Source organism: Notolepis coatsorum (genome assembly GCF_963971535.1).
Source record: "Notolepis coatsorum genome assembly, chromosome: 6".
NCBI lineage: Eukaryota > Metazoa > Chordata > Actinopteri > Aulopiformes > Paralepididae > Notolepis > Notolepis coatsorum.
The window spans coordinates 82,173,220-82,317,398 of record NC_140170.1 but is presented as its reverse complement, the minus strand read 5'-3'; the positions used below and the strand labels follow the sequence as shown (position 1 = coordinate 82,317,398).

Genomic DNA, 144,179 nt, shown 5'->3' with positions numbered 1-144,179 from the left:
TAATTAAAGTAATTATACATTTGTCCAAAATAGCTGGTTCAGATATGGTTAATCCAGCTGCCCTGTGATCAGATGAATCCATATTATCTATTTTTCCGACATCCGCATAATTTCCGCATAAATATTGTCATATTTATTTTAATTATGATTAAGTAATTAATTCCAAGGAGGCATGTAGGGTTGACATGAAGGAATCACTATGATTCCTCCCAAATAAAGCCATTAAGAACATGGAGAACACAGTCTGTCAAGTTAATAAAATGTTCAAACAATCAATCAATCATAAGTGTGCTCCTCAGCACTCTTAAATTCTGCTCTCAGCCACGGCCGAATCCAATCTCAGGGAAATTTGGGGAATCTCGCTACCAGCCCTAATATGTCTTAAATCGGCAGAACATTTCTTGTCGTAAATCCGTTCGGGAATGAGACCCATTGTTGCTGTGAGGCAACAGTGCTAAGCACAGCGCCATCATGCCGCCCTTCTGTTCTTGTCCCCCAGCAAAACCACAGCATGAAACAGGACACCAGCCAGAACCATCTGATGAAAGACGCGTACAGGTCAAAGTTTCCTAAGGAGAAATGACCTGGACTGGAACTTTTTTAATTTGGCGTCAGTTATTCTCTATCCAGTTCAGGTTATGATCCACATCAACACCCAGATATCTGCAAGAGTCAAGACTGTCAACGCCAGGGCTCGGTTTGGTCTTAGTCGACCAAGACTTTATTAGTCGATTGTCGATTTGTTTATTTGTATGCTTTTTTTCATGCTGAATTGAGTTACTTCCTAAAATAATGATGATGAGTACATCTCTGGTAAGCACTGGATTTAAAGAGGTCCTTCTGCATGACTGCATGTGGGGAAACTCGCCGAAATCAACTAATCGAGTAGCCTATGGCTATTAACTATGGATTTCTGTAGTCCAAAACGGCCCTAATGTAAGGGATTCTGGGGTTTATAGTACTGTATGTACATTTGTATATTTCACGAAATACGTTGATGATGACAATGGATGGAAACAGCGACACCTCATAGGTTTTCCCTTTAGATTAAGTCCACTTCAGTCATGTAGACAGTGAGAAGTTAAAGAGAGATTCTGCAGCTTTGAGGCGTGGGTTGTGGAGAACAGGGTGTAACCCTACACTACCAATGTGTCCCTAATGGTTTGTACACTGAGTGTATTTCCAAGACCTCACTGTGCCACACGGATATTCATTAGGGGTGGGGGAAATCAATACAGCAATATATCACCAGATTGTGCGTGCCGATATCATATGGATACAGTGACGCCAAGTATCGATATTAAAAAATATATTATTATATATAGCTTTTAAATTAATTTATTAATTTATCTTTGGCTTGACAATCCCATTTTACTGCAATAGAAATTATTGGAGTGAGGTGAACAGACTGAAAATTTTATCTTATTAGATAAAACAGATGATGTATATAATATTTCTTATTGCAGATGGTAACAAAGTTTTCCGTTGGGGACATAATTAATAGTTAATAATAATCAAGTTGCGGTCAGTGTGTGTTAAAGAGGCACTATGCAATTTGTTGTACGTTGTTTCATGTACAATTGGCCAGTTTGTGATGCACACTAAATAATCTGATAAACTTTCATGTCAAGTCTGTGAATAAATACATAATCCCTGCATTTTGCCTTTTTATCTTTCTCTTTTTGTCCTTTGTCTATGTTCATTTACTGTCCTGTATGGTTGTTCTTGACTTTAAGTTTGTTGTTGTTTTATGTCAGGTGTTGCTCGAAAAAGAGCTTTTCTCGCAATATATTTATGTATCGTATCGTGAGTTTACTCGTATCGTCCCACCCCTGATATTCATGATGTTAAATCTCCACCTGGGGTATCAGAGGACTGTGTGTGTGTGTGTGTGTGTGTGTGTGTGTGTGTGTGTGTGTGTGTGTGTGTGTGTGTGTGTGTGTGTGTGTGTGTGTGTGTGTGTGTGTGTGTGTGTGTGTGTGTGTGTGTGTGTGTGTGTGTGTGTGTGTGTGTGTGTGTGTGTGTGTGTGTGTGTGTGTGTGTGTGTGTGTGTGTGTGTGTGTGCGTGCGTGCGTGCGTGCGTGCGTGCGTGCGTGCGTTCCGAGCGGAGCCTCACCCAGTGACTTGCGGCAGGGCCGGTGCTGGGACTGGTACTCGGCACAGCCGGCGTTCTCCTCCAGGTGGGGACAGGCTTTGCCTCCGTTGAGGGGCTCCTGGAGGATCCTCCTGCTCCGCCTGCGTATCGTGGCCTTGCACGGCTCGGCACAACCCGACCAATCTGTCCACTCGCTCACCGCGCAGGACACCGCTAGCACCGGGTCACAGAGAGAGAGAGAGAATACAGATTCCGTTCATTTGTCACATCTTTCATTACATTACAGCATAACCGAGTGAGACTCTTTCGTCTTGGCTCCTCTGCCTAGTAAATGGTCAATTTAAATAGCAGCTTTTATCCAATTCTGTTCCCTTTGTTCCTATCTTTTTGTTCCTCAAATTTACAATTTTGTTCCTCACATTCACCCATTCACACACCGACGGCGGAGGCAACTGCAAGGTGCCAACCTTCTCATCGGGTTAAGTGTCTTGCTCAAGGACATTTCGACCACGCTGCCCGGGGGGAGCGGGAATCGAACCGGGAACGTTCCAATTAACAGACGACTGCTCTACCTCCTGAGCCACTGTCACCCTTGGCAAAATGGATTCATACCTTTATTTCAAACCAACTTAATTACTGTAATGCACTCTTTACTGGCCTCCCGGAAAAAAACACACAGAGAGACTTCAAAACTCTGCAGCTAGGCTATTATTAACTAGAACCAAGAGGAGAGTGAATGAATGAAAACTTTATTTAAAAGATTGCAGAATGGGTACAATACAGTACGGCTCAATACATACAATTAAGGGGATGCAGACCAGAGAAAGACGTTTGTCTTGTTTACATCAGGGTCCCCCATTTTCAATTCATAGTGACATTTATGACATACACAACATATATGACATCATGACATTTATGGCATAGGGACATACATGACATACAGGTATATAGTACTGTTACATCTGTGACATATACGATATGCAAATATACAGTACTGTTACCCATAGATCCTGACAAGAGTATATACATATGATGGGGAGGGGACTGTACAGAGAGCAGATTTAGTCCAGTGGTAGCTACTCTGCACTAGCTTCCGGTAACATTTCGAATTTATTAGGGCTGTCAGTTTATCGCGTTAATTAGATTAATTAATTACACAGCAAATTATCGCGTTATGAAAATTAACTCAAAATTAATTACAATTTTTTCTTTTTTTTTTTTTTTTTTATAATTTTTTTTTTGTATCATTCATTCCATAAGAATGTAGAATACACATTTACAGATTTTTTAATATGGTCCATTTGCATGTTCTTGGTATCTGATTCTAGGGACATCTATGAATCTCAGGGAATGTATTCCCAGTGTCAGAAATACTGTGGGCTAGATCCACAAAGAATGGATTGCACAGTGCAAGTTGCACCCTTACTTACAATTCATTATGAATTGAAAATGGGGGACCCTGATGTAAACAAGACGAAAGTCTTTCTCTGATCTGCATCCCCTTAACAATTGTGTGTATTGAGCCGTACTGTATTGTACCCATTCTGCAATCTGTTAATAACATTTTCATTCAATCACTCAATCTGCGCTGTGATTGATTGAATGCACATTTTATTTTGAGTAAATTGTAATGAACCAAATGAGAATATCAATATTTTTTTTGTTATCTTTGACTGTGAATAACACCATGCTCAAATTGACCAGACCTGAAAAATCTAAGCAAATTAATAGATGGAAGATGATTAAACAGAAGGTTTTGTAGATACAGTACTGAATTCTGCCACCCGGACACATGCAATTTGAAATATGATTATAGAATATAGAATATCAGGCATAAAATGGTTATGCGATTAAAATGCGATTAATTAGATTAATTAATTACAAATCCTGTAATTAATTAGATTAATTTTTTTAATCGCCTGACAGCACTAGAATTTATTTATTTTAAGGTTCTCCTCCTTATATACAAAGCCCTAAATGGAACCGAACCAAGCTACAATACCAAGTATCTTGTCAACTGTGGCCCCTAGGATCATCTACTGCTGGTTTATTGAAGGTTCCCAGCAACAGCCAAACGCCAAAATTGAGGTTGCAGCTAATTATGCAGAAAAGCTATGGAACACCCTACCTATGGACATTAGGGAGGCTAGCTCACTAAATATTTTCTAAAGTAAGCTGTAAACATATCTCTTCACCTTAGCCTTTTAATGCCTTCTTCCACTTTGCACTCACTACATCCACACTGTGATCATTGTGTTGTAAATGAGAGTTATTTTATTGTTGTTTATGCTGCTATTTTAATGCATTCTACCACGTTGCACTCACTACATCCACACTGTGATTATTGCATACCTCTCATGGTCCAATGTTAAATTAATAAACAATGAGTGGTAACTTGACACACTTAGATTCAGCTACAGAAAGCTGAGTAAGTACTGACATGTCTTCCAATGAGTGCTTGTTGCCAATTTGCATATTCATATATCCTTGTATTCTCAACGAGGGTGAAGATGTAGAGATATATGCCTGTTAATTAACACATGTTAATATACAGCATACCGCACTTCACTGCACTCTGGTTAGATGCTGGATTAGATTAGATTTGACTCTGTAGGCCTATACTTGTACTTGTAAATTGACTCTGATCTCTAAATCTAAGCCATTTTCAGTAGTTTACTGAACAATTTGTTGGAAAAAACATATCCAGAGAACATTTCATGGGACTAAGTATATTACACACACCAATAGGATTTCAGTTTGTTTCAGTGGAGTCAGAGCATGAAGACAGCCGGGTTCAGATCAGCTGAAACTCATTTTCGCAGGGGCAGCACTGTGTCATGGGAGATTGAACTGGTTCCAGGAAAAGTATCTAACCTTCAGGCTGCCCAGCCTCCGTATAAGCATCTGAGTGATGCTTACACCCAAACACCAAAGTCAAAAGTAAGTCAACGACAGAGGGAATTTTACCTACAGCGGTGGAAGAAGTACAAGGTTCCTTTACTTGAGTAAAAGTAGAAGTAGCCAGATGAAATAGTATACAGTAGATGCAATCCTACCTGGAGGGGAGAGAGCAGATGGTGGAGGTAAACGGTACCCTATCCCCCCCCTCACAGTAAGCTGTGGTGTTCCACAAGGAAGCATACTAGGTCCGCTACTGTTCCTAATTTATGTAAATGACATGTCGTCAGCTTGTGACTGCAACTTGTTCCTGTTTGCGGACGACTCAGCCCTGCTGGTCTCTGACAAGAACAAGTTACAGGTTGAAAAAACCCTCAGCTCAGAACTAGGCAAAATCTGCATATGGCTCGCTGATAACAAACTATCATTACACATGGGCAAAACAGAGTCCATTCTCTTCGGTTCAAATAACAAACTCAGCAAGACCGACGGCTTCTCAGTTACAGTGGGTGACAATATTGTCACAAGGAAAGAAGATATTACCTACCTGGGTTCCATCCTAGAGGCAAATCTTTCCTGTGACAAAATGGCATCCAATGTAATAAAAAAAGCCAACCAACGAACTCGATTCTTGTACCGGATCTCCTCACTGGTAAACAAGAATACGCTGAAGACTCTGGCAGGAGCACTCATTCAAGGGTACTATACGACTATGCTTGCACCTCATGGTACCAAAGCACCTCAAAGGCGCTAAAAACAAAATTACAAACATCTCAAAACAAACATGTCAGACTACTGCTTGACCTTACTCCTAGAACCCACCTCACCCCTGCCCACTTTGACAACCTAGGATGGCTTAGAGTAGACAACAGAGTACAGCAACTTGCAATGGGCCTGGTCTACAAGATAATAATAATAATAATTAATTTAATTTATATAGCGCTTCTCAATAACCCGAAGTCGCTGATAGACTACACGACCAAGGTACCCATGTACATGTCAAAATACTTCCCAAAGGTCAGTGAATACCACGATCACAACACCAGAGGGAGCTCCACAAATCATGTTAAACCCAGATTCGGCTCAAACAAGGGACTAAACACGTTTCGCAATTATGCCACATCAATGTGGAACGCCCTACCCAAAGCTGTAAAGGAATGTGAATCACTACCCACTTTCAAAAACACTCAAAAAACACCTACGGGAGACTGCAATTCGAAACTGGCCCCTGTAAATGTCCTAACACAACCCCCTCCAATGTACAGTAAAAATTACCAAGTATGGTCTTGTCAATATTCCAATGTACAGTTTTGCTTGTACAGTTGTACAGTGTCCCCCACAAACCCCTCCTACCCAACCCCCTCCCCCCCCCCCCCCACCCACCCAACCACCTCCAATGTTCAGTACCCCCCACCCCCCCACCTACCCAACCTCCTCCAATGTACAGTTTCTACGTCAAATGTATATACTCTTTTTTTCTGGACTCTTTTCGTATCACAAACAGTACTGTATTTGCAAATCTGGTATATGTCATAGCAGTACTGTCTATCTGTATGTCATGTATGTCATATATGTTACGATGAATTGAAAATGGGGGACCCTGATGTAAACAAGACGAAAGTCTTTCTCTGGTCTGCATCCCCTTAACAATTGTATGTATTGAGCTGTACTGTACTGTACCCATTCTGCAATCTGTTAAAAAAGTGTTCAATCAATCAATCAAGATGAAAAGGTGCTCTGTTCAAAATACTATACTTGTGTAAATGCAGGGACGTTATGTGGTATGTGGTCCAGTTATGCTGCTCTCCTCTTGATGAAGTTGGCAGGCTTCAAATGTCAGAGTACTTAATCTTCATACATTTCTGCCATGTTTTCTAAGCTAAATGTTTTTGTTCAAAGTAACTGATGGGGTTCAAATAAATGTAGCAGAATAAAAATTGCAAAGCTCATTTGAAATGTAATGGAGTAAACGTACAAAGTTCCCTCAAATGAAAATACTCAAGTAGTAGTACCTCAATATTTTGCAATACTTGAGTAAAAACAATACTTAATTACGGTCCACCACTCATTATACCTACTCTTCTTTCAGATTGCTACAAGTATCTACTTATTCTACTACTACTATACTACTACTTTACCCAGTTATGAAAAACGTAATTTGGGTGATCATTCTGGGCTGTTGCCTACAGTTTACATAACCATGCGAAGATGTCCTTCTCAAACTGAAGTGAAGGTAGCCTATATATAGACCTACCTGGGCAGGCCAGCTCATAATCGTGACAACAGTCCAGAGTAGAGACACACGCCTGGTCGCAGTAGCAGGTGCCGTAGGACCGGTCCGCTCTCCATCCTTTACTGACGCACGACGCGTCTCGGCCGGTGCAACACAGGCCCGCTTCCCGACACCCTGCCTCGCATGGACCGACGAAGAAAAGTGACAAACCGACCCAAAGGCCAACCAAGGTGGTAGGACTACGCTTCAAAGTTGCCATCATCATCACGATGGTTCCGCGCATGAGTTCTTCTGCGCCTTTTGGCAACGACGCACTAACTGCGTGTGGTGCGCTTTCAACGAGTTGACTGAGCAGTGAAAACTGCCTCCCAAGTGTTCAACAGGGGGTCAGTTATTTAGCAAAAAGGTGAAAAACAATCCCGTCAAACGTCCCCATTTGTGCCTATCTTCTGTTCTACGGTCAGCGGGGCAAGTGTCATCATGGGTTATTCGTGCCTCTTCATCTGTGTCAACTCCGTATCCTTCAAATAGTTGTCTCTTAAAGGGACAGTTTCACACGATGCCTCATAACAAAAAGGCAGGTTGGGATTTTATGTCTGTTCACTCGTTAAATATTCAACCCGAATAGTTCAATATAGTCTACAAGTCTTGATTGAGGAAAGTCATGCAGGCGACACCATATTTTATCTATTTATTACTAAAAGATTTGCACTATACATCCCTACCTCATTTTTGCATTTAAAAAAGTGTTTCTGATTCTGTACTTCATGGATCATCATTTGTACTTTATTTTGTACTTTAGTTGTATATTGTATAAATTGTACAGTGTTTGGTCTTTATTCTTTTGTACTGTATGAAGCACAATCTTATGGGGGCTCATACAGAACCAAGCATTTCACTGTAATGTGACCTTATGTGACAACAAAGCAAAACTTGAACTTGAACTTCCAGCGCCTTGCTGATCACAATCATCCAGTGTATAGACTTTAGACATTCATTATTTAGTGTGCTCTATTCATGCAAGGTGGCATGTTCACATTATTAAGGACAGCTATGGATAACCCATTCAATATCCCAACGCATATTCTGCTGAGAGCAGCAACAGAGACTGTATGCGTCGTGGTATTGGAGACCAAAGGTCCATTTTCGCTCACAAAAATTAATAGGAAGAATGAAGCCTGTTTGCTTTTCCACTGTCCCTCCCCTGCTCTGCTGTTGGTGTAAGCGGCTTCCTGGCCATACATGTGAAAAGAGCGGATTAATCAAATTCGTATGGCAGGGGTCATTCATGCGGAAAGAACAACACTGTGCGGACAGTGCAGTGCACAGACCGCCAAATACATTCCCACTACTACTGCGTGTGTGTGTGCAAGGAGAGAGATTGCCAAACACTAACACAACTGCAGTGCTCTCTCTCTCTCCCTCTCTCTCTCTCCCTCTCTCTCCCTCTCGCTCCCTCTCTCTCTCTCTCTCCCTCTCCCTCTCTCCCTCTCCCTCTCCCTCTCTCTCTCCCCCTACATAGCCCCATATCGTGGCCCCCATGTGTACTCTGGGAATTCTATGGCACGTCGAGTCCAACCCCTCTCTATTTACCGCTTCAGTAAACAAGCACTCAGCTCCAAATGCATGTGGCACATAGAGAGGGCAGCAGCCCAAATTGATGGCAGAGGTGTTTGTCCTCCTGTCTATTAGGTGAAGACGCCATTTAAACCCGTCGCCGGGGTTTTGTGGAAGACCCGCGGGGCGTATGAAGAGACTGTATGAGATCACTTTATGAGCCCTGTCCTGGAGGCATCTTGCTCTTCTGGAAATGAAAAACACAGCTGGCTACTGTATTATAAGCTACTATACATTCCCCACACACACCCTAATGACTTTATCAGGAACACCTTATCATATAATGTCTGTTAAGCATTAGCCCCATGGTACCAACACCAACATCTAGTCAACATCACTCTGTGCAAAGAACCGATTTTGTTTTATGTGTGAAATTATGAAATGTTCTGGTGACATGCCCATTTAATCTGTGCTGTAGTGTGGATCTGCATGCAATGTGGATAGATGCAATAGACATGGTGGCCTCACAATTTACAGTAGGTACACAAACATGTTTGCATCATTACAGTAGGTACACACAGGCTCACATCATTACAGTAGGTACACACACAGGTTCTGATCATTACAGTAGGTATACACACAGGTTCCCATCATTACAGTAGGTATACACACAGACTCACATCATTACAGTATGTATATGTAACAGGTACAACCTAGTACCTGCCACGAAACTTCGACCGCGCCTTGAGTGGGAGTCGAGCCCCGGGCGTCCGCACGGGGGGAAGCAACACAAACCGCTGCGCCAAGAGAGGAACTCCTCTCTAAGCGCTCAGTTTGAATGCCTCTGGGGAGTGAGTTTTACTTCCATGTACCGTAGTCACACTATCGCGGTACATATCCGTTACACTCACCCCCCCTAAACTCACACCACCCAAGGCATCCGGGTCACGGCACCACTGTAACAGGTACAACCTAGTACCTGCCACGAAACACAGACTCACATCATTACAGTAGGTATACACACATGTTCCCATCATTACAGTAGGTATACACACATGTTCACATCATTACAGTAGGTATACACACAGACTCACATCATTACAGTAGGTATACACACAAGCTCACATCATTACAGTAGGTATACACACAGACTCACATCATTACAGTAGGTATACACACAGGCTCACATCATTACAGTAGGTACACACACATGTTCACATCATTACAGTAGGTATACACACAGACTCACATCATTACAGTAGGTATACACACAGGCTCACATCATTACAGTAGGTACACACACATGTTCACATCATTACAGTAGGTATACACACAGACTCACATCATTACAGTAGGTATACACACAAGCTCACATCATTACAGTAGGTATACACACAGACTCACATCATTACAGTAGGTATACACACAGGCTCACATCATTACAGTAGGTACACACACATGTTCACATCATTACAGTAGGTATACACACAGACTCACATCATTACAGTAGGTATACACACAGGCTCACATCATTACAGTAGGTACACACACATGTTCACATCATTACAGTAGGTATACACACAGGCTCACATCATTACAGTAGGTATACACACATGTTCACATCATTACAGTAGGTACACACACAGGCTCACAGCATTACAGTAGGTACACACACAGACTCACATCATTACAGTAGGTATACACACAGACTCACATCATTACAGTAGGTATACACACATGTTCCCAGCATTACAGTAGGTATACACACATGTTCCCATCATTACAATAGGTATACACACATGTTCCCATCATTACAGTAGGTACACACAGGCTCACATCATTACAGTAGGTACACACAGGCTCACATCATTACAGTAGGTACACACACAGGCTCACATCATTACAGTAGGTATACACACAGGCTCACATCATTACAGTAGGTATACACACAGGCTCACGTCATTACAGTAGGTATACACACAGACTCACAGCATTACAGTAGGTATACACACAGGCTCACATCATTACAGTAGGTATACACACAGGCTCACATCATTACAGTAGGTATACACACAGACTCACATCATTACAGTAGGTATACACACAGGTTCCGATCATTACAGTAGGTATACCCACATGCTCACATCATTACAGTAGGTATACACACATGCTCACATCATTACAGTAGGTATACACACATGCTCACATCATTACAGTAGGTATACACACAGACTCACATCATTACAGTAGGTATACACACAGGTTCCCATCATTACAGTAGGTATACACACAGGTTCCCATCATTACAGTAGGTATACACACAGACTCACATCATTACAGTAGGTATACACACATGTTCCCATCATTACAGTAGGTATACACACATGTTCCCATCATTACAGTAGGTATACACACAGGCTCACATCATTACAGTAGGTACACACAGGCTCACATCATTACAGTAGGTACACACACAGACTCACATCATTACAGTAGGTATACACACAGGCTCACGTCATTACAGTAGGTATACACACAGACTCACAGCATTACAGTAGGTATACACACAGACTCACATCATTACAGTAGGTATACACACATGCTCACATCATTACAGTAGGTATACACACAGGCTCACATCATTACAGTAGGTATACACACAGACTCACATCATTACAGTAGGTATACACACAGGCTCACATCATTACAGTAGGTATACACACAGACTCACATCATTACAGTAGGTATACACACAGGTTCCGATCATTACAGTAGGTATACCCACATGCTCACATCATTACAGTAGGTATACACACATGCTCACATCATTACAGTAGGTATACACACATGCTCACATCATTACAGTAGGTATACACACAGACTCACATCATTACAGTAGGTATACACACAGGTTCCCATCATTACAGTAGGTATACACACAGACTCACATCATTACAGTAGGTATACACACAGGTTCCCATCATTACAGTAGGTATACACACAGACTCACATCATTACAGTAGGTATACACACATGTTCACATCATTACAGTAGGTATACACACAGGTTCCGATCATTACAGTAGGTATACACACATGCTCACATCAACATCATTACAGTAGGTATACACACAGGCTCACATCATTACAGTAGGTATACACACAGGCTCATGTCATTACAGTAGGTATACGCACAGACTCACATCATTACAGTAGGTATACACACAGACTCACATCATTACAGTAGGTATACACACAGGCTCGCATCATTACAGTAGGTATCTCTTGAGGCTTGCTGATTTTAATGTCCACCAAAATGCTTCAATGATGTATCTAGTTGTGTATAACATGAATCACAGACTGTCTGAGCTTGTCCCAGTCTGCCGTCCCCTGCACATTCATAACACTAGGAATAAGCATCTTATCTTTGGTAAGAGAAGAAAGCTTAAATGTAACAGCCTAAGTATAACATGCAGGGGCATGCAGATCTGGTCTTAGGGACCTGCACTGGCTCCCCATTGCTGCACGTATCCGCTTCAAGGCCCTCGACCTGGCATACCGTGCGGCAAAGGGAACCGCTCCCGCCTACCTCCGGTCAATGGTCTCTAACTACACACCCTCAAGACCCCTACGCTCTGCATCTTCTGGCCGCCTCAGACCTACTCCTATCCGAGCTCCGGGAGGGTCATCAAAGAGAAGCCGCCTATTCTCAGTCCTTGCCCCACAATGGTGGAATGAACTACCCACCCCAGTTAGGACAGCCGAAAACCGTCCAATCTTCCGCCGTCGTCTAAAGACGCATTTCTTCAACCATTATCTGAAATAATAATAAAAGAAATTAAATAAAAAAAACCTAACTAACCTTACTGTCATGCACTTGTCCTAATAAACTAACCTACACTGTAACACGCAACACTTTGATGAACATTGTTACTCAGCTGATAGAGTTGTACCCTTCCTGATGACTTGTCGTACAGAACTTGTAAGTCGCTTTGGATAAAAGCGTCAGCTAAATGACTAAATGTCAAATGTAAATGGAACGAGCTTGATGAGAGTCTGAAACAGTCAAAATCCATCTCCACCTTCAAAAAGTCACTGAAAGAGAAATTGCTCAAATCCTTAAATAGTAACTAAACTTGGGAATATTATTGTCTGTATTTATGTATGTATGTAGTATGTAAGTAAGTATGTAAGCTTATGCATGTTATATGTTGTCCATATTTGGAAGCCATTATTTGTGATCAGGCTCCCTCCAAAAGCTTTAAATAGCTTCTTGGGAGACCTGGCACACGCACACAATTTTGATGATGATGTTCCTACGATGATGACATGTATCGTATCGTATCGTGTGTGTGTGTGTGTGTGAAAAATTCAATTTGATTCAATTCAATACACACAGGTTCCCATCATTACAGTATACACACAGGTTCACATCATTACAGTAGGTATAGACACAGTGCTCTATGCAGTCTGTTGGAGACCATTTTCTAATCAGAGAAGTGAGAAAAAATCATTATTTTCATTATTGAATAACATTTTTAAAACTGTCAACAAATTGGGTCCGCACAACACTATTTTAAACTACATAGTAAGTCAACTGAAAGTTTTCTGTCTCATTGTCATTCAATGACAGGGACACACAGTTCTGTTAGCAAACATATTAACTATTCAAAGAATGTTCTAGGCTTACCTTTGTTCCATAGTGCCTCAAAATTATTTCGGTTTGATTTAGGATGACATAAAATAGAAATAAATCTAAGAATTACATACATAGTAGCCGAGGTATGTTTTGTAAACTAATTGCAGGAAACTAATTGCAGGTTCTGCAAATGTAAACCAATTCCTCTCTCCAAGCTGCATATAGTGCACCCTTAATGATCTCACTATTTTCCTCCTTATCAACTCTCAAAGGAATACACGATGCTCTAAAATATAATAAATAAATAAATACATACAAATATTCACAGCATAAAATATAAATCTTCCATCCGTCATCTGAATAAGCACACATGTTCAAACACAACTCATGCATCTTAAGATTTTCCTTTCCTCAACCACCTGCCTGTTAGAAGCCTTAGACTTATGAGAGATTATTATGAAGCTGTGAGAAATCAAGGCAGGCAGTGTTCACACACAGGGTCTTGACGCAGACAAACACGCCTTCTTGGGAAGTAAACATGCACGCAGAACTTTACTGTTTACGTTTAGATCATCCTCCTTATGGTTTCTGTTTAACCCTGGCGACCGTCGGTTGTGTGATAGTAAAGGGTTAACCTTCGGTTGTGTGATAGTAAAGGGTTAACCTTCTGTCGTGTGGCAGTAAGAATCGCTGCTACAAAAGTCAACGCTGTGCGGAAATAAATGGTCGAATAGATCTTTAAATGCATTATATGGCAGTGGTTCTCACCCTTTTTCATGTCAAGGACCCCAAATTTATACAAATTTGTCACGGTTGTGTAATTGAACCCATAATGCAGACAAGGAGTGATGGTAGGCAGAACTGGATAAAACCCAATATGGGTGTATTTAATGGGATAGTCAAAGTCCAGGTATAGGTTGGTACACAGGGTTGTTTCTCGCAATGTCCAGGGTATACACAGGGGCAGGAGAGTCAGACAGACGGGTTAGAGCAGGGGCATCAACCGGGCATAGGTCAGAGCAGTTCTTCGTGAGCCAGGCCAGTGTCTCCAGGTCTTAGCCGGCAGGTCAGTGTCTCCAGGTCTTAGCCGGCAGGTCAGTGTCTCCAGGTCTTTGCCGTGCAGGATGGTACGAGAGTTTACAATCTGACAGCTTCTCCACGTCTGGGGCGGGTTTAAATACTATGACCTCACAGACCTCAGATCAGCTGCCCCGTTGACACACCCTCTGCATCTACTTGACCATAATGAGAGCGGGAGAAGGGGAAAGAGCGACAGAGAGAGGGAGGAGCACTGACAGGCATAAACCAGTGGTGCTGCCACCACTGGTCACCAATAAGATCAGATAAGATCAGCACCTTGACCTGACTGGTTAACAGTGATAGTAACGTGTTTTACTGGTGAGCAGTGGTGGCAGCACCGAGTGTTCGCCAAGCTTTCCCAGAAAACCACACAAGAACAGTTTTTCAGGAGTGGCTTGTTTTCACTCCACCAGCCTTTGTTGAGACTCTTTGATCTATCTGTTGATCCCTTTGAAAACACAAAGCAAACTTGTTAGGACGAGTTTTGACTTGAATCTGCAGTGGTTCATTATAGAGCTTTGTATGTAATGCATACAAAGCTCATCAGTAGAGCTAGTGTACACTCAATATAACAAATCTTTATAACCTATAACTAGTCTATATCTACAACCTCGCTTCCACATGTGATGCTATGGTATGATCACATCTTGGTATGATCACATCATGGTATGATCTTAATTTAAATCAGTGGTTCTCAATCTGGGGTCGGGAGCCAGATTAATTTGGGGGTTGTGAAAAGATTAACAAATAAACACATGTTTATAATATTTGGTACAGATGCTTTTTCTTCTCGTGAAATAGCCTGAAAAGGTCAACAAATGGTCATTTTTTGGTGTCAAATGTCACCATTCTGTTTATGCTTGACCATGTTAGGGGTAAAAAAAAGTAGGGATGCTCGATATTGGCTTTTTTACCGATACCGATATTGTCCAACTCTTAATTTCCGATACCGATATCAACCGATACCGATATATGCAGTTTTTTTTTTATAATTTCAGGTCATTAACATTACATATCTCTTGTTGTGGAATTAACACAACATTATGCATACTTTTGACAATAAATATAATGCCGATATCGGCCGATAATATCGGACATCCCTAAAAAAAAGGTATTCCTCAATTTTAGGGGTCAGAGATCAAAAGAGACCAAACTGAGATTATTTTCTCCTCGACATGGGACCCAGGCTAATTGAAACATATCACACACATATTACTAGTCATCTCAATGAATGACAATGTACATACTGTACTATTATTTACATGCATTTCAATACAATATATATAGCAGCCTGCAACTGTAGCCTTATACACTTGTCTACCAGAGAGCAATATGTATGCTAATCTATAGTGACAAAAACAAACCACTATCCACATTGTCATTAGGGATGGGACTTTCTAGCAAAAGTGCTATTCGAAAATTCGTGTTTCATAATATGGAATATTCAAATATTCGCCCCCCCCCCCCAAAAGTTATATATATAAAAAAGAAAAAAGTATATTAATAGATATATATTTTTTTTATCAGCTGACCAGCAATAAATCAAAATGACACCATTCACCATTGTAGCCTATAATAACAGCATTGCATTGGCCTATCAACCGGCTTTAATAAACAAACAGAAACAGTAGCATGTGCATCTTTTTGATCAATTAGGCTGCCTGTAAATATATAAAGGAATTATATAAGAAAGTTTGCTTCAATAAAAAAAAAAAACATTTTATAAAAGATTTTTTTTTACAAAACGAATATTCGATTGTAAAAAAATGAAATCTATCTTAATAACAGAAACGACTATTCGAATTTTCGAATATTCTGTCCCATCCCTAATTGTCATGCTGCCCAAGTAACGATGAAAATGCATGTACACTCACAGCTTACAACACACGTTTTATTATGAGCTCAAGGTATTTCCTCTAATCCGGGACGATGGTGTTTATAAACCAAGGATGCAGGCTGGAGTCCCAGAGGGAGGCAAGACACCAGCGTGGCCGTCTGTAGGCGACCTCTTTGCTCTGGAGTTCACCAAACATGGGGCGGAAGTGGTACCATGGGATATCAATAGCGGTGCAAATGAGCAGGCGGTCAAGCTGGTGCCAGCTGGAGATGGGGGGCAAGGCGTATCCTTACACAGTGACCAACCACGAGGACGTGTACCGGGAGGCGGACGGGTGTGAGCAGCAGGATGTGAGCAGAGACGTTAGCATTACTGGTGAACAACGCAGGGGTGGTGACCTGATGGAGAGAACCATGCCCTCTTCTGGGTGAGACTTGTAGGGTTTAAAGGTGCTGTAAGTGGTATTTATTTTGTTCAAATAAGTGTTAAATGGCTCTACATTCCGACAGCAGTCACTGATTTAGAGTGTTTTGGTCAGTACCATGGGTCTCGCAGTCCCTCTGCTCTGTAGTAAACAGAAAATAAATGTTCTGCTATCCCGTTCTCACTTTATCCAATCACACTATATCAGTGATGACTGTCAGAATGTAGAGCTATTATTTTAATTAACATGTAGACCACTTATTAAAAGAAAACAAAAAAACACTTACAGCACAGTTCAGTTATTTTTTATTTCGGGTTTTGGACACATAACAATGGTCATTCCATAAATCGCCAACGTTTTACCAGCTGCTACCAGCATTGTCCAATTGTCCGAAAAGGGCTAGGGAGAAGCACTAGGCTTGTCGGGCCCTACCCCTTAAGACTTACGTTTTTTTTATTTCTTTTTTTACACACACACACACACACACACACACACACACACACACACACACACACACACACACACACACACACACACACACACACACACACACACACACACACACACACACACACACACACACACACACACACACACACACACACACACACACACACACACACACACACACACACACACACACACACACACACACACACACACACACACACACACACACACACACACACACACACACACACACACTTACATTTACATTTAGTCATTTAGCTGACGCTTTTATCCAAAGCGAATTACAAGTTCTGTGCGACAAGACAGCAAGAAGGGTATAACTCTATCAGCTGAGTAACAATGTTCATCAAAGTGTTGCGTGTTACAGTGTAGGTTAGTTTATTAGGACAAGTGCATGACATTAAGGTTAGTCGGGGTTAGATTTTTTTTTTTTTTTTTTTTTTTTTATCATTTCAGATAATGGTTGAAGAAGTGAGTCTTTAGTCGACGGCGAAAGATTGGACGGGATTCGGCTGTCCTAACTGGGATGGGTAGTTCATTCCACCATTGTGGGGCAAGGACTGAGAATAGGCGGCTTCTCTTTGATGACCCTCCGGGAGCTTGGATAGGAGTAGATCTGAGGCGGCCAGAAGACGCAGAGCGTAGGGGTCTTGAGGGTGTGTAGTTAGAGACCATTGACCGGAGGTAGGCGGGAGCGGTTCCCTTTGCCGCACGGTATGCTAGGTCGAGGGCCTTGAAGCGGATACGTGCAGCAATGGGGAGCCAGTGCAGGTCCCTAAGAAGTGGGGTGACATGGGCTGACTTCGGTAGGTTTGAGATCAGGCGGGCCGCTGCATTTTGAATGAGTTGAAGAGGCTTGGTGGCAGTGGCCGGGAGGCCAGCTAGCAGTGCGTTGCAGTAGTCGAGGCGGGAGATGACTGTTGATTGGACGAGGAGTTGGGTGGCTTCTTTTGTCAGGAAGGGGCGTATCCTTCTGACGTTGCTCAGGAGGAATCTGCAGGTTCTGGTTGTCGCTGCGATGTGAGCAGAGAAGTTCAACTGGTCGTCGAGGACAACACCAAGGTTCTTGGCGGTCGGCGACGCGGTCACAGCTGCATTCTCGACTGTGATGGAGAGGTCGGTCAGGGGGGAGGATTTGGCCGGCAGGTGGAGCAATTCTGTTTTGCTTAGGTTCAGTTTGAGGTGGTTGGTCGTCATCCAGGCGGAGATGTCGGACAGACAGGCCGAGATCCGCTCAGAGACGTGGATATCTGAGGGAGGGAAGGAGAGGAAGAGTTGAGTATCATCGGCATAACAATGATATGAGAAGCCATGAGATGTGATAATGTTACCCAGTGATTTAGTGTAGAGGGAGAAGAGAAGGGGTCCTAGGACCGAGCCCTGGGGGACACCCGTCCGGAGGGGGCGGTTGGCCGACAGAGTCCCTCTCCATGACACTTGGTAGGAGCGGTCATTGAGGTATGATGTCAGCCATGTCAGCGCAGATCCAGCCACTCCCATTCCTGCGAGGGCCGCGAGGAGGATCTGATGGTTGACTGTGTCGAAGGCTGCAGATAGATCTAGGAGAATCAGGACAGAGGAGAGGCCTTTCGCTTTTGCTAAGTGAAGTGCCTCTGTGACCGCAATGAGGGCCGTTTCTGTGGAGTGGCCAGTCCGGAAGCCAGACTGATTAGGGTCTAGGAGGTCATTCTGTAAGAGATAAGCAGTAAGTTGGTTGGATACAGCACGTTCAAGTGTTTTAGAAAGGAAGGAGAGAAGAGAGACAGGGCGATAGTTGGCTATGACGGTGGGGTTCAGGGTTGGTTTTTTTATGAGGGGCGTGACTCTGGCTTGTTTTAGGGAGGTGGGGACCACCCCCGAGTTGAGTGAGGAGTTGATGGTTGCAGTTAGGAATGGGAGGATGTCCGGTGCTATGGTCTGGAGGAGTGGGGAGGGTAGCTGGTCCAGCTGGCATGTAGTCGGACGGTTCAACGTTACCAGTGTCAGGGTCTCGGCTTCTGTAATGGGAGAGAAAGATGACAGAGTGAAGGATGAGGTTCTCGATTCAGCGTTTGGAATGGGTGGGGGTTGGGAGAAGGAGCTGCGGATGTTCTCCACTTTTTCCTCAAAGAAGATCGCAAAGTCTTCGGCAGAAAAAGATGAGGGAGGAGGAGGTGGGGGGGGGAGTGAGGAGGGAGGACATGGTAGCATGCAGTTTGCGAAGATTCTTGGCAGAGGCCTCGATCCTATGGTGAAAGAAAGAAGCTTTGGCATTAGTAATGGTTTTGGAGAATGTTAACAAGAGGTTGTGATATGTGTCGATGTCAGCAGTGAGGCGTGACTTTCTATACTTCCTCTCAGCCGCTCTCAGGACCCGTCTTTGTTCTCTCACTGCATCCGTCAGCCATGGACTGGGTGGGGAACGGCGGGCAGGTTTCTCAACGAGGGGACAGAGCTGCAGTATATATAATAGTATATAGTACATAATAGTGTATACAACACATATATAATGTGATATGAGATATATAGTACATGATATATACAATATAATATAGTACCATAATATAATAGTATATAGTGTAAATATAGTTTAATATAATATACAAATTAATTATAATATGATAATATTAAGTGATGGATGCATGGAGGAATGGCATGGGTATAATAAACTTGTTATGTTTGGAAACTGATATCAATGCAGGTTGTCAATCTTTATACAGCCTTTTTTCCCCCAGAGAAGTATTGATGGCATTGTGTTTCTGACCTGGGATCAGGTTTCTTGGTGATTGCCATCATCAAGGAGATGATAAAAGGTCCTTGGCCACTGATCCTAGATCAGAAGTCCTATTCTGGGTTGCTGCCAAATACAGGACACTACAGCCAAAATTATATGAAATAGTTCCAACATATGAGAGAGCCCATGTGTGCCATGAATAGTACATATTATGTTTTCCATCAAATTGGCAACTAATTTATTGGGGTCTAGGGCTGTCTTAAATACTTCAAAGCTTCAAAGCTTCGTTCGATGGGCATGGGATTCGAATATGAAAAATAATATGATTTTTTCTTTTTCTTTTGCAAAATCAACTCTGCCTCTCTTTGTTAACTACAACAATCAATGCTGTTTGTTATTTAAGATGAGGTCGGACTCGGCACTGACAGATTTGTGTTCATTGTGCTGCTTTTATATAGCCTCAAATGATGGCTTACAATATTTCATGAAAGCAAAGTGTTTTGTTTGTCTAAGATTTAAAAAGGTTTAAACTTTACAGCACTGACAAAGTTGAACAAAGTGCTGTACAAGTCCCACAAAAAAAAATAATAATAATAATAAAATAAAATAAATATTATATATATATTTTTTTTTATCTCGAAGCTTCGAATTAAAATCAAATCTCGGCCCCGAAGCTTCGAATTCCAAAAAAAAATTCGAAGGTCAGCCCTATTGGGGTCAGAATGCTAACGCGTATGCACGGGAACAGCAATGACTGAAACTACAGCAAGTCTTTACATGTCATATCACATAAGATATCAGAGAACCCTAATGCCGTCTCTACGTCAGCTGTACTATACAGCGCTGATTAGTGTGTGTGGTGCCGCACGTGGCACGTGTGAATAACATACAGCATTAATAGCTTCATCCCCTTAGTGGAGCGGCATCTACCCTGTGAGCCCAACTACAGCACAGTGAGATTCCTGCTCGCAATCCTCTTAATGGGTAACAGTTCCCATGTTGGATAAACCTGCTTCACATTGAGACACATTTAATCAGCAGCCTCATTTAGTCTCGTGAACACGACATCCACTTTGCTGCCTCATTATAACCCATTGTACCATTCTAATGCGTGTTGGTGTGTGTGTGTGTCTGTGTGTCGCAGACAGTGAAGGCCTTCCTCCCTCAGATGAAGGTCCAGAATCACGGACACGTAGTGACCATCGTCAGTGTGGCCTGCGTGGAGGTGCACCAGAGAGAGGGTGATGTCAAGGAACAGACAGTACCAAACCTCTTTTCGTTGTACTATACTTGTGCTGTATATAATGACAATACATTTGAATGTAATCTAATCCTCTGGGGCAGGACTACTGTGGCAGTAAATTTGCTGCAGTGGGTTTCCACGAGTCTTTGGCCAGTGAGCTGCTAGCGGAGGAGATGGAAGGGGTCAAGACGACTCTAGTGCCCCTACATCGTGGACACAAGCATGTGCCAAGGCTGCAGGTATGCCCCCCCTTGCACAGACTTGCAAGCATCCGAACTGAAATGAACATGAACTGAATTGAACTGACACTTGTTATATGTGACTGTCCTGTATGTATTTATGTATTTATTGTGGGGATTGGGAGGTGGGAGGGGGGCGTTTGATGTTCCATGTTGATGTCCCAGTGCTTAAATAACATGCTGTGCCGCAAACGATGTACCACCAACTATAGTTGTGTGGCATTAAAGTATCTTGTATCTTGCAGGATTCTGTGAGTCGACAAAAAGTAGGCCACACAGTGAGTTGTCTATTTTGAAAGGATGAATATAATGAATGAGCATTAAAAAATTATCTAAATAACTCCCATCACATCTATCAATTGTACCTCTCAAGTATGTGTGTTGACAAATGTGTTGTGAGGAGACTGATGGTTCACAGATAGAGATGTAAACAGGGAGATGACAGTGCTTGCTATTTGTACTCTGCTGCCCCCATCAGGGAGGTGGAAATGCCGAGTATGGGACATCTGTACATCTGTATACTGTGTAAAACAGGCCATGAATGTCATCCTGATAGACCAGCCACTGGTCTGCATCCCACACCTCACGTACCTGCCAGTCCTGTCTCGAGTGAGAGTACTAAGTAGCAAGACAGACTTCATTATTAATATTAGCCGTATATTATTATTCATAATCATACGTGTTTTTATGCATTGCAATCTTAGAAATAATTTGTTTAAATAACGCAGGGCGTGTTGCCCTGAACCAAAAGACACACTGGCTTAAAATTGTGTTGCTATTAACATGTGTTGTTTTTCCAACACACATGAAACCAGAGGTGGAGAGAATACTGCCTATATTATAGTAAGGCTTTACTCAAGCAGAAGCACCATCAGTAAAGTTTTACTCAAGTAGAAGCACAGTCAGTAAAGTTTTACTCAAGTAGAAGCACCGTCAGTAAAGTCTTACTCAAGTAGAAGCATCATCAGTAAAGTTTTACGCAAGTAGAATCACGGTCAGTAAAACTTTACTCAAGTAGAAGCACAGTCAGTCTAACTAATACATTTTTTGTATTAGTATAGGTGTGTGAAAATACTTAAAGTTGGGGACAATACATGTTCCTTTTCAACACATGCCTTTTAATAAGAGTGTGGGCATTAATAATTAGCCAAGGCACAGATCTTCTTTTTTCCAATTAATAAGAGTTGACCAATGGCGTGATGCTCCTATGTTGCCCCTTCTCTTCTCGCAGACTGTTGCCCTGGAAGTCCAACATGGTCGCTTATCGTTTCATGAGACCTGACAAGTGTTGTACGCTTTCCTTGACGCCGTGAAGACATGAGGGGCCAACAACCTCGTGAAACCTGCAGAATAGTCCTATAACCGTGAAGACATGAGGGGCCAACAACCTTGTAGAACCTGCAGCATAGCCCTATAACCATGAAGACATGAGGGGCCAACAACCTCGTCAAACCTGCAGAATAGTCCTATAACCATGAAGACACAGGGGCCAACAACCTTGTTGAACCTGCAGCATAGCCCTATAACCATGAAGACACTGGGGGCTAATGGCCTTGACCAAGGTCGCAGCATAGTCCTACATAAAAGCACAAAAAAACACTCCATCACACTGGACTCCGAAAACCTTTGAATATAGATTGGATGTGAATGATTCAAAGGGGGTCTCTGATGTATCAAATAATGGGAGAAGAGATTACCTTCTGATTGCGTGTGACAGCAGTGGGCAGGAATGCCAAGGCTATGGCTAGGATTCAATCAACTGTCAAGAGGTGCGTCAATGTGAGGTGTGTTGTATTCAGACATTGACAGCCCTGTAGCATGTGCTAGATGGCTACCCAGCCAGGTTGACATCAGCATTCATAAATGTTTCACTGCTGGACAGTCTGACCAAAGTCCCTGTATAGAAAAAAGTAACATACCTCAGAGAAGCGATTAGCAAAGCCTGAACATCGATTGAATCTTGGCTCAGCAGGAGAAACGCATCTAGTTAATGTGCCCGACTGTATTTGTTACATCCTTTTACTGCATTTACATGAAACATAAGTCAAAACAGCCCGTTTATCTGTCTTTTGTGAAACACAATCTGTTGCAACTTCACTGTTCTACCAAGGAGATTGAGCTACATTTGGAAATCAACAAACTTTTAATACTAAAAACCAATGCATTTCGGCTGACATCTTGATCCCTGATCCTGGCTGCGTCTATACTTTTACCAACAAACTTCCAGTTCCGCGTTCTGCGATCTGATTGGCCACTGACGTTTCTGGTCATGCGACATGTGCGCCAATCGTGTGACGCCTGTTTCTGCGCTTATTTCCGCCTCTAACAGCCTGCAAACTACCTAACGCCTAGTTCTATCACTGGTTAAGCTTGGCGACTCTTTCGAAGTTGGTTAAGGTTAGAGTTTGGAATCAGGGCTGGTGTTCTATCGCCCTGCTCTAAGACAAACTAACCTTAACCAACTTCGAAAGAGTGCCTAAGCAGTCTTGCAGAGTGCTTGAGCATTGTATATATGTATATACTGAACATTTTTGTCTACGTACTTGACTTCTATTTTATACTTGCTATACTTATTTTATACTTTTTTTTTCTTAACAATATATTTATTGGGTTTTAGTTTGCAAATTACAACATGTATATCAGCAGAGCAATATTCAGCAAACATTTTCACCCCGTTCTCCCTCCCCTAACCCCACCCCACAAAATAATAATTAACTTCAAAAACAGGTTCACATAGGAAGGATACAGATTTAAATAATAAAAAATAAACATAAATAAATAATAATACAACCTAAATGTTTTACACATTAAGTAAAGGGTGTTTCTTGTCGTTTTTACACAATAATAAGAGATGTCCCACAGTACTCCCCCTAATCCTGTTCTTGTTGAAGCAAGTTCCCAACATTCGTATTATGCTTTAAGAAGTACACAAACGGTCCCCAGGCATTATCAAAAATGTTTTGTTTACGTCTAACAATATACACCAGTGGCCAATCAGATCGTGGAAAAATGCAAGTTAGTTGGTAAAAGTATTGACGCATCCTGGCTATGTCAGCTGAAACACGCTGAGAGTAGCTTAGTATTGCTGGAACTGTCCTAGATCATGAAATGTACATATTAGGATTCTTAATTTGGGTGAAGATCGCTTTTAATATGACAAGACTCTAGTAGTTAATATGAAGGGTGAAAGTATTCTCCCAGACCTAGAGTATTCTTGATCTTGTTTGCTGATGACATTGACACCAACATTATAATGTCACATGATAATTTTGCCGTATTAATTAAGGAAGCCAATGATGGTGTATCGTGTGTCTCAGATTGGTTCCAGACTAATAAGCTATCGTTAAATGTAAAAAAAACTAATTTTATTTTGTAATAAAAGTCAGTTATTCGAAAAAGGAGGCAAAGCTATTAATCAGTGACACCAAAATCAATCAAGAAACTTCAACAAAGATTTTAGGGATCTTAGTTGATGATAAACTCAATTGGAAAAAACACATTTATCATGTTTGTAAAAAAGCAATGAAATCAGTAGGTATAATTAGGAAGGTGTGTTCATTGATAAATAGTAGTTTTTTTTTTTATTCTGTATTATAGTCTGATCTTTACTTACATATCTTATTGTAACATAATATGGGCTAGCACTCATTCATCTAATCTTCAAAAAAATCTTTAACTTTTTAATCTACCAAAATGGTTAGTTTCTTCTTTTAATTAGGATTATCCTTTGTATGTCACACGTCAGTACATGGACCTGCAATGGCATATACCTTATTGTGGTACTTCTCTTGGGCAGTTCTCAGTGAGGTATAGAGGGTCCAATCTTTGGAATGCAGCTGATCCTATGCTGAGGAAATCTCCATCTCTGCTAAAAAAAAATTAAAGCAAACTACAAAAAAATTCTCATATCAAAAAAGTTGTAGATAGATAAATAGGTCATACATGTAGGTATGCATTTGGTTATGTGGGTGGGTAGGTTTGTAAGCAGGTGGTTATGTATTATTATGTACGCAGTATATGCATGTATGTACTGTGTCTATGTATGTTTGTATTAACACATCTTTTGAAAGCATTACTGGTATTTTTTTAATAATATGTATATTTTTGATATACAAAACAGGGGAAGTTCTCGATAAGCCTCTAGGCTTCTAAACTTCTCCTACACAATATGGTTATTATGTATTCCTTCTTTTTACCTTTGTTTAACTCTGTGTTAATACATAATACAAAAAGGGTGCACTAAAACCAAGGCATTTAGTCTGATCCTGATGGTGGTGGGGACTGGCCATTTGGGCACATACAGGAGACTGGTGTTCGGCTCTGGGGAGGTTTGGTTGGGGCTGTGGGTGCCGGCAGGTGCTGGATCCCAGGGGTTGGTCATTGGATGGGGATGTGGTGGGGATTGATGTGTGGGGTGTTTTGGGTACTGGCTGTTCCGGGGGCGTTCACATGCTTTCGAGCAACATTGTACTTATTGTATGCCTGTTCTTATGTCTGCACTTTCTACATTGCACTACTTTTATACCTATTCTTATGTCTGCACTTTATGCATTGCTTTTATTCTGTCAACTGTATGCTAATTGTATGCCTATGTTCATTTTATGCTATTTGATGTGAAGCACTGAGCTTTCAATGTATGAAAGGGGCTATATAAAGTTATTATTTAAGGTTGTGTTATCTGAAACACGTTGGGTTTAGCATTTAATTTGTTCTCCAAATGTTGCTGGATTCCCTTTCTTCAGTATGTCTTTTGTAATCAAATGCACCCTTCATATACCCTACCAAGTCAATCATATCATATTAAAAGTTAAAAGGGATCATCACCTCTCAACCTGTTTTCTTATACAAACAAATAGTCAGATGCAGTCAGGTTCATTCATATTTTACTAGGTCAGCCGATGGACAGATTATGTTACCACGTCCAAAATCAAACGCTTTAAAGAGGACGGTTGTTTATCGTGCCATCAATCATTGGAATAACTGCTCACTGAACATAAGTAAATTGAATAGCAAAGTGTCTTTCAAGAACCATCTAAGGATGCACTACTACTTAAATATGTGAGCAAATACTGTTCACGTTTGGGAGTGAAAATACCTACTCTAGGAATGTAATAATGAAATATTTACTCATGAATGTAATAACATTTTCTCAAAAGTGTGATGTTAACGGTTATCAAATCTGGAGTTACTCCATAGACAATGAATGGAAGACTGGATTCTGTGGACGCACCGAATGTTTTCAGTTCTTATACCCAAATGAGCTTCATTCTATAGTGTTCTCAGTTCTGACACAGCAAATGTACCCGTATACTCCGGAACATTCCCATGGGTGCTCTCAATGTCACCTTGAACATCTTTCCCAATTCATCACAAATTAGGAGTTTTAGCACTCTAGTTTTTTTATTTGGGAATATTTTCTAGTCTTTGACCATATGAATAACACGTATGAATTCTGAAAACGGCACCACTTTAAGTTCCTATCAGCCTCTTGGGAAGAAAAAAGACAAGACGACAGGTGGCTTCAATGTTTGGTGCATGACAGCACACAAGTTTTACTTACATTCCATGGGGAGCAGAGAAGAGGAGGAGCAGGGGGTAGACTGAAGGGGCAGACATAGGCGCGGTGTGGGGGGGCATCAGAGCAACTGATGCAACATGGGAGCAGGGGGGTGGGATGTGGGTGGGACGTCGTGCTTAGACCGTACGCAACAAAAGACTTAATACTGCCCCATCACACAACCAGAGGGGACAACATCACGTTACATCACACACACACGCTACATTTAGTCACCAAACCTTCCCAGTCCTACATGGTAATGTAGATAAACACTTATCACGTGTGGTTGTTGACGTAAAGCACTAGGAAAATCAACAGTGGTTCGCTAGCTGCATCCTAGACATAGGGGTCCCAACCGTCACAAGATATACATTTCTTCTTTTAACAAACTGCTTGACGGGTGATGAGGGGGGTGGGTTTTTAAAACATAATAAAACAGTTAAAATCAAGAGAACGCAAGTCTTACTAAGAGAAGAAAGAAAGAAAAAAAAAGAGAAGTTGAACAAGTTTCTAGTCAAAACAAAAGCTTCTTTTCACAGTCCCGTTATCTCGTCCTATCAGCACAGCAAACCCCCCGTTCATCGACTAGGATGCAGCTACTTCTACAAAAAAGCAACGACGAGAAAAAAATAAAAGAAGAAACCAACAAATAAATAATGCGTACAATTAAACAACATCAAGGAGGAGAACTGTCCTGTTTCTATCAATCTTGTTTAACTGTGAACATTTCCGGGACATCGACTATATGAACAGCGATGGTTTAGAGCCTACAGTGCCCTCAGCTCCCTGTAGGACTTCTAAAACAGCCTATCAGAACACAGTGTGAGAGTTTTCTCTAGTGCTTTTTCAGACAACCAATGCTGTGCATTTAAACAGTGCCGTCCAGAGTCTGTGCCAAGGTGCTTGAGTTAGCCTGTTTGAGCAGCGAGTCGCCTTCCATCTCCTGCTTGCCACACCTAGAGGAAGAGACCAGAGAGAGAAGCGGTGTCACTGTGAGCAATAGGGAGAAAGAAAACAAACCCTGAACAGCTCTGTTTGCTCCCCCGCGGTTCATGTTCAAAGTTGTTTAATTTGTGACATATAAGGTACATGTACATTACAGTGAAATGCTCGGTTCTGTATGAGCCCCCTAAGATTGTGCTTCATACAGAAAAAAAAGTCTAAAGAATAAAGACCAAACGCTGTTTTTCCCAAGGGGATTAATAAAGTATCCATCTATCCAACTATACAAAATACAAAACTAAAGTACAAAATGCAAACAAAATGCAAAAATGAGGTAGAGATGTAGTGCAAATATTTTAGTAATAAATAGATCAAATATGGTTGTGACGTACGTGGGTTGGTCATTATCATTATTATCGTATTTGTAACACCATGTAAACATCAGGTTAGTATATGTAATATTTGTTGTGTTGTTTGTATGTAGTGTGTGTCATCTTTGTATTTATTCCTTTTTCTTTCTCCCCTTCCCAGATGCCACCAGTCTCACTGATTGGGCTGATTGCCTGAGGAGTGGCACCTGCGGGCAGTCAGCCTAGGTAGACGAGTGGTTATAGCCTGACCGGTGACACACATCTGGGCGCCTCACTAAGTCATTGCCACTGACCAGAGTAGAGTGTGGCGGTTGCCGCTATTTGCCACTATTGTGTGGACGCTTTATAGTGTACTCTTTTGTGCCTATTTCCTGTGGATGTGTGGATTAGAGTATCGTGTGGGTTAGAGTACTGTGTGGACTAGAGTATTGTGTGGGATTGTATATATTGTGTTGGCCCCCCCTTATGCCATTTACCACTGTGTGTGGGCAAATATATATAGAGTGAGTATATTGTGCTGGCCCCTGTGCCTGTTACCACTGTGTGTGGATTTATACTCCATTTGCCACCGTTCCATTCGAGTGGAACTAATTTAGATACTGTGTTGGCCTTATTGCCGATACTTGTTTATTATTATTGTATTTACCCTGTTTGTTCTCCCCTACCTTTTTCCCTGATTGTGTTGCTGTGGGTTTCATTCCCCATCACAAATAAATATCATTTTACTTTTGGAAAACGTTTTCTTTATTACCTGCCGGGACCTGTGCTTAACACTTTCAATGCCCAAAACGTCATAAGACGTTTTATCAGCCCCCCCCCCCCCCCACTGAATGCCCACGACGACAATTATCGTCTAATTTTTTTATTAGCGATCTGAATTCATATTTCATCAACCGAGTCTCCCGTTGGTACACCAGCTCCTCCAGCAGCTCAGAATGGAAAAAAGCGCCCCCTATTGTCTATCCCTGAAAACTGCACGTCAGTCGCTTAGACTGACCTGGGATCAGTGATATGTAGAGGCGGGGCCAGCTGGCTCCCTGAGCTGTGGCAAGCCGTCTGCTCAACATGGAAGTGATCGTGCAACGGGAATCAGCCTGGAATATATATTCACAGTAGCCAATCGATAGTAGACAGTAGTGATAGATTTTTGGAATGGCTATCAAGAATTGGAATGATCTGAGGTAAGGAATCTATTTTACCAGTCTTGGGATAATCAGAGTTGTATTCGCTGAGATTTCAGCGTTTGCCCTATGTGTGTGTGTGTGTGTGTGTGTGTGCGCGCGATCGCTTTGAGGAAATCAGAGAATCGATTTTCAGCTTGCGGCCCCAGTGTGCATACGTACACATATACTATCGATAATCTAGCGTTTATTTGAAAACGATTCATAAATAGGCCGAAAAATGACAACGTTTTTGTGTATTCTAAAATATTCCAGTACAGGGCGTTTATCATGGAATCTTTTTATTTTCCTTGAAAACGAGGGCTTTTCAAAATGCTATAAAACAAAAATGAACCGATAAAAAAACAATCCGCTTCGACAATGTTGACTGGAAAACGAGTCATTGATAAGCGACGGGCAGATTAGACACATAGCCATAATTTAAAACATAGAGTAGGCGTTATTAACGCTAACATTGAAGTGGATGGTGGGCATTCAACCGGTAAATCAAGATTAAGCTTGAGCTCTGAAAGTGTTAAAGCACACACTGGACGGGCTGGCTTCACAACAGCCCGCTCCAGTTATAATTTGTTTGGTTGTCAGACCTTTGATTATGACAATGGTGTAGTGGTAAAAAGTGTCTAAAGTTAATGTTATAGGTGAATGTTTAAAGTGAGTGTGTGTGTGCATGTGTGTGCAATGAATGTAGAATGGATGGGTTAGTGTTGTCATTGAGTATCCTGATGGCCTGGGGGTAGAAGCATAGAAGCTCCTTTTGAGTCTCTCTGTACTGAGATCACGAGACTCCGGTAGCGCTTGCCTGACCGCAGCAGTGCAAAGAGGCAGTTGTTTGGGTGGCTAGAGTCTTGACTATTCTCTTAGCCTTGGCCCTGCAACGCCTGGTGCAAATGTCCTTGAGAGTGGGAAGGTTCAGGGCGTCTAGACACCATGCACGAGCATTGTGCAACGCAAAGTGTAAGCAGGCGTCATGTTTAACGTAATAGCCCACTACAAGAGAGAAATGACTGAGCCACAAGGTTAATATTCCCTCTCGTAGGAAATTCAGCAACAAGCTAATTCTCAATCTTGAACAGACAAGAAGCGGAAATGTAAAATAATTTTCGAAGATGCCCAATTACATGCAGGACTGACCTCCAGAGTTACCTGCATATGACTGCCTACAAACATTAGAGTGAGATTAAAAATAACCAAACGGTGTTGCAGACACACCCCCTTATCACCAGGAATTTACATATAATTGATACTAGTATGCAGTGAGCCAATTTGTATGTATGTATAAATATTTTGGCAATGGTATACTATCTTTTCTCCGCACTCAACCATACCGAACCAAAAACGGTGATCCAAAAACCGTGACATGAACCGAACCGTGAGTTTTGTGTATTATTTCCCCCCTAGTGTGCAATCTATCAATCAACCTCAGTTTCTTCAGTAGACGTGTAGGGAGGAGGGGCTTGTGGAAGCTTACCCAGAGATTGGTCCATTTCCTGTTCTGTCATTACAGTGCTGGTCCCACTCTGACAGTAACTTGAGTATATTCAGCGCAGCCTGTGGAGGAAGGAACCACAGGTTATAGCAGGGACATTCAACATTAGTGTTGCACTGTACACAGATACTAGAAAGGTATCGCAATACCCTGCCGTTAAATAGCGGTACAATACCCCTTTTTATTAGTACCGGTCATTTAACAGACTTTTTTTTAAATATGGTCCATTTGCATGTTCTTGGTATCTGATTCTAGGGACATCTATGGATCTCAGGGAATGTATTCCCAGTGTCAGAAATACTGTGTCTGTTACTAGGCTTGAGTAAATTGTAATGAACCAAATGAGAATATCAATACATTATCTTTGACTGTGAATAACACCATGCTCACATTGACCAGACCTGAAAAATCTAAGCAAATTAATAGATGGAAGATGATTAAACAGAAGGTTTTGTAGATACAGTACTGAATTCTGCCATCCGAACCCATGCAATTTGAAATATGATTATAGAATATCAGGCTACGTATATATCAGGCTAGGCTAATAAAGTGGGCGGCTACGTGGCGTAGTGGACAAGGCGCTCGCCACGAATGCGGAGACGCTGGGCTCGCCTGTTCGAGCCCAGCGCTCCACATTGCTTTCAGTTTAGCTGGTCGTTCATACTAATACACATTGGCCGTATTAGGGGGTGGGAAACTGATGGGTGGGGATCGGGCGTTGTGGACAGCGACTCCTACAGGTCGGTTGGTGCGCCTGCGCAGTAGAATCAGGAAGTGTCGGGGGCAGCGTGAGCCTCCCACGCGTTACTCCTCGCCACTGAGAGATCGAGCTGCGCAGGTGAAAAGATGCGACTGCTGTTACCTCAAGTACCGGAGGGGACTTGTGCTATGTATGACTTAGTCCACATTGCAGCCGGCTTGTGGGAGGCAAGAAACAGCGTTCGTGACAGGGGAGGGTTGAATTGGATGATATGAAATTGGGATGGGAGAAAATATAGAAAAATGGGAGAAAAAGTGGATTAAAAAAAAGAATATCAGGCATAAAATGGTTATGCGATTAAAATGCGATTAATTCGATTAATTAATTACAAATCCTGTAATTAGATAAATTTTTTGAATCGCCTGACAGCACTAGTTACAATAAATATGGGCAATAAAACACTTAGAATCTGAATATATACTATGAGTAAGTAAAGTATCAGTATACACAGGTGCAGTATACATAAGGTAGCCTAACTGGCATGATGTACACCAGGGGTTGGCAATTAGGTTTGGCCACGGGCCAAATTTTCCCCAAGCCATTGTGTGGCGGGCCCGAACCAAAAACAATGGTTAATTTAATATAATGGTAGTGAATTTCTTTTAACTCTGTCAAAATAAACGAGCTGCATAGGTGGCATAATAAACTGTAAACGACTTATACATGCACTGAACATTATACCTTTGTCTTTTTTCCATTGTATTATAAAGCGCCTCTCTATCGGTCTATCCTACATTACGCGCGCGCAACAGTCTATCTGATGGCCACGGACCGGTTTAATGTTGAATGTTTAATGTTAAAACTATAGATTTATATGGAATTCGTTAAACTTATCCGTTGTCTTAGGTCGCTTTCACACAGGGGCTGTTTGGTCCGGACTTTCGGACCAGAATTCGCGGTTTTTCGAGTCTGTGTGAATGCGTGTCGAACTCGGTCCGCGGACCAAGCAGGCGAACTCTAGTCCGCCTGAAAACGTAGGTCTCGGTTCGGCTTCATCGAACCAAACGCGAACCAAATATAGGAAGTGATTATTATTACCACTGCTGCTCGCAGCACTCACTGCAAAACAAGCACACTGCATCTAATCTCTCTATCTATCTATCTATCTATCTATCTATCTATCTATCTATCTATCTATCTATCTATCTATCTATCTATCTGTGCATCTTGGGAAGAAGGAAGAAAAAACGCGGTTTATTATTATTACCGAGGCGCGCGGCTTATTATATTATTAATAAAACAGCTACTTGTGGGCAATCATAAAAACACCGTGGTCTACAAGTTGTTTAGCGAGAGGATGGTGGTAATGTGCTTCAATAGAACAATGGATCAATGCCATGTCAAAACTCGGCTCCGCTGATCTGGAGGGCTCGCAGTCCTCCACACAGACGCGCACACACGGGATCGCAGCCACACACACATTTCCACTGTCCAATAGACAAGCGCCCTTTTCGACCGCGTGACATTGTTCAGAAGGTCTCGGTCCGCATGACAGATATCTGTGTGAACGCAGGCGAACCAAATGAAGAATGCAACAATGTTGCAACTTCACCCCCAGAACCGCACCGAGTCCACCAAAACTATATGTGAAAGCGACCTTACTTATACTTATTGAATCTCAAACAAGCCTCGTCTTGTTAAATGAGACTGTCTGGTCTACGGAGGAGACTGGGGCTGACGCATCCAGATTGGGGAATCCCCCGCGATCGATTATTGACACTTCCGCTAAATATATTAATCTAGCTACTAACTGGGGAGACTGATCAATTACGGATAAAGGAATATAGTGGGACGATCGATTATGATAGTTAACCTTGTTAGATGAGGCTGCACTGGAAATGGAGCTAATGGACTTCCGAATGTCTCGTAATTCAAATACGGTACCTATAGCGCCGTCATTTCAGGAGCTTCTTCAAGCACTATTTTTGTTTAAAGTACGTTTAATTGCATTGTTTTTGCATTGTTTTTAATTGCATTACTGTTCACATGCATGTGTGGCGCCGTCAGTCAAGATAAAGCTTGAATGACTTACTGAACTGGTGTTTTTATTTCATGGACTTGTTTCCCATTTCAGCACCACACGCTGTCCACCTCACTTTGAGCAAGCCTATATATACGGTACATTGCACCTCACTGCCTATACCCGTTATTCACTCTCAACATGGATAAAACAAAGTATGCATATAATAAAAATATGAAAATTAAATAAATATATTCTCAAAATAAACTGACGGGCCAGAAATTATTGCTGGCGGGCCATTTTCGGCCCGCGGGCCGCCTATTGCCGACCCCTGATGTACACCATACGTTGTAGTCTGTGCAGTTGGTGGCCATTGTGGTGGAACCGGAGAGGTTAATTATGCAATAAATACTTATTTATTAAAGCATTACTAATCAAATACAAATTCAGGTTCAGAGGAAACTTGGACTTGACTTCTCTGGCCAGGAGAAGAACCAACCCCAATGCTGTGAGCTTGCCTCTTAAGCTTTCTGGTAAAGGGGGTGGGGGTTGTGGAGAGGATGAATAGGTGAAATAGAGAATATGTGACGGTCTAGGCCGCCACATCTCGGCAGAGAAGATTCTTCAGAAATGCTGAAAACGTGAAAAAAATCCCTCAAAGCAGTGGTTCTCAAACTACGGGTCACGGGCAAAAAATTATAATAAACTCAGAGAAGAAGCGCGGATTTTCCTTGCAAACAAAAACAACCGAAATCGAGTGCACCATTGCACCCTATATACCATTGCAAGTTATCCATCTCTACAAATACGACGATTTTCTCGATGGCTCTCTGGTGCACAAAGCTCTGCTTAAACTGGTTCCCTCGTACCTAAGTGTGCTTCTGTGCACAAAGCAATATAAGTATGCCCTTCGTTCTCAAGCTGTTCTAACACTGGAAGTTCCCCATATGAGAACTGAATTGGGAAAAAGGGCTTTTAAATATGCTGCTCCTTCATCTTGGAACAAGATACAGGAGGACCTAAAATTACCAGGACTGGTCACCCTCGGAGAATTCAAAGCCATTTTAAAATCCTACGAACTCAGTTCCCTTGGTCAGTGCAACTGTGTTTGATCATTTGCCTGTTTGATAACTTGCCTGAAATTGGAGCTTGATGTAAATGTTTTATCTGTATTTTATTGTGATGTTCTTTTTTATGTTGAAACTTTCTGCTGCCTTGCTTGGCCAGATCGCTCTTGAAAAAGAGATTTTAATCTCAATGATGCTTATCTGGTTAAATAAAGGATTTGATTGATTGATTGATTGATTGAACCCATTGGCAGAGAAATGTGCTGATAATGAGCTCCCTTAGTGGCACTCCAGGATAATCAGCGAAGATTTTGTTCATTACGCATGACGCAGCAGGCCACTGTCTGAGCAGGAAGCGCTCATGAGCAGGAAGCACTCAATGATCTTTCGTGTGACGAGCTACTGAAAGTCAAGTCCACTGGACAGGGCCTCGCAAAGTTCTGGATATCAGTCCGGAACGAATACCCAGTGTTGTGCAATGATGCGCTGAGAAAGCTTGTCCCCTTCGCATCAACATACCTCTGTGAGGCCGGATTTTCAGAGTAGAAGCGGACAATTCCGTTGCTTTTGTTGATAATATTCATTCATTTCAGTGATAACATAGTGCTGTAATTTCATTTTCTAATAAATATGCATGATCAAGTTCAACGTGTGCTTTTATTTTGATATTCCTTATTTCCACGTTGAAATGACGCAATACATTAACACTTTAATCGCCGAAGACGCTGTTCAGCGTCTTTCCGCGCCATGCTTATTCTGCCGAAGACGCTGGACAGCGTCTTTGATATCAATATTAAAAAAATCTGTGATCGAAATCAGATTTCTCCCCCGGAGACATTATATGTACTGGTGAGCCCCTCTCAATTCTCCAACGGTTCAAGAGCGCCATCTGGTGGCCGATCGGCCGCTCGCCCAAACAGGAAGTGATGCAGATGAAGTGGTGCTCACCCATATTTCGTCCGGGCACTCGCTATCATTAGCAGGACTCCATCTTGACACAATGTATGTCGATTGGTTACCAATAACTCGATAAACAACATGATTTGGACGTATATACTATTATACAACCTGGAAATGGATCGGATATTTCAACATCCCATAATAGAAAACATTTTGTTCCACGCTCATCTCCCAACGGCGCGAGGAAGCTACGGTGAGTTTCAGCGTTATTTTTTAATGTCTTCGATACTAACTGCTCTAATGATCATATCACCCACACTAGATGAATGATATAACGTTGCCCACGGAATTATAAATGACCCCCCCCCCCATCCGGTCAACATCAGATCATACGTAGTAACTCCTAGAAGCACGTCCAGTTGACATTTTTTATCTCGCACAGATTCCTACCAAACTGTATTTGATCATCAATATAATGCATTTAGGGCTATAAATCAAGTTCTGGAGAAAGCTGCAGAAAATGATAAAAACTTACTTATACTTTAGACCGTATTTTAGTATGAATATGTGAATTAAAAAGTATAACGTTGCTACACCCTGAACAATAGATATAGGACGTTGAATGGGCCATAGTAATGTCAATTTAGCAATACAATTTAAAAAGTTATAGCCCTGCAAAGAAGGGGAACTTCTCCATGTTAAATAGGGCTGGCGAGGGATGGTAAATTATGAATTTAACCCCGGCGATCAAAGTGTTAAAGGGGAACTATCTTATAAATGGCCTTTTTGAGTGTTTAGCATTGTTTCCTAGCTATGTGAACATATATTAATATGATCTATGTCTCAAAATTCTCATATTGGCGCATTCTTCCAATTCTCCTCTCACAATATTCACCCTCACTGAACTGAGTCATCTGAAAATGTGCGCGATATGTGATGTCAGAGAGACACCGCTGCATGTTAATGTTGAGATAGAAGATGAGCTCCACACAGTGGCTGGACCTGGAGCCCACACAGCCTCTAGCTCAAAACAGCTCGAGATCTTGAGGTAGAAAAATGCTGTTTTTGAGGACTTGATTAGAAATACAAAACAATGAATAAAAAAAATATATATATTACAGAGGTGTTCCATAGCATAGCTGTCAACATTTCGTTTTGAGAAAACGTGCACGTTTTAGCCCCGCCCCTTCTACTGGCCCCGCCCCCTCAGCCCGCCCCCTCCAACCCGGCCCCGCCCCCTCCCAATGGAGCTGCCTCGTCGCTGCCATCTGCTGGTCAAAACCTGTATGTACCCAGCCATTTCGTTGTAGGGTAAACTTTTCCTACTTAGAGTGTAAATGCTATGTAAATTATGGTTTTGTTGAACATTTGTATTTCACAGGAGAGAAACTGTATTCAAAGAAAGCTATTAAAATAGTCTTTGAATCTAAATATACTTTCTTTGTGTTGATTTTACATTAATTCCATGATTTTACTCAAGTAAATATCTGTTACAAGCTTCGGTTTTATGTAGAAAAATGCTGTTTTTAATCTAGATTAATCTAGATTGATTACAGAAAATTGTGAGATTGATTAGTTAATTTTTTTTATCTATTGGCGGCGCTGGTGTATATATATATATATATATATATATATATATATGTGTATGTGTATATATGTAATGTGTGTATATATGTCAGAGAATCAGCCCCTTGCGTCCTTAGTGTAAAGCATATGACATGGTGTATGTTTGTTCATTGATGTGACAGTACATACTATTGATGAATTGAAAATGGGGGACCCTGATGTAAACAAGACGAAAGTCTTTCTCTGGTCTGCATCCCCTTAACAATTGTATGTATTGAGCTGTACTGTACTGTACCCATTCTGCAATCTGTTAATAAAGTTCTCATTCATTCATTCTTTTTATTTCTTTGTGTTTGTGATTTGTCTTGATGTGTTTGTGAAACTATAAAAGCAATCAATCAATGTATTACCATAGTGTCTTTATACCTTCATCACTGTAGGCTACATATTAATACTACAACTCGTTAAAGCTATAAAAAAATACCTATGGTCATTAATTTAGCAGTGGAAATATCATTTTGGAACAGTGTGTGTCTACAGAGAAATGTGAGATAGAAAAAAAGCCAATGCGATTTTGTGTTTTTCCTCAATAGCCTATCTCTGCAATGCCTGCGAGTTACCAGTAACTGTCATACCATGACAATTCACGACAACTTTTAAAACGGATCAATTATTATTTATAAATCGCATTCAGGAAATTGGGCGTCAGAGTGAAGGAGGGGGACGCCGAGGCGCAGAGCAAACGGCTGTTCACCAAGACATTTACACATTCCTTCCTGCATCACATACACAGTAACTTTGTATTGTTTTATCCACAGAAGATTTGCAAACCCTTTGTTCCAGAGACAAAAGCCACAGAGTGGGCAATCAAGAGACACTGGCTAAGTTGACTTGACACCCTCGGTGCCGCATCAGTCTCTCCCCTGAGCTCTGAGCAAATCCGCTCGCTGTTCTGTTCTTATTCTTCTTCGGCTCGAAACCGTCTCCCGGTCTGACTTCCTGTGATAACGGTCTAATCTACACTGCTGCCACCTGTCGTCACGGAGGAGAATTGCACCCATTTTGTAAAAAAGAAAAAAAATAATAATTAGTACAAAATACGTACCAATCCGTGCGCCGTAAAGACGGCGTGCAGAGGGTCGAAATACAGGAGAATCCCGGTAAAACCGTGCGTGTTGACAGCTATGGTTCCATAGACTCACAGGAATTGTGTAAAAGTGCCCAAATAGTGAAAGAAATAGTAAAATAGTTCCCCTTTAAGTGTGGTGTCGCCAAAAAAAATGTCTAAATAAAATGGGGTCGTGGTATAAAAAAAGTGTGATAAGAGAGGAAGGGGAGGATGAGGATAAGGGGAGGTGTGAACAGAGGCTTCAGAGGAAACTCTCACAGCATGAAGTCGGTTTGAAATGATCAGGCTAAAAATGGGGAGACATCAGTAATACAGTACAGCTGCTGCCATTTACACAAACTCAGTGCATATTTTGCGCAAATCAAAATATAACTATTAACTACAGATGTTTGCACACATTTAACTGGTTTTATCAAAATAGTTTAACCAAATTGTATTTTTGGTGTCGACAATTAGTTCAAGAAACATTTAAATGTGTAGTTCTTTAATCGCTCGCACACATCCCTAGCCTTTATGTGCAGTTTAAACAAAGCACCCCCCCCCCCCCCCATACCTTCTTGACTTTTCAAGGTAAGACAAACTTGCGATTGCTAAATCCCAGATTCCCAGTTAATTTCTTCAATAACAATATTAATAAATTGTACAATTAATCAAACGGCTCAAACTTAGGGCACGTTCACAACTACCCTGTTTGGTCCACTTTAAGTGGACCATGGTCCCTTTAAATCAATTGTCCGTTTCGTTTGTAGAGGTGTGAACACAAAATGTTTAGGACCAAACAACCGAACCATGGTCCTCTTGAAAAGTTGGGACTCGTCCGTTTCAATCGAACTATAGTACCTAATCTAGGAAGCAAAGTAGCCTACAGTGCATTGCAGTGTGGCTCTGAAGTCAGACTCACTCCGCTCGTGTAATGAGTCACTCCTCTCTAGACTCGCGCCACGCGTGGACAGTCTCTCTCTGACAGTCTCTCTCTCCCTCTCTACTCTCTAGTCGCGCCACTCGCGTAATGACAGTATCTCTCTCTCATTACGCTGTCGGCAACTGTTTACGTTTGTGAGTGCTATAGTCCAATAGATGAACGACTTGGCGACTGCATGTCCTTTGTTTACAAATTAGGTCTGCATCAAAAAGGGCAGACCAAAATCAAACAATGTATCATTTTCACATTTGGTCCACCAGAAAATCCGGACTATCCGCGGACTTTCAGGTGTGAACACGTCCTTAGTGTACATATCTATCGTCTGTTGTGCATTTTTAAATTGCATTTATTTCCGTCATGTCAGGCCTGTCATCTAATACAGTGTTTCCCATACATTTATTTGTGGCAGCCCACCAATCAAACAACACCGCCACTCCCAAACTGATACATTACCGCCATACTAATGTCCTTTGCACTGATCAGACTGTGTATATTACTCGTCCAAATAACCTTCAGAACCAGTGGGAAACACCAACACATTATTCCATTACTTTTATGTTGCCGGTTCTTGCCGTTGCATCGTTTCAGTATCGGCATAGAGATATTTTAGGCAGGTATATCGAAGTCATAATTTTGGTATAATTTCACATTTAGCTGACCCTTTTATCCAAAGCAACTAACAAATTGTGAACAAGTCACCAGGAGGGGTACAACTCCTGCTAAGGGAAAGTGGTATCGTTTGTCAAACTTGAGTGTTACACTCTGGGTGAATAGTAGTATAGACATTATTAGCATGACAGGTAGTAGCAGCAGCAGCGTGGTGCTTTGAGACTCACCATGTGAACACGGTACGGCCCAGTAGCAGCAGAGACTCACCATGTGAACACGGTACGGCCCAGTAGCAGCAGAGACTCACCATGTGAACACGGTACGGCCCAGTAGCAGCAGAGACTCACCATGTGAACACGGTACGGCCCAGTAGCAGCAGAGACTCACCATGTCATGACAGGACTCTACATCCTTCCCGATCCCGTGGCTGATGAGGGGCGGCTGGGAGGAGCAGTTGATCAACGACACAAACTCGTTCTTATTGTTTTTGGGGAAATCTTTGTATTCCACCTGCAAGTAAATCAAATGGAGCTTTCACATTTCCATCATGTTTCAGTCGGAAAAGACTTGGCTGTGCAAGAATGTGTCAAATATGGTACCAAACTGAAAATGTATATTGATATTTTGAAATATTTCAGCAATCAATTTAGTGAGAAATCTGACTTAATATTTACATTTTATTATCATTCAGACCATTTAAAAAATACATTTGTTATGAATTACATTGATAGGCGCTAAACAATAATATAAATCTATTGCCCGGTCCTGTCAGTGCATTCCTAATACATAGGCGATTATCTGAGGCAATTGTGATGGGTAATATCATGTGTATTGCCTCAAATATTAAAGGGGACATGCATTGCTATTCCTAGCACTATTTGGGCAACTTCACACAATCCCTGAGAGTCTATTGAACACATCTGTAAGCTTTTATTAAAAAAAAATGCATTGTTTATATTTCTAATCAAGTACTCAAAAGCCAAATTTTTCTCACTTTGGATTTCAGGCTGTGTTGGCCTGGCTCCGCCCATAAGCACTGTGTAAATTAGTATGTGCTACTGCTGCTTCCCCGCGAGGTCCATGTTGTGTGTATATGAGTATGCTACTGCTGCTTCCCCGTGCGAGGTCCAGCCCAGGTTGTGTGTATACGAGTATGTGCTACTGCTGCATCCCTGCGAGGTCCAGGTTGTGTGTATATGAGTATGTGCTACTGCTGCTTCCCCGCGTGAGGTCCAGCCCAAGTCAAGTCAAGAGTTTTATTTGTCACGGCATACAAGTATACAGTGAAATGTGGGGGGTCTTGCCCGCAACGATTGTGCATAATACAATAATAAGAATCCAATAGGATGAGAATGCGACATTTCTGCAATAATACAAGTAATAAGAGTAAAGACATATCAGGTATATATGTACATGAGTTTTACAAAAGCATGGTAAGGCATGCTAGGTCCTGTGATAGTGCAATACACTGTTAGCTACGGATGAGGCACTGGGTCTTATACTATACAATGCTATACAATCTACAGTTATACTATGTGTCCTTATGCTAGCTTGCTATCCTTCGGTTTACTACCGGTATACAAGAACCACTCCCGTTCTTGTTTTTTTTAAAGTGACCTTTCATTGTGTAAAGTGACCATAAGTGTGAGCGTGTGCAGCATGTGTGTGTGTGTGTTCATGTTAAAGTGACTGTTAGTGTGTGAGCGTATACAGTGTGTGCGTTGTGTGTGCTCATGTGTGCTTGTGTGTGGAGAGTTCAGTGTTCAAGACTCTGATGGCCTGGGGGAAGAAGCTGAGCCGAAGTCTCTCTGTCCTAGTTGCTGGTGTTCGCAGGCGTTTGCCTGACCGCAGCAGCTTGAACAGGCTGTTGTTGGGGTGTTGAGGGTCTTTCATTATTCTGCAGGCTCTGGATTTGCACCTCTTGTTATATAAGTCCTGCAGGGGTGGTAGTGCAATACCCGTAGTACGCTCAGCTGACCGTACCACTCTCTGTAGGGCCTTCTTGTCCTGTGCCGTGCTGTTTCCATACCAGGCAGTGATGTTTCCAGTCAAGATGCTCTCTACAGCTCCAGAGTAGAAGGACTGGAGTATCTTCCCTGATACTCTGAACTTCCTTAACTGTCTCAGGTGGTAGAGGCGCTGCTTCGCCTTCTTTACGACTGAGTCTATGTGTGTTGTCCATGTCAGATCCTTGAGATGTGGACCCCCAGGTACTTGAAGCTGCTCACCCTGTCCATGGTAGCCCCGTTTATCCTCAGTGGTGTGTGTGTCCCCTGCTGTGTTCTCCTAAAATCCACGATCAGCTCCTTGGTTTTACCAATGTTCAGGAGCAGGCTGTTGTCCTGGCACCAGCGTTCCAGTACCTCAACCTCCTCCCGGTAGGCCTTCTCATCGTTGTCAGAGATCAGCCCCACCACCACTGTGTCGTCCGCAAACTTCACTATGGAGTTGGAGCTGAACTTGGCCACACAGTCATGTGTGTATAGTGAATACAGCAGGGGGCTCAGGACACAGCCCTGGGGGGACCCGATACTCAGGGTGATGGTGTTGGAGGTCTGACCCCCCACCCTGACCGCCTGGGGCCTCTCACTCAGAAAGTCCAGTATCCAGGCACTCAGAGCGGAGCTCAGACCCAGCTCGATCAGCTTGTCCACCAGTCTGGTGGGGACTATGGTGTTGAACGCTGAGCTATAGTCAATGAACAACAGTCTCACATAGCCCCCCTTCTGGCAGTCTAGGTGAGAGAGGGTGCTGTGCAGTAAGTGTATTTGGCCAGGCCGTCTTCTCATACAGAGCATCCCACCAATGGAACTCAATTCCTCAAACAATTAGAGTGTCCACATCATACCATTCATTCAAGTGCAGGGTTAGGGAATGGCTCATTGAAAACCAGAACTGTCAACACTGAGGTGTCTGTGTGTGTATGCAGGGAGCGAAATTAACTTTTTGACTCACCGGCCAGTGGCGGGTAGATGGGAAGAATCTACCCGCCAAGCATATCTCTTACCTGCCAAATTTTGTTTGATTAAAAAAATATATATATATTTTATATAATTTTTTTTAAAATAAAATATATATTATATAATCATACTTGTAGTTGTATTATCTGCGAGACATCGCCACAATAAGTCAAAATGCTCGCTATCTGCAAACAGCTCCACTGTCTGTGTGTATACTTTAGTAGCCTCCAGCTCCAGCAAGGATTCTCCGGCCCTGCAGCTAGACCCTATATTCAGCTAGACCCTACATTCAGCATGCAAGGATTCTCCGACGATGCAGCTGGACCCTATTGGTATAACGTTACGGTTCTTTTGTCAAATCACATTCAACATGCCCTCAGCTAGAATACGCATTCAATCAATGTTATAAGACATTGATATCAGGAGCTATCTGTAGCTACTGCTAGCCCGGTAGATAACGTTAAGACAATTTAGTTTACTGGGACAGATAGATCTAACAGGAGCTAGCTAACGTGAGCTAGCTAACGAGGGAACGGAGGTATTATGCACTCGAGTCGACTATTGCTGGAGCATTTGTTGATATCAGCAGCTATCAGTAGCTAGCCAGCTAGATACCGTTAGACAATGCCTCGTCATGTATTAAACTAAAAGTGAATAGTTGACTGGGTCATTGTTTAAACAGTAACGGTAGCTCATGGAGGTCCGATCTAGACTAGAGCAGACTGCCCGCATATCGCAATGGTGGCGTTTCAGGAAGTAAACAAGCCAAATGAGAGCTTCCGATTGGTCATTTGCTTTCTTTCTCATGAAACCAGTCACGTCACTCTACTGTGATTGGACCGTTGACTTGAGTGCAATGTGGGACTTGTAGTTTTTTAACGATCTCGCGGCGGAGAAAAAAAAAGACGAGAGAGGCTATAATCTGTACTCGCACAATCAAAATAAGAGTATCGTTATGAACTACACGTCTACACGCCCCACGGCGGGCAGCCCTCTAAGGCTGCGGTTACACCTTTCGTTTCATCTTCGTATTGTTGTCATATGCGTTTCGCCGCGACGTCGTGCGCCTCGAGTCACACTTTCATTTTTTTTTCGTTTTTGTCACCTGAGCACACTGATGTAGTACACTGCCAAAGCAGTAGGTGGCAAACATGAAGGCAATTTCAACCAATCAGAACTTGAATGTGCCAATACACTTCCTGGAAGCTCCAGCAAAGAAAATGTCAACAAGGCGGGCGCCTATGAGCGCCACCATCTTGCTATTTACCCAATGCAGCAATTCTTTTTCAGCAAAGCCTAATAAAAGTGCAATAAACAAAACGGATACATTCACTGTGTGTTCTGCCTGTCATTTGTTGATGAAACAAAACTAACATCAACACAAGTGACCACCAAGAGCGGATAGTTTAGTCTAAAAAAGGATCGGTAGCATTGTTAGCTGCATGCTAACGTCAATGGAATTTGCCATTATAACAGTATAGCATTGTGGCTAGAAGCTAACGTTAGCTCACGCTACTTAGCCAGCACCAAACTGATGATATCGGGAGCTATGAGTAGTTAGATAACACTAGAGACAACGCTGTGTGTATTAAACAAAGGTGAATAGATGACTGGGCCATTTTGTTTAATGCTTGTTAAGTTGAAAGAGGAGCTTTGAGCTAACAGGGTTTGATAGCTAACACTAGCTCATGTTATCCAGTGGCAGTGCCAATCGGTAATGCTAGCAGAATGAATGGATGTAAACTTTATTTAACATATTGCATATGGGTACAATACAATACGGCTCAATACAAACAATTGTTAAGGGAATGCAGACTGTTGTAGCTTGGACTGGGGTCCTTATAACAATAACTTGACAACACATAGTAGCTGCAGCTATTTGGTTTGGGACAGCTCTGCTGTCACCGGAAGGGCACGCAGATGGTATCTACTGCGCATGGGCGTTTTCGCAACAACGGCTCCGTGCAGACTACACGCTGTTGTCGGCACGTTTTTTTAGCGGTTTTCCAAAACGCAAACACAATTTAGCGTTTCAGCCGTATCCGCAAAAAAACGCCAAAAAACGCATTTCTGTGTAATAGGGACATGAAACGTATTGAAAAACGTATAAAAAAACGGCACAAATACACTAGTCTAACCATGGATTAAGTGTCAAGCGCCAAAGGTAAAAACTGAGCGCCCCTGGCGGGCGGCGGGCTTTAGTTTCGGTCCCTGTGTGTATGTGTGTGTGTGGATATGGTGCGTCTGTCTATGTCTGGGTCTCTTAATATGTCATGATGTGCTCTGTCCTTGTGTCCATGACTGTATTGTGACCTGTATCCCTACTATGTCTATGTGCTTTTGTTGTGTTTAAATTCTAATGTTATTTATCTCGATTTTATTCTGTTTTTATTGCTAACCCTTTTTTTTACACAGGATTTTAGCCTGTACCTTCTGGCAGGGGGACTGCCAATGGAAATTAGCCTTTTGGCTAAAATTGGGTGCATTTACATCTGTAAAATGTTTTATTAATGTACACTGTCCCCCTTGAACAAATAAAGTAAACCTAAACCTAAACTTGGGAGACAGCATCGTCAGTGGACCTGTTTGGCCTGTATGCAGATTGCATAGGGTCCATATCGCTGGGGAGGGAGGCACAAATGTAATCCTTAACCAGCCTCTCAAAACATTTCATGGCCACAGAGGTGAGTGCCACCGGTCTGTAGTCATTAAGACTGGTTGGGGAGGATTTCTTTGGTACCGGGATTATAGTAGACACCTTGAAACAGGCAGGGACCACGGATTCCGCCAGAGATAGATTAAATATGGTGGTGAACACTGGGGCTAGCTGGTTAGCACAGGACTTAAGTATAAGTCCTGTTATCCCATCTGGGCCAGCTGCCTTTCTGGTGTTCACCTGCATAAATGCTCTTCTCACACTGTCTTCCGTCAATGAGAGAGTGCCTCCGCCCCCCCGCGGATGCCCCGCCCCCCCCCTCCACGACGGCCGGCGCGTCACTGTCTGCACCAAACCGAGCATAGAAGGAGTTGAGCTGGTCCGCGAGAGAGGCGTCGGCACTCCCCATTGAGGGGGCGCTGACTTTGTAGTCCGTTATCATCCGTAGCCCTCGCCATAAGCTTCTTGTGATAATGGCTGTGAATTCTCGGGGGAGATGAAATGGTCGACATTGAATGGAGAGATGTTCCAGATCCGGGGAGCATGAACTGGAGAGTATCTTAATCTCCTTAGGGCTAGTCCAGCCGTTGTTTGTGAGGAGGCAGACACCCCCTCCAGAGCCCTTCCCGGAGGCTACTGTACGGTCCGCTCAGAAGACGGTGAAGGAGTCAGAGGGAGAGACGCTATGATCCGGAGTCGCTGGTTTCAGCCATGTCTCCATGAAGCACATGATGTTAGTCTCTCACCTCTCGCTGGAATCGAACCCGCGCCCGGAGATCGTCCATCTTATTTTCCAGCGAACGTACATTTGCCAGTAAAATGGATGGAATCGCCGGTTGGTAAGCAGAGCTTTTTAGCCTAATTCTGATTCCGCTCCTCCTTCCCCTGTGTTTCTTCTTTGTCCTGCCGCAGTGCCGCCGCCGCCTTTGTCCCCTTCTTTGTCTTTGTCCCGCCTGATCGCCGATGGCCAATCTTGGCATAAAGTGTCGCTAAACTCCTCTTTCAGTCCGGAGTTTAGGGATGGGAATCGAGAATCGGAATCGATTGGGAACCGGTTCCTAATTGTCCGATTCCTGGAATCGCATGCCTCCATGACTATCGATTCCTCTTATCGATGCCATGTTTTTCCGACAGTTGCGCATTTAAAAACAATAACGTTAGCGCCACGCATGCAGCCATAGCAGACTATTTGATTCCTTGACTAGGAAAAACCTAAAGGGCTCGATATTGCGACCGTTTTGTGTGTGCAGTGAAAACTGAAAGTGCTTTGCATCCTAGTCATTCATTTACATGGTAGCTAGCTAGCTAAATAGCCATGCTCATTGCAGAGAGAGAGAGAGGGCGAACACTGAGCTGGCCTTTATTTATACAGGTATAGGTTATTGCTAACAAATTCTCTTTTGCAATAACGACCTGTTGAATGCAACTACAGTTCAATAGATTAAATTAGTTCTCAAATACATTATTTATTTTATCTAAGTGTATAGTTAATTTATTAAAAAAAATTCTGACATGGGGGCTCAACAATAAATGATAAATGACTATCAGAAATGTCAAGTTGCATGTTGTTATTCTAACCAGCTTAGTTCTGTTGCATTTCCTATTTATTTATTTAAATTATAAATGTATCAGGAATCGATAAGGGAATCAATAAATAATCGGATCGATAAGCAAAATCGATAATGGAATCGTATCGATAAAATCTTATCAATTCCCATCCCTATCCATAAGTGACTGGCGGTCGTATGACGTCCCCGCCAGTGTAGTTTTCATAAATAAAGTATTACAAATAAACGTAATAACTAAAAGTATGCACAATCTTCGCGGAGCAAAACAGACGGCGACTGACCTGGGTCGCGCCATCTCCCAGCCCAGGTTGTGTGTAAATGAGTATGTGCTACTGCTGCTTCCTCGCGCGTGGTTTGTTTCCCCGACAGAAGCTTTATTACTATAAAACCATGCTAAATACAGAAAAAAGCCATTTATAATGCATGTCCCCTTTAAAGGATGGTAATTGGTAGATGGGATGAAGAATGGCAGGGTTCCTAGTGTATAAAGGGACCGGACTGGAATGTTAAAGGTTTGATCCCGCTTACCACTCTGATGGCCAGTGTGCTCATTCCTGTCATAGTGCCCTCGAACAAGGCACAGAGTCCTGACCTGCTCTGATCCCTGTGGTGAAATGCACAGTACACCATGATGTTTTTCAGGGGGATTTGAACGTGGTTACCTGCAGGCCCTGTGCGGAGGCCAGGTAGCTGAGCTGTTCGCAGGGTCTGGTCATGGGGCCGTGGGGGAGCTGCTCGGAGGGTCTGGTCAGGGCGCCGTGGGGGAGCTGTCCCAGGCTGTTTTTGTTCTTCATGATGGCGTCTGCGGTCAGCGACGCTCCGGTGTACAGCAGCTCGTTGGCGATCATGGCAGTGATTGTGGCTTTGGCCGAGTTGACCGGGCCCCGGTTGTAGTCCTTCATCTGGAGCCCCTGGCAGGCCCCCACTGCTTGGGCCACCTCGGGCACCATGGGCAGGATGCCTGCCGGGAGCTGCTGGTGGCTGTGGTAAGGCATACGGTAGTCCTCCTCCTTGGAACCTGGCGGGGGTTCAAAAGCAGGGCTGAGCTTGTGGTTTTAGGTAATGACTGGTTCGGGAATTCTACATGCTACATACTATCTGTATCCGATTCTTAGTGTGTGATCTTTAAGCACATTCTGTATGCAAAAGAGATTTGAAAGGACCAACATCTGAAGTATGGCGTGGATGGTTACTACACGATCATTTAAATCCCACAACACGCTTGGTGATTTCTAGGGCTGTACTGAATGTCATTTTTTAACATTCGAAGCGTCGATTGAAGTATTCGAACGAAGCTTAGAATGTCTATAATTTTTTTTTACTTAATACAATTTTTTTTTTTTTATATAAACTACCGGTAAATCCTCAATTTGAATAAAGTGATTAATCTGATTAAATTAGTCTTTTTCTTTTATTAAATCAACTTTCTTTAATGAATATAACTCAGTTTCGTCAACATAAATAATCCAATAAGGGCACGGTTGGTATGAAAGTGATGGTGACGTCTCATAGTATAATATTATAATATTAGTGTAGCCTAATCTTTAACTGCAACAGTGAAGAAAACCCCCATTGGTTTAAACAGATTGAATAGACACAAACAAAGGTTTTTTTATTAAAAATTAAAGATTCTAATGTTGATTTAGAATTCAAATGTCAACATTATGATCGAAGCTTCGAAGCATTCGGTGTGTTATTTCCTGTTCCAGGTCAGCAGAAAGTTCCCAAACAAACATAAAACAACAACATCATGCTGGTTACTGAAGCATTGTTTGTGTTTTTTGGCAAAACTTACAATATTATATTAGATTCAAATGTATTGTCATTATACAGCACAAGTACAGCACAATTAAAATAATACATTATTAAAGCTGTCTGAAGGTGTTGGTTACTCACTCAGGGCCACCTCCTCCTCAAAAAAGGTCACTTTACGCCCATCTCCAGGCTTCTTTACTGGGGCCTAAATATCAACAAATAGAACACAACAATCACATACCTAAGACGCTTAAAAAGCCTAATACCTAAGAAGAGAGAAATCCAACAATGGGTTTTGACAGGAGGACGTTCCAACGATACCTTTTCGTCTGTTTTAAGTGCCGGTTTGGGAGGCTGAGGCTGAGGCACTTTGTATCCCAAGAGCTCCAACATCTTCTCTGCTGCGTTTCTCTTGGCCACCTTCTTGCTGGGTCCCATGCCCTCTGCACACTGGCCACACACCGTCACCTGGTCCAGATACACACACAGTGTCACAGGACTGAGAACATAACAACAAGAAAGAGCAAAGAACATGACAGAGAGAGTGAGAGACAGACAGAGAGGGTGAGAGACAGAGGGTGAGAGACAGAGAGTGAGATACAGAGAGGGTGAGAGACAGAGAGTGAGAGACAGAGAGTGAGAGACAGACAGAGAGAGGGAGAGACAGAGGGTGAGAGACGGAGGGTGAGAGAGAGTGAGAGACAGAGGGTGAGAGACAGACAGAGAGAGTGAGAGACAGACAGCCAGAGATGGTGAGATACAGAGTGAGATACAGAGAGGGTGAGAGACAGAGGGTGAGAGACAGAGATGGTGAGATACAGAGTGAGATACAGAGAGGGTGAGAGACAGAGGGTGAGAAACAGTGAGGGTGAGAGACAGACAGAGAGAGAGACAGAGAGGGTGAGAGACAGACAGAGACAGACAGAGGGTGAGAGACAGAGAGGGTGAGAGACAGACAGAGGGTGAGAGACAGACAGAGACAGACAGAGAGACAGAGAGGGTGAGAGACAGACAGAGGGTGAGAGACAGACAGAGAGGGTGAGAGACAGACAGAGGGTGAGAGACAGACAGACAGAGGGTGAGAGACAGACAGACAGAGGGTGAGAGACAGACAGACAGAGGGTGAGAGACAGACAGACAGAGGGTGAGAGACAGACAGAGGGTGAGAGACAGACATAGGGTGAGAGACAGACAGAGGGTGAGAGACAGACAGACAGAGGGTGAGAGACAGACAGACAGAGGGTGAGAGACAGAGACGGTGAGAGACAGACAGAGAGGGTGAGAGACAGACAGAGGGTGAGAGACAGACAGAGGGTGAGAGACAGACAGACAGAGGGTGAGAGACAGAGACGGTGAGAGACAGACAGAGAGGGTGAGACAGACAGAGAGAGTGAGAGACAGACATAGGGTGAGAGACAGACATAGGGTGAGAGACAGACAGACAGAGGGTGAGAGACAGACAGACAGAGGGTGAGAGACAGACAGACAGAGGGTGAGACAGACAGACAGAGGGTGAGACAGACAGACAGAGGGTGAGAGACAGAGACGGTGAGAGACAGACAGAGAGGGTGAGAGACAGACAGAGGGTGAGAGACAGAGAGGGTGAGAGACAGACAGAGGGTGAGAGACAGAGACGGTGAGAGACAGACAGACAGAGGGTGAGAGACAGACAGACAGAGGGTGAGAGACAGACAGACAGAGGGTGAGAGACAGAGACGGTGAGAGACAGACATACAGAGGGTGAGAGACAGAGACGGTGAGAGACAGACAGACAGAGGGTGAGAGACAGAGACGGTGAGAGACAGACAGAGAGGGTGAGAGACAGAGACGGTGAGAGACAGACATACAGAGGGTGAGAGACAGAGACGGTGAGAGACAGACAGAGAGGGTGAGAGACAGAGACGGTGAGAGACAGACAGAGGGTGAGAGACAGAGGGTGAGAGACAGACAGACAGAGGGTGAGAGACAGACAGACAGAGGGTGAGAGACAGAGACGGTGAGAGACAGAGAGGGTGAGAGACAGAGAGGAGAGACAGACAGAGACAGGGTGAGAGACAGAGGACAGGATAATAAAAAAAACATAAGAGAGAGAGAGAGAGAGAGAGAGAGAGAGAGAGAGAGAGAGAGAGAGAGAGAGGAGCGACAGACGGGCGACAGACGGGCAACAGACGAGCGACAAATTAAAGGGGGCAACAGTGGCTCATTAGGAAGGTTCCCGGTTAGATTCTGGCTCCTCCCGGCAGTATGTCTTGCTCAAAGTGTCCTTGAACAAAACCCCTAACTGCTCCTGATGGGCAGGTCAGCACCTTGCATGGTTGCCTCCACCGTCAATGTGTGAGTGAATGGGTGAATGTGATGCATAAGTTGTAAAGCGTTTTGGATAAAAGAGATATATAAATGCAGTCTATTTAAAGGAAAAACCCTGGAGATGTTTCCATACAGGTGTTACTGCATGATACAATTAAGCAATTATGCTGTGGGGGTCTATGCCGCTTGTCCCACTTGTCAATACAAAGTTATTCTGAGTGATCGCCTTTATCCTATGAAGAAACATTTCTATCCTGATGGGAGTGGTCACTTCCAAGTTGACAATGCCCCCATCCACAGGACACTAACCATAACCCGACCCGTCCCCAGGGCACAAGGGGGCTGAATATGCGTATGAAAATGATGCGACTCATATGCTATAGGCCTTCGCAGTCACCAGATCCCAACCCAATCTAACACCTATGGACAGGTATTCCCCCCCCTCCAGTGGAGCTCCAGATACGTGTTGAATCTACACCACGGTGCACTGAAGCTGTCCTGGCGGCTCGTGGCCCGACACCTTACTGAGACACTTTATATTGGTTTTTCCATTTAATTCGTCGACAGTCTGTATATGAGCTGTTTTTAAACGTCCACTGACCTGCATGACAAACTCCCTGCGCCGAGGCAGACCCCGCTCTGTCACCATGCTGTACTCGGGCTCCTTCTCCTTCTTGGCTTGCTGGATCTGAGCCAGGCGGCTGATGGGGTTCATGCCCTGACCATACTCTGGGCTGGTCTGCAGCTGATGGGGAGGTAGGAGGGTCACAGTCAAGAGAGGGGGGGAGAGGTCTCCTCTTGAAGAGTCCTGCTCCATTTCGTCGCTCTAGTGGGTTCGTTTGGGGATGGCAACCAAGTTTACATTTTTGCTTGAACATTTGCTCTTAACTGGCTGACAGACTGGCTGGATGGCTTGTTAGTAGGGGTGGGAATCATCACGAGACCCACGATACAACATTGTAATACATTGCCATTTATTACCACTTTAACAGAAAATTATGTCCCCAATGGAAAACTTTGTTACCATCTGCAATAATAAAAAGAAATATATATATACATAATTATGTTTTATCTAAGATAACGTTTTCAGTCTGTTCGCCTCATTCCAACACTTTTTATTGCAGTAAAATGGGATTGTAAAGCAAAACAAATCACAGTATCGATACACACGCAAGATATTGCGATATTGCTGTATCCAATTTTTTCCCCCACCACCACTTGCTAGGATAAAATATCCATGGTAGAATTCACAACATTAGTGGTAAAACCATTCAGTGGCTACAAGAACTGTTCTGAGATGGGCAGACACATTGCCATCCAAATCCACCATTGCCTCACAGTAACATATCGAGTGCTTTGAAGCGCTCATTCCAATTAGAAATAAGCTGACATTCTGCCAAGGTTATTATGAGTGGTAGTTTTGACAGACATTCTGCTAAGGTTATTAGGAGTAGTTTTGACAGACATTCTGCTAAGGTTATTAGGAGTAGTTTTGACAGACATTCTGCTAAGGTTATTAGGAGTAGTTTTAACAGACATTCTGCTAAGGTTATTAGGAGTAGTTTTGACAGACATTCTGCTAAGGTTATTAGGAGTAGTTTTGACAGACATTCTGCTAAGCTTATTAGGAGTAGTTTTGACAGACATTCTGCTAAGGTTATTAGTAGTAGTTTTGACAGACATTCTGCTAAGGTTATTAGGAGTAGTTTTGACAGACATTCTGCTAAGGTTATTAGGAGTAGTTTTGACAGACATTCTGCTAAGGTTATTAGGAGTAGTTTTGACAGACACTACCTTGATGATGGATTTGGTTTTCTTCTTGATGCGCGGCAGCATCTTCTCCACAGTGGGTATGTGGGGGAGCCGCTTCAGTTCCTCCAGCACCGCGGTCGCCGCCAGCTTCTTGGCAATCTTTTTACTCTTGCCCTCCCCCTCGCCGGAGAACTCCCCCACGGTCACCCGCACCACGAAGCTCTTCATGTGGGGGGGGCCCACCTCCTTCAGGACCTGGACGACGCACCGGGAAGAGCAACGAGGGATGACGTCAGTGAGGAACCGTGAATAGGAACGTGGTGAGCTATCATGTCATTTTAACGTCCTATAAATATTTTTGATCAGAGATGAATAGGTCTCTTCAAACCTCGAAGTTGACAGGCAGGTTCCTTTTAAGTGCAATTTCGAAGACTTGACTGATTTCTGATTTGTTGAGGTTCTCCTCCTCCTCAGGTTCTCCGTTCATCTAGGAGGGATCAGAATGTGGTTCAATGACTTCAAAACGTAAGCTTCAGGGTTCATACACTTTATTCAAAATAAAATTCCATGACTTTTCCCCCCCAACTCTTCCATGATGGATGATGTAATTTCCCTGATGTGTTGTCTGTGTCAATGTTTAGCTGGATAGCTTGTAAAGAATGTTTACATTCTTTGAATGTTGCAGGTCTTGTCCTGGAAAGCTACCATTATGGTTGCAAACTTCTGTCAAAGGTAAATAGTGCTGTCTGCAGCCAAACCCAACATTACTGGCCAGAGAAAGAGATTTTGCACAGATTTCCTTGACATTTCCAAAACATTCCAAATCAGTTTCCCTAGATTTAGAATATAATTATTTCAACTATTTTAACTATTATTTCAAAAAAATAGAAATATAGATATATATATTAAAAAAAGAATAATAATAAAGAAATAATAATTATAAAATATTAAAAAGGATATTGCTTTTAAGATTTGTCTTACTCACTAAGAGTTTTCTTACTTACATTAGATTGACATTGGAAATGTGATTTGACCAGTACTTGGAACTTGACCTAACGCTTGACATAAAAGACTTGGGTCTTGACTTGAGAATTTAGCCAGGCCGATTTGGTAACAACCAGAAAACTGAACAAACGTTTTAAGCACTTGTCCTTTTCCTGGTTTCAGTTAAGCTCTGGTTAGTAGAGTTCTTGTTAGCAATCATGCTACAAAGGATTACTGTGTCGACACACTGGCTGTGTGACAAGTTTGGCTGATTACAGTTAAATTCTATCAAAATAAATACAATTCTGTGATTTCAGTAGACGGGAGTGACGTCAATGGGCCGACACGTCCCTTTTAAAAAGGAGTGTGGTTATTATTCTTTGTTCGGAACACAACATTGGAACAGTAGTGGTGAGAAGACGTGGAATAGCAGCGCGTCTCTACTCACCACTGGCATCTGTTGCAGGATGGGCTCTTTCTGCAGCAGCTTCAGGGCTTTGGCTGCGGCGTCGTGTTTGGCTAACTGCCTGGTGCGCCCCTTCCCGTGGAACTGCTGCCCGCCGATGGAGAGCTCCATGTGGTACAGCACCGGTCCCACCGGGGGAAACGGGTAGTAGTACCTGGACGCAGAAACAACACGGTGAGTTGTCTCCTCGCCGTGTGTGGGCCAGCGCTGTGAGGTCACTGAGAGGTACTAACGCGGCTCACCGTGTCAAGCGCCGCGGACATGAGATGTACTGTCAAACCATGAACTTGCTGCTGCTATAGAACCTGGACCTGCTACACACTAATGTGCAATACTGTTTTATACACTCCTCACTTTACTTTTTCACATATGTATATAGTGTCAGTTATTTATCTCATTCCATTCTCTCATATTCCTTTCTCCCATTCCATCTGTGCATCCACTTGTCACTTTACTGTACACACAAGCTTTTCCCCCCACATATGTGAAAATATTAGACATAGATATAATACTTTATATTTTACTTATATCACCTATTACTTTATGCCACATTTATATACGTTTTTTTTATGACTAGCTGCTCCTCTTGTCAAATACATTTCATTGTACCGTTGACCTAGGTAGGGCTGGGCGATAAAAAACGATAATACAAATAATATCGATAATAAAAAATGTAAGATTAAAATTGTCTGTATTGTATTGTGACCTGCAACAGGGCAGCTTTAAAACCAGAGACAGTGGACAGACTTGTCTTTCTTACCTGCAACTTAAAGTAATGGCTTTGCTTGTCCAAATGACAATACTGACCAAATATTTTTCTCTTGTCCATTTATTTTGTTTGCTTTCTAATTTAAAATACAGTTCGAAACCGTATGTACACAGTAGGCTATGTGTGCTAGCAGAGCTAGTCTCCAGTCGCGAGTCACGGTGCATGTGTGCGGTGGTTTGTCCACCAAAAAAGCGGCAAAAGATAGAAAAGAAACTAGCAGAGCCAGAACTGTTCAACTCCCTGGAGCCACAGCCACTTTTTTTTGGTACTTTCGCTTTCAAACCAGCTGCAGCCTGAGAACTGGAGTGTGAGGGGCTGTAACACTAAAGATGGCGGCAACGACAAATAATTGCTGCAAAATAAACATACATTTGTTGTTTAAATAATAAAAAAAATGTATACTAATATATTTTTTAATACTAATAAAAATATCGATAATTATCTATATCGGACGATATGAATGAACTGAAAACTGAACTGAAACTGATAGAGATCAAGTATAAAAAGTTATCTGCATGCATCGAGGCATCACGTAACGACCAAAGTGGAAACAGTCTCAAATGGAATGTACATTCTGCTAGGGTTTGTAGTAGGGAATCTAAAAAGGGGATGCACATTCTGCTAGGGTTTAATAGTTAGGATTCTAAAAAGGGAATGCAGATTCTGCTAGGGTTTGCAGTAGAGATTCTAAAAAGGGGGTGTACATTCTGCTAGGGTTTGTAGTAGGGATGTAACCATCCCACATTTTTAACACGGATATCGATGGCTAAAAATTGAATATCTGCTGATACGGAGTACCGATCCCATATCTGTGTTACATTTAAAAAGACGATTACAAAACATTATATAATTAACACTATACAATATAATTTTTAAACAATCAAACAGCTGCATACTACATGCATCATTGTGATCAATCTAAAAGCAATAAAACCAATCCAAGCAACTTCATACATATATATATATATATATATACAATATAAGGCTGCATAAACAAAGAATCAGCCACTAAATGGGGATGTAAAAGGTATGTATGTCTATAAAGATTTGCATACTCTATCATAAGTTGTTTTATGGCCTCTATGGTGCCTTTCTCAAGCAATCAGACTCCTGCCTCCACGGCTGTTCTGACAGACAACCCACTTTGATGTCACTTTCATTCTGCTGTGCAGCCTAGTTGTTTACTGGCCTAATAGGTGAAAATAATTGTATGTATTTTACCTTGCAATCTAAGATAATATTAATTGTAGCTATGTTAGGCAATCTGCCACATTAGATAGTTTGCACACAAGCTAACGCAGTTACCATTAGTGGCTCAAGAGATTGCAGATGACAGGAAAGTCGCTAAAACCTTCAATCAATCCAACAATTCTACTCAGTTATATAATAGACTATTTCAAACTTTTAGCCAGTATCTCCTCAAGCTGAATCAAATCCATTCTGGGGGTAAAGTTGGACACTTTACAATCATTCACTGCACTGCTTTTTTTGTGATCTTTTTCCCCCTCCTTTTTCCTCCGTTTTTCTCCCATCCCAATGTTAGTCGTTATGCCAATTCCCAATCCCCTTCCTGGTCGCTGCGCACCTACCCCAATCAACCGCTTCTTTTCACCTGACAGCGCGGACTCTCACTGAGAGGGTGTAACGTGTGGAAGGATCAAACTACCCCCCTTAGATCCTTTCCTCGCTGAGCAGGCGCCCCGACCGAACTGTAGGAGTCGCTGTTTACAACGACCAGGACCCACCCACCGGCTTTCCCACCCTCCAACACTGCCAATTGTGTTAGTACGACAGCCGGCCAAGCCGGAAGCAGCGCAGAGAGCTGGGCTCGATACCAGTATCTCCCACTGCACTGCTTTTAGTAGAGGAGGGCGTGTTATGACAGCTTGGTAATCTATCGGAGCACCTGTAGCTAATACCAATCTATCAAATATCATAGTACCTGACCGATAGCAATACTGGGTATCAGATCTGTGCATCACTAATTTGTATTCATAGAAAGAGATATTTATACCCAATGTTTAATACAATTCTGAAATAGATATTATAAAAAATTTCTTACCATGAACATTTGAAAATGTTTTGTTTTCTAATACATTCCTATGAAGGGTCCCTACCAAATCCATGTCTAATATCTGGCTATGGCGTGGGTAGTAAGATGGGACTCACTGTTGCATAGAGCGCTGCTGGTAAGGCCCGGGAGCCCGGATGTTGTAGTTGAAGTTTGGTGGTCTCATCCCCGGGTATGGGTCAATGGGCTTATACATGGGCTTCTTTCCAAGCTTCATACAAAGTGCATTCAGCTCCATGGTGTGAGTCATGCAGTCTGTTACGTGTGAAACAACAAGAAAACCAAGGTAAAGGCACGTCAGCAAAGCTCAGCAAAGTGTTGGCCAAAAGCATCCCAGACATAAAGAGAGAAGGGGGGGTTCTTGCCTGTGTTGCGGGGCGTCCTCATGGTGGGTTTAGGCAGCGTGGTCTCATCCAGGGCGGAGGCAGCAGCGGAATGCTGGGCTTTCTTTATACTGGTCCCCTCTGCTTCCCAATGCTGATCGCCCAGTGTGAGCCTCACTGAGAAGATCTGATGAGACGGGTGATATGGGGAAAAGATTCATCTCCACTACCAGCGTGAACTCAGGAAATCATGAGGGAAAATCTATGGGGAGAAATTGTTGCCCTCTGGTAGTCTTTACAGCTGAGCTTACCTAGGGCAAATAAATAAAATAAGAAATATTAAAGCATTAAATTAATCTTGCACTCGTTAAGACCCGGTCCTTGTTGATGTATACTGTATATTGTATTCCTACGTTCTCTGCACTGTCCCATTACAGATGTATGTATATGTATATGTCTGCTGTTATTGTCATTGTTGTTGTTTTATTTGTTTGTTCAATGGTGAGACAAATTTCCACACTGCGGACAATAAAGTGAAACTAAACTAATGAGCAGAAGAGAGAGGGCCGTGATGATGGGAGACTAATGCGAGTCTAGTTTGCTCGTCGAGAGTCACTGGGGTTACCTTGGAGTGAGCTGGTCCTTGCTCACAGAGCAGCTTGTACTCGGGTTGGATCTTGTTGAAACGGGCTAACTCATTCACCAAACACATGGGGGTCTTCTCTTTAGGGTTTGCCATGTTAGATACTAGGAAGACAAACAAACAAATAGACTGAAGATAGACTGAAGATAGCCAAAATCAAGCCAATGAGGACATTCCAGGTCTCAAAGTCTAAAAGTGCACACACACACACACACACACATTAATAGTTGTGCCCTAAGTACATAATTACGGTCTTGTACGGACCGTGCTGTGACAACCGTTTAAACCCATCCATTATTCCACAAAATGTTACTTGGTTTGAGAAACTACACAGTTGACCTTTTTTTTTTTATCCACTTTTTCTCCCATTTTCTATATTTTTCTCCCATCCCAATTTCGTATCATCCAATTCTACCCTCCCCTGTCACGAACGCTGTTTCTTGCCTCCCACAAGCCGGCTGCAATGTGGACTAAGTCATACATAGCACAAGTCCCCTCCGGTACTTGAGGTAACAGCAGTTGCATCTTTTCACCTGCGCAGCTCGATCTCTCAGTGGCGAGGAGTAACGCGTGGGAGGCTCACGCTGCCCCCGACACTTCCTGATTCTACTGCGCAGGCGCACCAACCGACCTGTAGGAGTCGCTGTCCACAACGCCCGATCCCCACCCATCAGTTTCCCACCCCCTAATACGGCCAATGTGTATTAGTATGAACGACCAGCTAAACTGAAAGCAATGTGGAGCGCTGGGCTCGAACAGGCGAGCCCAGCGTCTCCGCATTCGTGGCGAGCGCCTTGCCCACTACGCCACGTAGCCGCCCTTACACAGTTGACCTTTAAAGTCTAGGCCTAAAAGAAATACAATGGTTTATGCGTCTGAGGTGTTCGGGAAACTAGTCTACATACAGTCAGGTCCATAAATATTCAACACAATTCATCATTTTGGCTCTGTACACCACAACAATGGATTTGAAATTAAACAATCAAGATGTGCTTTAAAGTGCACAACAGACTTTCATCTTTAATTTGAGGGTATTTAGATCCAAATCAGGTGAACTTAACAATGTAGATGGACAATGACCCAAAGCATACTGCGAAAGCAACTAAAGAGTTTTTTAAGGCAAAGAAGTAGAACGTTATGCAATGGCCAGAATCCAATTGAGCATGCAAGATTCAAGAGGTTTATTTGTCACATACATACCAGGGCATACAGTGAAATGCGGGTGGCCATGCCCGCTTTGATTGTGCGATAATAGATAATACAATAGTAAATAAAATAAGCAGAAGATAATAAAATAGATGTGTTAAAAGTCCTGAGATAAATGCAATACAATGTTAGCTACGAATTAAGGCACTGGGTCCTATGTACACTACTATACAATATACAGTTTTACTCTATATCCCTATGCTATACTTGCTATTTCTAAACTATACAAGAACCACAACAGTTCTTTCCTTGAAGTGACCTTTTTTTCCTCGTTCCTTTAAAGCAGGGGTCGGCAACCCTAGGCACGCGTGCCCGCATTGGCATGCGGGAGCATTTTCATTGGCACAGGAGGCAGCATTTAAAAAAAAATTATGTTTTACTTTGAAATATTATAGTGAAATATTTTGCACTGTTGTCGCATTTATCTCGTTGAAATCCTCCCACAGGTTCTTTTTTGTAAGTCGACTGTTTTGCACACCCCTATGACAGCTATACAGCCGTTCCCATGGTGCTCAGCTGTCAGCAGTTCCCAGGTAATCACAGTGCCGCGGTTGCATTCTGTATGTGCCGTCTTTCATGATGGCAAGCCCCGCTAAGAAAGTTAAAGCAAAGGAAATTCGGGCATTCCAGCCCTCATGGACAGACGACTACGGGTTTGTGTGTCAGAAGGACCGTGCTGTGTGTACTTTATGTTTAGAAAATGTAGTTTGCCGAACGTCAGGTGTGAAACGCCATTTTGAGACGAAGCATCAAAAAAGTTTCAAAGATCAAGCGGATAAGGCAGAATCGATTAAAACGTGCCGTGGCCAGGTATGGAAAGCAAGCCAGCACCCTCAAAGTGTTCACGACAGCTAAAAACCATGCAACTGAAGCAAGCTATCGCATTGCTCATTGCATTGCGAAATGTGGAAAGCCATTCACTGATTTTTTTTTTTTTAACAATATATTTATTGGGTTTTAGTTTGCAAATTACAACATGTATATCAGCAGAGCAGTATTCAGCAAACATTTTCACCCCGTTCTCCCTCCCCTAACCCCACCCCACAAAATAATAATTAACTTCAAAAACAGGTTCACATAGGAAGGATACAGATTTAAATAAAAAATAAACATAAATAAATAATAATACAACCAAAATGTTTTACACATTAAGTAAAGGGTGTTTCTTGTCGTTTTTACACAATGATAAGAGTTGTCCCACAGTACTCCCCCTAATCCCGTTCTTGTTGAAGCAAGTTCCCAACATTCGTATTATGCTTTAAGAAGTACACAAATGGTCCCCAGGCATTATCAAAAATGTTTTGTTTACGTCTAACAATATACACCATCTTTTCCATTGACATATTTGAAGCCATTTCTTTAATCCACATACCAATTCTTGGTCCATCAACATTTTTCCAATTAAGAGCTATTACACGTTTTGCTTGTAATATGCACATATCTATAAATCTAAACTCTTTGCGTTGTAGATGTGGGGTGGTAGGATATAAACCAAGAATAAAAAGCTTGGGATTCAATGGCAACTTCTTTGATAAGATTTGATCGATCAGATCAATAACATCTTGCCAGAAGGTTTTCACTTTCACACATTCCCAGCCATTCACTGATTGAGTATATCAAGGAGGTTTAGCTGGAAATATGATAAATACATTGATACATCATTCAGTAACATTTTCAGAGCCTTATAACAAAAACATTATTACGGTCACCATTGTGACCAGTGGGATTAATCAACTAATTGTATTCTTTATTTTTCTATTTCATTTTAACATTGCACATGTTAAAAGGGAGAGGGCAACGCCATTTCTTTTTACGCAAAATGTGAGTATTACCAAGTCAACTTGTGTTCTTAAAACAATGACAATAAACATAGTTTTATTAGGTTGAAATAATGTGGTTGTGTACTTATTTTTCTGTTAACTTATTATGGATTGAAAACTGAAAATCTTAATGCACAGTAACTAAACTCAATCTTTTTAAGTTCTGGTAACTTATTGTTTTTTTTTTTACAGTGTAATCTTGCGATCAATCGAAACTTCTTTACACGTTATACCTCACATTCACCCATTCATTCACACATTGTGGTGTTCTCCATTAGGCCTGTAGGTGGAGCTACGAAACAGCATTGATTGATTGATTGATTGAAAACTTTATTAACAGATTGTAGAATGGGTACAGTACAGTACAGCTCAATACATACAATTGTTAAGGGGATGCAGACCAGAGAAAGACTTTAGTCTTGTTTAACGTACAGTACAGCACACGTACAGTACGCACACCGATGGTGGAAGCAGCCCATGTGGCATTTTGGATGTGTCCAAAAATGAATGGGCAAATGTGAGTGAAATGGTTGCACTGTATGCAGCTGTGTAAAAATTATCATTAAAAATACCTGATGAGAAAAAAAATTACGATGCATGGAATATTGTTTATCTGGCACACTAGTTACAACTATATTTCAAACTGGCACTTCATGTCAAAAAGGTTGCCGACCCCTGCTTTAAAGTGTCCTTTTCATTGTGTTTAAAGTGACCGTGAGTGCAGAATGTGTGTTGTGTGTGCTCATGTGTACTTGTGTGTGGAGAGATCAGTGTTCAAAGTTCTGATGGCCTGGGGGAAGAAGCTGAGCCTTAGTCTCTCTGTTCTTGCTGCGTGTGTGCGTAGGCGCTTGCCTGACCGCAGCAGCTTGAACAGGCTGTTGTTGGGGTGGTGGGGGTCTTTCATTATTCTGCAGGCTCTGGATTTGCACCTCCTGTTATATAAGTCCTGCAGGGGTGGTAGTGCAATACCCGTAGTATGCTCTGCTGAGCGCACCACTCTCTGTAGGGCTTTCATGTCCTGTGCTGTGCTGTTTCCATACCAGGCAGTGATGTTTCCAGTCACAATGCGCTCTACAGCCGAGAAATAGAAGGAGTAGAGTATCTTCCCCGATACCCTGAACTTCCTTAATGGTCTCAGGTGATAGAGGCGCTGTTTCGCCTTTTTTACCACAGTGTCTATGTGTGTTGTCCATGTCAGGTCCTCTGTGATGTGGAATCCCAGGTACTTAACTGCTCACCCTGTCCACTGTAGCCCCATTTATCCACAGTGGCGTGTGTCCCCTGCTGTATTCTCCTAAAAATCCACGATCAGCTCCGTGGTTTTACCAATGTTCAGGAGTAGGCCGTTATCCCGGCACCAGCGTGCCAGTACATCAACCTCCCGGTAGGCCTTCTCGTCGTTGTTAGAGATCAGCCCCACCACCACTGTGTCGTCCGAAAACGTCACTATGGAGTTGGAGCTGAACCTGGCCACACAGTCATGCGTGTACAGTGAATACAGCAGGGGGCTGAGAACACAGCCCTGGGGGGACCCGATACTCAGGGTGATGGTGTTGGAGGTCTGACCGCCTGGGGCCTGTCACTCAGAAAGTCCAGGATCCAGGCGCTCCATGGGCGGAGATCAGACCCAGATCGATCAACTTGTCAACCAGTCTGGTGGGGACTATGGTGTTGAAAGCTGAACTATAGTCGATGAACAGCAATCTCACATAGCCCCCCTTCTGACTGTCAAGGTGAGAAAGGTGTTGTGCAGTACCTGGGAGACCGCATCGTCAGTGGACCTGTTTGTCCTATATGCAAACTGCAATGGGTCCATGGTACTAGGGAGGGAGGCACAGATGTAATCCTTGACCAGCCTCTCAAAGCATTTCATGACTACAGAGGTGAGTGCCACCGGTCTGTAGTCATTTAGGCCTGCTGGGGAGGAGTTTTTTGGTACAGGGATATCATATCACTTGCTGAAGAGAAAACTGAAAATGCCCCCAAGAATAAGCAGGAGAGTAGAGGCCTTGGAAAGCATCACCAGGGATGAAACCCAGCATCTGGTGATGTCTATGGGTTCCAGACTTCAGGCTGTCATTGACTGCAAAGGATTTGCAACCAAGTACTAAAAGTGACAATTTTATTTATTTATATATTTGGTCACTTAACCACCCAGTACCGTAGTGCTGAAAATATACACCGACTGCTGTTTTGATAGGGTTAACCGTTAGGGTATTTTATTTTACTCTTGGCTACATTAGAAAAAGAAACACATCATCACTTATACAGACTGTATCGATCTATTTGTGACGTGAAATAAATCTTGTACCGGTACCGGGCCGATCAGGCTTAATAGGTTAAAGCTGAAAGTCTGCACTTAAAGCACATCTTGATTGTTTAATTTCAAGTCGATTGTGGTGGTGTACAGAGCCAAATATGTATGGACCTGACTGAAGGTACAAAAATTTAGACCTTCCGAGCACACAGCAATGCTGGTATCCTTCACGTTTTACACTGGAAAGTAAAAACATGCAGTACTGTGTAATATAGTGCTTTGATCTGGCAACACTGGATATAGGTTCAATTTAGATTAACCAAGTAGTATATATACCATCAGTCAACGGTTAATTTATTAGTAGTAGTCATTCCCACCTCTAACTGGATCATGTTAAGTAACAGGGTTAACAAACCTGTGGGGGGGCTGAAGGGAGTGGCTGAGCCCGACGGTAGGGCAGAGCTCCTGACCGGGTGGCTGGCGCTCTCTGATGGCAGGGTGCCCGAGGCGCAGGGGATGCTGTAGCCAGGCTGGGGCTGTCCCAGCTGCAGTGGAGCAGCAGCAGCAGCAGGCATGGGGTTCCCCGGACACTGGAACTGGAGCTGGGACATCCTTGTTGGTTTGGTCTAGTAGTCGATGGCAGGCTGAGGGTCAAGGTAAGAGCTTTGCAGCGCAGTAGTGGCGAGAAGGAAGAGGAGCTGTTGATTGCGGGTGACCTGCCTGCAAAGCTCTGCCTGAAAAGACGGGGATTGCAGAGAGAATGATTGAGGCGTTGTCAGGTTCACTAGGGAGAGATTATGAGATATTGCTCCCTCAATATAAATGAGTGGCTCCTCAGGTGTGCATCTCCGACATATTAACAATAGATCAAACGTGACGCTGCTCTGACACACACATTAGAGTATGTACTGTATGGTGTGTTGATGTTTATGTCAACTTTGACTTATTTTTTTAATGTTTTTATTACAAGTGCTCATTGTACAAGCAAATTCACCAAGGGGCATTAAAGGTTGCATTCATTCAATTTCCTGCTTTTAACACACTGAACAGCAGGGACCTATACATAGCCCAGAGTTTCACTGGGAGAATAATGCACGCTGAGGTTCACACTATCTCCACCAGATCTCCTCCCTGCTGAACAAGCAGTAGGAGTCACTAATGCAACGACTAAGACCAATACTGCACTAGCTTCCCAACTGCAAACACTGACAGATATCTTTGTTGGAATGTCTGATCAAGCAAGGGGGTTCCGCTACTGGGAATTGAACCCGGGTATCCACAGTGGTAGTGCTTTTACCTCTACACTACCCAGATGCCCGGGGGCCTCATCATTGAACTTCCTGTGGTTAAGAGTGAATGAATGAATGAATGAAAACTTTATTTAACAGATTGCAGAATGGGTACAATACAGTACGGCTCAATACATACAATTGTTAAGGGGATGCAGACCTGAGAAAGACGTTTGTCTTGTTTCCATCAGGGTCCCCCTAGAGCAGAAGAAGGAGTCCAGCCAGCTACCTGTCCTGCTTCAAATTATGGTTGTGTGGTGGTACACAAGTAGGTTCAGCAGAGGATATTCTTCAGGATTCACTGCACCAGTTACCCATAGTTCTCGCTTTCATAATATACATGAATCTATCTCTTGGTACGAGTTAGCACAGAGCCTCAAAGCTGAAGCCCACTAAACCTACCCATCTGTGTTTGTTTGAATGAAATTAACCAGAGTTTGTGGACAATAGGTGGCACTATATATATATCCATGGTGGGGTGAAATTATTGGATATAATTGGCTGGGTGGTAGGTAGACTAAGTTCAGGAGCCAATGGCTGTTCAGGATGACCCGTAGTGCTATAGCTTTGAAGTGTTGCACTAACTGATCACCAGATACATTCATATCTAACGTGAGTTACTAAGCTAACACTACTAGACGACAAAGGAGATTCTGATGAGCCCTGCACAGCTGTGACACTGGCAGGGCAGGTGATGATAGCCTAGTTGTCAGTCTGTCAAGTTACTTAACCTACCAGCCAGCAAGGACAGTTCACACCAGCAGCTCCCCTTCTTAGGTAAACAGGCTACAAGGCAAAGTGAGCAGTTAGCTCGCTCGCTAACACACCGGCATAACGACATGTTTTGTTATCGCTTCTTCTAACGTTGACAAATGCATTGCAACGTCAACGTTTAATAGTAACTAGTTACTGGACGATAAGTGGTTAAGTTGTTAAATGTAGGTTAATAATATAAATGTAAGAGCTGTTTCACAGGCCGCCGGGTGTCTTAGCTCTGTTGGCTAACGTTAGCTAGGAAGCTAACCTAGGGCAGGAGTGAAGTTATGGTAGAACTCGTCTGCGAATACAAACTTCATTCAACCTGGTGAAATAATAAAGCTGCTTCATTGGTCATTCCTGAAATAAGCCACACAACCGTTAACGTTACGAGACATACAGCTTAATGTCAAACAGTATCTAGTTAGCTCAAAGGTAAGAGTGGTTAACAACACGTAGCGTTAGCTCGGTTAGCTGGATGCCGAGCTGCGAGCTGGAGCCTCAACAAGAACAAACCTCACCTCGTTCTCTTTTCCGTCCAATTCTTAAGTTACTCCATGGGACACGTTGCTGAAGAAACGCTCGTGTTCGTTTTTGACTCAATTCAAGGGCTACCCGGTGTGATTTGTTATCAAAATGTTGGCGGTGTGGAGGTGGAAGGGAGGGAGACAAGGCAAACACTAAAGAGAATGATGCCCCAGTCTCTAGTCGGTCCTCAGGAAGTGACATCGAACAGAGGAAGTTCACCCACAAAGCTAATCAACAGGGTAATGACTGAAATCCCAATTAATTTATAAACTAAAATAGAAGAGAAAACAAGATGGAACAAACTGCGTGTTCTCAGTTCATTTATTTTGGCAGTACCCATAAGCCAAACAATGTTTTTTTTTTTTTTTTTTGGGAAATGCATTCTCATAATAAAAAATAAAAAATGAAAAAGCACACACAAAAACTACACCAAGCTTATTCTGCTATCGTTAAATATAAAATCCATGATTGATTCACTATAAAATATTGCTTCTATGGCCTATCATCCTTTATAACATCCATGTCATGATAAGAACAATGAGTGAGGGAGTTATAAGTGGTTTAGAGTGTTCTACAGGTTGTACGCCTGGCGAATGTTGAGCGAGTCTCTCAGCATCAGGTCTCGCAGGCGCCACAGTGCGTCGGCCATGGTCGTGTGGGCTCCTTTGCTCTTCAGCCAGTGAGCTGGCAGACGGCTCTCCTGTTCTTTGGTGAAGTGGGCATCTCGCCTTCGCGCTGTCGGGGCAGATAAAAGGTTGCAGATGAAAACATCTGTGCGCAAGTTAAATGAACAGTCGACAATAATGTACACGTGTTGAAAGTATATATATTAAAGCTGCCCCGGGTCATTTTGAAAAAATAAAATAAAAAAAATACCTATACAATAATTAGTTACACAACAAACGCTTGCCATTTGCTTCTGATCTCGACACAAATCGAAAAATTACTTGCATAGTTATGATAAGGATAAACGTTAAATGAAGAAACCCAATCCCCTTGTCAAACATCTATGCTACTCATATTGGTCAAATAAAAAGGTCTGTATAGGTATATGTGTATAGGTGCCAGGGGCGGACTGGGACACAAATTCAGCCCGGGACATTCAGACGCACCAGCCCACGCACCGGCCCCGAAACCGGCCCACACAATGGCAGTTATGAAACACTCGTCCAGTATTAAACAACCCAAGGCTGTGGCTAAGGAGTCAACATCAGGGAGATCAAATCTACACCCCGCCCTTAGATGTGCACAGTGCACACACACACACACCATTACTTCCTGTCATTGGCATAAGTTCTTTTTTTTTTTACTAACATCTTAGTGCCTCATTAGCCTAGGGATTAAGGATACATGAAGTATTAACTACACCATAATAATATTGAGGTTTTGATCCATAGAAAGGTCTGTGCTACACAATTTCAGTTAGATTCGATTTATTGTCCTTTAATTTTGCACTCATGACATTAGTTGCTTGCCATTTAATCAACATCGAAAGACCCCCCACTTCCTCCCAGACACTCATTCCAAGAGCCTGTTCGCTTTCCAGGTCTCTCTCTGTGTGTGTCACTTGTTCCTTCCTCTACTAAACAGGTCTGTAAATTTCAAATATTGTTCCGGGTCTTTTACTAGCAATTTGTTTTTTTAATTCTAGCCTTTTCAGCTCCACCATTTTTTTTTACAGGGGCCAATTTCAAATTGCATATCATTCTTGATTGACACTGAAGTTACATGTAGTAAAATGCTTTTTTTTTTTGATCCACTTTTTCTCCCATTTTTCTATATTTTTCTCCCATCCCAATTTCGTATCATCCAATTCAACCCTCCCCTGTCACGAACGCTGTTTCTTGCCTCCCACAAGCCGGCTGCAATGTGGACTAAGTCATACATAGCACAAGTCCCCTCCGGTACTTGAGGTAACAGCAGTCGCATCTTTTCACCTGCGCAGCTCGATCTCTCAGTGTCGAGGAGTAACGCGTGGGAGGCTCACGCTGCCCCCGACACTTCCTGATTCTACTGCGCAGGCGCACCAACCGACTTGTAGGAGTCGCTTGTTCACAACGCCCGATCCCCACCCTTCAGTTTCCCTCCCCGTAATACGGCCAATGTGTATTACTGCGGACGACCAGCTAAACTGAAAACAATGTGGAGAGCTGGATTCGAACACGCGAATCCTAGCGTCTCCACACTGGTGGCGAGTGCCTTGCCCACTACACCACCTAGCCGCCCTACATGTAGTAAAATGCTATCCGAATTATGAAAAAGCTTTCTTGATGGAGAAACAGTATAAAAAATCTGAAAGAAGGAAAGATAGCCTACTGTTAGAAATTCTCAGTTGTTAGATTACTGCTTCCCTCTGCTGATCAGCTCTTCCACCTTAGAGCTATATCTCCAGGCAGCCTCACGTTGTTCACTAAGCACAACATTTGACGACACAGAAGCGAATCTTCATTCAAACAGCAATGGCAGGCAGCTCGCACAGTAGAAGCAATCGTCCGTGTTATCCGATTTGGAGAGTATTCCTTCATTAAAAGGACAACAAAAAACGTCTCTGAAGGCTTATATTGTCAGAAAATAGGCTACGGTGTCAGATAATTAGGCTACACTACGGTATGCTCCAAATGGCATTGAGTTTCTCTCATTCGATGTCACGGATAGGCTAGGGGACACAAATTCAGCCTGAGAAGTTCAGAGTCGCTCCGACCCGCGCGCACACACACTATTGTCACCTATGTGTGTCGTTGCGCTCTGGGTAACGTATCTGTAGTAGAGCGCTGTGTAGGCTACATCATCTGGACGGACTGTTTCTGTGCGAGCGACACTCGCCCACACACCGGCCCACATACTGGCCCACACACCAGCCCACATTAGTGGCCGACACACCGACTCACACACTGGCCCACACCGGCCCACACACTGGCCCACATTAGTGGCCGACACACCGGCTCACACACTGGCCCACACCGGCCCACACACTGGCCCACATTAGTGGCCCACACACCGACTCACACTGGCCCGCCATACAGACCATGTAGCCTGGGAGATGACTGAAATCACTGCAAGAGCTAGTAGGCTATTTTTAAGCATCTTTCTGTGGCCATTTTCATTTTTACATCTAACTTTTTCAGCCCTACCCTACCAAAGTGGGCCTATCGGAGTGGACTAAATGGGCCAGTCAAAAAAAAATTCGGACCAGCCCACTTTACTTCCGGCCCATCGGGATTCGTCCCGATGGCCAGTCCGGGCCGCGTCAACATTTTAGGCAACCAACTTGCGTTCAGCGTTTCTCTGATTGGCCACGACGCCCATGTGACCGCGGCAGCGCGAGAGAGCGGCAGTGCGGAAATAGGCTGCATTCTATTGCCATGCTCTGCGACAAACTCTAACCTTAACCAACTCCGAAAGAATGCCTAAACTTAACCCTAACCTTAACCAATTCCGAAAGAATGCCTAAACTTAACCCTAACCAACTCCGAAAGAATGCCTAAACTTAACCCTAACCATAACCAACTCTGAAAGAATGCCTAAACTTAACCCTAACCTTAACCAACTCCGAAAGAATGCCTAAACTTAACCAGCGAAAGAATGCACGTTAAAAAAAAAAAAAAAAAAAAATTGAAGTGATTCGAACTTGTCACCAACCGCACCGCAGGCTCCACAGCAAGGCGGCGAACGAGTTGAGCTAACCGTCGATGTTAAAAGAGGGGGGATTACGGCTGCATAATGCCGCGTCAGAGCTCCACGGCAGCCGCTGCCGCGTTGCCGTGGGGACGTGGCTAGGCACAAGTTGGTTGCCTAAAGTAATGAAGCGTCCGGGCCTGATAGGTGCACAGTATGGTAACTTATGCCTGCACCACTGCAGGGTTTCTGCTCACCGGACCTTCTCTGCCAGGGGTCGGTCACCGTGCCGTTCTTAACTCAATGGCCGCCAACAACGATTATATACGCATTTGGCCGACAACCGTTGAACGCCAACCACGTGTATATATATATATATATATACACGTTATTTGATCGTTATTTTTTCCCCCGATATTTCTATTCATTACAGGCACACAGACTCGGGGTTAATATGGGGAATCATCCTGAGAATGCCAAAGTGCAATACCGGCCGCATCCCGCTAGACGGCGGTATCGAGCACCCTTTGTAACCTTGTATCTTGGCCTGTGGATGGCCAAATGTCTCAGGTTTAATTTTTCCTTGTCGGGCGAGGCGAACGGTTCTCCCGGTTCCATTGAAGCGTGTCAAATATCCCCGATCCATATGTTGTGGTGGATTATGCCGTGGACCAAATGGATGCATTCATGATGGAACATAATACCTATGATATAGATTTGATTTTGGAATAATAGCATGTACAGGCAAGAAACGGCAACGTATATAGTGGAATTGACGTATGAGGCTATAACTCAGCATTTCGGGAATTACCCTAGACCGCTCTAAAACCACTTATATTCACCACGGTATAACATGGGAACGTGGATGGACAAATTAATAATTTTTCACATATTGAACGATATATAGGTGATGTCAAATGGGCCATAGTATTGTATCCATAGCTATAATATAGAATATACAAACAAGGTGATGCATTCCTATATTTTAAGCGTGGCAGTGCTAGAGCGGGGCCCCGTCTAATTCCCGGCGGTCAATGAGTTAAGGGTCCATCTGTATCGTTGTGGTTTGGTGTAATGTCTAGTTGTCACACAATCTTAACTTCTGCGGCTGCTTTTCCTGATGACGTTGGACCTACGTAAAGGCACGTGGGGACCCTCGCCGCCACCAAGCTTTCACTTTGAAACACCCGGCCCCTCTCCCACGTGCCTGTACGTAGGTCCGACGTCACCAGGAAATAAGGATAAGCCATTCTCAGCAGCCACAGAAGTAAATATTGTGAAAAACTAGACCATTACATCAAAACCACAACAAGAAAAACGAAGTAATTTAACACTTTGGTTGCCTTGGGTTAAATTCATGATATACCATAGGTTGCCGGCTCTATTTGTCTATGGAGAAGTACCCCTTCTTTGCATGGCTATAACTTTTTAAATTCTATTGCTACATTGCCATTATTAGGGCCCATTCAAAGTCCTATATGTATTGTTCATTGTGTAGCAACGTTAAACTTTTTCATTCACATATTCATAGTAAAGTATGGTCTAATGTATAAGTATGTTTTCATCTCTTTCTGCAGCTTTCTCCAGAACGTGATCTATAGCCCCAAATGCATTATATTGATGATGCAATACAGTTTTATGGCAATCAGCGCGATATAAAAAATTCCAACTAGACGTACTTCTAGAAGTTACTACACGTCATCTGATGTTGACCGGATGGGCTAGGGGGCGTTTATAATTCCGTGGGCAGCGTTATACCAATCATCTAATGTGGGTCAAATGTTGATAATAGCAGTTAGTATCGAAGACGGTAACGTTACACGCTGAAACTCACCCCAGTCTCCGCGCGCCGTTGGGCGATCATCGTAGAGTAGAAGTCTTATCATTATGGGATGTAAATTTACCCGGTCCATCTCCAGCTTGTATAATGGTATATACGTCCAAATCATGTTGTTTATCGAGTTATTGGCAATCGATCACTGTGTAGCGTGACGAGCCAGAGTCCCGGGACCTATAGCGAGTGCCCGGAAGTACTACGGACGTCTAGCACAACCTCTATGGCACATCCTGTTAAGCGATTGCGCCGATCGGCCACCAGATGGCGCTCCTGAACCGCCAGAGAGCTCAGTGGGTCCTGCTGGTGGATCTCAGGCCAGCGGAGGGGACATATGAATCCGATCGCAGATTTTTGAAATATTGATATAAGGACGCTGTACAGCGTCCTCCGGCAACTTGAGCATGGCCAGCAATGACTTCTAAACACGTTTCATGGCAGTCAAAGTGTTAATAGCAAGGTAATCGACTATGGATCTACCCTTAAAAAACCCATAATTAGGCGGCTGGGTAGCGCAGCGGGATCGAATCCAGCTGTCAGCGGTACCTCCGGCTTGGTCAGCCGTCCCTACTAACACAATTGCCAGTGTTAGCGGGTGGGAAGCCAGTGGGGTATGTGTCCTGGTTGTTGTAAACAGCGACTCCTACAGGTCGGTCGGGGCACCTGCACAGCAAGGAAGGGAACTGGGAGAGATAGTTTGATCCTCCCACGCGTTACGCTCCCCCAGTGAGAGTCCTCGCTGTCAGGTGAAAAGAAGCGGTTGGTTGACTTCACATGTATCAGAGGACGACATGTGGTAGTCTTCACCCTCCCCAGACCGACAGTAGGGGGCAAGAGCGCAACGACCAGGAAGGTAATTGGCATAACGACTAACATTGGGATGGGAGAAAAATACGGAAAAAGGGGGGAGAAAGAACAATAATAATAAAAAAAAAAAAAAAAAAAAAAAAAAAAAAAAAAACACAATTAATGTCAAATAGTAAATTACTGAACAAAAAAACGAAGGGTCAGATGAGCGAAAAACCCTGCAGTAGCGGTGCAATAAGTTCACACCACAGCCAAACAGGATAATTTCTAGTTTGAGCTCCAGGGATCCATTTCCCCTTGTGACACTTTATATTAAATACTAAAAATATCACCAGTTTTTTATTTATTATGAATATATATATATATTTTTTAAATACTCGTCAAGAGATGATAAAGAAAACACTGTGCATGTTCGGTGAACCACCTTTGAGTGTCTGGTCCCACTTGCTGACAGTGGCAGACTCTGAATTCAACCCCTCGATGTACTTGAGGTAGGCTTCGGAGTGGAGCACCCTCTGGGTCTTGGGTGGCGGTGCGACAAACATGGGGCCGCTGGGCTGCATGTGTGAGGCCTGACCCATTTGACCCTGTCCTGGGTAGGGTGGAGGGGCATGCTGCCCCGGGCTGAACATTCCGGGCTGAAATAAGGAGGAAAACGAGGAGAATTGTGTTTACAGTCCACTTTCACTGTCTACAACTGCCCTACACTGTAATCATAGTAATCATAATAATCTTAACTACCTATCTCATACTATAGTCTACCCATATACTCTGTATGATAGCATGTACAATAGCGCTGTCTATATATATATATTTATTCTTACTAGGGATGTCCGATATTATCGGCCGACCGATATTATCGGCCGATATCGGCAGTAAAATGTGATATCGGAAAATATCGGTATCGGTAAAAAAAAGAAAAAAAAAATATTTGTTCTATATATATCCAGTGAAATTATTAGTTACCTGAAATTATTCCGTTTTTGGGGGGGGGGGAACCCTGCATATATCGGTATCGGTTGATATCGGTATCGGAAATTAAGAGTTGGACAATATCGGAATATCGGTATCGGTAAAAAAGCCAATATCGAGCATCCCTAATTCTTACCGTATATATATCTATCCACACCTGTCTATACATATCTGCACATAATCGTTTTACACATCTGTAGATACTATATCTATACATATCCCGTACTAGTTACGCTGCTGGCCAGTATGACTACTACCATATGTCTTTATACCTGTATCACTGTACATATTAATACTACAGTTGGATGCCAAACTTATTTTCAGGTTAAAATGCTCACCTGCTGCATGTAATGGTTCCCAGGACTTCCTGCCATGCCGTTCATACCGGGACCCATCATACCTGGAACAACAACAGTCATTCATTTCTAGGTCTGTTTTGGACACTGGAGGTGAAGGATCAATAGTCGGCCGTTGATTTTGGGCAGAACTTTACCAAATATTTTCTAAATTCAAATCCTTAAACCAAACTCCCTTCCGAATCAGAAGGCATCAGTATGCCTCCAAAGCCACACCCCGCTAGGTAGCTAGCAGGTAGCTAGCAGGCAGCTATGTGTTAGCAGCAGGCCTTTGTGTACACGCACAACCGTTATGGGCACTTAAGAAGGTTTGATAGACGGCTCGCTAGTTACAATCATTTTACTTGGTTGTTCGTTTGATTGGATGTCAGTTTTAACTCCTGCCCCTACCGGAACAATATTTTTCTCATTTCTGTGTCAAATGTACTATTGATTACTGTAGAGATAATAAGTATGTTATAAAATGTTGCCAAAAACTGGTTGCCGCCTATTGATCCTTTTACTTTTTGAATTTACATAATTCATGCTGTAGTATGACAAATAGTGAGGGTTTTACTCAAATGTATGAGGTTATCGGTTGATATCGGTAATTAACACATCTTGTTATTTCCTTTATTCGCTATTGGCATTCATAATTCATCAAGGAAGGCTCCGGGAGCCAGCTGGACCCTGTCTGATATTTCAACGCCTCAATACCGCCGCCTGGTGGATTTCGGGCGAGTTGCACTCCACTCGAAACCGGATGTGGTGCTCTGTGCATCGGGGGAAAAGCTTCGGCAGAGCTATCTTGTAACGTGGATCAAGATACACACTCGAGTGCATGGGATCGCTTTCGAGACGCAAGAATCAATATGCTTTCGGCGTTTATAGCGTCATACAAACGGAAAATGGATATAGCAGATCGACATCAAATAATTGGATTTTTTTCCCACCAGATGCATCGGCCACAGGTAAGAGTTATCAAGCGTTAATTCCAGCTCGATTGTGCATTTATTTCATTGCAATCTATCCGATCAACGTATGGTGTCGTACTAAAGAAAGCCGTTAGTGACAATCAAGGAATCATAAATGACCCCCCCCCCCCCCCCCTTTCCTTCACGCATGATGGAGCATAATGTATAGCGATCATATGCATTTGAATTTTTTAATATAGCGTGTATAGAAACAAAACGTCAATCAATTATGTATAATACGTGTCGGGGCCTATAACGCGCATTCTAGGAATTACTGCTATACACTCTATTTAAAAAGTTATAGCCCTGCAAAGAAGGTGAGCCACTCCATAGGGTTACAGCACTGGCAGAGAGTGGTATAGATGGGCATACTGCGTGGCGCAGAATGTGTTAAGAGTTGGACAATATTGGTATATCGGATATCGGTAAAAAAGCCCATATCAAACATCCCTAGTTGTGACATTAGATATGGAGGATGTGAGGTGCTGTGAAGGTTGGTAGAGAACTTTCTGACTGCCTAGAGCTGTCAATTGGCTGAAATTAGGCAGATTTGAATGAAATTAGAATAATAATCTATATAATGCATATGTTATTACCACACCGAAGCAGGCATAAAATGCTTACTATTAACACGTTGTATTTTTAGTACCAAGAGGAAACTATCATCCATCTATAGCCCAAACTAGCATTGGGCTGTGCTTTGTAAAGCCAATTAATTGGCTTGTATTGCAGGTAAATTATTCCCAAAATCACATAAGAACCAGTGATGTGTATTCAGTCACAGTGCAACGCATAAATGTTTTTCTTTTTTATAAATGTATTTATAGGGCGCCCCGGTGGCGGACCACGTAGCTGCGCTCGCAGTGTAATCGCAGCGTCCTGGGTTCAAATCCGGCCCAGGACCTATGCTGCATGTCCTCCCCATCTCTTCACCCAACTTTCCTCTCTGCCTGTCCTATCCACAAAAAAATAATAAAAAAAAAAATGTAAAATGCAGAAAAAAACATATCTAAAAAAAATAAAAAGGTATTTATTTACATTCGAGTGCGGGTTTGGTAGTCAAATTTCTTTCATTCCGACAGCCCTAGTGGCGAGTAGATCGGGCTTTCAGTAGCCAGGAGGCGGAGCACCACAGCCTGTGGACCAGGTAAACCCCTCCAGCAGGAGACAAGAGACGCGACTGGATGTAACCCGAGCAGGTGTGGCTTTTGGACGGTGGTCCTTACCCGGATGGGGCATGCCAGGGTACACAGGCATACCCGCCTGGAACTGGTGGGGAGGCCCCCCCATGGGGTGAGGTGGCATTGGGCACACGCTCAACAAGCCCTCATGGGGGCCCTGCATTGGCATGTAGGGTGGGCCGTAAGCTCCCATCATGCCTTGGGGGGGAGGGGGGGAAGAGAGGACAACAACATATCCATGCATAAATGACATGCAGCTAGAAAGATGACATGCACTACTGCTAACTAACACACGATGGGGAAATAAATGTTGCAAAGGAAGTTAGTCGTGCAAAATAAAGCATGAAGATTATTATGAAACAAAACAAAAATTCCAGTCGTGCAGTTGGATGTCATGCAACTATCATGTGAAGCAAAATGCTCCCAAAAATATTTGACATGTTAAAAAAAAAAAAATCAAACTTTCAGCTAAAAAAGAAACGGATGAGAATGTATTGGCCACTGAGAAACCTTTGGAACGGTAAAGAGTATTTGGGTTGGGGGGGGGGGTAAGGCTTATTACGGTTCAACATATCCCCCACCCCCTGTTCTGTATTGCTTTCATCAGTCCAGCCTGTTTTTTAATCCTCATCCGCTAGGTCTCACACACTGGTGTTGAGGGGTTACCTGACACAGGCGCCATGGTGGAGTTTATCATTCCCATAGTGCTAGGCGAGGGCACCACGCCCATCATGGCCCCTACTGGGGTACCTGCTCTAGGGGACTGTTGCTGCTGCTGCTGCTGCTGTGCCTGCTGCGCCGCCCTCTCACGCTCCTGCTGCTCCACTATCCTGGCCGCCCGCTCTGCAACACACAAACGCATCATTTAACTCCAGAACAAACAGGTAGTACTTTCTTGTTAAGTACTTTAAAAAGGTTCCCGGTTCGATCCCGGCAGCGTGTTGAAGACACTGAACCCCTAATTGCTCATGTGTGCGCATGTGGCGGCCCACTCCTCCTAACTGGTTAGAATGGGTCAAATGCAGAGGAATAATTTCCCCTCTGAGACAATATATATATATATATATATATATATATATATATATATTAGTATTCTTACCCAACAAAACCAGTGCTCCATTAATTAACTACATTACATAATCATCACTATTAATTATATCTCAAACTTATATTTTCTCCAAATGTTTTGAATTATAAAAGCAGTTAAATTGAGTAATTTAACACTATGCCGTCCGAGAACGAGTATATACGTGTTTCGAAAAAGAGCGTTGTGGACCAGAGCCACGAGTATATACGTGACGAGTTGTTATTGTTTTATTCCATATTTATAACGCTTATTAGGTACCCGATCCACTACCAGCATCTTTTCAGATATTTGATTTTCGAAACATGCAGTACCGGCCAAACCCGCTTAGGGGCGCCATCGCTCCACTGCAGTATCATGCGAATTAAAAAATAAAATAAAAAAAAGTACGGTTCTGTGGGCGGATCATAGTTCCTTGATCCCAGCCGAACATCCTCCATCTTGGATCAGCTTGGCGAGCGGTTTTTTCAGCGTGGAATAATGGGATTTATGATTAGCAATGTGCATATCGATCTACCAGAATCCGATGACTGGTGAGGAAATGCTGCCTGCGATCACATGGCCTGACGGTAGGATAATATTACAGCTGGATTGGACATTGTTTTATAACGTAACGTGATGGGTCAATGAAAATGCTATATTGAACGCACACTGTATTGCGGATCAATAATAGTAATCGGCATTCCCCGCCGCCCCCATTTCATCCATAGATGCTCTGTAATAGTCCGGATGCTACACAATTTGTTTTATTTCATTCGTATATATACAGCAGAAATTGCGTTTGATATAACGGCACCAACGTTTAGCCTATTATCTAGCTTCCTGCAGAAAAGCCGAGACGAAAAGTGCGTTATACCTTATATTCACGACGCTATAAAATGACAACCAACCGATGGATTTTTATTTTCTTTAAGCCATTATGAAGGCACGGTTTATGCACTCAAGTGACAATGATAATGGACATATAGCAATACTATAAATGATATATAAAGATCTTAGAAAGTACATCGGTTTGTTTACTTTCTGCTGTCCTCTTGAGGCCTAAATCGCCGGTCGTCATAGTGTTAACAGACGCTTTTATCCAAAGAGACTTACAATTGACCTATCCCAAGCCCCGCCCCCTTTTCTCGACGCTCCAATCACAACTGTTGCAGACAAGAGACAACTCAGACAAACTGAAGAAACAGTTGTGATTGGAGGATCAAGAAAAGAACGTGGATAAAAAGCATCTCTTGCTCACCTTCATACTCTGCTTTCTTGTGAGCCTCCTGGTTCCTCCACTCTGTGCCCACCAGCCGACTCAGCTCCCCGAAGGAGAAGTCTGGGTTTCGGGCCTTGATGACGGCCCTCATCTCACTGCTGAACAGGATGTAACCGCTCATGTTGATCTTCCTCTTGGCCCCTTCCTTCTTGGATAAGCCCTTCATCTTAGGGGTGGACTGCTGATAAAACAAACAGAGATCAAGCTGTGACTTTTTTTCTGGATGCGATGATAGCCTCAGGGCAGGCCTTTGTCAAATGTTTTGATGATTGATTTGACATCTATAAACCTTTTATGAAAAAATAAATAAATAAAATGACTTCTCTAGAGGGCAAAATCCAAGAAAATCTACTTTTGAATTGGGGCACCTAGAATCATGCATCAACTCATTGACCGCCACGTTGGGAACGGAATATAATGTGCTGCCAACACATTAAACCTATAGAGTCGCTCACCTTGTTTGCAGGGCTATAACTACCGTACTTTTCGGACTATAAGCCGCGGCTTTTCCCCCCATTTTTCGACCCTGCGGCTTATATAACGGTGCGGCTTATATGTGACTCAACGTGACCAAACCCGAAAATGTTAAAATCAAAATATTGCTTTTTTGACTGCATTGAAATGTTATTTATCTGTTCCCTTATTTGCTAAACTTAATACAACTTGTAAATGAGTTAATTCTTGTTATTTGTCCGACAGTATTGTGTCCCAATGCTAATTACATATGGTAATTAAACATTAAAACACGTGCGGCTTATAGTCCAGTGCGGCTTATATATCGTACTTTTCGGACTATAAGCCGCGGCTTTTTTCCCCATTTTTTGACCCTGCGGCTTATATAACGGTGCGGCTTATATGTGGACAAAACCCGAAAATCGAAATATTGCTTTTTTTACTGCATTGAAATGTTATTTATCTGTTCCCTTATTTGCTTAATACAACTTGTAAATGAGTTAATTCTTGTTATTTGTCCGACAGTATTGTGTCCCAATGGGAGTCATTCTCTGTAGAGGTGGGAGTCATTCTCTGTAGAGGTGGGAACTTAAAGCTCAATATAAGATTGCACCACCACCCACAGAATCGAGAAAGAGCCATCAATCTGTCAATCCTTTCCGTGTCCGGGCCGGGTGAGGTTTCCCGTGTTGAGTCAAATTAAGCCGCAGGCTCCACTCCTTACATATGGTAATTAAACATTAAAACACATGCGGCTTATAGTCCAGTGCGGCTTATATATGTACACATCATTCAATTTAGCTGCTGCGGCTTATAGTCAGGTGCGGCTTATAGTGCGAAAAGTACGGTATGTACACATCATTCAATTTAGCTACTGCGGCTTATAGTCAGGTGCGGCTTATAGTGCGAAAAGTACGGTATTTAAATATTATAGCTATATATGCAATACTATGGCCCATTTGGCATCGAGTATCTATCGTTCAAGATGTGAAAAAGGAATATCTTTTCCATCCATATATTCCCGTTTTATACTGTGGTGAATATAAGTATGGATTTAGAGCGGTTTAGGGTCATTCCTGGAAGGCCAGTAATAGGCCGCGACGCATATTATACTTAATCCATTGGCATTTCATCCCTATACACGCTACAATAAAAAATTCAAATGCATATTGAAAAGGGGGGGGGGGGTCGTTTCTGATTAATTGATTGTCAATAACGGCATTCGTTAGTACAACAGCAGCATACGCTGATCAGGGCGATGGCTATGAAAAAAATGCACAACCAAGCTGAAATTGGCGTTAAATTGCTCTTATTATATACGTTATTGGACCGTTATTTATTTTATTCGCTATTTCCATTCATAAATCACCCAGGATGGCTGGGGTACCATATGCAATGTGTCTGAGATCGCAATGGTCCAATACCGCCGCCTGGTGGTATGTGGCCGATGTCTCACTTCCTTTCTGACTCTATCATTGAAATTCCTCCGGGCGGAGTTTTTGAGTAACGTGGACCGAGGGGTATATTACCCAATCGCATTGAATCACTTTCGGGACGCCAGATTCATTATGCTGTGGAGGGTTATGGCGTGGGCCAAATGGACATACAATCTAGCAGATGGCAATCAAATAATTGGAATATTCTTTTTGTAAACTCACCGGCCACAGTGACTGGCCGTGGGGACGATGATAATGATAATAAGTTGTTTGTTATTTTCTTTGAGTTTCCCTATTGAATGAATTTACTTCTTATGCCATTAGGTTGCAATAAATTCACTCGAACGAAATTCGTTCGCTCATCAAATTCGTGACATTCTAAATGTGTTTTAATGTTGTTTGACTCGCGTTTTTTTAAATGGCGTTTTTTTTTTTTTTTTTATATAGACACTGCGTTTGTCACAAGTTACGTTGCTATAACTTATAACATTAAGATAAAGTGTATAAACATTGTTCTTCTCCCTGCTAAGAAAGGAGAGCGTTTGGCTGTGTGTGTTTCAACACCTCTTAAGTACCTGTTAAGCATACGCGGACAGACCCACACTGTAAATGCCCTCGGCTGTAGTTTTTCCACAGCATTGAGAGACAATACTTGTCGAACTATATAACAATAATTACCTCATTTACAAGTTGTATTTAAGTTTGCGAATAAGGGCAAACATTAATGACATTTCAAAGATGTAAAAAAAAAAAAACAAGATTTAGATTTTTTCGATTTTCTGAAGAGCAAGACATTTGTTTGTTTCCTGACACTTGTTTCTCACCGGATCAAATCGGGTTTGGTCGCGTCGAGTCACATATACGTGGTTGGCGTTATTAGATTGGGGGACAAACACGTATTAAATCGTTGTTGGCGGCCATTGAGTTAAGACACTGTAAATTGACCACGGTGAGTCCAATTCTGACATGTTTCACGTTATGATAATTTTGACCCAGAAATCCAAGATGACCGCCACCCAGTAGAGTGAAAACTTAATGTTTGAATGGGAATCTGGGTGTTGAGTAGTTTTTACAGTATGTAAGGAAGGAGATTAACAATGGTAAACTATAGCTATGACAGGTAATGAATCTATGCCTACCAAAATATTTAGTAATGGCAATTCACAGCAAAGATGTTCATTTCAAAACCCATTTTACCTTCTCTCTCTGTAGGTTGGCTCAATGATTTTAAGTAGCCAAATGTTACACGATAAAAACAAACTGGATAGTTGATGATAAATATTTAACTTCATTAGCTGAAATATTCTAAAATCTGTAAGTCTGCTATAAGCCATTCTCCCTTTCGGTGTGTGTCTGTGCATGTGTGTTTAACAATCCTGACACTCACATATATGAGACCACAAGTACATTCTCAACCTGTGGAACACTGAAACGGGTGATGGAGAACAATACATGTTCGGAGTTTAGGCTTGAGAAACTCTTGACAAGTGACTCAGTGACACAAGGGCAGAGTTCACAGGAAAAGGGAAGTGTTGTCTGGGCTCTGCTGAGAAGTCATGGGTCAAACAGGGGTGACAAGAGAAGATGGGGAAGTTGACTACTCACATTTTCTGAATTCAGGATTCAATGGCATCTGAAGATTCAGAATGTTGTGAGGCAGAATGCTCCAATTCAAATTCATATTCCGTATTTTATGTTCCAACTGTATCACAATTTATAGACATTTTGGTGTCTTAATAAAGTTCTGCGAGTTTGAACAAAGCTCGACTGTGAAATCTGTGCTAGTAACCATGGACCCAGTGGTGGGGCAGTAAGGAAGAAGATGTTTTAAAATACAAGTGAAATGGGTTGACATCAACATCTTTGCCGTGAATGGCCATTACTAAATATTTTGGTAGGCACAGATTTGTAACTGCCAGTGGGAATCGAACCCCTAACCCAGACCGCCAAGCACTCTACCCACTGAGCCACACAGGACCATGCTGATGGATGCGAGGGGTATGGTTGGGTTCTGTTAAAAGGTCTGTGGAAGATGTGTGAGAGTGTGTGTAAGAGTGTGTGTGTGAGAGAGTGTGTGAGAGAGTGAGTGAGAGAGAGAGAGGGCGTGTGTGTGAGAGTGTGTGTGAGTGTGTATGTGTGAGTGTGGGTGAGTGCATGTTTGTGTGCATGTGTGTGAGAGTGTGTGTGTGCGAGAGAGTGCTTGCGAGTGCGTGCGATACCTGGGGAGGGGTGTAAAGGCATGACGTCCAGGTCACTGTGAGTGCATGTGTGTGAGAGTGTGTGTGTGTGAGTGCATGTGTGTGAGTGTGTATGTGTGAGAGAGTGTGTGAGTGTGTGTGACAGAGTGATACCTGAGGAGGGGTGTAGGGAATGACCTCCAGGTCGCTTGGCGCAGGGGTCTGTATCTGGGGCATGGAGGGGGTCTCTGGCGCCTCCTCGTCATCGTCCAAATCCTCAATGTCATCTGCGTCCTCCATGTCTACCAGTTTCAGCTCCAGCTCTTCGATCTTCTTATTCAGCAGAGGAGACGGTTCCTTCTGAGGTACAATCAGCTTCCTAGAGGTGAACCAACACAAAGAAAACAATGGATACCAGCCTGGAGAGAAATAGACTACAATGTGGAAGATGTAGAAATCCTCATCAGAAACACTTGAATGGACAACTAGCCACGTTTACCTGGAATTCGTTTTTGTGGATTGGCACATATATACATATTTCACAATTAATATGAATCACATATTTATATATAACAATCACAAGTGTTATATACCAGCGTTTTATTTATTCGTTTCTAATATTGTCACCTTGGCTTTAAGTCACTTTGAGGAAAATTATGTTTTTGCCCAAGTCATCTCTTCATGATGCTGGCCAGTGGCCACCTCTGGTAAAATGGCCTACATCCTTAATTGAAAAGATCATGCTGTTCCTACCCAGTTGTGAAATTATGAAGAACTATCATATATTCGGTTCAGTTTCTCTCAAAACTTGAAAATATAACTGTTATGAAGTGAATTAATTACATCCTGTGGTCAACATTCTTTAAAATGTTTTCAGACCCCCATATAACAATTAATTTCAATGATCAATGCACCAGCAGGATGAGCACAGCAGAGCTGCTCGGACCAATCGCCATGAATGCATCGACTTTAGGGGACGTCACCAATCAGGATCTATATGCATCTATAGTAATACGACTCTTTGTCTGTGCTATTTATAAGGAACTGCCATCTTCTTGCTCTTGCCTCACTCTCTTGTCCCACACCTCTGGCTTAGCTGGTCCTCTCTCCCTCTTCTGCTTTCCCCCTTACCCCCTCCTCTTTCACCCTTTCTCTCCTCTTTCCCTTTATCCAATCTTGTAACAATTGTACCACACTGTATGATACTAACTGGATCGATCCATGCTGTAAATAAACGATCATACTGAACTTATAGAATTGTCTCCTTTATATATATATATATATATATATATATTTTTTTTTTTTTTTTTTTTTTTATTATTATGTTTTTGGTAGATTTGTATTGGTTTTTGCTACCGGGCAGTCCGGTAAAGAGAGAGAGGAAGTATGGGAAATAGACTGGGAAGACATTCGGCAAAGGTCGCCGGGTCCGGGAGTCGAACCCGGGACGGCCGTGTTGCACCGCAGCGCTGTACGTGGTGCGCCACCCTGGCGCCCTATATATTTCTGATATAAATCGTTCTTATCAATAATTAATAGTCCTTGCCTCTCAGGAGCACAAAGTGAATTCCATACTTGATTACAATAACATAAGCCATTATTTTAAGAAAGTGATATATAAAATTGTTATACATTTTCACACGCGCACAAAAAGGCCCGGCCCACCTGAAGTAGTAGACCTCGTCATCCACCACCTTGGAGGAGAGGGAGAAGCGCTTCAGACCCTTGAACTTCTTCATCTGCTTCTCTGTGTCGATGTAGCGGCTCTCGCACAGCAGCACGTCCTGCTCTGGGATCTCAGTGGGCCGGCAGGACAGGTAGTCCTTAAAGGAGGACACCAGGCATTTACCTGGAGGACAGAGGACACGGGGTCGTTAACCACAACGTTCAAATCAAGATGAAGAACCTTGGTCTGAATTTAACACGGCATGTGGAAGTTGAGTCTGATATATTGCAAAGTTTAAGTGATGTTTTTGTTCTACGTGTTAAAAAGCTCTACATTCCAACAGCCATCAATGGTATAGAGTGTTTGGTCAGTAACATGGGTATCCCAGTCCCTCCGCTCTGCAGTAAACACAAAATACATTTTCTGGTATCCCGTTCCCACTTCATCCAATCAGGAGAGAGAATTCTCACTGCAAAGATGTAAGCAAATATGTGCTTGAAAGAAGTAAAATAATCTGCCAGTGCAGTAAACTAATTTGGCTTGGCATCATTTCTTGAATACAAAAAAAAGTATCTAGGGTTCTCTTCACTTCCAAAATCGGTCAACGATCAATGACTCTGATCAAAGGTCCAAGATGGCGACCAACAAGATTTACGACTGAGGGACACTAGTAGGGAGGTCTAGCCTGACTACACATGAGTCGCCTCAATCTACTTGAGAGTCTATATACTGTATTCTTGACTGGAGGGCGTGTTTGCAGGTTGACGTGTGCTGTCGTGCAGCTGTTGCATCTCTGAGTGATTCGTCATGTTTTCCCCACACGAGTTGTAGGAGGTCATGATGAGTGTGTTGTAGGAAGGATTAAACGGGGAATGCCACCCATTTTAAGAATTCACACATGTTCTTTCCATGTGCCAGGACAGTTCAGTCAGCATTAGTGAACAATGAACATGCATGCCTCTTTCCTAAAGCTAGAGAGAAAATGTTTGTGTCAAGCTCTTACACTCAAACGAGGCTCATATTCTAGCATTGCTAGACGGTCTGGACCATAATTAAAACCTCATTTTGGTCTAAGAGTTCACACAAACATTTTATGGCCTCATTAAGTCAGAGCCCACGTCATTATCTATGGAGCAGCCCCGGGTTTTACATCCCAGTGACTGACATCACAGATTGGAGGGCACTCTCTCCGATGTCTAGTTTTATGAGAGAGTGGTGCGTGTTAACAAATACTGACTGAATTGTCCTGTGGCACAGGAAGAACATATGTGAATAAAAAAAATGGGCAACATTTACATTTAGCCATTTAGCTGACGCTTTTATCCAATGTGACTTACAAGTTATGTACAACAAGTCAGCAAGAAGGGTACAACTCTGGCAGCTAAGGGTCAGTAAGATTATTTGTCAAACAGTGTTGAATTTGAGTGGAATAGTCATGAGTGCATAGCAGTATAGACTAGGGCTGTCCCTGACTAAGGATTTGGATGGTCGACTATGATTGGCCAAAATTTGCAGTTAGTCAGGGGTTCCCAAACTTTTCAGGCCGCGACCCAAACATAACGGGGTCAGAGAGCCGCGACCGCTACTATTATAAGAGGTAAAAAAATGTACTTTTATTTATTTTTTTATAAATGGAAATGTATGGTTGAAACATGCACACGTTCAAACGCACACACACTAATAAGCATTGGAGGCTTTTAACCAGGGCCGGACTGGGGAAATCATTCAGGCCAGGAAATATAGTGCAAAATATAGCCCCAGTCAGGCCACTTTTTAAGCAGGGGGTCTGGGGGTCCCCCACCAGGACATTTCTTGTTACAAAGACTTCATTTCCTACATTCTGGTGCAGGCATTTTTTTTATTTGTACCCTTTAAATGCCAGTGTTTGTGATGGCATCACAAATTATTGTTAAAAAAACAGGCTAGCATATGTATGATTAGCAACAACACTGATTTAGATGAATTTTCAGTTTTTTTGTAATGTCAGATTGAAAATAATACAATCTTTTATTGAACTTCAGCCCTGATCATAACACCACATATTAATATAAAAATTCTAACCCTTTAAATGCCAGTGTGTGTGATGGCATATATTTGCAATATATCAAATGCAAAGTAGATTTTTCTGGGGGGGATTATTACAGGCTAGCATGTGTCAATGATTAGCAACAACAGTTTTTTGTAAGGGTCCCGCCTCCACCAATCACATGCAGCTCCTTTTGTGTGTGTGTGTGAGAGCAAGAGAGAGAGAGATAGTTCTCTGTTGCAGTGATCTCCTGGTTGTTCCCCACCTAGGTTATCTCTAACTATTGCGCTGCTGCAACTAGAAACACTGTCCTGGCCTGCTTCTAAGTTCAGTGGCCTGACTGCAAAAAAACCCGTCCTGTGGGTCGCGACCCCGACTTTGGGAACTCCTCACTATTGGTCGATTTTTTTATTTATTTTTTTATCATTCCATTTGGGCTGTGGGGGGTGCTTAATGTCTGAAGGAGTCGACTGAAGGCTTCTTGTCCTCTGCAAAAGCATGCAATTGGTAATTTTTTTTTTTTTTTTTACTATTCGACTAAGAGGTTGGTTAGTCGACTACAGCTCCTTTCGACCGACTAATCGACTAATAGGGGTCAGCCCTAGTATAGACATATTAGCATAGTAGGTTTTTCCTTCTTCATTTCAGATATTGATTGAAGAAGTGCCGTTTTAGTCAACGGTGGGAATTTTTTTGGGCGGGTTTTGGCTATCCTGACTGTGGTGTGAAGTTCGGTCCACCATTGTAGAGCGAGGACAAAGACTAGCCATGCTTCTCTTTGATGACGGCACTTTAAAACATTCCCCTTTAGAATAAGGAATGCTACGGTCCCTGCATATCTGGTCAGTTATTTTAGTTGGGTGAGTGAGACTCACACATACTCCACGAGAGGCAGCCAGACGGATATAATTCCACACAGGTTCGGGAGTTCTATGGGGCAAAATAAATTTTTGTATACGACAGGAGTTCTATGGAACCAATTACCTACCTCTTGCAAAGCACTAGCTACGGAAAGAGGCTTTAAGACCGCTTTGAAAAAGTGGTTGGCGTCTGCCTCTATTGGATTCTCATAGAAGCTAGGAAGGATAGGATGATTTGTTAAAACTGATGTGTAATGTGCGTTTTACAGATGGATCTTTGATTATATTATTAATTAGACGGACTAAAGGGAATGTTGTAGATTAATTGAATTTGATTGTGTATTTGGCTTCGACTTGTTTAATGGTGTGAAATTGTTTGTTTTTGGGCTTTACAGTAGCTATACTGTTTCTGCCAACCAACTGCCCACCATACCCCCCCCCCCACCCCCCACAATGGAAATAAGCCTTTTGGCTTTATTGCATTTTTAACCTTGATGATTTTTTAAATGTATGTATTCCTGCTGGGCAGTTTTATATGTATATTTTATGAATTATCAAATGAATTCAATCAATGAGAAAGGCGTACCTAAGACGCAGGTCATGGGCAGGGTCTCCTCCAGGTTGCTGAGGAACACCTCTCTCCTGTAGAACATCTTGGTCGGCTCATGTTCCGTCTCCTCAGGATGGATGAAGATCGGGCCGAAGAAGAACACAGAGCCGTTCTGCACCCACAGCTTCTCTATCCTGCACAGCCCCAGCAATCACATAGGGTTCCCACAGACATTGCAAAATGAAATTCAAGGACTTTCAAGTACTTTCCTAAGCACTATTGTAAAAGGATACAATTCACTTTTAAATGCAGTAAAAATAAATAAAAAATCTGATCCAATATTTATGGCTTAAAACCAATTTCTGACAATTAGTTACACTTTTAAATAAAATAAAAAAGTATATTTCTTGATTCAGAACAATTTTACCATGGATGAACAAAACTTTCAATGCGAATGGTTGATTTGAATTTCAAGGACTTTTTAAGCACCTTGTTAACTCATTGACTGCCACGCTGTTTTCCCATCTTTATCTTTGTGCGCTATACCACGGTAAACATCACCCGTTTAAAAATAATCCAGGCTGGTTTTCTAGATCGTGAGATAGTGTGTTTTGTGCAGTATGCGCAAATCTCACGGCTGCTCGCCTGAAACCTATATTATTGCCAGGTCAAAAGGTAAACACATGACCTTGTTTCTTCACAAAGCCGGGGACATCTATGGACCTCAGGGAATGCATTCCCAGTGTCAGAAATAGTGTCTGTTGTTACTATGCTTGAGTAAATTGTAATGAACCAAAGGGAGAATGTAAATTATTATTAGTTTTTTTGACTGTGAATAACACCATGATAACATTGACCAAAAGTGAAAAATTGCCTAAATCTAAGCAAATGAACAATGGGCAGATGATTTACTATGGTAAAATACTCCGCCATTTTATCAGATTGAAACAAGTTTTTTCTTTCTATTTTATGGCAATAACGTTCAGGTTTGTTCGACCTGTGAGACATAATCACAAAAATAACGTCCAAAAATGTTTTCACGCCAGACAGCTCCAAGTTTGACAGGGGCTGGCGTGAGCTGGGTAGTGTAGTTTTATGAAATTCGACAGTCCATCGAAAGCCCTGCGTCTCCTCTCTCTTAGGACTACAAACACGAATGACGGCGTAATTTCCTCACATCTATATCTGCCGATTTCTGATGCGCCGCGACTTTTGTAAACTCATATTTTGCTAATAACACTTAAACTCATTGGTAAACAAACAGTGCTGGAACTATACACTTTGACTGCTGTTTTGATAGGGTTAGGGAGGGTCTTCACTCTTGGCTACATTTGGAAAAAATAAACGCAACATTAATTAATACGGACTGTATTGATCCATTTATGATGTGAAATTAATCTTGGACCGGTACAGGGCCCGTCAGGCCTAATAACATGCCTTGAACACACACACAACGAGAGAGCCATGAGAGACGTATTGACCCACCTGCCAACCCGAGGCTTAGGCAGACCGTGGGACTGGATGTAGACACAGTCTCCCACCTTCAGCCACATGTTGTTGTATTGCAGCTGATCATAGTACTGGTGACCGGGATCCGCTCCATTAATCTCCACAGGGACGTCCTCTTTCTCCTAAACACACAGGAAAATAGAGCATTTTATTGACATTATATTATATCTCATCTGGCAGAAAAGAAAAATCTGCCAGAGATGCAAAGCATTCCAATTAGGGGTGTAACGATGCATCGATTAATCAAAATGCATCGATTCTAATGTGTTCGATTCGATGCATCGATTTGAATATGTTAGAATCGATTATAATCGAAATAAAAAAATATATTTTCTTCTCTCTTTTTTTAATGTTTCTTTTTTGTGTGTATTGTTTTTATTGGTCTATACTATAGTCCATTCATGCTGAGTGAATCAGTTCCCCCAGCCACATTTGTGTATACATTTTTATGGGGAATTAACACTTTGGGTGCCGGGAAACGCTTAAACACGTCATTCCCGGCCATGCTCAAGTTGCCGAAGACACTTTACAGCGTCTTTAATATCAATATTTCAAAAATCTGGGATCGGATTCATATGTCCCCTCCGCTGGCCTGAGATCCACCAGGAGGACCCACTGAGTTCTCTGGCGGTTCAGGAGCGCCATCTGGTGGCCGATCGGCGCAATCGCTTAACAGGAAGTGCTATAGAGATTGTGCTGGTCGGCCGTATTACTTCTGGGCACTCGATATAGGTTCCGGGACTCGATCTCGACACACTACATAGCGATCGATTGCCAATAACTCGATAAACAACATGATTTGGACGTATATACCATTATACAAGCTGGAGATGGACCGGGTAAATCGCCATCCCATAATGATAAAATTTCTACTCTACGATGATCGCCCAACGGCGCGCGGAGACTGGGGTGAGTTTTAGCGTGTAAAGTTACCGTCTTCGATACTAACTGCTATTATCAACATTTGACCCACATTAGATGATTGGTATAACGCTGCCCACGGAATTATAAACGCCCCCTAGACGGAAGTACGTCTAGTTTGAATTTTTTATATCGCGCTGATTGCCATAAAACTGTATTGCATCATCAATATAATGTATTTGGGGCTATAGATCACGTTCTGGAGAAAGCTGCAGAAAGAGATGAAAACATACTTATACATTAGACCATACTTTACTATGAATATGTGAATGAAAAAGTTTAACGTTGCTACACAATGAACAATACATATAGGACTTTGAATGGGCCCTAATAATGGCAATGTAGCAATAGAATTTAAAAAGTTATAGCCCTGCAAAGAAGGGGACTTTCTCTATAGACAAATAGAGCCGGCAACCTACGGTTGATAATGAATTTAACCCATGGCAGCCAAAGTGTTAACTGATCGAAAACTTATCGAAAATGTATCGAATCGTGGTCAAATGAAGAGATTTCATGATGCATTGAATCGTTGCCTGAAGAATCGTAATCGAATCGTTGTGAGGTCGAATCGTTACACCCCTAATTCCAATACTAGAAGACATGGGACTACAGGTACAACAACAGTGGGGTGAAAGTGGCTCAAGAGGTTGAGCGGTTGTCTGGTAATCGGAAGGTCCACCTTTCCGGCTCCTCCCAGCAGCATGTCAAAGTGTCCTTGAGTGAGACTTAACCCCTAATCCCGATGAGCAGGTTAGCACCCTTGCCTCCGTCATCGGTGTGTGAATGAATTGGTGAATGTGAGGTATAAATAGTAAAGAGATTTGGATAAAAGCGCTATATAAATGCTTGGGCTGGGTTAAAAAAAATCGATTTCCCGATTCTGAATCGATCTTCATTTGAATTAGCGATTATCGATTAATAAAATCCCAAGATCGATCTTAAAAAAAAATATATATATATATATATTTGTTTTCCCATCCCCCAATTTAATAGTTATGCCAATTCCCTTCCTGGTCGTTGTGCGCATTTCCCCACTGTCGGTCAGGGGAGAGTGCATTTTTAACAATGCAACATGTTAGAGGATTCCTTGAACCATTGAATCAGATATCAATTCGGGACCATGTGAATCGGAATCTAATAGTTTTGGGAAATCAGTGGCGATACCGAGCCCTAATAAATGCAGTCCATTTAAAACAATATGATTATCAAGACTCATGGTTATAAAGGAACAACTGGACAGAGAGTGATGCGCGTGTCTCTCTCTTTGAGAAATGTTGCACGGCTAGCATGGAAGCAAGTGAATAGTCAATAATCCTAATACAAATTGTATAAAAAGGACAAAAGGAAAATATTTCACACAAATGTCATCACCTCTGACTGTACATGTTCAACAGGAAACAGGCTGCTCTCTCACCTTGTCCAGAATGCTGCCGCTGTCTGCATGGATCACGATCAGGGGTTTCTCCTGGCCAGGCTTGGCGAACATGGAGGCCACGCGGACCACCGGCAACGGCATTTCTCGGGGGGCGAACCTCACGGAGCCCACGGGCATGACCCACAGCTTGATCTTCTTGAAGGTCTTGTTCCTGCCGGCGTAGCGGGACTCGCAGACATAGACGTCCTCTGCTCTGAACCCCTCCGGCAGGAGTTTGAAGTAGTCCTACGGGAGACGCAACAAGACGGATATATACGATTAATGCATGGACGTGATTATATTCATCTACTTTACTTGTAACCCCTATCATGTTTAACCCGTTCACTACCACACTATAGAAGGTTAACCCTTTCATGTTAACCATCTGTCGTGTGGTAGTGAACAAGTTAACCCTTTGTAGTGTGGTAGTGAAAGCGGTAACTTTGCAGTGTGGCAGTGAAAGGGTTATTATGTAGTGTGGCAGTGAAGGGGTTAACCTTCTAGTGTGGCAGTGAAAGGTTTAACTCTTTGTAGTGTGGCAGTGAAAGGGTTAAATAACAATAAAAAATAAACATATCACCAAAACAAAGAAACCGCTAAATATAATAATCAGTATCTGAAGTTTGAAGCAGTCCTACAAAAAAACAATAGTAAAAAATATAATCACTGAAGTTTGAAGTGGTCCTACTTAACCCATTCAGTGCCAACCACGAGATTAGTCGGGTTAACTAGCCAACCGTTCAGTGCCAATCACGAGTAAACTCTGGTTTTAATCGGTATTTCTTTTATTAGCAATATCCATTGATTTTTCATCCATCCAGCCTGACGTTATCATCAACTTTTCTTTTTACATTTTAAAGTTAAATGCATCAATCTGAGGCTAGATCTACGATGAACTTTGTGCTCAAAACACAAAATCGACTAGACTGCAGTGCTTTATCCCTGCAGCCTTTTCCTCAGGTCAGTCTTTTACATTAAGCACCCCTCACAGCCCAAATGAAATGATAAAAATAAAAATAAAAAAAGAATTATAAAATAAGTGTGTGTTTTTTTTTTTTAATAGTCTAGTTAATCAGATGTTTTTTTCTCCAACATCGCAGCGCGCGCGTGCGTGTGTGTGTGTGCGCGTAACGTTAGCCGTATCCACGGCATGGATAGATTTTTCAGCCCGCTTCTTTTTCGACCCTGCGGCTTATATAACGGTGCGGCTTATATGTGACTCGACGTGACCAAACCCGAAAATGTAAAAATCAAAATATAGCTTTTTTGACTGCATTGAAATGTTATTTATCTGTTCCCTTATTTGCTAAACATAATACAACTTGTAAATGAGTTAATTCTTGTTATTTGTCCGACAGTATTGTGTCCCAATGCTAATTACATATGGTAATTAAACATTAAAACACCTGCGGCTTATAGTCCAGTGCGGCTTATATATGTACACATCATTCAAATTAGCTGCTGCGGCTTATAGTCAGGTGCGGCCTATAGTGCGAAAAGTACGGTACTATTGATAATCTAGAGTTTATTTGAAAACTATTCATAAATCAGCCGAAAAATTACAACGTGTTTTGTGTATTCCAGTAAAGGGCTATTATCGCTATATCCTCCCATTGACTTCCTTACGGGCACGCTAGCCCTAATATGGTCAAAGGGGCGTGGCTGTGAATGAGTTAACACATCATCTGCCAGGCACTGTGCCCATCTTTGTGCCCTCTCTGCCAGCGCTGTAAGTGGCTCACCTTCTTTGCAGGGCTATAACCTTTTTTTTTTTTTTTTTTTTTTTTTTATCTTTTTTTCCCTCCATTTTTCCTCCGATTTTCTCCCATCCCAATGTTAGTCGTATGCCAATTCCCAATCCCCTTCCTGGTCGCTGCGCACTTACCCCCCACACTCAGATCATCTGGGAGAGTGGAGGCTATCATGTGCTTCCTCCGACACACGTCCAGCCAATCAAACGCTTCTTTTCACCTGGCAGCGCGGATCCTCCCTGAGAGGGCGTAGCGTGTGGAAGGATCACACTATCCCACTCAGGTCCTATCCGCGCTTAGCAGGTGCCCCGACCGAACTGTAGGAGTCGCTGTTTTACAACGACCCGGACCCACCCCGCCAGCTTCTCCCACCCTCTAATACAGCCAATTGTATTAGTGTGAACGGCCAGCCAAGCTGGTGACAACCCCGGAAGGGCTATAACCTTTTAAATATTATAGCTATATCGACATTACTATGGCCCATTCAACATCTGGTATCTATCATTCCGGATGTGGGAACGTTATATTTTTCCATTCATACATTGTCGTGTTAGTACCCTCGTGAATATAAGTATGTTTTTAGACTGTATAGCAGTAATTCCTAAAACGCGAGTTATAGACCCCTGACGCATATGATACATTATCGATTGGCGTTTTGTTCCTATACACGCTATATTAAAAAATTCAAATGTATATAATCGGTATACATTATGCTTCATCATGCGTGAAGGAAAGGGGGGGGGGTAGTTTATAATTCCTCGATAGTCAGTAACGGCTTTTTTTAGTATGGGTTGATACGTTAAATAAACAATCGAGCTGAAAATAACGTTAGATTCCTCTTACCGTTCGCCGATGAGACTGGAGGAAAAATATTCCAATTATTTGACGTCGATCTGCTAGATCCATTTTCCATTTGTATGATGCAATAAACGCCGAAATCATATTGATTCTTCGAAAGCGATCCAATGCACTCAAGTGTGTATCTAGACCCACGTTACAATATATCTCTGCCGGAGGAATTTCCCTGATGCACCGAGTGCCACTTCCGGTTTGGCGTGGAGTGCAACTCGCCCGAAATCCACCAGGGGGCGGTATTGAGGCGTTGCAATATCAGACAGGGTTCAGCTGCGTCCCCGGAGGGAGGCTGGATGAATTATGAATGCCATGGCGAAAAAATTAAATATCGATCATAAAAACGAGTAAACTTGTTGTTGGCGTTATTAGATTGGCGGGCAATAACGAGTATACTAGTATTTTGGCGCACATGTGTTAAGGGTTGGGTAATTTTTTTTATAAAAAATAAAACGATTCACGTAAGAATTGTGATTATATCTCCTACCGATTCAAAATCGATCAAATTCCAAAAAAAGATTCAGTCCTCTAATAACATTGGTTTAAAATTTAAAATTTCTCCTGACCTAAAAACAATCAACCGTTTAGCTCACTAATACTACAGATGGCGTTACAGTGTATGTCGCGCGTCTCTACTTTCCGTAGCTGCATTTATGCAGACCACTCTCTGATTGGTTGAGCCCATTTCTGCAGACCCCTCTCTGATTGGTTGAGCAAAGCCCCTCTCTGATTGGTTGCGGCAAAAGGCGGCGGACGTAATGTTATCATAAAGAAGATAAAAAGAAATGTACTACCAGATTCGCGTATAACGTTATTTCACGTGACTTCGCGGTTTATTCATAATGTTATGCACATTTCACAACACAGCCAGCTGTCAGAAACTGTACATTGTAACGTTATATAACATAACGTTGTTATTTCAAGGTTTATTCATAACGTTATGCACATTTAGCGTGACAACACATAACGTTATTTCACGTGACAAGTTCAACACAGCCCAGCTGTCAGAAACTGTACATTGAGGGGGTTTGAATCACTGTTTAGTGTTTACACTCCCCACTTACTGTAACTGTACCATGACGCACTCCCCACTTACTGTAACTGTACCATGTTCTACATATAACCTCATCTCATGCACCTTGTTGTGTATCCTGTTTCTTTTTCCTCATTATTATATTCAGAGTTAATTATATTGTTTACACTGTTTTTCTTCTATTATAACCCTGCCCATTTGATGTTCCCAAATCATATTCAGAAAGTATAACAGACTTCTATTGACCAAGGAATTAGTTATTATTAGTAAGACACAACATTTCAATCAAACATAATAACATGTGTTTCATCATACCAACTGATCCTGGTGTGACAATACCTAACATTTAGATTAACCCAGTTAATGCCTTAATTAGACAGTTACAATGTAACATTTAGATTAACACAGTTAATGCCTAACTAGACAGAAGAAAGCAGGAAGCCAGCACTCTCAGATTCAAAGTTTTAATTGCAGCCTGGAACATACATGTTTCGGAACCAATGTGTAACTAGACCGTTACAATATAACATTTATATTAATTAACACAGTTAATGCCTTAAGAGAAAGAGTCTGGTGGTCAATGTCACTTCGGATTGCTGATTGCTACGGACTTTACTCCTGTTGGGGAAACTATAGCGATGGTCTGTGCTCACCACACGAGCCGGCGTCTACCCCCGAGCTTCATTTTACCAATCAGAGAGGGGCTTCGCTCAACCAATCAGAGAGGGGTCTGCAGAAATGGGCTCAACCAATCAGAGAGGGGTCTGCAGAAATGGGCTCAACCAATCAGAGAGGGGTCTGCAGAAATGCAGCTACGGAAAGTAGAGGCGTATGTCGCCTAGGCCCGTTAGCAAGAGGTGCAGTGGAGTATCCTGGAGTTTCCAGGGCATAGACCCAGAGTGACCGCAGGGTGCAGGCTGGTGGTGGAGGAACAAATACATAATCCAATGAGGAGGAAAGTAGCTAAATCTAATTAAACCCTGAAGAACCTAAAACCATCTTCAATGAAGGCAAGCGTTCAATGAAGGACACGCTTTGGATTTTATAATCTCCTGGGAAAGAAGGAGCTTGATAAGACACACAATATGCAAGCTTTGCAAGGCGACTGAAGTATTTTGGGAATAGCTTACTACTAGGGCTGTCAGTTTATCGCGTTAATTAGATTAATTAATTACACAGCAAATAATCGCGTTATGAAAATTAACTCAAAATTAATTACATTTTTTTTTTTTTTTTTATATTATTTTTTCTTTTTGTATCTCATTCATTCCATAAGAATGTAGAATACACATTTACAGATTTTTTTTTTTAATATGGTCCATTTGCATGTTCTTGGTATCTGATTCTAGGGACATCTATGAATCTCAGGGAATGTATTCCCAGTGTCAGAAATACTGGGGGCTAGATCCACAAAGAATGGATTGCACGGTGCAAGTTGCACCCTTACTTACAATTCATTATGAATTGAAAATGTAAACAAGACGAAAGTCTTTCTCTGGTCTGCATTCCCTTAACAATTGTGTGTATTGAGCCGTACTGTATTGTACCCATTCTGCAATCTGTTAATAACATTTTCATTCAATCAATCAATCTGCGCGGTGATTGATTGAATGAACATTTTATTTTGAGTAAATTGTAATGAACCAAATGAGAATATCAATAAATTTTTTTGTATCTTTGACTGTGAATAACACCATGCTCAAATTGACCAGACCTGAAAAATCTAAGCAAATTAATAGATGGAAGATGATTAAACAGAAGGTTTTGTAGATACAGTACTGAATTCTGCCATCCGGACACATGCAATTTGAAATATGATTATAGAATATAGAATATGAGGCATAAAATGGTAATGCGATTAAAATGCGATTAATTAGATTAATTAATTACAAATCCTGTAATTAATTAGATAAAAAATTTTAATCGCCCGACAGCACTACTTACTACAAACATGAGGACTCGCACCGTACGCCATCTCCCAGAGACCAAAGAAGTGAGACAACAAGCCCTAGCGAACATTCCAGTGAACCAACGCACACACAGGGTATGCACTTCTCTAAACCTCCAGACAACTCAGAACGGGCCAAGAAAATAACTCGAGAGCCAGTTTAGTTTAAAAAGATCTGCGCCACTACAGCGTCGCTGATGATGGTGTTCCATACATGATTCACACAATTGAGCCCAGGTATAGCATCCCGTCAGATACAACATCCCGTCAGGTAGAGCTGGGCGATATGGCCAAAAGTGATATGGCGATAACAATATCATATCACTCGATATTATCGATATATTTTTTATTTTTTTTAATCTTTTTCCCCCTCCTTTTTCCTCAGATTTTCTCCCATCCCAATGTTAGTCGTTATGCCAATTCCCAATCCCCTTCCTGGTCGCTGCGCACTTAACCCCCACAGTCGGTCTGGGAGAGTGGAGGCTATCACGACGTGCTTCCTCCGACACACGTCCAGCCAATCAACCGCTTCTTTTCACCTGGCAGCGCGGATTCTCACTGAGAGGGCGTAGCGTGTGGAAGGATCACACTATCCCACTTAGATCCTATCCGCGCTTAGCAGGCGCCCCGACCGAACTGTAGGAGTCGCTGTTTACAACGACCCGGTCACCCGGACCCACCCCGCCAGCTTCTCCCACCCTCTAATACTGCCAATTGTATTAGTGTGAACGGCCAGCCAAGCTGGTGACAACCCCGGAGCTGTGAGCTGGATTAGAACAGGCGAATCCAGCCGCTCCTGGGTTGGTGACGAACGCAATCTCCGTTACGCCACCTGACCGCCACCTGACCGCCCCCGATATTTTTTTTTTCAAACAACAGATGTATGTTTATTTTGCAGCAATTCTTTGTCGTTGCCGCCATCTTTAGTGTTACATCCCCTCACACTCCAGTTCTCAGGCTGCAGCTGGTTTGAAAGCGAAAGTAAACCGGCTTCTCTGCTGGCTGTGGCTCCAGGGGAGTTGAACAGCTCTGCTAGCACACATAGCCTACTGTGTACAGATGGTTTCAAACTGTATTTTAAATTAGAAAGCAAACAAATCTCAATTTGGTCAGTATTGTCATTTGGACAAGCAAAGCCATTACTTTAAGTTGCAGGCAAGAAAGACAAGTCTGTCCACTGTCTCTGGTTTTAAAACTGCCCTGTTGCAGGTCACAAAAAAAACCGATATATTTTTTTTCCGATGTCGATTATTAAAATATATCGCGATAATTATCGTTATATCACCCAGCCCTACCGTCAGGTATAACATCCCGTCAGGTATAACATCTCGTCTGCCTTTTACTGAGAATTTTTGATTGAATACTTTATTTTGACACAATCGTAAGACAAAACATTTAAAAGACAAAACAATAACAGTGTCAACACGCTGGTCAAAAATGGATAAAACACAATAAAGCCAAGGCTTGTTTCCATTGTGGTCCATACATGGAACATAAAAAGGCACAAAAACACAAATGGACATGTACACTAGACCGGACACATCCTAAAAATTAGTATAAAAACACCTAACCTGACAACTCATACAGTCAACTAATGTTAAAAGAAAATCCGCAAACCCTTAAATGCAACTCATGATAAAAGAAATAAAAAACATATTAAGACCAATTTGAGTTGCTGCTGAGCCATGTTCTTAGGGCGGATTTAAATCCGAGAGGGGAGTTCAGGAGTTTTATGAATGTTGGCAGGGCATTCCACATTACCGTAGCAGAGTAAAAAAAATGCATCTTTCCCCATGCATGTCCCGACTCTCGGCGGGACCAGGTCCGTGGGGCTTCCTCTTGTGGCGTGTTTGTGGACATCTCCTACTTTATTAAAATAATTTACTAGGTACTTGGGGACCGTTTCTTTCAGTACTTTAAAAACCAGTAGCATTTTAAGCTGGTGTACCCTTTCCTCAACCCCAAGCCATCCCAGACTGCTAAAGAAAGCGTTGCCTCAGCCAAGAGACAAAAGGGAAAGTTCTTGAAAAAAAGCAACAAGCGTAATACTTACATTTGTCACTTTCACTACTCAGTATATCACCTTCACTACTTACTATATCACCTTCCCTATTCACTATCACCTTTACAGTCTACCGCAGTAAAATGTGAAGAGCAAGTCAAAACAGCAAGCTAGAAGTAAATCTATATGTATTTATTGTAAATCGAGAATTGATTTAGAATCTAATTGTGACCAATAATTTAAATTGAATCGGGAGATTCCCAGATTCCCACCCTTAGTCCTACAGAAATATAACATATAATATGAAATATGATCACTATTGCAACAAAAATAAATAAATAAAATATAACATTATATGTGAAGTTTAACACTTCCAGTGCCACTGGTTAACATGGTAAAACGTGGTTAAATGCCAGCACCCACTTCAATGATAGCATCTCTGTCTTAAATTATGTGTCTAATCTGCCCGTCGTTTATCAATGACTTGTTTGCAGTCAACATTGTCGAAACGTTTTTTTTTTAATATAATCGCTTCATTTCAGTTTTAGAGCATTTTGAAAAGCCCTCGTTTAAGGAAAATATAAAGATTCCGTGATAAAAGGCATTTACTGGAATACACAAAAACTTATTTTTCTGGCCTATTTATGAATAGTTTTCAAATAAACGCTAGATTATCGATAGTATATGTGTACTTATGCACGCTATAGAAGCTGAAATATCGATTCTCTAATTTCCTGATCGCTCGCACAGCCACACACACGAACGCTGATATATATGTGAAAATAGCTCCGATTATCCCAAGACTGGTAAAATAGATTCTTTACCTCAGATCAGATGTTATCCAAAAAGATTATTCCAATTCCTGATGGCCATTCCAAATATCGATCGCGTTTATTGATTCAGCATTGGGTACTGTAAATACATAATCCACAGGTTTTTCCGGGCCGGCGATCACAATGGATTCTTCAGTTGGCTCAACGGAAAAGTAAAATGAGGAAACTGGCCCGCCCCCATCAGTCTAAAGTAATGGGGTGCAGTTACACAGGGAGAGACGATAGGGGGCGGTATCTTCCCAATTGAGCTCAGAGAGAGTCTGCAACACTAACCTGAGGCTCGATTGATGAAATATGAATTCAAATCGCCAATAAATAAATAAAAATACGACAAACAAACGCTAGCGGGCACTCAGCGGTCGGCATGAACTAGCGACAAAACGCGTGGCTGGCATCCAAAGTGTTAAAGTAGTCCTACAGGAAACACAACTAAATATGATATAACATATTACATAAAATATATTGCTTATGTGCATGACTTTAATTATTATTAAAAAAACATATTAATATTTCTCTTTTGCATGGAATGGTTGAAAATAATTAACCTGATTCAGATAGTCTTACCTTCACAAACATAACCATGCATTTGCCCAGGATTTTGCTGATGGGCACTTTGTTGAAGTAGTCACTCTTGAAGACCTCCTTCTCCAGGAACTTGCGTGTTGCCGAGTGGAAGGTTTCCCTGGGCCGGTAGAACCAGCAGCCATAGAGCCACTTCTCACCTACACACACAAATAATACACATCTTAATTAAGATTATAGAGATATACAATACAATTTTCTCCATTAGAGAGATCTAACAGGTCTACTGTTTGTCCCTGTGCACTGTATGTAAGGTCCTGGACCTTATTGTATTCCTGGACATTCATTGTATTATTTTGACGAATTAAGCGTTTCTGATTAAAGTGCTGTGGAGAGCAGAGGGCGAGGAGTCGGGGGTTACCTGCTTCATCCTGCCACAGTCGTTCTATGCAGACGATGTGAGGCTTGAGGTTGGGCTCGGCCGGCTGCACGTACACGCAGTCCCCCACGTGGTAGGTGCTGTTCTCAAAGCTGAAGTCCTGACTGTACGTGCGCTCCGGCCCCGACTGCCACGTGTCGACCGGCAGGCCCTCGGTTTTGTCGCCCTCTGGGGGTAGAAAAACATACTCTCACGTCAACATCGAATCCTAGTTTCAATGTCATGATTTTAAGAGGACTCCCAAATACAGACATGTGCTTGTGCAGGGTAGAAAATAAACCTTTTCTGCCCATATGAGCAGATTCTTTTAATTTCGTCCTCGACTTCAAAAGAAATGTTTACTCCCACAATCCCAATGACATTTCATGGACATTCAGCAGCCTATTTTGCCCCGATTACCTCCTCCGGGTTCCTCCCACACCAAAAGGCTTGCTAGGAAACACTCCTAGACCAAGGTACTGGCATTACAACTGGAGTTGGTCCCCATTCACAACACTGTGGATGCCCACTGCTTACGCCAAGTAGTTAGAATGGGTTAAATGCACAGGACAAATCTCCCATCGGTAATAATAAAAGTACTTAACTTACTCCCATGTTTTCATTCCATTGACTTGCATGCAATTCCTAACCATAACCATTAAATGCCTAACCTTAACCCAGTCACTTGTGGGATCTGGCCTATGGCCACATAAGGAGAGAAGGCCAAGGCCACATTACACACCTCTGCGCTCCTCCTCCCTCTTCAGCTTGTCCTCCTCCATCTCCTTGGGGAGCTTCTCCCTCTTCTCCTGCTCCACGTCGCTGTGCAGGTGTTTGGAGGTGTAGCTGAGGGCAGGAGACAGCAGGATCTCTCCATTCTTACACAGCTCATCTCGGATCTTGATGAAGAACTGCTGCAGCTCCACCGCATCCTCAAAGATCTCAGAGTCCGTCCTAGAAATAAACAGAGTCAGACAAGAAGATGGATACCAATTTCCTCTCTGTGTGCGTTTAGTAGAAAGTTATCCGGCTGCATGTTAGCCTAACTTACGGATGGAAGCAGATATACAGACCACTAGCCAAGCTTAAAACTCCGGGAGAGGTTTTGGCCAACAGTTAGGCTAGCTCGTCCCTATCGACTCCCATTCCTTTAGGCTAGCTTGCATGCATATCCAGTTAGCCGCAGACCTCCAGTGAACCCAGACCTTTCCCTAAAATACCCTTCCAGGACCTAGGTAAACGCACATACAGACAACACACCAAAGGAAAAGAGAAACAGAGAACAGAGGAAGCAGTTGTAACTGTAGCCTAGAAGGGTTTTCAGGAGGCGTGTGGATGAGGGAGAGATGAGGGTCAGTAGAATTGTAGAATTATTATTATCTGTATAGCGTAATGAATGGCAAGACTAGTAAAGTAAAAAAGACAAGCCCAATTAAACCGGACGCGACACAACGGGAAATCGGGTCAGTCAGTTATAGATATTAATTATTGTAGACTGGCCCTCTGGGTCAAAAAAATTATAATAAAAACACAATACTTTCAAGTGGCTTTCTGAAAACAAGTCTAATAATTCCAGTTATAACCGATAACTGTGCAGAAAGACACTTCAGAATCGACTTTGCTCGTGTACCTGTGCAGCCTCCTGGCCTTCTCCAGCACCTCAAACATGTGCTCTTGGAAGACGTCCAGCCTCCTGTAGCGACCGCGGTCCACGTTCGCCCGGACGACATCGAAGTTCAGCGGCGGCTTCTCGGGGGAGGTGGGGTCCATGGCGGGGATCTCGGCCAGGGAGTCGCTGTAGCAGCGACCCTCCTCGTCCTGGTGGTCCAGCACGGACACAAACAGGTTCCTGATCAGCTCGTGGACCAGGTTGACCACGCCGGGGACCCCGAACTCCTCCCCGCCCTCCTGCTGCTTGCGCGTCACCAGCAGCACCCGGTGGAGCACCAGGGCGTCGCGGTAGATGAGCGACTCGGGCTCGTTGTACGTGCAGGCGTTGTTGAACATGAGGGCGAAGTCCTCCACCATGGCCTCCACATCCTGGTAGCGCCCACTGGCCATGTGGCTCCGCACACGCTCCATGTCGATGGGCCGCTTGATGGTGGCATAGTAGTCGGGCAGCTCACCGCGGGACGGCAGGCGGAGGAAGATGGTGCTGAGGCGCCGGCCCCGGCGGTCGGTGAAGTTCCTCACGGCGTCGTAGAGCTCGCTCAGCCGCTGCTGGAGCGGGGTGAGGTATTTAGACTTCTTTGGAGAGACACCAGGCTTTCCTAGAGAGAAAGAGAGAGAGAGAGAAAGAGAGAGAGAGAGAGAAAGGGAGAGTGAAAGATCAGGGGTTGATGAGGGAGAAATAGATGGAGGGTGTCACCTAGCCGCTCACAGTCAGTCTCGTTCGCATATCAAGCCACTGAGAGAGAGAGTCCAAGAATGGACACAAGCATTGGCATCGACGAGGACAATTATTTTTAAGAGGTTTTTAAGTGTTTAGAACAAATAGAAAGGCAAACCTACTTAGTTTGAGTTTGGGAGATCCCAATTCCTCCTCTTCAGGTCCTATCTCTTTACGCTTGTCTTTCACTACCTTCTCCAGAATGTTGGCATCATTATACACCTATGGAGAAGAACAGAAGACATAATATACCAAGAACTAGGAAGGAACTTTTGTTTTAGGCTGGCAGATTCCGATTTTTTCGGATACCAATACACTACTTCTTGTAAGAATTTTAGTATGAATTCAAGTAGAAAATGGGTTGAGCTTTTCAGACGTGTAATTGCGTATCTTCCATTAATCAAATGGTCTCATGAGCATGTACATCTAGGGGATTCCAAAAGTAACTCCCTATAACAAATACACACAACCCTGTCAAGTAAAAGGAGAAATCATCTGAAATGTATTTGTGACCAGGTATAGACCTTCGGGTCTTGTTGAGCCATCTTCAAATTTTCTTTTTTTACATGATATGAAAGTACAGATTCATACCTTCAAAATAAGCCATCACTTGAACATTTTGGTGGCATACTTTTCAAGCTACTTCCTATGAATCATGGGGATATCACAAAACGTATTCAGAGATAAAGGGCCTTCAAGAGAGAAGCAGGCTATTCACTTACAATGTAAAACAACTACAATTACCCAGAATTCATTGTAATCCATGGCACCCCTCTCTCTAGGGCAGTGGTGCCCAACCAGTCGATCGCGATCGACAGGTAGATCGCGGGCTGATTTCAAGTAGATCTTGATTAATAAAATTTGATTATTACATTTTTTTTTTTTTTTTTTGCTAAATCAACTCTGCCTCTCCTTGTTAACTACAACAAGCAATGCTGTTTGTTATTTAAGATGAGGTCAGACTCTGCACTGACAGATTTGTGTTCATTATGCTGCTTTTATAAAGCCTCAAATGACTGCTTACAATTATACAATTTTGGCTGGTAGCTCTCGGCTAGGTGGTAAATTAAAAAGTAGATCTTGGTTCAAAAAAGGTTAGGCACCCCTGCCCTAGGGCAATTAACACCTGGCAGCTTTCCAGTCTGAGGCCCTTTGTTATTACAATGACTTTGTCTTGTGACCGTGCAAACTGCAACCACTACCTTCTTAGGCCCTGTCCACACTCGCGCTGGATTTAATGTAACCGAAGTTTGAAAAAAATAAACCTCTGTCCACACAGGTGAACAACCGCATATAATTGCGTACTCACGGCGGCTGGAAAACCAGCAACCGATACATGTAGTACAATGCCAAAGCAGTAGTCGGCGATGTTGTTCAGACATGAAGGCCATTTCAACCAATCAGAAAAGGTTGAACGCTCACTACACTTCCTGTTTAGAAACAAGATAGCCGCCATCTTTAAATATCATTTTGCCAACAGAGCATCTCTCCCTCTCTCTAGAACCTATTTCATTCAAAAGGAAGATATTGATGGACAGTAGCTATAGTATATAGCTCAGTAGCTGTAACAGAAATTTTTTATTAATTACTATTAATGCATTACTATACTAATAACTATTATTCAATAGCGTTTAAATTATAATGAATTAAATAATTGTATAAAGAATTTTCCATGTTCAGTCATCTAATAATATATTCCATTACCTTTCCTATCTGTATCAAAGTCAAAATGTTGGTATTGTGACAACAGTACAACATACAAAAGCAGCTTGACAACCGATATCTTTGTGTCTAGTAGGCATGGGCCAATGTGTGATTTTGGTGATATGTGCTATTGCACAGATGTTGACCCTTAGTATGCACACGCACGCACAGTATAATATGAATGTAATAAATAATGTTAATAAACTCTGTTACTTGAAAAATGTTCACTGTGCTCCTACATTTCTTTGTGTGCTCCTAATTTTTATTTTATTTAGGAGCACATGTGCTCCCTGGGGAAAAGGTTAGCGTAGAGCCCTGTATATAGTAATAATAACAACACATGGCGATATACTAAAAAGCGATTTCAAATTTTTGGCTGGTAAAAAAAATCTGCCTGGCTGGTCGTTTTTTTTTTATCTACCAGCCACCTTGGCTGGTAAGCCAAAAAGTTAATTTTGTTCCCTGGTTCCTTATAACAATAACTTGACAACACATGAGTTTAGTTTAGCCGCAGCTACAGGTTTGACTCTGGTTGGGTCAGGAATGCGACAACAGACATCAGTCGATCACAACACTCTTCAACAATACGCTTCGAACAAAAGTTTGTTACAATCATTTTCATATAACGCTACTTGGGACAGCTCTGCTGTAAACACTGGTGTAGCTGGCTCTGCTCTAATCCCATGCTTGGTTGCTAACTTGCTATTGTTTGCGACAGTCTGCCGTGAACATGGGAAATAATTGCGACAGCTCTGCTGTAAACACTGGGAATAACCTCGGTTGCTATGCCCACACGCACCCGCAAAAACGCAGAACTTCACCCTGGACTCCGGTTTTCAAAGACTGCGGTTGCAGTGTAGCAAACCCCCGGTTGTGTGTGCCCGAACAGTGCAACTGCGCATATACAATCATGGTTACATTAAATCCAGCGCTCGTGTGGACAGGGCCTTAGAATCAAGAGGTTTATTTGTCACATACATACCAGGGCATACAGTGAAATGTGGGTCATAGAGTGAGGAGTGTGGTAGTGAAAGGTTAACCTTCTGTAATGTGGTAGTGAAAGGTTAACCTTCTGTAGTGTGGTAGTGAAAGGTTAACCTTCTGTAGTGTGGTAGTGAAAGGTTAACCTTCTGTAATGTGGTAGTGAAAGGTTAACCTTCTGTAGTGTGGTAGTGAAAGGTTAACATTTATAGTGTGGTAGTGAAAAGTGAACCTTCTTGACAGCACTGTAAAAACCAATAAAAATAGTTAACACTTTAACTGCCCAAGGTTAAATTCATGATATACCATCCCTTGCCAGCTCTATTTAACATGGAGAAGTTCCCCTTCTTTGCAGGGCTATAACTTTTTAAATTCTATTGCTAGATTGCCATTATTAGGGCCCATTCAAGGTCCTATATGTATTGTTCATGGTGTAGCAACGTTAAACTTTTTCATTCACATATTCATACTAAAATATGGTCTAAAGTATAAGTATGTTTTCATCTCTTTCTGCAGCTTTCTCCAGAACGTGATTTATAGCCCCAAATGCATTATATTGATGATGAAATACAGTTTTGGTAGCAAAAATTTCGATTGGACGTACTTCTAGAATTTACTACACGTCATCTGATGTTGACCGGATGGGCGAGGGGGCGTTTATAATTCCGTGGGCAACGTTATACCATTCATCTAATGTGGGTCATATGTTCATCATAGCAGTTAGTATCGAACACGGTAATACTACACGCTAAAACTCACCCCAGTCTCCTCGGGCCGTTGGGCGATCAGCGTGGCGTAGACAGTTTTCAATTATGGGATTTTGAAATGCCGATTCTATTTCCAGGTTGTATAATAGTATATACGTCCAAATCATGTTGTTTTTTCGAGTTATTTCCACCGATCGATGTTCACTGTGTGAAGACGGAGTCTCTCTAATATTAGCGAGTGCCCGGACCCCATATGGAGTGAGTCCTGCCGGGTTAAAGGTTGACATCCGGTTTCGATCTGCCGATCGGCCACCAGATGACGCTCTTGAACCGCTAGAGGGTTGAGAGGAGATCAGCACTGTGTGTCAAGGCTGCGGAGGGGAAATATGATTTCGATCACAGATTTTGGAAATATTGATATCAAAGACGAGTTACGGCGTCCTAGGCAACTTGAGCATGGCTAGGAAAGATGCCTAAACACGTTTCCGGCAGTTAAAGTGTTAAAAGAAAGAAACTTGATGATAAACAAGAGAACAGAGTGAAGGAATCTATGTTTTTCAATGTATCGGTGGGTGACAGCATCTGCTATTAGATCTCAGATGAGGAGGACAGTATTTAGTGGTGTGTGTTTTTTTTTTTTCCACTTTTTCTCCCATTTTCTATTTTTCTCCCATCCCAATTTTGTATCGTCCAGTTCAACCCTCCCCTGTCTTTGAACGCCATTTCATGCCTCCCACAAGCCGGCTGCAATGTGGACTAAGTCATACATAGCATGAGTCCCCTCCGATACTCGAGGTAACAGCAGTCACATCTTTCCACCTGCGCGGCTCGATCTTTCAGCGTCGGGGTCTGGGCTTTGGAGGGGCCCCGCCCCCGTCGCTTCCTGATTCTACTGCGCAGGCGCACCAAACGACCTGTAGGAGTCGCTGTCCACAACACCGATCCCCACCCATCAGTTTCCCTCCCCCTAATACTGCCAATGTGTATTAGTGCAGAGGACCAGCTAAACTGAAAGCAATGTGGAGCGCTGGGCTCGAACAGGGAGATGATCTGTTTGAGCCCAGCCTCCAGTATTTGTGGTGAGCGCCTTGCCCACTGCACCACGTAGCCGCCAGTGGTGTGTGTTTTTAAGTTAGACTTAGTTGGGTCAAGAACCAAAATTCCGTGACCATTCTCTGGCTAAGATGTTTTGATGATTGATTTGACTTCTATGGACCTTTTATAAAATATTTAGCCCCTGTGTCCCTCCCAAAAATTCCGGCATTTTTTGTCAGATGGCCAAATCCAAAATACCTGCCGACGCCATCTTGAAAAATTTACTTTTGATCCAGAGCACCTAGAATCATGTATGAATACACTTTGTGTAATCAACCATGACGATTCCAATTCTGACATCAGTTTGACTATGACATACATTTTACCCAGAAATCAAAGATGGCCACCATCCAGTAGAGCAAAAATGTAGATAGAGACAGTAGAGCGAAAATGTAACTTTTGAATGGGAAGGTAAGATGGTCTTTGGGCAGGGCTTCAGACTAACCTTTCCACTGATAGCACTGGTGCTACCAACTTTTCCAATAGCTAGCAACAACAACTAGTTAGCTAATAGTAATTGTAGCCCTGTGTTTGGGGTTTGTTAACCCTTGTGTTGTGTTTGAAAGCTATTTCTTTCAGGAGTTATTTTGATGATGTTCTGAGCACAGCCTTCTGTTTCAAAAGGTATCTTGGACCATGCCATCTCGCAATTCCTTGACATGAAGAACTCCTGTTGACCTCGCTCATCCAGGCCTTCTTCTTCAACAGACTGCGAGAGTGTGTGTGTGTGTGTGTGCGTACGTGCATGCATGTGTGCGTGTGTGTGCGTGCATGTGTGTGTTTACGTTCAAGAATAATATGCGTAGGGGTGCACCGATGTATCGGTCGGGTATCGGTAGAGCTGCCGCGGTATTGATGATTTCCTTACCGCACAAATTTGCAAAATATTTCCTACCGCCGCGGTTATTACCACGCACACAAAAAATTTAAAAAAAGAAGTTTGAATGCATTTTTTTTTTAGTAGTAGTCTACTCTTTATAGCATATAGCCTGCCTCTAGTCTAAATGTCTATTTTTAGAGGATGACTTTGCAGCATGAATATAGTTTGGGATTCGGCAAGCACGCATTAGTTATTGAAAGTGAAACACGGATTCGAAGTTTCCCCTCTGGTCGTGCGCCGTTCACTCGGTGTCGCGGGCAGGGGTGGTTACCCCTAACCCCCCCGACCCTTTCTTATTATTATTACTATAAAGTTACTACTTTATAATAAAGGCATTCGTTTTGTGGCATTAACATTATATAGTTATACGTTCAATAACATCAGCGTATTTACCGGACAATAGCAAGGCAAGCAATACTCTATTCATATCTCAGTTCCTTTCTTTGCTCAGAGCGTGCTGAGTTGTCCCATTCTGCGGTCTGTTAATAAAGTTTTCAATCAGACAAGTGTATAGAACGAAGGGCTTTTATTATAACATTCGTTGCAGACAGTAAAATCATTATGTCACGTTTAGTACTCCTTAGGAGCGATGGTAGTCCACTCCGGCGGAGAGTTAAAGCTAACGTTATTAGCCGTGTTGTGATGAGCTGACATTCAGGAAGTAAAAAACTAATACGCGCTTGCCGATTGGTGGTAACACACTGCATGACGCTACAACGTGTGACGCGTCTCTCTTCTGGTCGCTTGGAACCTCGATAGAGGAGTAGGGTATATCTGCAGAGCCGCAAGCCCAACGAGAGGAGGGTAATTTATTATTATTATTATAAAAAACAGCGGTGACGCGGTATTCAGCCTACTCTGCGGTGGCCGTGATGTAACAGCGATACCGCGGTAATCGCGGCAGCTCTAGGTATCGGCCGATAAGTGCCTTGTTGACTGCAATCAATTTGTGTAGCGTCAAGACAAAAAAATTGTTCACTCGCGACCTGCACAACGCCGTCCCCAGTCCCCCCCCCACACACACACACAAGCTACTGCATCAAAGTTACTACTTATGATTAACAAGGCATTCGTTTTGTGGCATTAACGTTATATAGTTAGTGTTACACGTTCAATAACATCAGCATATTATTTACCCGAACGTAGCAAGCGTTCATACTAGCTCAGTTCCTTCCGTTGCTCACAGAGCCCTGAGTTTTACCCATTCTGCAATCTGTTAATAACGTTTTCAATCAGACACATGTATAGAAAGGCTTTGTTTTATTATAACATTAGTTGCAGTAAAATCATTATGCCTCATTTAAGTCATCCTGCGGAGCTAAAAGCTAAACGTCGGCCGCGCCGTGTTGTTGTTCTAGAAAACCTCTAGTCAAAATCAATGGCGGACAAAAGCAGAAGTAAAAAATGTATACGCGCTTGCCGATTGGTGGTAACAGCAGAGGCGGGTGCAAGCGGTGTGTGACGTAATTGGCAGAATCGACTGTCAATCAACATTTCATTGGTTGAGACAATAGTATCTAGTTGCAGCCCAGCAGGTAGACCATGCTGGGAGAACTAGTATCTAGCTGCAGCCCTGCAGAACATACTGGGAGAGAGATAGTGCTATTTCTTGATGTTTCCTTTTTTTAAGTAAGTAAAGAGGCCTATGTTCATATCGGTGAGCACAATTTGTAAGACAAATATACAGTAGTTTCATAAAAAAAAAATTACAAAAAAAAAAGATTACAAAAAAATTAATATTTTGCCACAAATATCGGTATCGGTATCGGCCGATTGTGTTAGTTGAACAATCGGTATCGGTGGCAAATTTACATATCGGTGCATCCCTAAATATGCGTCCATATTCTGTGAGAAAGGTTGAGTTCCCATGGGGGGAGGGGTGCCAGAGGGATTGGGAGAACAGGTGCATGTTGCAAAAAGTAAGTGTTCCCAGGAAAGAGGTGGGGGTGGGGTGTCTAATGATCAAATCTTGACTGACCCAAATTTTACCCAGAGTTACCCACAACATTTAGATGTAACCCAAACAAGTACCATGCCATTGTACCCTTTCTTGGTCCCTTCCATACACAGTGTGTGATGATGAGCGCCATCTACAAGCGCTACAGTGGGGAGTGAGCTAGGAGATGTACTTGTGGCAGGAGGAGTTATTGCAGAGGGCTCCGTCGACCGTGCACTGAAAGGCAAGAATTACAAGAGGGGGCTGCGTTGCTTGAGGCTCATCTATGAGGCACTCATGAGTCAGCTGGTAAAGGGGAGGCTCATGCCCAACCTGGCTGATGAGACAAGGGAGAACCTTGAGATTTTGAGAGATATGAGTCTCTCCCAAGAACCCCGTGCAGCTGCACATGCGGCACTGGAGGATGATACTGACCTCAAGCGCCTCATCACCAATTTAATCACCCAGGTGGAGGCCAGTGACATGGCGGACTACTGGAGGGACTTCCTGTCTATGACAGATGCACTCATGCAGAATGTGCATGCAGTACATATCTGAAACTGGGATGAGTATGTCAGCTCTCTGCGTGCCATGCTGCCATGGATGGTAGTGTACGACAACAATAGGTATGGAAGGTGGCTGCCTGACTTCTGGGCAATGCTGACAGCTCTCCTTGCTGATCAGGTCGCCTTCCTTCGTACTGACTTCACTCAGTCCATCACAGGCAACCCCTACTCCAACATGGCCTGGGACATGTGGATCGAGTGTACAATGAAAAATTAAGTCTGGCTGGCTCTCCATCCTCCAGAATGAGAATCAGCTGCTGGTGCACTCCAGAAATGTGAAAAATTTGGCCAAGATCCGGGTGGCTCACAATGCCCTGGCCAAAAAAGAAAAAGCCAAGAGAAAGCACATAGAATGTGGTCCAAAAAGGATGAGAGAAGATGAGCAGCGCGTGCAAGACCTGGTCGCATGCATGCATAAGTTTGATCCAGCCTCACCCACCCTCCGCACCCTACAGTCAGCCATGCCTGCCTCCGATGAACTCATCGCGGACTTCAACTCAGCCCATGCTGTGGGAGAGGAGAAGTTGACCAGCTTCTTGCAAGACCGGGTGTTCAGTAAGAAAACCTCCCTCCATGCACCTGTCCCTCTGAGCAAACGCTTGACATTTGCCAAGCGGCCCTGCATGGAGAAGCCCGGGGAGGAACTCAAAGCAAGAGCTTCTGAGATGGAGCGGAGTGTTCTCAAGGCAGTGATCGACCTGGTTGAGGTCAGTCAACTTGTGAATCTCTCCGAGTTGCTGGAACATCGTGTTGTTGAGGAATGTGTGGCCTTATTCAACTCCAATGGCACATATAGGAAGACACAGAAGAGCAAGCTCATTCAGAAGCTCTCTCTCCAATCTGTAGATCTGCAAGAACCCTACACCGCTCTTGTCGACATGGGCATGATCGGGAGAATGGCAACCCCATCAGCAGAAGATCGGCAGACACAAGATGGCACCCCATACAAGTGGTTGGACTATGTCCACAAGGTATCATCCATCATCCTTGCCCACCATGGTGATGCTGACCGTATTTTCTGTGTAAATGACCCGTACGACACAGCATACTCAACTAAAGACGATGAGCGAGATCTGCGGGTACAAGGTAAGGCATAAAAAAAAATATTGTTTGTTTCCCGTTGGTTGTAAGTTAAGGCATGGGTAGGTAGGGAATTTATTTAATTAAATTTTTTTTATTTTATTCTTTCCCACTGCGACTATGGATAGGGAATTTCTTTATTTAATTAAAATGTTCACAACAACATGGATGCATGTACTCTGCCAGCATGTTTAATATCCATAATACTAAAGGTTTGACTAAGATTTCTATGAAACATTCTTAAAACTTATTACATTTTTTTTTTTTTTTTTTTTTTTTTTTAAACTCATAAAATATATTGGGTCGCACCTAAATCGGCAGGGTCGGTCGGCAACCGGAAACAAACAATATTTTTTGTTATGCCTAAGGTACATGTCCCCAACACCTACATGAAGCTGGGCGACCCCTTCCCCTCTGCCAGAGAGTTCAAAACACTGCTGTGTAGCGTCAGGCCATCAGCAACAAGGAGCGGCTACAAAAAGTAATATGCAGCTATCCGACTGACCTTGTTGGACAGGGTGTAGATACAGAGATCGTCTACTCTGTTGGCTCCCACTGCACCAACTTGTCAACCCAGCAACCAATGCAGCTACAGCTTTGACCAGTCTGAGGCTGACACCATCCTCTTCTCCGCTTACACAGTTCTACGTGAGTCAGGCTACAGTGGCCCTGTTGTCATTGATGCAGCGATGTCTATGCCACGGCAGCGGTCATCTCTCAACAGCTGCCCGGTATGCTCTGTATCAGGAGAAAGCAGGAGACTGACTTCAGCTGTGGCCTGGTTACTGAGGAGATGGCAGACTGTATTGGGCAGCTACACTGTATTACAGGCTGTGATGCCAATTCAGGCTTCTATGGCAAGGGTAAGTCGTCGGTGTATGACAAGGTGGCAAAGAGCCCTATGGCACGGCGGCTGCTCTCGCGGTGTGGAGATAGCCTTGACCTTGAGGAGGAGGTGCTAGAGGAGCTGTTTGAGTTCACACGACATGTTATTTATGGCGACAAGAAGAGTAGCACCATGGCTGAGGCCTGTGCCACAAAGTGGAAGCGAATGAAGAACAAATCATTAATCCATCTCCCTCCAGATGCAGATAGCCTACGCCAACACTGCCTCCTAGTGCGCCACCCCTCCCTGAAGCGACACCCTTCGCCACTCGGACATGGCTGGGAGCTGGTGGGTGGTCGCTGTCGCCCTGTCCACCACACACAACCTGCTCTCCCAACACATCTACCTGCACCAGGGCCAGCTGAAGAAAGTGAGGAAGAGGAGAGTGAGGAGGATGATGATAAGGGAGATGATGATGTATGGATGCTCTGATTCGGACTGATCATGCCATGTTTAAAGTGGTTTCATTGTTGGGGCGCTCCAGTAGCACACCACATAGCACGCTGAGTCGCAAAGCAGTCGTCCCGGGTTTCGTTTCCCAGTCCCGGCGACCATTTGCTGCATGTCTTCCCTACCTCTCCTCCCGTTCTCCCTCTCTCCCTCTATCGGTCCTGCGTGGCCAGAAAAAAAAAAAAAAAAGTAAAAAAAATACAAAAGTAAAAAAAATAAAAATAAGTTTCATTGTTAATCTGTTCAAGTTACAGCTATTTAAGACTTAAGAGAGCGTATTTTTAAGTATAATTAGTTATCTTATCATACTGTACATTCATCAATTATTTTGCTGAGATCCTAGCATTAGCATGGTAAAATTGGTTTTGACATTAAAAGTTATATTTCCGCTCTACTAGATGGTGGCCATCTTGGATTTCTGGGACAAATTGATGTCATAGTCAAACTGATTGGAATAGTCATGGTTGACTTACACAAAAAAGTGTATTCATACATGATTCTAGGTGCTCTGGATAAAAAGTAAATTTTTCAAGATGGCGTCAGCAGGTATTTTGGATTTGGCCATCTGACAAAATGCGGGATTTTTGGGAGGGACACGGGGGCTAAATATTTTATAAAAAGGTCCATAGAAGTCAAATCAATCATCAAAACATCTTAGCCAGAGAATAGTCACAGAATTTTGGTTCTTGACCCAACTAACTGGGAACTGGGAAGCCAGTTCTAATAGAGCCATGGGCTCTGAGGTCGTCGGCAGCTTGTTAGCATAAACACTGATAAGCACTGGTGGAGGCAGGTTTGGTCAGAGCTACGGGAGAGTTTGACATCGATAGAAACTGACGTTTAGTGTGTTAAAGTAAAGGTGACCAGCCGTTGCATGGTAGCGTGCAGTGGTGCAGTCGTGGTCACACGCGGTTACACGGCGTGTTACTAGATGATCACTGAGGCACAAAGATGCGCTCTATCCATTCGTTGTGCGCTAAGTACCCGGCCAGTGGCCAGTGCCACCCATAACAAAAGCGCGTCTTCAACCACGCCCCCGCCCGCAAATACAAACAGATATAAACAGATTTTCAATTCATCATAACATACACCAGATAGACAGTCTTGCTCTCTTAATATGCTGGTTAAATCGGCTGTCTTTAACCTGAATTAGCAAACAAGATACAAAGCATTCAGTTGACTAATTGTATATGTTCTAATGTTCTCTGTTCTAATGTTCCTGCTACCTTTTTCAGCTTCGCTGTTTCAAAACAAAAAAAAATCTGTTCTGTGCGCATGCACGTACCGGCGGTCCGGCGTGCGTGCGTGGCGTGTTACCAGTTCCCATATTACGACTGCACCACTGGTAGCGTGTCACGTATTAACGAGAAGAGGGGGCGGGGCCCGTTGCTAGGGGGAGAACATTATGAGGGGTGAGGTCCTTCCGGGGTAAATTGGATTAAGACACGACGTGGAAGGGCGGTCAGGTGGCGAAGCGGAGATTGCGCTCGTCACCAACGCAGGAAATGCTGGGTTCGAGCCCAGCTCTCGGCGTTGCTATCAGCTTGGCTGGTTGTTCATACTAATACAATTGGCAGTATTAGGGGGTGAAAGCTGGTGGGTGGGAATCTGGCGTTGTGGACAGCGACGCCTACAGGTCAGGTCTCGGCGCTTGTTCAGCGGGGGCAGGACTTGGTGGAGATAGCGTGCCCTCCCACGCGTTACACTTCACCAATGAGAGTCCTCGCTGCCAAGTGAAAAGACGTCACTGGCAGTCGCCGGACGTATCGGAGGAAGCGTGCAGTCGGCTCGGGACGCCCTTGTACCGACTTCGTAGGAGAACATGCATACAGCAGCCAGGTAGGGGAGGGGGGGAATTGGCACAGCGACTAAATTGGGGACGGGGAGAAAAAACTGAAAATTGGAATCGAGCAGACATGCTGATCAGAGACTTTGAAATCCCTCCTCACCCTCGCTGGGTGGGGGAGGGCAAGTGCCACATCATCACTAGCTTCGGCTAACAGGGAATGGTTGTTGGCTACGACGAGGCCTCAGAACCATTGGACTAATGAGAGAAGAGACGGTGGAGAATAATGAATTTAGTTTTTCTTCAAAGACGGTTCAAGGACATTACAGAATGGGTTACATCTCGTTACGAAGCTATGTTTATGAAAATAAACATCAGGAAAGAGATCACGTTGCAGTGTCGTTTCTTCTGACTATGGATGTACTAACAGGGAGACAGCTAATGCGAGACAGCTAATGAGATATCCAAGTAAAATGACAAGGCAGAGGCCAGTCACGGAGCAGCAGGTGACGAGTGAGAGAAATGATTAAAAGGCTAGAAACACTGTTATCTTACAAAAGCATCTCATGAACTTATGTTGTGGACTTTATGGAAGAGTTGAGCTGTTGGTAATTGTTAGTTTTACCTAGGATAGCAAGCATCTCAAAATAGTCAAGATATTAATCAAGTTTCTGTTAATGCAGCTTGAGGAATTACGGGTTGACGTGCGCGGGTGCCGACAGACAGCAGAGAACGAGCAAGCGAGAGAGAGGGAGATAGAGGGACACACACAAGTGTCGGCCAGCCAGCAACAAAAAAAAGCCACCCCCCCCCCCTCAACTGTATAATCTATTAAATTAATTGATATGACATCAGGTAGCATTAAATCTAATCTAATGAAATTCATTCGCTCATAAAATTCTTAACATGTTAAGTGATTTAATAATAACAGACGTGTTTAATGTCGGCAGGGCGACAGAACGGCCGCCAGAATAGACTCGCGTAAATGATATAGAGAGGTGCTTGTCTCTGGTGCTTGTTAAGATAGAAGTGTAACTTAATGTTACACTATGCATGCTTTTTTTTATTTTTTTTTCCCGTTCTCTCCTATGATGAAAGCAGAGCTATGGGTCTGCTTTAGCACCTCTCTCAAGTACCGTGTAATGAATGAGCTGTAATGAACAGGCGCTCGCACACACCCTTCAGAGGCTCCGCTCCGCTCGCAAATTGTAGTCCTTTCCCAAGCTTTGGGAACACACTGTCGAAGAGCTTGCTACACAAGCAGAAGAAGCAGCGGGACAGAGAAACATGAGAGGTATACAACATCACCAGGAAGCTCTCGGGGAGAAGGATGAGATCAGAGAAGCCCATAAAAGACAAGGCAGGAAACACACTATCCACAAAGGAAGAACAAACAAGGAGATGGGTAGAACATTTCACAGAGCTGCTCAACAGAGCACCAGCGAGCATCCCAGCAGATATACAAGCAGCAACAGACACACTCCCAGTGAAAATGACCCCCCCAACAAAAGAAGAAACTAGGAAAGCAATATCACAATTGAGAGATGGGAAAGCAGCAGGACCAGACACCATTCCGAGTGAAGCATTCAAGACCGACATCACTAAGCATCAAAGCACTCCATCCCCTCATGAGGAAAATTTGGCAAGAAGAAAGGATACCCAAAGATTGGAAAGAAGGTTACATAGTGAAGATACCAAAGAAAGGGGACCTTGCACTATGCAAGAACTACCGGGGGATCACGCTACTTTCAACCGCCAGCAAAGTCTTCAACCGGATAATTCTAGATAGGATGAAGACTGCCGTTGACATGCTCCTCAGAGACCATCAAGCAGGATTCCGGAAAGAAAGGTCATGCATAGACCAGATCGCCACACTGAGGATCATCATCGAACAGTCCCTGGAATGGAACAGCTCTTTATACATCAACTTCATCGATTTCGAACAGGCCTTTGACAGTCTAGATAGGAACAGTCTGTGGCACCTGATGGAGCACTATGGAACCCCACCGAAGTACATCAACATCATCAGAGGATCATATGACGGGATGACAAGTAGGGTACTGCACAGAGGGGAGCCCTCAAACCCGTTCGAGATAAAGACCGGAGTGAGACAAGGCTGCCTGCTGTCCCCCTTCTTGTTCCTCCTGGCCATTGATTGGACCATGAAGAAGACAACAGAAGGAGCCAGAAACGGCATCCAGTGGACACTGATGCACCAGCTTGAAGACCTCGATTTTGCAGATGACCTAGCTCTCTTATCACACAGTCACCAGCAAATGCAACAAAAGACCAACAAACTAAAGGAAACAGCCTCAACTCTAGGAATGAAGATCAATAGGGTAAAAACCAAGATTATGAAGATCAACACAAAGTGCCAGCAAAACATTGAACTAGAGGGAGACTAGGGCTGGGCGATATGGAAAAAAAATCTTATCGCGATAACGATATGATAATGTTATCATATTTCTCGATATCGATAATTATCGAATTGTTATACGTATTAAAAAAAAATTTAATAACAGATGTATGTTTATTTTGCAGCAATTCTTTGTCATTGCCGCCATCTTTAGTGTTACATCCCCTCACACTCCAGTTCTCAGGCTGCAGCTGGTTTAAAAGCTAAAGTAAACTGGCTTCTCTGCTGGCTGTGGCTCCAGGGGAGTTGAACAGTTCTGGCTCTGCTAGTTTATTTTCGATCTTTTGGCGCTTTTTTGGTGGACAAACCACCGCACATGTGCACCGTGACTCGTGACTGGAGTCTAGTTCTGCTAGCCTACTGTGTACAGACGGTTTCAAACTGTATTTTAAATTAGAAAGCAAACAAAAGCGTAACAGTAACAGTAAGAAGCATTTTGTATAAAAGTATTCTGTACTTCTGTATGACAACTATTAAAGAAACTTGGAAATAAATGGACAAGAGAAAAATAAATCTGAGGGTGTTTTCACACCTGTAGTTTGTTTGCTTTGTTCCGATTCAGGAACTATTATGATACAATTGTTGCACTTGATTCTTAGTTTGTTTGTGTTCACACGGCTGTGTTCACACGGACCAAAACAAACGCACGCGCGAGCAAACTATCACTCATTGGTCAGATTTTGGGGTGTGCCCCCCCCCCCCCAACCCTGAATATCTGCGTTACATTGAAATCGGGGAGGAGAGAGCGGGGGAGCAAATTAATTAATGTGGATGAGAGCCGTGATGTAAGTGGTTGCAGATACGACTGTGGGGGTGCTGGAGACATGATCGAATAGTCTTTTATGCGCCTCAATCTCCTGAACACGGCGCGAGCCATTCCTAATCGATCAGAACTAAATCGGCAGCGAAAAAGCCCATTTTAAAGCACCTATTATTACCCATGCACATGCGCAGATTGCCCACAGAGTCTGGAGACGCGAGATGACGGACGAATGAATGTGGACTGTTCCATCAGAGGGGGGAGCTTCGGTGACCAGTGTCCTTTCAGCCGACCAGGATAATGAAACAATGATCCCACTAAATGGCCAGAAGCGTCTTATGGCGACATCTACAATTACCTCATCACGTCTCAAGGTAGACTAATGTTTATATTTAAGTGCAGCGGTCTGTAGCCACTCACATTACCACCGAAGCTCCCCGATGGAACAGTCCACATTCATTCTCTCGGTGAGAGAGAGAGGGAGACCCGGAGAGAGAGAGTCAGTGAGACAGAGAGAGAGAGAGAGAGAGGAGGTGTTGTTGTCTCGCACGGTGCTGCTGTTGCAGCGTCACTACAGTCACTAAACTTTCTGTACACTTGCGTGTTCTCCAGCATCTGACGAATGTGATCGTCTGCTCAAATATCAACGAGGCAGTGTACGGAGTCATCGCTGCTCCACGTTGACCCACGGCTCACTATTATTATTATTGTGTCGGTTTGCTAAATCGATTGCATTCTCACAGCATACGCGTCGCCCACGCCCACCCCCACCAGAAGAAATAAAGAAGAGAAAGTGGATGTGGATAGGCCATACCCTGAGAAAGGAAGACACAAACATCACCCGGCAAGCCCTACGATGGAACCCACCAGGAAAGAGGAAACGCGGCAGGCCTCGAAACACCTGGCGCCGTTCTTGGGAAGGGGAAATGAAAGAGGCTGGACTGGGATGGCACAACATCGTTCGGGAGGCCAAAAACCGCGCAACATGGAAAGAAATCGTCAGTGGCCTATGCTCCGCAGGGAGTGCAAAGGCTTAAGTCAAAGTAAGTCACTGTCGGACAATATAACAATAATTAACTCATTTACAAGTTGTATTAAGTTTTGCAAATAAGGGAACAGAGAAAGAACATTTCAAAGCTATATTTCGATTTTTACATATTTCTGAAGTGCGAGACATTTTCGCAATTTCTGAGGAAACTAACTCGCCGTCACAAGTCGGCCTAGGCCATGCCGAGTCACATTTGTTCTGTAAAACAAGTACAGGGCTCTAGGCTAACCTTTTTCCCAAGGAGCACATGAAAAAATGTAGGAGCACAGTGAAACATTTTCAAGTAACAGTTTATTGACAAACTATTTATTACATGCATATTATACTGTGCATACTAAGGGACAAACATCTGGCAATAGCACATACCACTAAAATCACACATTGGCCCATGCCTACTAGACACAAAGGATATCGGTTGTCCAGCTGCTTTTGTATGTTGTTGGTTTTTGACTTCGATACCGATAGGAAAGGTAATGGAATATATTATTAGATGACAGAAAGTTCTTTAATTAATAATAATTTAATATTTTGACACTGTTGAAACATAAATAATCAAAAATAATAAAATGATTCCGTTACAGCTGCTGAGCTATATACTATAGCTAATGTCCATCAATATCTTCCTTTTGAATGAAATAGGTTCAGGAATCAGGAGAGAGGATGCAAAGCATGTTAGACCATTGGACCCGTTCCTCTCAAAGTTTTCCTTACACATAGAAACAGCGTGACTCGTGAGATAAGTTGTCACAGAGCTGTTAAACGCAGGGCTGAATAGCTAGATGTCATAGCTTCTAAAATTGAAGGTCCGCGCTGCTCCGTGTATATTATTAAATGACAATTGTGCGTTGACGCGCCTATTACGCAAAACTGTTACTCGCACACTGTGCTCGTAAATAATTTTTCCGGTTCGCACAAATAAATTTTTAGGGGAAAATGCAAGTGAAATGCTCGCACTGTAGAGCCCTGAGGTCATTCGTGTTTTCTCTTTTCAAACACGTAAGATAAGATATGATATCCATTTATTAATCCCCTTGGGGAATGTCAGGCATCAAAGCAGCATAAACAGTGTAATCAATATAATTAACACTGGATATAAAGAAATATGAGAAAAATAAACATCCAACTCAAACACTTTTGGAACAGCCAACAAGACGACGCTTCTACAGTTTTCCCCGTGGCGCTCCCACGCCCCCTACCTGAGATGCCTCCTCGTTGTAGTGACGAGCATTGCGGAACATCAGCTTCAGGTCGGCCAACAGGGCCTCCTCCGTGGTGTAGCGCTCGCTGCGGATGTTGTGCTCAATGGTCTTCAGGTCCATGGGCTCCAGGATGACGTTGTAGTAGTCGGGGTAGTCCTTCTTGGAGGGTCTCACCATGAACAGGTCACAGAGGCGTCGGCTGGTGTTCCCCTCCCGGACGTCAGTCACCGCCGCGTACAGGGCCTTCATCCGGTTCTTCTTGATGTTCTTCTTATGGCTGAAGAAGAGATCAAAGTAGATATGAATAAAGATTTTCAAAAGATATTCACCAAATACAATGGATATACAGGAATTTTATTTTGGTCACTCAAGAGATACATAGTCGACTTTTACAGAACATGCTGACACACATGATGGTACAAGGTGCAATCCAATACGGCTGTATGACTACATTACTAGGTTCCCGGTTAGATTTAGATTTCCAAGGTCCCGATATGATTCAATATCAATTTGATTAGGCTCGACAGTACTGGTTTCAGGGGGCCAGCACCGGTAATTGTTGTCAAAAGATGTAATTTCGTCAACAGAGTCTCCGTAGTTCAGAAGAAACTCAGCGCAAGGCAAAGTAGAGAAATACATTTAGCAAAATCTTCCCATATCCACTGAAAAAAGGCATAGATTAAAAAACCCATCTTGTGATTTTTATCAATAAAAAGGAAATCTTCCCCAGGCCCTATATAGATATTACATACATTTATTACTATGGAAATCAATATTACCTGCATGCCGTACATACAGATTGGTGCAGTTGTAGCGGAAAGTGTAAGTAAGTGTACCATGAGGTAGTTCTATAGAACAGAATACACAGCAAGATGAAAGAGTGCATATTGGTAGCCAATAACAGGAGTCTGAATGCAAGGTGTAGCATAGCTAGCATACAAAACATTGGGCCTAAGTGTTTTGTGTGAAGGACAAAGTGGAGGATAGGTTGCAGTCGCACCTTTTCCTCTTGGTGCTCCCTGTATCAGACGACAGGATGCTGTCTCCATCCTCATCGTCTCTGCGCAGGAGTTCCCTCTTTTTCAACTGAAGGAAGAAAACAAAAATCAAATGTATACGTGTCAATCAATATCTAGTGTTTATAGTCTATCCACGTCTATCATGTTGTGGGACTTTTTTATCGTGTCATAGTGATGGCAGTTTCTCTCCATCACTTCATTGAGGATTCAGTGTCCTCAAACTCATTAACTAATAAATAAATGTGTGCAAAACCGTTTTGGGATATGTGTGAGATTATATGAAAGATAATACTGCCTTGATTTTTTGTGAAATGCCCCTAACGCACTGTAAAAAAATTTAACAAAAATATACAACCTAATAAAAAAGTGCAGGAATCGTCTTTACCAGCAAGATCTGCTGAAGCCGGAGAGCCCGTTTATAAATGCCAGAGTTGGGCATGTTGTAACGCTTTGCGTTCTCAAACATCATCGTGAGGTCGGTGTCCATCTGCTCCACACTGTCATACTCTCCGTTCTTCATCTTCTCCCTGGAGACGAAACAACAGTTCACTCATCCATCGACTCAATTTATTATAATAATAATAATAATAATAAATAATGATAATAATAATAATAATAAACATGTATTCGTAATTTGTATAGCAAAGTTACAAAGTGCTTAACGCAAGATAAAACCGCATCAAAGAAAGGTCAAAATAACAACGATACGCCTGGATTGACAGGTGTGCGATTGCCCCTTGCCTGATCTGCTGCAGGGCGAGGGGCTGCTTGATCTGCTGGTAGTAGTCTGGGTACTCCCTACGAGAGGGCAGGTGCAGGAAGGGTTCCGAGAGAAGGAGGCCCTGGCTGTTCCTGCCCCCCCTCACCATCTCGTACAGCTGGAAGATGGGACTGCCCATGTCCATGCTGGAGCTCAGGCACTCTGCCTCAGACTCCCCTTCGTCGTAAAGCACGGATCCTGAGAGGAAAGACAAACGCAGAAGAAAGACGAGCGGACGTTACTTTGCCGTCTTCGCAGGAGAAGCAGAGAGACGGCCGTATAGCGGAGGGACGGCGCTTACCAGAGAGCATAGGGTCGTCTTCGCTCTCCGAGCCGTACTGGAGTGACATAGTGATGGCAGAGAGACGGTCCCCCTGAGCAGACCTGCGGTTTCTTAGCGGGAGAGCAAGAGGAAAATGTAGAAAAACATGTGAACCCTCCCCTCGCCGCAAAATTTTGCTTTGGCCGGCGGATTTTTCATCGACTTACATTTGAGGTGCATGAGGAGAATACATGAAAAAGTACCGCTGTGGTGCTCAAATACCTGATGCGAAGACTTGATTTGGTGGGTTCCGCGTGTTCGATGTCAGTCTTCCGCTGAATGAAGACTTTTTTGATGGTGTTAGCGTCCTATGTGATAAAGAGAAGTTTTGTTTTTTAAAGTCTGGTTTAAAAAATATATATATGTAAGGAATGGGAAGCACATCAGATAGCATTTACCTTAAAAATCTGAGATCCTGGTTCATTGTATGCTTTGGCATTTTTGGCCATCAGGTCGATGTCCTTGGCCATGGCATTGATGCTTTTATAGTAACCGATCTAGAGGAGGAAAAACACAATTAGAACAAAACCCAAATTTGTATTCAGAAAATGTTCAGTTCATCCTAAACACCAAGCATATCTGATACTGATAATTAGCAACTCAACAGAAAAAGACTAAATTAGTCAAGAAATGAATTAACTACCTGTATCCTCTGAGCAATAGCTCGTAGATCGATGGGCTCCTTGGTAATGGCATAGTAGTCTGGGTAATGCTAATGAAGGAGAGAGAAGTGCAGAGATTTACAAAAGGGACGTCGTTGCAGAGTCTGACTGATCAAGTTGGAATTAACACATTCGGTGACATACCCGAGATATCCCGCGTTAACTCGCCAGCAGTTGGGCGCCAGACCCGAGATTTCTCAGGTTTTGGTCGTTTTTTCTTTTATTCAATATTTTTATTCATTATATCTTCACAGAGCTTGGTGTTCCCATAGGGAATCATTCTGAGATCGCCAAAGTGCAATACCGGCCGCATCATGCTAGGTGGCAGTATCGCCCACCCTTTGAAACCTTATTTCTCACCTTGTGTTACATTTAAAGCCCTCCGGGCGCAGAATTTAGACGGAGCCAAGTAAATCGCTTCATCCGACCACTTCGAAACGCATCTAGCACACTCGATCCATAAGTTGTGCCAAATTATGTCCAGGACCAGATGGACATCAATACTGGAAATCGCGATCAGACTATTGGAATATTCTTTTTGGAATAACCCTGATCAAAGGTAAGGACTATATGACATCAATTTCACCTTGATCCTACAATGTTTTCAAAACGACCCCCTTTCATGCATTCATGATGAAACATAATTAATACCTATTATATACATTTGATTTGGAAATAGTAGCGTGTCCAGAGAAGAAACGCCAACGCTTATAGCGGAATTCACATAGCGCCCTATAACTCAGCTTTTCAGGAAATAGCCCAGATCACTCCTAAACGATACAATATTCACCACGGGATAACGAGCGAACGTATACATGAAATAATTATCTCTTTTTTGCATGTTCGACAGAAGAAAGTGACTGTGAAATTAACATAGTATTGTCTCCATGGCTATAATATAGAAATAGCACTCCAAATATAGTGACGCACAGTGAAAGTAGGCTATGGAAACCTGGCACGTTAGCTACAAGGATAAGGCTAATGGCTGGCGCCCAATGTGTTAAGGCTGAGACCACTTTTAAATCTGTGTGATTTTTTTGCATGTGTAAAAAAAAATTCTAAACAAAGAAATGTAAATGCTTTTTTCTTTAACCCATTCAGTGACAACCACGAGATTAGTCGGGTTAACTCGCCCTGCGTTGCGTGCCAAGACCCGAGAAAACTCGGGTTTTAATCGTTATTTCTTTTATTAGCGATATCCATAAATTTTTCATCCATCCAGCCTGACGTTATGATTGGGAATGTGTCTGAGCTCACAAAGGGCAAATACCGCCGCCTATCGCCTCCCGGATGGTATTGCACATCATTGGATTGGATTGGCTGGGACTGTGCATCAGAAAAAAAAACTCCGGTCCGGGGTTTCCCTTCTCGGGCAAGCAGTATCGTGTTACCACATTCACTGGCAACGCTGGGAGCAGCGTCGATTATGTGTTTTGGACTATAACGTTGGATCAATATTTGGAATGGCAATCAGGAATTGGATTAATCTTTTTGCAGAACAAGCGGCATGGTGGTGTAGTGGTTAACACTGTCGCCTCACAGCAAGAAGGTCCAGGGTTCGATTCCCGCTCGGGGACCAGGTTTCCATGATGCCAGGTACCCAGGTGGGGTATCTCCCAGGCCTTTCTGTGTGGAGTTTGCATGTTCTCCCCGTGCTCGCAAGGGTTTCCCCCCCAATAAGATAAACCCAATGGAAAAACATGCACAACATCAGATCGCTAACGCTGTGGCGTCCTTGACGAAGACGGGCAGGAGCACTTGGATTGGTCCCCGGGCGCGGCCCTCGCCGACGCCTGTCTGCTCCCGGCTGCCCTTGGGGGGGGAAGGACGACGGGATGGGTCAAGCGCAGAGACGAATGGCATCGGCGATCCTACAAAGACGATGCATGCGTGTGTGTGTTCCGGTGTGTGTGTGCTAACCGTGTGTGCTAACCGCTAAAGATTGAGGATAATTGCATGCCAATTAAAGACCTCTGAACAGGTCCTGCATTATTATATGATGTGAGGTAAGGACTATTTTACCAGTCTTGGGTTAATCAGATGTTTTTTTCTCCGCCATCGGAGCGTGGGTGTGTGTGCGTGATGTTAGAGCTGACCAAGTCATGGATAATCGATTTTTCAGCCCGCTTCTCTAGCGTGCATAAAGACACATTATCGATAATCTAGCGTTTATTTTAAAACTATTCATAAATCAGCCGAAAAATTACAACGTGTTTTGTGTATGGGCTATTATCACGGATTTCTCTGGAATTACTAGAAATCTCCAAAACTATACTCTTATTCAAAACGGTATAAAACGGAAATGTACCAATGAAAAAACAATCCGTTTCGTACATGTTGACTGCAAGCAAGTCATTGATAAGCGACGGGTGTATTAGACCCATAGCCATAATTTAAGATATAGTTTAAGTAGGGGTGCACCGATGTATCGGTCGGGTATCGGTATCGGCCGATAAGTGCCTTTGTTGACTGCAATCGGCCTATAAGCTCGAATGTGCCGATGGCAGTAGCCGATAAATATCCATCAATTTGTGCCGCGTCAAAAGGCAAAAAAACATTCAGTTGCGTCGCGACCTGCACAACGCCGCCCCCGGCCCACACACACACAAGCTACTGCATCAAAGTTACTACTTATGATTAACAAATGCATTAGTTTTGTGGCATTAACGTTATATAGTTAGTGTTAAACGTTCAATAACATCAGCATATTATTTACCCGAACGTAGCAAGCATTCATACTAGCTCAGTTCCTTCCGTTGCTCATAGAGCCCTGAGTTTTACCCATTCTGCAATCTGTTAATAAAGTTTTCAATCAGACACATGTATAGAAAGGCTTTGTTTTATTATAACATTCGTTGCAGTAAAATCATTACGCCTCGTTTAGTCATCCTGCGGAGCTAAAAGCTAAACGTCGGCCGCGCTTTGTTGTTGTAGAAAACCTCTAGTCAAAATCAATGGCGGACAAAGGCGGAAGTAAAAAATGTATACGTGCTTGCCGATTGGTGGTAACAGCAGAGGTGGGTGCAAGCGGTGTGTGACGTAATTGGCAGAATCGACTGTCAATCAAAATTTCATTGGTTAAGAGCTCTGGTTGAGACAATAGTATCCAGCTGCAGCCCGGCAGACCATACTGGGAGAACTAGTATCTAGCTGCAGCCCGGCAGACCATACTGGGAGAGAGATAGTGCCATTTCTTGATGTAAGTAAAGAGGCCTATGTTCATATCGGTGAGCACAATTTGTAACACAAATATACAGTAGTTTCATATAAAAAGAAATTGCCACAAATATCGGTATCGGCCGATTGTGTTAGTTGAACAATCGGTATCGGTGGCAAATTTTCATATCGGTACATCCCTAAGTTTAAAGGATAACTCCACTATTTTGGGAAATTAGCTTATTTAACATCTTCCCTGGAGTTAGACAAGAAGATGCATACCTTTTTTGTCTCTGTGCGTGCATTTTAGCTTTGGGAATAGATGCTCCGTTAGCATAGCTTAGCTTCATCACTGGAAGTGAGGCAGGACAGTAGCCTTACAGTGCCTTACAGTGTATTGCAAGGTCTGACATTGACCAAACTTGATATGCATGACCTTGGTGGGCTCTAGGTCAACTCCTGAAAAGGGGGTCAATGTCAGACCTTGCAATCAAAAGTTAGGGGCGCACTGAAATTATGGCAAGGGTTATTAGCCCCCTAACTTTTGATTGCAAAGTCTGACATTGACCCCCTTTTCAGCAGTTGAACTAGAGCCCACCAAGGTCATGCATATCAAGTTTGGTCAATGTCAGACCTTGCAATACACTGTAAGGCACTGTAAGGCTACTGTCCTGCCTCACTTCCAGTGATGAAGCTAAGCTATGCTAACGGAGCATCTATTCCCAAAGCTAAAATGCACGCACAGAGACAAAAAAGATATGCATCTTCTTGTCTAACTCCAGGGAAGATGTTAAATAAGCTAATTTCCCAAAATAGTGGAGTTATCCTTTAAGCATTCACAAATTTCCACGTCCTCCCATTGACTAAAGCGCTGGCACGGAAGGGCCTAATTTGGTCATATGGGCGTGGCTCTGAATGAGTTAAAAATAAAAATATTTATTTAACGTTAGTTTGTGTGTGTACTAACGAACTAACGTTAAATAAATAAAAATTCTTACGGCTGCCAAAAAGCTAATAGCATCACGTTGGATTCAACCGGAGAAAATGTGCCTGAAGGTATGGATTCTTACCCATCTTGATGTGATTTATTTAGAGATATCTACAGCACGAATCCTAGGTGTTAATGAAGCCAGCATAGCAATTTGGTCAGTTGTGGTGGAGAAAATAAAGCATAGCATATGAATTTGTAATCCTTGGTTTTAAACAAAATAATGGTTGGACTGTCCAAGGGGGGTCCTGAGGGGGGAGAGCGAGCAAGAGCATATGTATGTATTGTAATTATTATGTATATATCTTGTAATCTACATTTATATTGATTCAAATACTGGACTGTCATAGTCCTGTGATTAATTGTAGATTTTTACTGTTAATGTTTGTGTGTCTAGTATTATGTCATGTGAAAAATTGAAGAAAAAAAAATTCAACAAAATTAAATAACTTAAAAAGTTTGAAACTTATTTTTCTTTTACAAACAATTGTAATCTATATTTATCGATAATTTTGTCCCGATTTATCGATTCTTCCAAATGGCATATCGTCTCAGCCTTTGTTGGAATCATAAATGTTTTGCAACGTTACACTACTAAATGGTAAATGGACTGCGTTTATACATTGCTTTTATCCAAAGAGCTTTATAACTTATGCCTCACATTCACACACCGACGGCGGAGGCAACCATGCAAGGTGCCAACCTGCTCATCGGGAGCAGTGTCTTGCTCAAGAACACTTTGACGCACTGCCGGGAGGAGCCACAATTGAACCAGGAACCTTCAGATTACCAGACAACCTCCTGAGCCACTGTCGCCCCCCATTATTATTTACACGTTACTAAATCCTGTTAGATTAGACCCAAACTGGGGTGAGTGAAGTCCTGTGTAGGTACAAAGTAGAATTGGCCACCTAGGCCTGACATGTTGGATTTGTCACGGTTTGTGCAGTGACATTTGTGCAGCTACGGTGGAAATCACGATTTTTATGTCCACATATATAATCTCCCATTTACAACATTTTATTTATTTTTGTAGTGACATGAATGATATCGGGCTTTGTATGGAAGATATGTGTTGCCAGATTAGATTGAGAAACAGTTTTAGCCCCTTCATACACTACGCTTAACTATTCCTGCACAACCTGGCATCCCAGAGTAAACGTACATCTCCTCAGAGCCTGTGCACGGTCAGCCTCCAACGAAAAGGAATGAGAACAAAACTACCAAAATGAAAGAAATATTCATGAAAGTTTAAAAAGCCCCTTTTTCACAGCATAACATTGGCAGGTATGGGATTCAAAATGATGTCCAATAAAAGGCTGACCTGCGGTTTGTTTGTCAACCTGCAATGTCAGGAAGTGTCAGCAAGTTTCACTCTGGCATTCTGTCCCAATAGACGAGTGACCATTTCGACCGTGTGACGTTTGTTTACAATGTTTGGCGCACTTGAAAAAGTGCAACGTGAACGCTAACCGAACCAAAAGGGGAAAATTCAACAATGTCGCAATTTCCCCCCCAAATCGCAGCGATTCTACTAAGGCTGAGACGATATGCCATATGGAAGAATCGATAAATCGGGACAAAATTATCGATAAATATCGATTTAATTATTATAATATTTTTTATTTATTATTATTACGGCATCTTCCTGATCGCTACTAGGAGCGCTCTCAGCACGACTTACTGTCGTGGGCCAACTACAGCATCGCAAAAACAAGCATGCACGTGACACACACAAACTAACGTTACATTTAAAAAAAAAAAAAAACATGCAAAGAAAAGTGACGCCACTTATGGATTTCACACAGTTATCGATAAATGGTCTAGAATCTACCAAACTATTATATGTGTGAAAGCAACCTTGGAATCATCATTTGGGAATTCAGTGTCTGCGTGATTTTGAAAACTCCTTACCACTTTGGAAGGCAGCTTCTGGAAGAGCTCACTGACCGCTCTCCCTGAGGGCTCCACGTGTGCCACTATAGCTTCCAACAGCTGCTCCAAGATCTCCTTCAAACAGCCAGCTGAGGTCTACAAAACAAACACAGCAATACTCTGAACCCCATTTATTGAGCAATACAAAGGAAGGAAAGCATTGTTGATAAGTGTGGAATAACTGTAGGGCTGTCTTAAATACTTTGAAGCTTCGTTCGATGGGCATGGGATTCGAATATGAAAATAAAATTCGATTAAAAAATATGTATGATTTTCTTTTTTTTGTGCAAAATCAACTCTGCCTCTCTTTGTTAACTACAACAAGCAACGCTGTTTGTTATTTAAGATGATGTCGGACTCGGCACTGACAGATTTGTGTTAATTGTGCTGCTTTTATAAAGCCTCAAATGACGGCTTTTATTTCATGAAGCAAAGTGTTTTGTTTGTCTAAGATTTTAACTTTACAGCACTGACAAAGTTGAACAAAGTGCTGTACAAGTCCCAAAACATAAAAAAAAATTATATATATTTTTTTTTAATATACGGTATATCTCGAAGCTTCGAATTAAAATCGAATCTCAGCCCCGAAGCTTCGAATTCCAAAAGAAAAGAAAAAAAAACTCACCCCATTCCCCTTCCTTACCTCGTCCCCCTCACCCGACACCCCCCCTATTGGGACTGAAGTGCAAACCTTTCACCAATCACTTAAAAAAAATAATAATATATATATATAATATAAAAGGTTACTCTTGATCAAACAAAGATGAATGTCCCTATTGGGATTAATAGTGCAATAACTTGCTTTTTCACCAAACTGCACTTAAAACAAATAAAATGTGCCTCTTGATCATCAAACAAGAAAGAATTTTCCTATTGGGATTAATAAAGTGCAAATCTAACTTTCACAAAACATCACTTTTTGTAAAATATGAGGTGACTCTTGAAAGAATTTTTATTATATTTTTTGAAAATCGATTTAATTTTTCAAAAATGCCCTAAATCATTCATTCGAATGAATCGATAATATCAATTAGTCGCCCAGCCCTACCCCCCCCCCCCCCCTCATAGAATCACCCTCCAACCCCGACTTGGGCCAAGCCTACCCTCTCCATCCCCTAACTCAAACCCCCCCCCCCTATCCAATCCAATTGTCTCCCACAACTGGACATACCCATCTCTACCTATAAAGACCATTGTTTTCCCCTGTCTCAAGGAGCCCGTTTATGGGACCCTGCCGGCCAGGGGTTTCGCCGGGTCTCTCCACGCCAATTCTCCCGGGCCCTCATTTATCAATAGTGTGTACGCACAGATATGTGCGTAACCCGTGTGTATGATAATTTCTAAGCAAAGTGTGGGACTTCTCTATTTGAACGTGTGCTTGACTTTGAGCGTATATCTACGCACAGCTCAGACCATGCGTACCTGGCGCCCAACGGTAGAATATGAATACTGCAACACGGAAATAAGCTTTCGTGTATTAGTTCAAAACACTGGCGCGTGTTCTGTATGACCCGTAATTCATTATACCGTAATTCCTCTAATAGTGACCCGGGCTTGTATTTGCTTAAACTGTAGCGGGTACCAGGCTTTTATTAGGAGGAGGCATGTATAAGAGAGAGGCCTATATTTCTAATTTTCAAACAGATCATAATGAATAAATCAACATTTTGTGTCAGTTTGAACCCAGTAAAATTTACTGGGTTCATTTATTGAAACCAAGTACTGTATGAAATAGTAAACAGTGCAATTACAGGTGGTCACTGGTCATTTCAACGTTTTCAAAGTGAAATCAAGTAACTAGCTCAGTATGCAGCTCAGTATATTAGTAACCCGGCTTGTATTAGGAGGTCGGCTTATAATTGCTTAGCTCAAGAGCGCATCCGGCCATTAATAGAGACCCGGTTTGTAATTGAATACCGGTCACTATTAGAGGAATTACGGTAGTTAATTGTAAAATAGCGACAGTAGTGTAATTATTGTCAAACCCTATAAATAGCATTTGGAATAGGTCTTTCTTTCCGAATGAATGCAGCATGGTTTATATATAGCGTTATCGGAGGGGTGCACTGACTGCGCTCCGCGGGGAACTGTTTTCAGAGATAGGACAGTCTATTTGCCGAGAGAACATAATATTATAGAGTCCGAACGTGCATACACTCCATCAGCCTACCCAGCATGTAATACGTTCTTTGTTAGAACTCAACTCGTTATTATTTTGTGCATAGATTGCAGAAATACGGGAACGTTTTGATTATATTTAAAAGGCTTTGACATTGTAAAACAAAATAAGTGGAATTTCGAAGCTGTAAGCAGAATACAAGTCATATGAACACCCACGATAGTGTTCTTCCCCCTTCCTACTGTATAAGAAGGAATTAAAAACGCAACGAGAACAGAGGTTATTTGTTGAGTTTATGTGTATACAAAACCCTTGCAATAAATGTGTCTTAAATGAATGAAAAGCATACATGCTCTGGATACAGGTAGCATATATCGTGTGGGTGATATGACTTGTATTCTGCTTACAACTTCGAAATTCCACTTATTTCGTTTTACAATGTCAAAGCCTTTTAAATATAATCAAAACTTTCCTGTATTTCTGCAATCTATGCGCAAAATAATAACGAGTTGAGTTCTAACAAAGAAAGTATAACATGCTGGGTAGGCTGATAGAGTGTATGCGCGTTTTCCCGAGGGGGGTCCGATTCTGGCAGGGAGTCTGAATTCGGCACAGACTACTGTAAATAAAATAGGCTATAGCCTATAACATTATAAAGGATATAGGCTATTAGCAGGGGTTGCCAACCTTTCTTCCCCAGAGCCCCACGATTCCTTGGAGACATATGATATAGGCTATACTGGGTCCATCAGCGAGGAGATTTAGCCATTTGAGAATAGGCTATTATGGCCAAACGAGGGCCTATAGCCTATAAATATTTTAAAAAAAATCATAAGCGTAAAGATACAAGGACAACAGTTATATTAACGATAAAGTTAGTTTACTGTATGCAGGCTTCGCGGGGCTCCGTGTGACGTGTCTGTGCCATGCGCAAATTACTGTTGCATAATGTAGGCTATATATATCATTTATATAGCCTACCTAATACCGACATCAAAATAGATTGTATGCCTCTACAAATCATATGCAGGTAGAAAATTGACGGAAAATCCTTTGGAATCAAATTGACGGAGAACTTTAATCCCTGGGTATTAATCGAACGAAACGAAAAAAGGCAGTCATATTCCAGCATGGTTATTAATGACACCAACGGCAAACAGTGGTTAACGGTCTTTATTAGTGTTTGCGCTGCACAGGCAGCAATGGTCATAAGGAAGTTAATAGATATCATATCCGACATCACCGTGTACACGTCTGTCAGCCTGTCACGTATTTCTCCCATAACACACGTCGCTCGGCTTAGTCCACTTTTCCACATTCCATGGGGGTGTTTCATTACCATATATGGTTAATTACGGGCGGTTCTATGTGCAAATACTTACAATCGTGCACGAGCACGGAGCGTAGAACAAGTGGCATTTATCAACACGGAGTACTTGCAGGCGTGCGTAGGACCTGTGTACGCACGTGTGATAAATCCCGATTTGTCTGTGCGTACACACATTCTAAATTCCGTCGGTAGGAACGGAAATAGAACACTTTCTACGCATTGTTGATAAATGAGGGCCCTGGGTTCCATGTAAGCTAATAAACCTTATCAACTGAGTCTACCTGACTGTCTCTACACTCATTGATCTGGGTTAAATTCCCTCACACATAAGCTATACAAGTGTGTGTATATGTTCATGCCAGAGAGGTCTTACCCCCCTCCTGTATCTCTCCCCCACAACCCTCTGTTCTAGATCTTTGTGACAGACGGCACAAAGTCAGTCTACATCGGGTGGCCTTCCGACAACAGACCCTGCTGCCATAGGTCAATGGGTCTCATTCACCAACAGACTTACGACAAAAAGGGCTTTCTCTTATGGCCATTTGAGACCTTTTCGGGCAAGACATGAATATAGACAATATATTATAATATAATATTAATTATATATGTTTTATTGTGACGGTTGGTGAATCCCAAAATTGGCCCGAAAAGGTCTCAAATGGCCCTAAGAGAAAGCCCTTTTTGTCGTAAGTCCTTGGTGAATGAGACCCATTGACCTCTATATCGATTCCCAATGCCTTGCCAATACATTTTTATCAAGATCTGGTCACATGCATAATTGATTATTATCAGTTCCACCACACAGGAAATACAGAAGATTTTAAGATGCAAACTGGCATGCACTTTTGGATTATTAATCAGGTTCTGACACAGCATTTCAGCACCTTTCCGCATGATTAGAAATGTATAGTAAAAGAGGCGGTTAGGTGGCCGAGCGGAGATTGCGTTCGTCACCAGCCCCGGAGCTGTGAGCTGGATTCGCCTGTTCGAATCCAGCTCACAGCTCCGGGGTTGTCACCAGCTTGGCTGGCCGTCTGCACTAATACAATTGGCTGTATTAGAGGGTGGGAGAAGCTGGCGGGGTGGGTCGGGGTCGTTGTAAACAGCGACTCCTACAGTTCGGTCGGGGCGCCTGCTAAGCGCGGATAGGACTCGAGGGGGATAGTGTGGTCCTCCCACACGCTACGCCCTCTCGATGAGAATCCGCGCTGCCAGGTGAAAAGAAGCGGTGATTGGCTGGACGTGTGTCGGAGGAAGCACGTGGTAGCCTCCACTCTCCCAGATGATCTGACTGTGGGGGGTAAGTGCGCAGCGACCAGGAAGGGACTGGGAATTGGCATACGACTAACATTGGGATGGGAGAAAATCGGAGGAAAATGGAGGGGGAAAAAGACCAATTAAAAAAAAAAAAAAAAAAAAAATGTATAGTAAATAGTTAGTGAGGTGCATTTGTCACAATAAACCAGTTGCACGAGGTTGCCGGAGGAAAGAAAGGCAACTCAATAAGGTGAGCCATTACCTCGTCCTCTGTGGACATTCCTGGAGTATCCAGCATGTCGTCGTCTGCATCCTCATCATCCTCATCGCCGTCTCCGGGCTGCACAAACTCGTTCCTCGTTTGCACGTATACCTCCCACAGCCTGCACGCTGCACGATACTCCTCGCTGTCATTCTGAAGGGTTTGAGAGAATGATCATCATGTAGGCAACATATCATATTTAAAGCTTAAAGGAAAACTCCAACATTTTGGGAAATTAGCTTATTTGCCATCTACTCTGTGCATGCAGTAGGAGTAGGAAGACGTTGGGAACTAGGCTAATGGAGGAACCTACTTCCAGTGACTGACGCTAAGCTAGGCTAACGGTGCGTGTCTTCCTACTCCTACTGCATGCACAGAGAAGAAAAAGGGTATGCATCTTCTGTCTAACTCCAGGGTAGATGCCAAATAAGCTAATTTCCCAAAATGTTGGAGTTTTCCTTTAAAGCCGTCATTGGGCAAAAATGTAAATTTTAATTTGATCTTTCATAACATATAAACATTACCAAAATAAACCAGTTCAGATTGAATCAATTAATTATATCACAAATAAATAAAGTAATGAGTTACTAAGTGGATAGACTGTTTCAAAGTGACAGCAGTAACATTCTAAAAAGGACCCAACATTTACATCCTGTTGCAGTGTTTACTAATGCAATAGCTGACAGGAAATACAGTTGGGTCCTCCTAACTGTTCCCCCAACAACAGAATTCCAGTGAAACGGTCTATATGAATTTCCATTGTGACCATATGGTCATATTACAAAGATGGGGCTAAACTGGCCAGGTCTCCCTTGCTAAAGAGATCTTGTATCTCAATGGGACTTCCTGGTTAAATAAAGGTTAAATAAAATAAAAAAAAATAGGGCTAAACCTTGTGCTTCACACCTTGTAATATGATCTGGCGTTATTGAACATGAGTTGGAAGTCCGCTGTGAGCTGATCCACATCGCTGTAATCCTCCGACTTCAGCTTCTGCTGGATCTTTGACATGTCGATGGGCTGAGACACCGCCTCGTAATAGTCAGGCTGGTTTCTGAGAGGGGAATAGAAACTCAATTAGGCCAAATAAACTCAACAGAGATCAGCAGATCCACTTTCTCAGCATGATGCAGGGCTGCTGCTACTAGTCGACTAATTGGGCATTAGGCTCTTAAGATGTTTTTAATAGATTAACCATTTTTTAACGATTTCTTATATTGTACAAGTTATTACTGGGAAATGATTAAAACGTCTGCCATCATAACAGCATTCACAGGTAAATATTAATCTTTGATGACAAAGAGGTAATTTTGCGTTATTAAAATGCACCCACAGGAAAAAAAAGCTATTTTAACGGCATTGTCAATTTCTGATTAGTCAAGAAGAAAATCCTCTGACTATTAAGAATTTCAACCCTGACATGTGTAATTCACAGTGCATCACCTAATTGTACAGGTTTCTTTGGATAAGTCTCGATAGATTCTCCAATGCTATAGATTTTAGTGTGACTTGCCCAACAGATCACACCACACACTATACCTTCTCTTTGGTACCCGCATGAACACTTCACAAAGGTGCCTCCCATGGTCATCCTTGTGGTCCCTGACAGTGTTGAACAACTCATGGCATACGGCAATCTGAAGGGGAGGAACAGTTACAGACATTACTAGGTAATAACTCCAAAAACTAGAGTGCTAAAACTCAAACTTGTGATGTCATCAAGTATAAGTATGGAGCTGCTCCAATGACAATGCATTGGGAAAGAGGTAATAAATGACACTGAGAACACCCAGGGGAATATTCCGTTTTTATACACTTTTTCAGTTTCAGAACAGAGAATACTACTATAGAATTACACCGTTTTTTTGTGTTAACACAAAAAAATCGGTCTCATTCGTTGTCTATGGAGCAGCTCCAAACGATATACCGGATGACATGACAACTTTGAGTCTTAAGTTTCACGTTGCTGGCTTTGGGAGATAGTAGCTCATGTTCAAAAGTATTGATTCAACTTCCCTGGGCCAAGAAGGAAATAACATATTTGAATTTGGATGGTGCTCAACCTTTCACTGCAACCTGCATAAAGTGCATGGATGCAAAACGTGGTACAGACACATGCATACTGTCTATCTGTATGTCGTGTATGTGTGTCATATATGTTATGATGAATTGAAAATGGGGGACCCTGATGTAAACAAGACGAAAGTCTTTCTCTGGTCTGCATCCCCTTAACAAGTGTATGTATTGAGCTGTACTGTACCCATTCTGCAATCTGTTAATAAAGTTTTCAATCAATCAGATCAACTGAGACCTATTACAATGGAGTCTTCTCGTGACTCTTCAAGTGAATGTACCGGGTCTACTGTCTGAGCATTGTTGATCCTCCTTCTCTTCCGTCCACTGCCAGGAGTAGAGGAGGCATCGTCAAAGTCTCCTCCGCCACTCACACTGCTGCAAGGAGAGGTGGCTCTTCTCCTCTTAGAACTTGACATGGCTAACGGTAGCTGCTTAGGCAACGAGCTAGCCAGCTAGACACAAACACATAGACGAGTTAACGTTAGGAAAAATGTTGCTTTAATTCGAATAGTTTAGACGACGTTAATAAATAAACAAAAGTGCACAGTCTATGGGTAACATTGTAGCCAGGGAGAGCACGCAGGCGTTACTCAACGTTAGCTGGTTATTTCTTGTATTAGCTAACGTTAGCATTTGACCGGCTGGGATGCAAACAAAGCAAGGCGGACCATAGATATATTATGAGGCGAACGCTCACTGTTAGCCGAAACACTAGCAAACCGCTGGCGCTAACTCAAGTAGCTAGCTAAAATATAAACGCCGTAATACATAAACAAACAAATTACATTCAATAACCAGTCCTACCTAATGTTCTGTGAGCTAGAAGTGGTTCCCTGAGCAAAAAAAATTAGCTATTTAAAAACTCCTGCCCGGAAGTTGTGGTTGTGTTGTTCTTTATGTAGGCAGCAAAGCCGTGAAGGAAAGAATCACCTCGAGGCATTACCGCCACCCTCAGTTCAAGGGTGATAGTGCACCCAAGAGCACCATTTCTTGTGGGGGAAATAATTATAGCATATTGATGGTCGTCCCTTCTAGTTTTTGAAGTGAGTTGAATATTGACAGCATGTATCGAATCGTCCAGAGAGAGAGAGCTTGCATTCCAAAGAAAGAAAACACAAGGCTTCAGGCTACTCGAAATGCTTCACCTTCTAAAACATGAGAATCAGACCCCCCCCCCCCCTTTGCACGAGAGCGTCTATGGCAAAACGGAGGAAAACAAAAACAAACCATGTGAACTTTGGAAATGACTCAACAACCATCTAGGCTGCAGCAAAAAACTAAAAACCAGATTTATAAACATGACAGAAAACACTCTCATCACAGACAAGCTGGATGTGGCCAAATACCTAAACATATTCTTTACAAACATATCTACAACACTGGTTCTGTATCGTTAGTGGCTTAGCTTGGCTTCGCCTTCTGCACTATCTCGCGTACGTGCACGCGTACTGAATAAACCACAAATGTACCTCTAATACCAGTATTAGTCTGACCACACCCCTCATCAGCTTACCTTCATAAGCAGGTGTGTGGTCACCTGCTCTCCTCCTTCTCGCTTTCACCACAAGGAAGAGGTGCCTCGGTAGATCCCCACACTTGACACCATGATGGAAGAAATTGGATTAGGAACAGCTTGGGAAACAAGGATACGTTGACATCATATCTTTATTTTCTCTCTCACTATTTTCGAGAAAATACGGCGATATTGTCTTCGTACTGGAGTGTCTAGAAGATGATGATCATTCTACAAACCCTCCACCGGTTTTCGTATTGGGAGCACGCCGCTGCATGCTTCTCAACTGCAGTTCCTTGCTGTGTTTGTTGGGGTGAAACCTGTCAGGCCACAGCTGAACTGTCGGACATGCCGCTGTTGTGAGGAGCGGTGCGTTCCAGGTTGGGTGAGTAGTGTTTGCTGGCGGGCTCCACTTGTCTGTTAGTGCTATGGGGGCTACTAGACAAAGTTTATGGAAACCGGCCCCAGGCTAGGGTCCTTTGTTTAGCCGTCTAGGCGACAGAAGGCCTTGGTCTGGCGACCATTATAGTTTTAACTAGTGGGCCGCGACCATTGACACTGGTGATCCCTGTGTGTTCTGGACGAGTGGATTCTCTCTGTCACCGTGTTAAGACCCCATCTTTCATATCCAAATGAGAGTATTCCTTCACGAGGGGATATGTGCATGTAATGTGCGATAGCGGCAGATTCATGTTCAAAGTCAGCTATACAGGCCAGTTGGTACTGTGCTGATTCCGCCGGACGTGTTAATGTCACCGTTGTGAAGCGGTGTTGACGTCTTGTTTTCTCTTTTCTCTTAAAAAGTGAGGAGGGTTCAGAACGGCGGCCTGTCTGGGTGAGTGTTATGTCATTGTTTACATGTTCGTAGCTTACGGTTAGCCGGTCGGTGGCCTGGCGCGGGGTAGCTTAGGCTTCTCGCGCGCCGCCGGGAGCTCGCTCCTGATCGCGTGCGTCGTAGATCGGCGTCTCGCGAGCGGAAGCGATAGCACCAGAACGGTTGGAGCAGCCGTTAGCTTGATGCTATTCTGTTGAACGTGCTTTGATTTTTAACATGTTTTACACTCTTGACCACGACGTCATCTTTGACAGGGGATGTTCGTCAACCCTGCCTGAGCCTAGACGGGGATTGCGTCAACAAAGAGGGCTGTGTTCTACGGTGGCTTATGACTGCACTTCGCTGATCTGCGTTCCGGGCAGGTACGGGGTTGGCCAGACCCTCATAACACGTCTTCTGGTTTTACCTTGCTAAATGTATTGTGAATGACGGTGTTTTTTCCCAAAACGTGTGTTGTTGCAATGCATTTGAGATACGTTGCGGGTTGTGTGTGAGCTGTTTTTGTCACTGGCAGTAGCTTCTCCGTGCAGGTCGTGATGTATTGATCTGGTTGTTGTGTGAGAAACATCATGGTGTTTATGTGTACCGTGTACTCACTACTAAGGCAACTAACCTATGAAGCTATGCTTGGTGACGAGTGAGTAAAAGAAATGTTCTTTCTCAGACTGTAATGACAATGGACAGTGAGTTCACACATTAACAGGTTTTCCTGTTTTAACTGGCCGTGTTGAGGGTAAAATAGGAGGATTGTGTTTTCCCCCCCCCGGTTCCCTGGGGACTTTATCACCTCCTATCAGACATGTTGTGCATTAATTGTGTCTTTTGTGTGGTAGGGATACGATGTAACTCTCAGCTTGATTGCTGAGGTTGTGCTAAATCTGCTGGAGAAACTTATTTCCTAAAGGGAAATTGGTTTGGTTGCTGTCGTGTGCTTAGCAAGGCCTGTGGTCGATACTAATCAAGAATGATGTATTCTCTCATTGTGATGATGATGGGTTGTGTGTGTCATGTGACCTACAACTGGGTTGTACTGGCCACAGAAGCACATGTGTATGTTGGACCGGGGTTCTTAGAGCCCTCTCTATTCTGTGTTTTTCCTTAGTAAAAATCAGATAGCAGGTTAGCTCGTGCGCTGTGTGGAGCTGTGAAACGCTTCATAGAGCTGACTATGACTGTGTCATATTCTCTTTTTGTCGTTACGTCGTATCATGGGTGTGGGGTCGTAAAGGGGTGAACTGGTAACCTTTCCTCTCCCCATTGTTCTGTCGGTCAGGGGTACACCCCCTGTCCTTCAAGGTTCCCGTCACGTGGCGGTTCGGCACGTTACGGGGGGGGGGGGGGGGGGAGGGAGTTCCTGGTCCCACGGCCTGGTATATTGGGCGTGTGCACCGCAGGAATTCCCCCGCCATAGAGTACGTCACCGTGCGCGTCTCTGTTGGTAGGACTTCCGTGTGCTGTTCAGGTCCATGTGATGGATCTGTTTTCAGGGGGGGTGGTCAGGGCTCCTCCTCACCAAGCGCCTACTCAGGCCTTCTGTGAGTTCGGACTCCTTCTTCCATGTGATCCATGTGAGGAAGCCTCCATCAGAGTACAGAGCCTTCCTCCTCAGATTGTCAAAGTGAGTGGACCCTCTAGAAGGGTCCTTTTCTATTGTATGTATATTCGATTCAATTCGTTTATTGAGTGTGTATGGGTTCGGTGCCTCTTCCCCGGAGGCCCTAAAACCAGTTTTTTACATGGCTCAAGGTGCAATATATTCTTTTCAATCTGTACAGCTCGCGTGGGAAGTCTCTCTGGGGATCCCCGTCTCTTTCCTATGGGAGGGTGGTGGGATGTAAAAATGTGAACATTTTTTACCCCGGCTGTGTAGACTGGGATACATACTGTTGATGCTTCCTTCTTTCTATTCCAGAAGTGTTGGAGTTAGGGAGTGTCACACCCCTCTTGTCGTTCCCCTGGGCGCCTTGGGGATTCAATGGCAGGTCTAAATAGCCTGTTCATTGATGGGGGTGTGTCCCGACGCACGTATAGTGCTAGCTCGCTGTAAACAGGCGATTGACTGGCACGCCTTAGTTGCTTGTGGTTGAAACAGCGTTTTTATAAAGCAACTGAGATGGGGGTTTTTCCTCTTCCGGCGACCACATCCCATGACCTGGGTGGGTTGTCGACGGATCCTCGTTCATGTCTGGGGGATGATGACGGGATGGATCTGAACATATGTAGTGGGGTCTCACGCCCTTGGGGTGGGCCACCAGGCGCGGTTCGTCCCGACGTCTGGGTGGCGCCTTCTTTTCATGTTAAGATCAACACGCATATCTGCCCTTTTCCTGGGGCATGTCGGCGTGGTTAGGGCACGGGACTGGTTCTGGTCACGCTGGTCCAGATCAGTTGAACCCGTTGTCCGCCGGGGATGCAGATCTGCTGTTCTGGTACCCTGAGGGACTTGGGCTTTTTTCAGGGGGAAAAATGCCAGGTCGGTCTGGGTGTCACAGGGTTAAGCGCTATGGAGACCCTGGTTGGGTATGTTTTTTACTCAGCACTGTCGTCATGGCTTACAGCCATGCCATTCTGTACGCGCTCGATCTCGTCGGATCTCGGCCGCTACACAGGTTGGTCCTGGTTAGTACTTGGTTGGGAGACCGCCGGGGAATACCAGGTACGGTGTGCTTAGGGGCTGGTTCTCCATTGTTTTTCGCTCCTCTCTCACGCATGGCGAAGAGGGGCCTGTGGGGGTGGTTTTTTGACCTCCTCTGGTGACCCTGTGCTTCCCGTACCGCCAGGCCCGGTCCGAAGTGATGTTTGCGACCCGTAGGCCTGGGTTAACCCTTTTTGGAAACTGAAACACTTGTACTGCGGTATAGCCGGTGTATACCCGCAGGTGTGTTTTGGAGTTTTTTCTTGAGGGGTTATAGGAACAACCACCGCATTGGGTAACACCGAGGTGGTTGGTTCCCTGGTGTGTTGGAGCAGTGTCAACTCCCGGGTTCACCGGTTGAGGGTGCCCCTGCACGTTCATGACGTCTGCCAATCGTGTCAGCCTTCTCTGCCTCGACCCCTCTGGGTGGGGGTTGTTAAATGGAGGCTTGGTCATGCAACACCGCCAGCTTACGCTCCTTCCGCCGGGGCGGCTGTGTTCAGCTGTCCCCTCTGGCGCCTGTCTCGTCCGCAGTCTCCAGGCTAGGGTTAACAGCCTGTTGCCTGGTTTTTCCCCGGTGCGCTGCCTGCTTCCGTTGGTTAACCTTTTTTGTGTGCTTACGGCCATGCTGACTGCCTATTCTGCAGGGTCAGTGTGCCAGGCGGTGTACTATTGGGGGGACGGGGCCCGCTCGGCTTACTGGCCTGGTTGGTTCCGCCTGGGAATACCAGGTGCAGTAACTGAGGGGCCTTTGTCCGAATACGCTGGCGATGTGGGGGGCGGGGCACTACGTGCCCACCTGGTGGGGTCTTGATGCTGGCATCATGGACTTCTCCGGGCCCCCATTCCAGGGAGTCCAGTCCTTTTGGTGGGTCTGGGTCTTCCTTCGTGCTCCGCTGCTACGGCCTTGCCACGGGGTTGGGTTTGCCCTTGACCCCGTGATTCTGGGGGCAGTAACGAGGTTGTTCCTCCGTTCGTTCCCGGGTGGCATGCGGGTTGTGCGTGTGTGTAGTCGTGGGTCAAGCCACGGTCTGCTCACCCTGTGCGTTGAGTTGCTTGAGTGCCTCTTCGCACGGTCGGGTCCGTCGCCCTCCCGTGACGTCCCTAATAGGGGGGCTACCCTCCATTAGGGGGGGTCGGGGGGGCTCGGCCCTCCCTGTTCTGATGGTTTTGGGGGGCTGTCAGCGGGGTGTATTTGTCAGCCAAGTGGCTCCGCTTGGCCTCCCTTGTGCAGAAGGCGAAGCCAAGCTAAGCCACTAACGATACAGAACGTTAGGTTATGACTATAACCAAGTTCTGTTAGTTAGGGGCGATGCTTGGCTTCGGACGGCCGCTGCAGCCCTTGACCTCACCTTGTGGTGAAAGCTTGGGAAGGAGGAGAGCAGGTGACCACACACCTGCTTATGAAGGTAAGCTGATGAGGGGTGTGGTCAGACTAATACTGGTATTAGAGGTACATTTGTGGTTTATTCAGTACGCGTGCACGTACGCGAGATAGTGCAGAAGGCGAAGCCAAGCATCGCCCCTAACTAACAGAACTTGGTTATAGTCATAACCTAACGTTAATAAACTACCCTCCCACTCAGGGCATTTTGGGGTAGAACACATCCTAGCCTACTACAAAAACCTAGGGTCCGCAAAGACGACTTCAAACTTGAAATGGTAAGATGAGGTACTCAAACAAACTGAGTGCCCTCCAACTTAACAAGGCCACTGGCCATGACAATATCCCCTCCAAATTCCTCAGAGACTCAGCAGTCGCCATTACACCAGTCATCACACACATAATAAACCTCTCCATAAAACAGGGACACATCCCCAAGGACTTCAAAATTGTGAGAGTGACCCCCCTGCACAAAAAAGGCAGCAAATTAGACCCAGGCAACTACCGCCCTGTTTCTATTCTTACCTCCATCTCGAAAGTCATGGAAAAAATTGTCTACGAACAGGTCGAATTAAAAGTACCTATATTGCGGCATGGTCATACTTGACCTACAAAAGGCTTTCGACACTGTCAATCACTCCATTCTGATTGACAAGCTAAAAGCAATTGGTTTTGATAGTTTACCAGTGAGCTGGATGCAATCCTACCTGGAGGGGAGAGAACAGATGGTAGAGGTAAACGATACTCTACCCCCCCCCCCCCTTCCCAGTGAGCTTGTTCCACAAGGAAGCTGTGAGGATTCGCCTGTTCCCTGGACCTTTGTTCCCTGTCTCCTCACCTCACCAGCCCCCACCTTTGGACTTTCCCTGTCTACTCTCCTCAACAGCCCCTACCCTTGCGATGTTTTACTTTCCTCTACTCTTCACCAGCCCCCACCCTTGGACTACCTTTCACAGCTGTCATAGTTTATGATTAGCGCCCCAGAGGGCTTTAAATACCTGGACCTCCCCTCCAGTCCTTGTCGGGTCGTTCTGTATGCTGGTTCTGTGTTCTGGACTCTGTATCTTTATCTGTGTTCAGTGTTCATGGAGTCCTGGACGTTACCATCACCTGCCGCGTCTCCGGCGTGAGACGTCGACGTGCCAGCCATCACCACCTGTCGCCGTTTGCCTGGAGTGGGACACCGTCTGCGCTCTCTAATTCTCTACGGGAGGTTTTCCAGTGTTCCCACTCCAGACGTCAAGCCGGCGCGCATCGCTTCCTATTTCCACGGGAGGATGCGTCTCTTCGCCCCGGTCCCCTGGGACCCCGGTGTTCTGCGCTGCCTGTCTACAGCTTCCGAGGAAGATCTCCGTGCCAGGCCTGGAGTGGTGTTCCCACTCCAGACGTCAAGCCGGCGCGCTCCCACTCCAGACGTCAAGCCGGCGCGCTCCCACTCCAGACGTCAAGCCGGCGCGCAGCGCTTCCTAGTTCCACGGGAGGATGCGTCTCTTCGCCCCGGTCCCCTGGGACCCCTGTGTTCTGCGCTGCCCGTCTGCAGCATCCGAGGAAGATCTCCGTGCCAGGCCTCCGCCGTCGGAACCCTGTCATCCCTGTAAGCAGCTGGCCCTCGCCCTGTCCA

The 144,179-nt window shown here is 43.3% G+C and overlaps 3 protein-coding genes and 1 pseudogene across 8 annotated transcripts in view; 1 reads left to right on the top strand and 3 right to left on the bottom strand.

Annotated features, from left to right (window-relative positions):
- Positions 1–7,509, bottom strand: part of LOC311229585 (somatomedin-B and thrombospondin type-1 domain-containing protein) — a gene marked incomplete at its 5' end in the record, with an annotated part of 13,935 nt that extends 6,426 nt beyond the window's left edge. Inside the window, 2 exons of the mRNA XM_084315660.1 lie at positions 2,117–2,308; positions 7,248–7,509. Coding sequence (XP_084171786.1) covers positions 2,117–2,308; positions 7,248–7,509 — 454 coding nt within the window. The remainder of the gene's footprint in view (positions 1–2,116; positions 2,309–7,247) is intronic.
- An 8,941-nt stretch (positions 7,510–16,450) lies between these two features.
- On the top strand, positions 16,451–22,710 carry LOC311229584 (retinol dehydrogenase 10-like; annotated as a pseudogene). Its single transcript has 5 exons — positions 16,451–16,765; positions 21,091–21,171; positions 21,291–21,428; positions 21,911–22,037; positions 22,660–22,710. The product of its transcript is annotated as a retinol dehydrogenase 10-like (transcript).
- A 4,241-nt stretch (positions 22,711–26,951) lies between these two features.
- stau1 (staufen double-stranded RNA binding protein 1) lies at positions 26,952–66,162 on the bottom strand. Of its 2 annotated transcripts, none has more exons than XM_084316521.1 (15): positions 65,982–66,162; positions 63,831–64,149; positions 58,115–58,236; positions 57,532–57,676; positions 57,265–57,421; positions 54,309–54,480; positions 53,265–53,363; positions 52,919–53,131; positions 51,726–51,950; positions 49,139–49,285; positions 48,959–49,022; positions 47,725–48,080; positions 40,266–40,388; positions 30,948–31,027; positions 26,952–27,941 (listed from the first exon to the last, which is right to left on the bottom strand). In XM_084316521.1, the coding sequence occupies exons 2-15, from the start codon at positions 64,024–64,026 to the stop codon at positions 27,854–27,856; spliced, it is 2,187 nt and encodes a 728-aa protein (XP_084172647.1). In that variant the 5' UTR covers positions 64,027–64,149; positions 65,982–66,162; the 3' UTR covers positions 26,952–27,853. The 2 variants fall into 2 exon arrangements, with proteins under 2 accessions (XP_084172647.1, XP_084172648.1); XM_084316522.1 differs by having other exon boundaries at positions 51,726–51,869.
- A 133-nt stretch (positions 66,163–66,295) lies between these two features.
- LOC311230613 (protein polybromo-1-like) lies at positions 66,296–137,072 on the bottom strand. Of its 4 annotated transcripts, none has more exons than XM_084316941.1 (30): positions 136,996–137,072; positions 136,470–136,643; positions 135,655–135,752; positions 135,022–135,169; positions 134,116–134,268; positions 129,127–129,243; positions 123,050–123,118; positions 122,805–122,903; positions 122,629–122,714; positions 122,386–122,477; positions 122,066–122,282; positions 121,710–121,851; positions 121,306–121,391; positions 120,303–120,582; positions 102,934–103,033; positions 102,053–102,692; positions 101,165–101,376; positions 100,426–100,611; positions 100,047–100,204; positions 91,064–91,309; positions 88,705–88,850; positions 87,256–87,413; positions 83,783–83,966; positions 82,292–82,496; positions 78,031–78,232; positions 76,373–76,549; positions 75,752–75,904; positions 73,555–73,616; positions 72,669–72,882; positions 66,296–66,723 (listed from the first exon to the last, which is right to left on the bottom strand). In XM_084316941.1, the coding sequence occupies exons 2-30, from the start codon at positions 136,605–136,607 to the stop codon at positions 66,560–66,562; spliced, it is 4,932 nt and encodes a 1,643-aa protein (XP_084173067.1). In that variant the 5' UTR covers positions 136,608–136,643; positions 136,996–137,072; the 3' UTR covers positions 66,296–66,559. The 4 variants fall into 4 exon arrangements, with proteins under 4 accessions (XP_084173067.1, XP_084173068.1, XP_084173070.1 ...); XM_084316942.1 differs by having other exon boundaries at positions 78,031–78,229; XM_084316944.1 differs by having other exon boundaries at positions 76,457–76,549; positions 78,031–78,229.
- Between the last annotated feature and the right edge of the window lie 7,107 nt (positions 137,073–144,179).

Coding starts and splice junctions, on each gene's coding strand:
- LOC311230613 (XM_084316941.1), bottom strand. CDS start 136,607: ATGTCAAGTTCTAAGAGGAGAAGAGCCACCTCTCCTTGCAGCAGTGTG. Junction 122,715..122,804: donor CAGGATCTCAGATTTTTAAG/GTAAATGCTATC, acceptor TTTATCACATAG/GACGCTAACACCATCAAAAA. Junction 122,283..122,385: donor AGACGACCCTATGCTCTCTG/GTAAGCGCCGTC, acceptor CTTTCCTCTCAG/GATCCGTGCTTTACGACGAA.
- stau1 (XM_084316521.1), bottom strand. CDS start 64,026: ATGTCCCAGCTCCAGTTCCAGTGTCCGGGGAACCCCATGCCTGCTGCT. Junction 58,237..63,830: donor TCCCTTCAGCCCCCCCACAG/GTTTGTTAACCC, acceptor TTGTCTTCCTAG/TATCTAACATGGCAAACCCT. Junction 53,364..54,308: donor TCCTGCAACAGATGCCAGTG/GTGAGTAGAGAC, acceptor GATCCCTCCTAG/ATGAACGGAGAACCTGAGGA.